Source organism: Maylandia zebra, linkage group LG19 (assembly GCF_041146795.1).
Source record: "Maylandia zebra isolate NMK-2024a linkage group LG19, Mzebra_GT3a, whole genome shotgun sequence".
NCBI lineage: Eukaryota > Metazoa > Chordata > Actinopteri > Cichliformes > Cichlidae > Maylandia > Maylandia zebra.
In genome coordinates this window covers 1,636,315-1,780,493 of record NC_135185.1, presented here as the reverse complement: position 1 = coordinate 1,780,493, position 144,179 = coordinate 1,636,315, and the positions used below count along the sequence as shown (strand labels likewise).

General features: G+C 41.7%; 4 protein-coding genes across 5 annotated transcripts; 1 reads left to right on the top strand and 3 right to left on the bottom strand.

The window, feature by feature from the left end:
- Positions 1-24,156: 24,156 nt before the first annotated feature.
- On the bottom strand, positions 24,157-32,671 carry lamtor3 (late endosomal/lysosomal adaptor, MAPK and MTOR activator 3). The gene is made up of 7 exons (XM_014408189.3): positions 32,532-32,671; positions 32,273-32,328; positions 29,282-29,316; positions 29,125-29,183; positions 27,532-27,665; positions 26,977-27,040; positions 24,157-24,498 (listed from the first exon to the last, which is right to left on the bottom strand). Exons 2-7 carry the CDS (start codon positions 32,279-32,281, stop codon positions 24,425-24,427), a joined length of 375 nt encoding a protein of 124 aa, XP_014263675.1. The 5' UTR covers positions 32,282-32,328; positions 32,532-32,671; the 3' UTR covers positions 24,157-24,424.
- A 21,657-nt stretch (positions 32,672-54,328) lies between these two features.
- Positions 54,329-81,284, bottom strand: dapp1 (dual adaptor of phosphotyrosine and 3-phosphoinositides). Its single transcript, XM_004564174.3, has 9 exons — positions 81,166-81,284; positions 78,823-78,945; positions 77,911-78,044; positions 77,601-77,731; positions 77,006-77,053; positions 76,731-76,793; positions 69,455-69,540; positions 57,322-57,409; positions 54,329-55,039 (listed from the first exon to the last, which is right to left on the bottom strand). Exons 1-9 carry the CDS (start codon positions 81,222-81,224, stop codon positions 55,016-55,018), a joined length of 756 nt encoding a protein of 251 aa, XP_004564231.1. The 5' UTR covers positions 81,225-81,284; the 3' UTR covers positions 54,329-55,015.
- An 8,537-nt stretch (positions 81,285-89,821) lies between these two features.
- On the bottom strand, positions 89,822-132,039 carry atp10d (ATPase phospholipid transporting 10D). The gene is made up of 23 exons (XM_014408196.4): positions 131,567-132,039; positions 125,364-125,749; positions 124,709-124,903; positions 118,649-118,853; positions 117,527-117,612; positions 117,063-117,169; positions 114,287-114,418; positions 114,021-114,133; positions 113,612-113,864; positions 110,586-110,800; positions 108,897-109,070; positions 106,161-106,806; positions 105,927-106,024; positions 103,050-103,176; positions 102,784-102,968; positions 100,130-100,409; positions 99,856-99,932; positions 99,409-99,534; positions 98,315-98,515; positions 97,415-97,495; positions 97,178-97,282; positions 96,232-96,419; positions 89,822-90,256 (listed from the first exon to the last, which is right to left on the bottom strand). Exons 2-23 carry the CDS (start codon positions 125,642-125,644, stop codon positions 90,073-90,075), a joined length of 4,059 nt encoding a protein of 1,352 aa, XP_014263682.1. The 5' UTR covers positions 125,645-125,749; positions 131,567-132,039; the 3' UTR covers positions 89,822-90,072.
- A 43-nt stretch (positions 132,040-132,082) lies between these two features.
- Positions 132,083-138,801, top strand: commd8 (COMM domain containing 8). 2 transcript variants are annotated; one of them, XM_004564172.2, is made up of 5 exons: positions 132,083-132,216; positions 133,721-133,876; positions 134,543-134,695; positions 137,931-138,086; positions 138,540-138,801. In XM_004564172.2, the coding sequence occupies exons 1-5, from the start codon at positions 132,151-132,153 to the stop codon at positions 138,558-138,560; spliced, it is 552 nt and encodes a 183-aa protein (XP_004564229.1). In that variant the 5' UTR covers positions 132,083-132,150; the 3' UTR covers positions 138,561-138,801. The 2 variants fall into 2 exon arrangements, with proteins under 2 accessions (XP_004564229.1, XP_004564230.1); XM_004564173.2 differs by having other exon boundaries at positions 132,207-132,280.
- Positions 138,802-144,179: the final 5,378 nt, after the last annotated feature.

Genomic DNA, 144,179 nt, shown 5'->3' with positions numbered 1-144,179 from the left:
AACCTCCAGCAGAACCAGGCTCAAGGGGGGTGAGTGGATACTGTGAAAGAGAGCCAGAGATTAATAATAAGTAATGATTCAATGATCACGTGGCGGAAAACTAACACAGCTTTTCATTAAAAGCTGATGGCCCCTCCCCTCCCTGAGCCTGGTTCTGCCAGAGGTTTCTTCCTGTTAAAAGGGAGTTTTTCCTTCCCACTGTTGCCAAAGTGCTTGATCATAGGGGGTCATTTGATTGTTGGGTTTTTCTCTGTATGAATTATTGTAGGGTCGCTGTATAAATAAAATTGAATTAAATTGAATTGAATAGAAAAAAAAATCATACCAAAAGCCAAACATAATGGTGTGATGGTCTGGGACTACTTTGCTGCTTCAGGGCCTGGAAGACTTGGAAGACTGATCCAACCATGAATTTTGTCGCTACCAGAAAATCTCTACTGTCATGCCCTAAAGTTCAACAGCATTCTGTTTATGCAGCAGGACAATGATCCAAAACACACCCACAAGTTCACTTCTGTATAGCTAAAAAAACACAGTAAAACTCAAAAAAACCAATGCGGCAGAATTTTTGAAATTCTGAAAAGAAGATGGGCCAAAAATTATCCACAGCAATATAAAAAAAAAACTCATTGCCTGTAATCAAAAACCAGTTAAGCAGTTATTAGGGTTGGAGGGCAATTATTTCTTCACACAGGGCCAGGTAGGTTTAGAGGGCTTAAACTGCATTTTGTATTCACTCGGGTTGTCTTTGTTTAACACTTGGTTTGATTTTCTGAAACACAGAAGTATGACAAATATTCAAAAAAATTAAATAAATAAATCGGGAGCATACTTTTTACATTTTCACACTTTTTACTTTTACACTTAGGAGAGTGTGACATCCGCACAGTGAACCAGAGTGTCTATTACACGATTTGCCGTGATAATGGGTTGACCAGAGGCATATATGTTGGCTGTTCACAGCCTCCCAGAGTACTGAAGGCCCCTTTTAACAGGAAGAAACCTCCAGCATCTTCACATCTCAACGACAACTGCATGCCCACCCCGGAAGAAGGAGGGAGGCCCCACTTGGAGCATTCACAGCCAAAGTGCAAGAGCCCCAGATAACCAGAGGAAACGGGCATCCTACCTCACCGGAGGCTGGGGTACCACCCAAGACACCCATTACTGTTCCAGTAAAAAAAGATGTAGTGGTAATCAGGTAAATGGTAAATAGACTTGTACTTGCAGTATATGTACTACACTAGCTGTGCAATAAACATATAGTATTTAGTCTTTAATGTTGGCTCTAACATATATGCACTGTTCACCATTCTGTCTGCTGTCTGGCTGTGTCATTATCTTATGTCTCTATCTAGAATTTAAAGAAAGAGGTATCTATAAACAAAAGCCTCCTTGTCCCACTCTGGCAGCAAACAATCCCAAAATATGCCAAAAGCATGAAAGGTGTTTTCCAGCAGCATATTTTTGACAAATAAGCATTGTTTGAAAATTGGCAGCTGAAAGTTGTGTTTCCACCATACAAAAACATTCTCTTCATATCACAAACACCCAATTTCAAGCTCCATTCATTATTAAACCAATAAATTGTTGATAACATGACATGCTTTGACAAAAAACACTGTATGGCAGCTTTTGCAATCAGAAATACGATCTGAATGCGCAATTTTGCCTAGCATATTTTGTTTTCCATAACAGGCTCTATAAATCCTCTATAGGCTCCTCATGGTTGTGTTTTTCATTGTATTTCAATGGGGAGACCCTTCAAATCCTCTTTCAACTCCAACTACTTCCACATACATTCACCTAAAGACACCGTTCAAACTTTAAAATGAAGCCAAGCCATTGAACTATTCAGCTTGTATTTATCTTTTCAATAGCTTTCATATGTTTTCTTCAGTTTCAGCTTAAGTTTCATGCTTTTTTTTTCACCCGTTTCAGAGTTTATAATGGGTGTCTATGGGATGAAACTTAGATTGAGGGCCAACTAACACAGTGGCAGAAACCAACAGATTCATCTTAAAAACTTCTCTTTCAACAGTGTTTGTTCCACAGGCATCATTTTACTCTCAAAAATGTATCTTTCCAATGACGCGTCTCTCAAAGTTAAAAGATGTAAACTTTTTGGACTGTGTAGATCCAAGTGGCGTTAGCACCTTCTAACCAACCCATTGTACTTTGACACCGGGAACATTAAAAACACACTGTTGTGTAGAACAAATCCTCGGGATTGTCACAGTTCAAAAATGTCTTCTATAGGAATTACGGTTTTGGATTTACAGTTTTTCAACAGGTGCACCAAGGTGAATTTGACAGGGATTTGCTACAGAGAAACAGTCTGTTAGCATTTACTGGAGGCCAACCGGATAGAGCATTCTGATTGGCCTGTTAACTTCTTGCTTATTTTTCATTGGAGGATATGTCTTCAGCAGACGGGTGGTTCAAACCTGGGCAGTTGGAGTCAGACTTTTAGAATCCTCTTTTCTGACGGGATGATTAGAACGGAAACCATTTACCTGTCTGTAGCAGATTCTCCCACATTTCAACTCATCTAACTCTGTATAGTTTATCTCCACACTAACACACAGTTAGTCTGAAAATAAACCCACAAATGCACACATGCAGACACACACAGAGACATACACGTAGGGATGGGTACCGGTGTCCGGTGCCATGATGGCACCGGTTCTGACATAAACGGTAGTAACCAGACCGAAAAGCAGCGCACATTTCGGTGCTTTATTTCGGTGCTTTTTTTTCCTGAGCTGTGATACACTTCTAGCCAATCATTTTACGTTTCCGAGGATAGTAGGCGGGGCCAGGTACGTACGTTCTGTTAGAGCAGAGCTACAGATTAAAAATGCCCAAGGCGAAGCGGTCAAAAGTCTGGCTGTACTTCATAGCAAAATATGCAAACTCAGCAGCAACAAGTGCTTTAAGCTGATACTGTGATACTGTCAAAGGAAGTAACACCTCAAATCCGATGAAACACCTGGCGACGCATAGCGTTTTTTTTAAAAGCCCAGAAATGCGCCGTATTTGATAGCTTGCTGCGAGACCTCAAACCGAGCACATCTACTGTGCGTGGGTTGCCTGTTATCGGACCCGGAGTTAGCAATATCCCCCAAAAACCCCGAAGAGGAGAGTCCTGGCCCCTAGCCCTGCCAGTGTAGCAGAAATGATGAGGATGATGATGCAGCAGCAGCCGTTCTTCTCTGCGTGAGCAGCTTAATGTTGTTCGTGTGTAATTTACGTTGAGTAGGCTAACCACGTTATTACATCAATGCACGTAAGGTGAACTAGCAAACATCATCATAGCTACATGCGGCTGTCTTCTTGTTTGATGGCAGATACTCCCTTCACCCTGGCCAAAAAGGCTAAAATGACCAAAGAAAAAGTGGAAAACAGTTAAACATGAGAGGTTTAGGACAAAGTTTGTGTTTTTTCCATTGTTTAAGCACTGCTTCCAGCCAAGAGTGATACCATATATGCCCCATAGCTGCAGAAAAGGCTAACATTGTTATCTTTTTACAAAAAAACAGCTGAACATGAGAGGTTTTTGGACCAATTTTGTGTTCTCCATTCTTTAAGCACCGGTTTGAGCACCGTTTGAGCACCGGCACCGTTTCAAAAGTACCGATTTGGCACCGGTATCAGATAAAACCTAAACGATACCCATCCCTACATACACGTGCACACAAGAAAACCCACTCACACACACACACAGCAGATATTCGGTTTTTTCTTTTAAGATTTTAAGATTCTTGAGTTTAGAAATGTAAAACTCATACTTTCACTCTTCAAGGGATTTAAAGAATATGAGGTTTCCACATTAATTCAGATCTTTTCTGATTCAAAATTTTCTTTTGTCATTTGTTATCTTTTTCTAATGTACATTTTAAAGATTTTCAGGAACGCTACAACTTTTAAACTTCTTCTGTGTGAACTTCAGCTTTCAACAGTTCTGTACTTTGGCTTTCAGGTGAATGATTCGGCTAATTTGACATTTTTTAACTTAAGATTCAGAAATTATTACATTTCAGTTCAAGACATTCAGCTATCAGCAATCAGACATTCTATAGTTGTAATTAAACTTGTAATGTAATAATGCCAAAGCTGACACAGGAAATTAAAAAAAAGAGCACCAGTAGAAATGCACAATGGTGCAACAATAGCTACACCTGTAGGAAGAAACAAAAGCAAACAGCACATGGAAGGTAAATGTCATCCGGGGGATGGGAGATGTTCCTTCTTTTTATTTTTTTCCTTTGCATGTGTTGCTGTGTCAGTGTTTATTTTTGTTAGAGCATGTTGTAGTGTTGCATGTTTTTGTATATATTGTTTGTGTTTGGGGAGAAGCCCCTCCCTTCCGCCTTCCTCCACTTGATGCTTGATTAGAGACACCTGAAGGGCAGCGAGAGGAGACGCCGTTGTCGTGCCAAATTATGTATCCCCGACAGAATTAGTTTCCCCTGCGTTGGGACCGTGGCACAACATTAGACGGGATTATTTAAATAAACCAATGACATTTTGACTGATCATTATTTGTATCCTTCTGTAACTGTACAGAACTGTACTGAGCTAAACCTCCAAAATTTCAGGAACAATACGTCTTTGGACAGGGGGAACAAATTGCGCCGGGGGATCAGCCTGATATTATTCGTATCCCACTGTAACTTTACTGTATAAACAGCTACCATCTCCAAAATTTATGGAGTAGTTAGTCATTATAAGAAGTGTTTATGAACTGAAAATCATGAATATGGGATACTGTTTGTCCATGATTTCGAGTGCATGCTCCCGACGCAGGGGAAACAAATTCTGTCGGGGATACCTAGTTTGGCATGACACCGGGAAGTGTGGCAGAGGCTGACTGGGAACTTTGGGACTTAGCTCATGGACTGAGCACCATTATATTTTAATTGTGCTGAGTTTTATGTTTTTATTTTTCTCTCCCCTGATCAGGGTATTTTAGTGTTGTAAATAAAGTGTATTTACGTTTTATTGACTATTTTAACCAGGTAATACGTCTTCTGTTTACGTGATCACCCCCTGCTGCTCTCCCCGTTATAGAAGGGGTTCCCTTCTAGCTTACACCCGTGACATAAACATATGAGAAAATGCAGATACACAAATCAACAATCTTGTTATGATGTGTGTGTGTGTGTGTCAGTGCCTGTATATGTGTCTTTCTCACTAATCATATTTGATAATGAGTGTGAGAAGCTGCAATAACTCGGACCCACAAGCATACAGAAAGACCCGGGAGACATCTGCAGCCCCCAAGAGTACTGAAGACCCAAGGCTGCACATGTTGATGACAACCGTGTGCCCACCCCAGCAGAAGAAGGAGGGCGGTCCCAGATAAAGCAGTCACAGCCAGAGGGCAACAGCTCCAGAGAACCAGAGGCAATGGACAGCCACCCCAGCAGAGGCTGCCCATCCTGGCATGAGCAAAGAACAGGGTCCCAAAGTTCCAGCCACCTGGGAACTATCCAAGACCAATCACTACAAAATTCTTAATGTACATTTAACCCTCTTGAGGCAGGCGTTGCCGATTTGCAACAGTTAAAAACTAACAACCTGATTACCTCACACACATATTTTATGAGTTTTTTTTACTCAGAAGTACCACTGCAGGACTTGGTTGTGCATTAGCAACAAAAAGTTTAATTTGAGCCTGAGAGGGTTAAAAAGAACAATGTAACAGACCCATGGCAGACCCGACCAGATTGTTACACCTTTCTTTATTTCTGGTTAATGAACACTCCAACACACCCGGCTGCAGTTTTCCAGCTATGTTAAAGATATGCAAAATTAATTACAGTTCTTCACAGTGAAAAACGCAGTCGAAATGTAAGATATATGTTATATTACTGTAAAATCTAACTTCATGATAAAATACTGCCAGCTGTGGTGTCCAGAATTTCACTGTATAAAATACATTACAACACATAAGAAATTAAGCTTAAGTGTAAGTTCAACAAGGAAGATCTGTAATCACTCCTTGTGCCTGCTTTCCTTGGTGTTTGACTGCTTTTCTGTTCTTTGCGACTACTGCTTTCCCACACTGTCAATCTTAATTCTTACATCATTATTCTAGTCCAGAACAATAGATATATTAACTCATATTATTATATTAACTCATTAGTCACAACACGTGATTTGGTTGCTGAACAAAACTAAGACATACATTATAAGGTATAATTTTTTATTTACATTATATAATGTGCACATTGAAGGACATATCCTGAATAAATGGCTCCCAGGATCTTCAAGAAGCTGCTGTTGGCCAAGGTAAATGGTACCTCCGTGGGTGCCAGTTTAGGGCAGCGTGTTGAGCAGGTGCCTACATGTCATATAGCTGAGAGTGGCCCTTTTCCACATGAATCTGTCAAATAAAGCTGAAAAACAGTCCCAAAATAATTGTACCTTTTCTACTCCACCTGAACACTCAAAGCATTTTATACCACGTCTCATTCTGGCATTCAAACCCAGTAAGACAAGCACTTTGGTCTACGCCTAACTGCTTTCTATCTAACATTCACAGTCTGATGGATGCCTTGGAGAGCAACTTCGGGGTTACTGTATTACCCAAGGATATTGGCATGGACACTGGAGCAGCCAAGGATTTCTAATTAGTAAATAACATGCTCCTCCTTAGCTACAGCCACTCCAAAAAGGTAATGACATTCAGGGTAAATATCTGCTTAACAACCATATTACTAAGCTTTTTTGGGCTGAATGCTCAAACACTACGTAAGTAAATTTCCCTCATTGTATCTCACAGTAGTGATGGGTCATTCGCGAACGAAATGGCTCTTAGAGCCGACTCTTTGACGTGAACGACGCGAGCCGGCTCCTTATCGCGAGCCGTCATGTGGGGGGTTTTTTTTCTTTTTTTTTCCTCACCCTCTCTCTCGCACTTTTGTGCATAATTTTATATTATTGTTAATAATAAATTAATTAAAGCAACATAACAACCTGAAGAGCCGGTCCGGAGCCGGTTCGGAGCCGAAAGAGCCGGCTCTTTTTAGTGAGCCGAACCGAAAGAGCCGGATCTCTAAAAGGAGCAGGAAATCCCATCACTATCTCACAGCCCATTTTACTCTGTGATTGAAAAAAATTCAAAGAGCCCGGCACACACCCTGACCTCTTAGCTCTGCTTGAGAAATACCTTTTCAGTGTATGATTGATCAACTTATTCCCAGCTGAGTCACTAGCAGTCATAGTAGAAAGGCCCCAACAAGGTGTGGACAGCCACTCACACTTCACTTGTTTCATGTTTGAGTTTCACTGAAAAAAATGTCAACATTTGTTAACAGAAATTTACTTAACCAGGACAAGCTCAATGTAATGACTGCTTTGATCATGGGTTCAAAAGCAATATGCTGAAATAAATCAACACATGAAATTTCAGATTTACCTTGAACACATTTTCATAGCACTCTTACAGTTACATTGCCACTATGTACTACAACTTTACAGAGTGGCATAGTTATCTTACCTGTTAAAGCATGTATGGGCAGAAATAACAACAAGTAATGTCTTAATTTCATATTAATTGTACTTTTTCATTACTTTTGAGAACATTTTTTCAAGTAACAGGCATTTTGTAAGAACAAGGTGAAATAAGGCCATTTATTTACAGTCATTATTAGTCATCATTAGTCCTAGCAATTAATTTTCAGACATGGCATATGCAACATTACTAAATCATCTATTTGTTTATCTATTTCTCAAGCAACTGTATCTATTCAGAAACAGATAAATTTTCCGAGATGCAGTCTCTCCAGCACCCAAGCCTTTCTCTAGTGAGTTGGGTCTCACCCCATCTCTGAGAGCAGTGCCGCTAAAAGCAGCTCCAGCCACAAACCCTACTGCGTTTTCTTTTGCTTATCCCCAATTCCTGTGCCACTTCCAGAACCTCTTTCCACCTCTTGCCTGGTACTGCCAAAAGGCTCCGCCCACTGGTAGACCTGGTGATATATGGGCAGATCCCTGGTCTCTTCCAAGTCCCAGTTATTGCTTCTAGCAACCATTTAGTAGACTCTGGAGCTGAGCAAAATCTGATTGACACAAACTAGTCAACAAGTTGCACCTTTCCCTGATCCCTCCAGATTTGTTCATACCTGCCACCACCCTGAACAACCAGGTGTTTGTCACCATAACCCACCAAACAGGACCCATCACGGTAATCACATTAGGCAACCACTGCCAGACCCTCAGTGTTGGGGAGTAACGGAGTACATGTACCGCCATTACATATTTAAAATACAAAATACGAGTAACTGTATTCTGTTACAGTTACCGTTTAAAAAGGTGGTATTTAGAATACAGTTACTTTGTTGAAATAAAGGGATTACATGGCAGTCTTTTCTTGTTTCATACAGTGGGGCAAAAAAGTATTTAGTCAGCCACCGATTGTGCAAGTTCCCCCACCTAAAATGATGACAGAGGTCAGTAATTTGCACCAGAGGTACACTTCAACTGTGAGAGACAGAATGTGAAAAAAAAATCCATGAATCCACATGGTAGGATTTGTAAAGAATTTATTTGTAAATCAGGGTGGAAAATAAGTATTTGGTCACCTCAAACAAGGAAACTCTCTGGCTCTCACAGACCTGTAACGTCTTCTGTAAGAAGCTTTTCTGTCCCCCACTCGTTACCTGTATGAATGGCACCTGTTTGAACTCATCATCTGTATAAAAGACACCTGTCCACAGCCTCAAACAGTCAGACTCCAAACTCCGCCATGGCCAAGACCAAAGAGCTTTTGAAGGACACCAGGAAAAGTATTGTAGACCTGCACCAGACTGGGAAGAGTGAATCTACAATAGGCAAGCAGCTTGGTGTGAAAAAATCAACTGTGGGAGCAATCATCAGAAAATGGAAGACATACAAGACCACTGATAATCTCCCTCGATCTGGGGCTCCACGCAAGATCTCATCCTGTGGGGTCAAAATGATCATGAGAACGGTGAGCAAAGATCCCAGAACCACACGGGGGGACCTGGTGAATGACCTGCAGAGAGCTGGGACCAAAGTAACAAAGGTCACCATCAGTAACACACTACAACGGCAGGGAATCAAATCCCGCAGTGCCAGACGTGTTCCGCTGCTGAAGCCAGTGCATGTCCAGGCCCGTCTGAAGTTTGCCAGAGAGCACATGGATGATACAGCAGAGGATTGGGAGAATGTCATGTGGTCAGATGAAACCAAAGTAGAACTTTTTGGTATAAACTCAACTCGTCGTGTTTGGAGGAAGAAGAATACTGAGTTGCATCCCAAGAACACCATACCTACTGTGAAGCATGGGGGTGGAAACATCATGCTATGGGGCTGTTTTTCTGCCAAGGGGACAGGACGACTGATCCGTGTTAAGGACAGAATGAATGGGGCCATGTATCGTGAGATTTTGAGCCAAAACCTCCTTCCATCAGTGAGAACTTTGAAGATGAAACGAGGCTGGGTCTTCCAACATGACAATGATCCAAAACACACCGCCCGGGCAACAAAGGAGTGGCTCCGTAAGAAGCATTTGAAAGTCCTGGAGTGGCCTAGCCAGTCTCCAGACCTCAACCCCATAGAAAATCTGTGGCGGGAGTTGAAAGTCCGTGTTGCTCGGCGACAGCCCCAAAACATCACTGCTCTCGAGAAGATCTGCATGGAGGAATGGGCCAAAATACCAGCTACTGTGTGTGCAAACCTGGTAAAGACCTATAGTAAACGTTTGACCTCTGTTATTGCCAACAAAGGTTATGTTACAAAGTATTGAGTTGTATTTTTGTTATTGACCAAATACTTATTTTCCACCCTGATTTACGAATAAATTCTTTACAAATCCTACCATGTGGATTCATGGATTTTTCTTTCACATTCTGTCTCTCACAGTTGAAGTGTACCTCTGGTGCAAATTACTGACCTCTGTCATCATTTTAAGTTGGGGAACTTACACAATCGGTGGCTGACTAAATACTTTTTTGCCCCACTGTATGTTAGGCTATGCCCTCTCTATTTTTGGTAATTCCACACCGGTGGGGGAGGCTCTAATCTCTGTGTCTCAATCTTGCAGCCCATGTCAACCCTACTTACGGTCCGCATAATGACATGAAGAAATGTTTTTTAAATTTATTGCTCAAAAAATTATTTAATATGAAGGGAATAGGCTGAGTGTTACAGGCATAGCCCTAAAGAATGTAGCCTCATGGGCAGTGTAGTCCAGTTGTAAGTAAGCTATGAAGACTCGACTGTACACTCCTTAATTCAGATCAAACTGAGACTATTGTACTCGGCCCTGAAAATCTTAGAAATATGGTATCTAACCAGATTCTTACTCTGGATGGCATTACCTTGGCCTCCAGTAACGCTGTGAGGAACCTTGGAGTCATTTTTGACCAGGATATGTCCTCCAATGCAGGGTGTCCTAAAAACTCCCTGGGAAGCCTTCAGTTAATCCAAAATGCTGCAGCAAGAGTCCTGACAGGGACCAGAAAGAGAGAGCAGATTTCTCCTGTTTTGGCTTCCTGTTAAATCCAGAATTCAAAACCCTGCTCCTCACATACAAGGTCTTAAATAATCAGGCCCCATCTTATCTTAATGACCTTGTAGTACCATATCACCCTATTAGAGCACTTCGCTCTCACTCTGCAGGCCTACTTGTTGTTCCTAGAGGATTTAAAAGTAGAATGGGAGGCAGAGCCTTCAGTTTTCAGGCCCCTCTTCTGTGGAACCAGCTTCCAGTTTGGATTCAGGAGACAGACACTATCTCTACTTTCAAGATTAGGCTTCAAACTTTCCTTTTTGCTAAAGCATATAGTTAGGGCTGGACCAGGTGACCCTGAATCCTCCCTTAGTTATGCTGCAATAGACGTAGGCTGCCGGGGATTCCCATGATGCATTGGGTTTTTCCTTTCCAGTCACCTTTCTTACTCACTATGTGTTAACAGACCTCTCTGCATTGAATCATACTTGTTATTAATCTCTGTCTCTCTTCCACAGCATGTCTTTATCCTGTCTTCCTTCTCTCACCCCAACCAATCACAGCAGATGGCCCCGCCCCTCCCTGAGCCTGGTTCTGCCGTAGGTTTCTTCCTGTTAAAAGGGAGTTTTTCCTTCCCACTGTCACCATGTGCTTGCTCATAGGGGTCATATGATTGTCGGGTTTTTCTCTGAATGTATTATTGTACGATCTACTGTACAATTTAAAGCGCCTTGGGGCGACTGTTGTTGTGATTTGGCGCTATATAAATAAAATTGAATTCAATTGAAAGTTATAAAATACATTTTGGGGCATGTATTCTGTAATCTGTAGTGGAATACATTTTAAAAAGTAACCTTCTCAACGCTGGAGACCCTCACATTCCTTTGTCCTTTGACTAACTTGACACTCCCCTGATTTTTGGTTTCCCTTGGTACAAAAGACACAAGCTCCACAACTGGTCCAGTTATAAGATCTCCGCGTGGAGCTCCTTTTGCTTGGGAAATTGCCTCATTTCTGCACAACCCGCTGGTGGGCAAAACTCCCCTGCTAGTGCCCCTCTGTAGTCTGTAGCTCTCTCAGCTGTTCCAATGGATTATCACAACCTCAAGAAAGTGTTTAGCAAAACCAAAGCATCGTCTCTCCTCCACTGCCTTCCATGAGGTTGTACAATCTTTCCTAGCCAGAGAGGGAGGCCATGGAAAAGTCCATTCCAGAGTACCTGGCAGCTGAAATAATCCATCCGTCTTTGTCTCCAGTAGGTGCTGTTTTTTTCTTTGTGTCTAAGAAGGCCAGATCCACCCATGCATTGATTACACGGGTTTGAATGAGATAACTGTGAAGATTAAACACCTTCTCCCACTCATAAATTCAGCCTTCAAACCCATCCATGATGCTACTGTGTTCACCAAACTAGATCCCCGTAATGCCTATCACCTGGTTTGCCTGGATTCTCCAAGGGGATGAGTGGAAAACAGCTTGTAACACTCCACATGGTTGATGTGGTGGTTGACTGTAAGCCACAGGCAGCTGAACTGATTCACCTGAACCTTTCACTGGTGAAGGAAGTGGCTGGACAAGCTCGCCTGAGCCACCTGCGGGGACAGGGATGGGTGCAGGCACCTGCCGGACACTAGCCGCTCCCACCCTGTACGGATGCGGAGATTCACAGTGTCCTTGGCTGGCCTCAGCCTGTGGCCTTGCATGGGTGCCCATGGAGACCGGACGACAGCCACCCCGACCCGAGGGGTAGGTACAGGTGCAGGAGTACGCTGGGTCCCGGCTGCCCTCACCCTGGGAGCCGGGACAGGGACAGGCAATGGCTGGGCGTCCGTTATTCCCACCGGAGAAACAGATACGGGTGCAGGAACGAGCGGAGCCCCAGACACCCTCACCCAAGGCACTGGTGCGGGTCCAGGGAAACGCAGGAGCACTGCTGCCCTGGGGCAGAGACAAACAGAGGAGCAGAAGCAGCCTTTACATAGTCCAAAACAGGTATATTTACACAGGCAGAGTCTACGTAAGCCTGTGGAAAGCAACACGGGGATGAAGCAATGCCAAAAACAGTCTCTAGGGATGCAGCATGAACAGTTTCCACAGAGATTGGCTCCAAAGCACAGTGAACAGGTTCGAACACATATGGGTGTGGGAGACAAAACTCGACCTGATCAAACAGCTCCGAGGCACCCAGTCCAAGTTTCTTAGCCAGCTTAACAATGAAGGCTGCCACCCTGTTGCCCTTCAAATTTGCTTGCTGAGAACCCGAAAAGGCAGTCACTGTGCAACACAAGGAATTTCAGGTTCAGGAGCAGGTTTACCAATGTCCAGGCAAGTTGGCTGAAAAACTAAACAGTCCATAGGAGCAACGTGGCTGACAGTCTCAGTATTCTCTGGCTACCAGACATTCTGCATTTTTACCTGCTTGGGTGACTCGAGTACTGGCTCAAACAAGACACACGGAGCATAAATGAAATTTGCTGACTCTGAAACACGGGACAAAGAAACTAAAGAGCCACTTAAAGTAATGTCCTTATGAGCTAAAAAATCTGTCTCAGGGTTAGCCCATTCAACTCAAGGCGATTCATTGAAAAACAAAATGGTGTTACTCACAGTGGAATTGATACTGGCAGCCCCAGCCACAGCTGATTTTATTTTTGCCTTATATAGTGTTTTTGCAGGTATGCTTGGAAATGTTTCAATAAACTGCTGAAACTGTTTCATATTTTCCTAGCAAAACAAAAACATGACGGGTGGCTCAAGACTTTTACACAGTATTGCTGTACATGTATAATTTTGTTGTCATAACTCGAGCTGCATTATTAACAAGTTTGGACCCAGAGACTCCAGACTTAGGGAAAAAGGACAAAAGACAGGGAAGGGACAAAGGAAACAGGAAGAGAAAGAACTGGGGGAGAACAGACACATGAAAGGACAAAATACAAAAAGATATGAAGAAAAGAGGAACACAAAAGAATTCAAACCAGGAATCTCATATTATTTAAATAACTCATTTAGAAAGTCCAAAAATTCAGAAAGCTGGGAAAACAGACACATGACAGTTTTATCCTATGTTTTATAAAACAATCCTATATATTTATACTATAATATCTACATATATACACTCACACATGCAAGTAAGTACATATATGCACACATACACACGATCATATACAATCATATGTATATTTGTACCTAGCAAAGTTCTTTCTCGTTGATGTACTTTGTGGCAGATAAAGTTTCGAATATTTTTTTAAAACTGGAAAATATTTGAACATTATGGCTTTTTGTTTGCATCTGCCGTAAAGAATTTTTGTCACCAAACGCACAACTAGTCTGATGTTGCAAATAGTCGGGGCGGGGGTGTCCTGGTTTAATCATCTTGAAGAGCCAAAGCATTTTGAACATTTGTGATCAGGCACCATAAAGCATATTTGAAAACAGAGTCAAAAATTAGTGCAAACATTGTGTTTTGCAAAAGATGTTAGGAGTAGATTCTTCAAGCTTTATAAACTGACTGGTTCCAATATACATCCCTGCATCCTGTTTTATTTTGTGGTTTGTCCCTGCTCAGATGTATGTATGTGTCTCTATGTGTTGATCATTTAAGCCTCTCCATGTGGCCTTCAGGACAAAACCAGTGAAAACACAGCTGTGGATGGCCAGTCCTCTGACAGACCAGATCTCTAAAATAGAAGCCCCGAGGGGTTAAAAGTCCATGCTACATCCCTACCTCATGCCATTCACTTTATTTACTCTGTGGTCAAATGTTCCCTACTCCCCAGTGGGCAGAAGCTGTTAGCTTCTCTTTATATCTGATCTTGCTATCAACACGTTACAATGATCTGTCTTGAAATGCAAGCAGTCCAATTAGTTGGAAATCTCCTCAAGGACTAGCAAAGGTTTGCATGAACTCATGAGATGTTACATTGTTAATCCTTGTTTCTTCATTTATTAATGGCTTTTTAGTTTGCACCAAGCATCCATACACTATTTCAGCATGAACAGTAAAGATAGCAAAATAAAAGGAAAATCAAAAGCATTAACACCAGCAGACGATCATATTTTATTCAATTCAATTCAATTTTATTTATACAGCCCCAAATCACAACAACAGTCGCCTCAAGGCGCTTTATATTAATTTATAGGGCCCTCAAGAAATATTAAACATAGACAGAGATCTACAGCTTGCTGCATTTCAGCCCTTTTTATTTTTAGAATGGAGAAACACAAAAATCTGGAAATGAGCCATATCTGTTGAAAATTATAATTGTAAAATGAACCCTTTCCTGTTTATTTGTTTGTTTGTTTAAAAAAACAAAAGACAAACTGTTATCTTATTTTATTTGATAAGCCTAAAAGTAGAACAGTGGAATTAAAATAAAACTCATTTAATTTTGTTGTCTCATACTCGTGTCACTAGAGGGAATGCTGTAGCTGCTATCATTGTCAGTGTATTTTTGATGTCTGCGAGATGGCAGTGTTATGTCCTGTTTTCAAGAAGGCAAATTTCTGAAACTTCAGTGAGATGACATGTCTGTGAATTGCAGAACTTTTCTATGACTCAATTTGTAACTGACAGCTTTGCGCATAAGAATACTTATTTTGGTTTTGGTTAACTTTATGGCTTTAGCTAATGTTAGCTAAAAGTAACTGTAGATAAAAGTAATGTTAAAAATTGATCATCCCTAAGAACTCCTGCAACGCCTTAACCGACGTGGGACGCGGAAAAACCAAAACGGCCTGGACTCTGTCGGGCAACGGAACCACACCTTCAGCGGAAATGCGGTGCCCGAGGGAATCCAGAACAGGCAACCCAAACTGGCACTTGGAAGGGTTGATGATCACGCCGTGCGCTGCCAAACGCTGGAAAACCTGGCGCAGATGGGACTCGTGCTGGTTCGCCGAGCAGCTGGCTACCAATATATCGTCCAGGTAAACAAAAACGAACGGCAGCCCACGCAAAACGGAGTCCATCAGCCGCTGAAAGGTCTGGACGGCACCTTTCAGGCCAAACGGCATGTGCAAAAACTCGAACAAGCCGAAGGGGGTAATGACAGTGGTTTTAGGAACGTCTTGGGCGCGCACGGGAACCTGGTGATACCCCCGCACCAAGTCAATTTTAGAAAAAATCGAGGTCCCAGCGAGATTGGCGGAAAAATCCTGAATGTGGGGGATGGGGTAACGGTCATTCTCCGTGGCATTATTTAAACGCGCATGGCCACCACCGACCGTCCGATTTGGGCACCATGTGAAGCGGAGAGGCCCATGCACTGTTCGAGCACTGTACAATGCCAAGGCGCTCCATGGCTGCAAACTCTTCCGGACAGTTTCGCGCAGGGCGGCAGGCAGCGACGCGCTCTGGTGACAAAACGCTGATGGTAGAAACAGATGCTCTTTCTGCAGTGCCGCCGTGTAGCAATCCCTGCCATCCTCTCCACACTTCAACTGAACACATCGCGCCACAAAACACAGCAACACACTTCCTCAACACTGGGTGTGAGTGGAGCCCTCTAGTGGTCCACCACAATATGACCTGCAATTTCAAGTTGTAAAACACGATGTGCAATCCATTATCGGATTAAAGGACAGCGTGCAAATTAAACTAGTTAGTTTCAGCACAGATGTCTACCATGTTGACATAGATCAGGATGAGACACTAGCACAGAAAGTGTTTCACGAATACACAGACTTGTTTAAAGATGAAGTCGGTGACTTACCTGTGACCTACTCAATGAAACTCACTCCAAACGTGTCACCTGTCATCAACACTCCAAGGCGCGTTCCTGTTCCCATGCAGAAAAGGTTAAAGAGGAACTCCAAAGAATGCAGGCCTCGGGAGTAATTGAACCAGTGGAGGAGCCCACAGAATGGGTATCCAACATGGTCGCAACACACAAAAAGAATACCGATGCAGGGCTCTAGAGTGCGACCAATTTGGTCGCAAATGCGATCCCCTATCGTGGACTAAACCAATCAGAGATAGTCAGGGGCGGGACCTTTCTGATTGGCCATGGTCCAGTTGAAAGTGCAGGTGGAAGTGGGAGGTGAGTAGCTTGAATAAAGCGATATCAATTCATTAAATCCTGAATCGACTTTTAAACATAACTGTGTTTTGCCAGAAACGCCAGATTCTCAGATTAAAGCTCACAAAACCATTTCAACAACAACCAAACAGCAGATGAGAGCAGGTACACGGACTCCACACAAAGACGTAAACACAGACCCGACGCATCAGAATCAGCTTTGTCTTTCTCGGCTTTCTCACCCGACGGCCCGTAGACGGACACGCTGTCGGAGCTTAGCGATCCTGATGCGTCCGGTCCGCGCTGTGATTACGTCTTTTTGCGCTGATTCTGAGCTGCAGGTTTTGTCTCTCTCCAACCAAAATCCACCGAGCCAGCAGCAAAAGAAGCAGCAAACTGCGCTTCACATTTGATCAATGTCGTCATGAATTTTGCTGTTTTGCTTCCACGACTATTAAAATCACACTCCATGCACAGCTAGCTCTCTCTCTCTCTGTACTTCAAGAACAGTTTCCGTCTCCAATCTCTGTTTTCTGTATTATTCATTCGCTTATTACCCACCAGTCTACCGTTGTTTACAGCGCTGTGGCTGCTGTCTTTTTCTTTTTTTCACTTAAATGACCTCGGACAAGAAAGCCTGTTTTTTTCTGTTGTTCAATACTGAAGAAATTTAAACTTTATATGCAGAACATTGTAGAATATTTTTAAGGTTATCTGCTATAAAAAGCCAGACCAGGAAAATCTCCTTCATGTTTTTCTGTGTTTTATTCTCAGTTACTTTCACACAAAGGCATCTGCTGTGATGTTCACAATTCTGATGAAGTCAGTACTGATAAATGATCAGAATTATAATATTTCTGACTCTTCTGGCTAAGTTGAATCGAATCGGGACTTTGAAAACCGGAATCGAATGGATGATAGAAATCAGTGATGATACCCAGCCCTAGTGAGCAGCCTAGGCACGACAGACGTGGATGTAGCTGTAATAGGAAAAGAACTATTGCTAACTTTTCTGTTAAGGCCTGATCCTTCTGAAATTCATAGCCAGTGCTCTGACACGGTGTCATCAATCTTTGAATGCTGAAAAAGCACAGTGTATCCAGAAAAACACTTTATATTATATCAATTATTATAAAATTTATGTACTCCTCTAATTTTTGTGCCGGTACGCCTAACTTTAAAAAGTTAGGCGTACCCATGGCAAAAAGTTAGTCTAGAGCCCTGCGATGATGTTCGTATCTGCATTGATCGAAGGGATCTGAAACAAGGCACTAATGTGACCTCACCATCCCATGCGAACTGTGGAGGAAGTAGCTGCTCAGATGTCTGGAGCAACCATCTTCTCGATTCTGGATGCAAAGAGCTCCTTCTGGCAAATCAAACTAGATCCTGCCTCATCTCTTCTCACTACATTTGCAACATCTTTCGGCAGATTCAAATTCTTAAAGAATGCCCTTTGGTATCAACACCGCTTCTGAAGTCTTCCAGAGAACCATGTAACAGATATTCACGGGATATCCATGCGCTGTGATTGTGGACGACATCCTAGTGGGAGGAAAAGGAATAGAGGAGCATGACAAAAATTTGAAAAAAGTCCTGGAGCGGGCCAGACAGGTAAAACTCAGACTGGACACATATTCACTGATGAAGGACTAAAAGCAGATCCAACTAAAATCACTGCGATCAATGAAATGCCACCACCAGAGGACAAGACGTCTCTCCAACGTTTCCTGGGAATTATCAATTAACTGGGCAAGTTCATCCCGAACTTAAGTGAACTGTCAGCACCACTTTGTCAGCTGCTTCACAAGGATGTGGTGTGGAGCTGGACTCAACATTAGCAGGATGCTTTCAACAAACTTAAAGCGTGCCTCACCAGCCCACCAGCACTACAATACTATGACATGCACAAAACAGTGACTCTCACATGTGATGCTTCTCAGCATGGTCTAGGAGCTGCATGCCTTCAGAACGACAAACCTGTGGCGTATGCATCAAGAACTTTAACTCCAACAGAGAGAAGGTACGCTCAGATAGAGAAGGAGTTACTAGCTGTAGTGTTCACATGTTACAGGTTTTATGACATCTACAGAAAGCCAGTGGTGATTGAAACTGACCACCAGCCTTTGGTCACAATCCAAAACAATCCTTTCCACACAGTTCCGGCACGGCTACAGCGCATGATGCTACGATTACAAAAGTTCAACTTGACTCTCGTATACAAGAAAGACAAACACTTTTACGTCGCAGACACACTCTCCCGCACACCAACGCTGGATGAACAACCTCTAAAGGAAGAGGGGCGCGACTTCGAGGTAATGTCACTTCAGCTCATCTCACCAAGACGCCTACAAGAGCTTGCCGAACACACCTCGAAGGACGCTACTCTACAGACACTTGGTTGTTACGTCCAGCAGGGGTGGACCAAAACAAGTGAGTAGTGTACCTATAGAAATCAAACCATTCTTCAGCTACCACGATGAACTAATCATCAACAACAATGTCATTATGAAAGGGAACAGAGCCATCGTTCCAGCATCACCACATGAAACCTATCTACAGGAACTACACAAGGGACATCCAGGCATGGAGTCTACAAAAAGGAGAGCGAGGGACAGTGTTCTGGTTGACAATAAACTCTGACATTGAGAACAAAGTCAAATCATGCAGCATTTGCAACAGTCTAAAGCCTCACCAACAAAAACAACCCCTGAAACTACACCAAATTCCTGATCTTCCCTGGTCCATCACAGCCACAGACATATTCGAATGGGACAACTGCCACTACCTTGTGCTCGTGGATTCGTATTCTGGATGGTTTGAAATAGATAAACTTGAAAACCTAACATCTGCCTCAGTCATTACCACACTCAAATGCCACTTCTTAGTACATGGGATACCACAGAAACTGTACTCAGACAATGGCACCCAGTTCACCAGCCAGACCTTTCGTGAGTTTGCCACACACTGGGAGTTTGTATATGTCACAAGCAGCCCTGAGTTTCCTCAGTCAAATGGACTCAGTGAAAGAGCTGTGCTAAAAGACTCCTTGAAAAATCACAAAGAGATGGAACTGATTTCTATTTGAGCCTGTTACATCTACGCAACACGCCACAAGACAACATTCTTGGCTCACCAGCACGGAGGCTTCTATCAAGGCGAACACGGTCAACCCTTCCTGTGTGCAAAAAACTGTTAAGCCCAACAGCAAAAGTGACAACTACTATCAAAACTCAACTCAACAGCACTATGACAAGTCCAGCTCGCTGCTCAGTCCATTAACACCAAAGCAGGTGGTGAGATTACAAACACAGAGCGGACATGACAAGATTGGAGTTGTAAGTAAGGTATGTGCTAAACCTCGCTCTTATGTAGTTGAGTTGGACGGAAAGGAAGACAGGCGCAACAAACAACATCTTCTGCCTGTGAGCGAGCCTCAACCGGAAAAGCTCGCTACAGCACAAAATGAACTGAACACAATTCCACAAGTGGATGAAACTGAACCCGATAAAGCACAAACATGAAACGATTCAAGTTCAACTCGACCCACCACAACTTGGCACAAAACAGTCCGAACAAGTGATCAAGGACAGAAAAACGCAGGGTAAAATGAAAACACCTAAAAATTGCCAAGTACGCTGATGACAACTTCCACCGAATCAGATCTGGTAGTGTCTAAACCAAATAGTAAATACCTGGGTTAAAAGCACACTGATGCTGTATTTTCTGTTTTGAAATGTGTTTTCTCTCATGTTATGTTGTTGCATATTTGTTGCATTTATGACAATGATTACCATGAATTTCATTCGACATATGAACCTTTATTTTTGTGTAATCCATAACCTGATAAGTTCTTCCATAGTAGTGGTGTTGTTTGATTTGGGTATGCCTAAGAGGTCCAAAACTAAAAGAAAAAAAAAGAAAGAAAAGGGGTAGATAACAGTAATGTTATGTTTGTCCATACTGCCTGCCGTTGCTGCTGTTACGGAGGTTTCCAGCAGATGTTGCTGTGGTTCTAACTTGGCTATGTGTGCTTCCTGTTACCTGCAAACAAACGCCTAAATGTGTAAAGTACACAGAAATATAACATATTTAAATGTTTCCAATAATCTTTGGTGCAGATATGATGTTTATGTTCTAAATAACAGAAAATCTGTAAATGATTAGCATTTTATATTTTACTATTTTACCAGTCACACAAGTCAACTCCAATAGGATGGACAGATGATGCAAACACTTCCAGTGTATATATGATATTAACAGAGCCAGTGTAATCAGCAGCTCTAGTTTGTAGAAACTAGTTTCAAGGGCAAGTATCACTGAACTGCTGTTAATAGGCATTATGCAAGATCACCACCCAATAATATCTAAACTGAAAACAGATGAAATAAAAAAATACTTTGACTATAAAATCAGCCACGTGTCAGGGGACGCTGCCCCCTTGTGACGAAAGGAGGCACAGCGCCCTGGCACCACCCCAGGACTGTGAAACTTTATTTAACCTGCACAGTCTGTGGAGTAGTATTGAAACAAAGAGACAAGCAACCTGAGAAACTCCCGCTGCACAGCCTCTCCAGACACCAGTCGACGCCTCCAACACTTCAGGGTCCTCTCACTGGGTTCAGAATCAAGGCTCACGGCACCAGTGTAACAAGACTTAATTACACTTTGCTGTAACTAACTGGTCTAAAAATTAACTTGACATTGCGTTGTGTAGTAAAAGATGCATTGGGGTGGCTGTAGCTCAGGTGGCAGAGCAGGTCAGCCACTAATCAGAAGGTCGGTGGTTCGATCCCAGGCTGCCTCCTGACTGTATGCCAAATATCCTTGGGCAAGATACTAACCCCATGTTTGCCTACTGGTGGTGGTCAGAGGGCCCGGTGGCACCAGTGTCCGGCAGCCTCGCCTCTGTCAGTGCGCCCCAGGGCAGCTGTGGCTACAATGTAGCTGCCATCACCAGTGTGTGAATGGGTGAATGATGTAGTGTGAAGCGCTTTGGGGTCCTTAGGGACTAGAAAAAAGTGCTTTACAAATGCAGGCCATTTACCATGAGACTTTCTTATCCTTTAGAGAATCTGTTTATTATCTGGATGAGAACGGCATAAGTGCTGGTCAGGCAGGTTGGCTCGTTACAGGTGGCTCAAACACAGGACACTACAAAAGGAGTAACATGTTCTAGTAGCACAGCTTGCTAGCTAAGCTAGCCAGTGTACAATACTATTATGTGACTATTTTAGCACTTCACATTTGCAACAGTTCTCTTCTTATTAACACTCAGACAATTTATAGTGCTGCAAGTGGCATTTATGCACCGTTTATGAGAGAGGGTGCCATTGAGCCAATAAACATTACAAATAAACAAATACACGTGTTAACATGGCAAGTGTAATCACATACAACATAAACACTGTTACACCAGCATGACAGTTTTTTATCCTAAGTCTTTCACATCACAGTTATAATGAGGTCCATGAAGATCCAGTTCAGTCCACTCCCTGCAAGCAGCTCCTTACCCACCGATTCCATTTGCCTTCAACCCTCACATTCTGTTCCCACTGATACATCACAGCCCTCAGCCAAAATGCCAGCAGCCTGTTCCCAGTGAAATAGTGAATGATAAGGTCAGAACTTCCAAAATAGTTGTCATTCCTTTTTTGGAAGTTGAAGCCAATGTTGAAGGAACAAGAAGATAAAAGATGCCTTTGACTTAGGCTACGTTCACACTGCAGGTCTTAATGCTCGATTCCGATTTTTTTGTCTGCTTGTTCACACTACAAATAAAATGTGACAGCAAACGTCCTCTAGTGTGAACCCTCAAAGCGGCCCGCATGCGCAAAAGAAGACTTCACACACAGCGCGCTCTGTTTAGACCAAGACCAAACAGTATTGTTTGACTGCTGGCCTTAATATAAAGACCTGTTTCAGACTTTACGTTTCCCTAAATTTAAGTTATAAAGTTATTTTGTTATTTACATATGGCCTAATAATGATCCTTATTGCTGTTTTAGAGGAGCGGTGCTTCAAAGGATAGTTGCACATTTCTGTCAGAATCTGCAGATTATACAGTACAAATAAAATGTTCACGTTTCTCCAACGCTGTCTTCCCAACAATTTCACTAACGTCTACACTGGATGGCCAGGAAGCGTTCACGGTGTCTTCCCGGGCGCTGATAATTGGCGTCTGTCTTGTGTCAAAGACGGATTGAGTGCGACATGACCATTCAAACAGCAGTCGCTTTCTAAAACATCAGATATGTATCGGATTCAGTACCACATACGAAAGTGAACCAGATCAGATTTGAAAATATTGGATTTGTGCCGTTCACACTGTCAGACCATGATCAGATATGGGTCGCACAGGGTCAAAAAAGTCGGATTTGATGCGCTTTCGCCTGCAGTGTGAACGTAGCCATAGAGATCACAAGAAGAAGTTTAAGTTTTATCATTAGTCAAATGTATTCTCCTAAGGTTCCCATTACTGGATCTCCAGAAACATCGGTTTCATCTCAGAGGATGACTTTATGGAGTTCTGATAAGGAAAAAGAGCTAAAGCAAGGTCATTTATAATAATAATAATAATGGATACTTTATTGATCCCCATGGGGAAATTACTTGTTTTTCTCTGCATTTGACCCATTCACTCAGTGAAGCAGTGGGCAGCCCACTAAGCAGGCGCCCGGGGAGCAGTGTGTAGGGACGGTACCTTGCTCAGGGGTACCTCAGGGTAGCCGTTAAGTGGATTCGAACCGCCGACCTTCCGATCATGGGGCGACCACTTTACCTACTGAGCTATCCCTGCCCCAAGGTTATTTTTAAAAAGAAAACTTGGATGCCCCACATACAGATACAGGAAAGACATTTAGAAATTCCAGTCTTCCTACACTTAAGTCATTCAACAGGTCACTGGGAAACTGAACAAAGTCAAAAAAAAAAGCAAATTAGAACTTCTAAGACCTAAACAATAAACCAGCTGTCTGAGCTTGCAAAGACCATATGCACATGACCAGTGTTGGGGAGTAACAGAATACATGTACCGCCGTTACGTATTTAAAATACAAAATATGAGTAACTGTATTCTGTTACAGTTACCGTTTAAAAAGGTGGTATTTAGAATACAGTTACTTTGTTGAAATAAATGGATTACACTGCGGTACTTTCCTGTTTCATATTGTGGCGGGTCAGGACTGTTTGGAATAATCTTTTATGGTTCTTATTCGTCCACACTTTTCTGTACATCCAAATTGTTTTTACCATTTTTTTCTCCATAAGCTCCTTCGTAATGATACCTTTTAACAAATTTTTACCGTTTGAACACTTGAGTTCCAGAGACTTGGACAACAATCTCAGCAAAAAAGTGGCAGACGAACATCATTGCAATGAAAATGTAAACCTGAATCTGTTAATTAAATGTTAACTTGTTATCTCTAAAAATACTGGTTAATTTTTTTTAAATACCATATTTACATTTTCAAATTATATAAATCACATCTAAATATTCTCGGAATCATTTTCCCTTCATACATACAGCACTGTTACAGCAGTACATGACTAATATGATGAAATGCTTAAAGCAAGACCCTCCCAAAAAAAAAAAAAAGAAAAAAAAAGTTAAATTCCAATAATTAATAAAATAAAATACAAGTAAAATTTAACCTCAGTTGTATTATTTTTTATTTGCAATTCCCCCATCCAACCAAAAACAACATTTTTAAATGCTTATAATTACAGATTTAATCAGACAAGAAATTCTACAAGAAATATCCATTAATGGCACAAAGGTGTACAGAAAACACAGCAAGATATGCACAGGTCTTATATTTAGTCAGATCTGTTAAAGACATGAATGCAGAAGCACTGAGAGCATGAAAGTGAGCAGGATGTGATGCAGATCATGTGACTGTGCAGCTGATATGTCACAGCTTTAAGTCACTTCCACCACCTGCCTCAGCTCCTCTATTAGTGAAGCCAGCTCTTTCTCCAGGCTCATTATCAGACCTGAGGACACACAAGGACAGTGTTGTACTGTTACTCAACAAATATGACATACATGTTGTGAGTTCTTCTCCTCACAACACACAGTGAGTACAGACACATAATATTTATGAGGTTTATTATCATTCCTCAGAGTGCGCCCAAATGCTACGTCTGCAGTTTGTCCAACGTTTGTTCATTCTGCGCTCCAGACGGGTTGAGCGCGTTTAAATTTTAATCGTGTTAATCGCGATGACCACATTAAAGCTGGCAGCCCTAATTTTGGGGGGAAATTACTTTGTCCATGTTTGGACTTCTGTGTTGTAAACGCGCAAATCAGTTCGTGCATGATTACATTGCTCCGCCCATCAAAAAGTCTGCGCATGCGTGAATATATCGCCCACCGTCAATATTTGGATTGACGATTGTCAGTTGGAAAATGTTTACACATCGCCCAACCCTACCACCAGGCCCGTTCTCTTCACAGATAATCTTGCAAGTGTCACGTCTGTCACAGCATCTCAAACGCCATCATTTCGGTCACATTTGCTCATTGGGCATCTACTAACTACTACACCACTTCCCAAATCTTCATGTTTTTCTGTAGTTTATCCTCAGGTACTGTGTGTGTGTGTGTGTGTGTGTGTGTGTGTGTGTGTGTGTGTGTGTGTGTGTATGAGAAATAAAAAAAAAAAAAAAAAAGAATGTAATCCGATCCATTAAATATCAAAAAAGCACCTCACAAAACTGGCGACACGCCGTAACTCGGCTCATAACCGTAACACGTCGCAGCAGTGTGCTCACGTGATAGAGCGGCTGTGTGTATTTGTAGCCTCGCTACCAAACCAGCATTTCATCTCCGAGGAAGTGATCCCAGAGAGAAGTAAAGCAAGTGTGTAAGTTCATCTCTGAATGTTTGTAAAGCATTCCAGCGTTAAGCTTAACAACCGATATATGGAGCGACTGCCTCTCTCTCTCTCTCCTGCTGCTACTTCAATCGTGAAACTGATCAATGATCAGCTGATCGTCTCTCTTCTTTGTTTTTGGCCCACTTTGCACCAGAAAGAGGAAACCAGCGGCTGAACAACAGCAGCACGTTTAAGCTTGATCAGCTGTTGTTAGAATTTATTTAATATTACTTTCTACACCAGGATCTTTTTCTACGCAGCTGACCGCTGTAACTGTGCAGTATATACACACACACACACACACACACACATATATACATAGATATATATATTAGGGGTGCAACGATACACAAAATTCACGGTTCGGTTCGATACTTTGGTGTCACGGTTTGATATTTTTTCGATACAAAAATTTTTTTTCATGCCTTTTTAATTTGTCATTTATTAAAATTATAAATATATATTTTAACTCATAAGTACAGTTTTTAAATTTAATGTTGCTGAAACAACAAAGTAATAAAAAAATAAATCTGAGGAATCACTCATCTTTGGAAAAGAGAGTTTATTACAGAGAAATGTCTCTTTCCAAAATAAAAGCTATACTATACGCTTCTTCTGGGCTATATTCTCAGCAGCATATTAAACATATCAGGTCCCCATAAGGAGAATCCTGTGCTAACGGCTGTCTAAATGACTCGGGTAAAGTTTGTAGCATGGTGCTTGTTGTTTTTGTCTGCTTCCACTTGTCTTTGCACGAGGATGCTGTCGGAGTAAATGTGCAGTCATATTCGTTGTGTTCCCACTAGTGCTGTCAGCATTAATCTGAAATGACGTTAACGCCACAACACGGCAAATCTCCGTTAACGAGCTACCGCGGATCGCCCCGTGCGTGGGGCTGGACGGCGTCAACACCTTAACGAGCTAACTGCGCTAACGCACTAGCTCCCACCCATGTAATTGAGCATTGCATGGCAGATCCGACATACTGTTTTACTTTTGTCCATGACGCGCTTACCTTCAGGGTCATACGTCACATGAAAACCAAAATAGTTCCAAAGGCCAGATCTGAATGAGGGTGGGGGAGGTTCAATTTGCCATGTTGCAACGAGATTAGCTTGTCTTGCTAGCTTGCGCTGCGCTCAGTGGATCTGCGCTCGACAGTGCAGCCTAGGCGGAGTAGTCGAACGCAGATCCACTGAGCGCTCAACACAGACAGCATCGTCAGAAGGAAAGTTGATAAAATAAATTAAAAATGTTGTATTGTTCGATACATATGCGTACCGAACCGAAAGCACTGTATCGAACGGTTCAATATCGGTACAAGTATCGCTGCACCCCTAATAAATAAATAAAAAAAATTTTTATATATATAAAAAAATTTTTATATATATATATATATATGAGAAAATATGGGTATGTCCTGATAAATGATCAGAATTATAATATTTCTGACAGTCTGAGTCTAAATAGAATCAAAGATCCTGTGATTTGGTTAAATTTCACTTGTAATGCTGATTTTATATTGACAACTACTGACTCTTCATATGACATCTAAATGGCATGACACTCTGCTGATCGCTGGCTCAAACTTTACCTGTGTTGGCAGTGTTGCCGGCAATGAAGCTGATGACCAGTGGTAGCCGATTGAACTGCACAATCTGTTCAATCCAAAAACATTACATGTTATATAAAAAAAAAAGTTAAATAAACTAGATATACTTTACCAAACCTGAGTTGGTCAATCCATACTCATCCTGACCTTAGAACAAACTGAAATAATGACATTAAACTTGGGTAGAGGTCAGGGCTTGAAATTCATATCTAAAATTTTAGCCCCTTCACTTCTGATATGCAGAAGAGCTGAAGACCATCATCAAAACAACCTGACCTTATGCTTGTATGCCACACTGATGCAGTAATTTGGGGCAAAGGACCCTAAAACAGGTACTGTGCGTATAAATGAATATGCTGTTTGCTTTCATTATAGCAATAACTTAATATAATAATTTAACAATAGTGAAAAATAAAATAAAGGCTTGAAATATTTCGCTTTCTGTGTAACAAATATAGAATATATGACATTTTTGGAGCTAGACTATGGTATGACAAATATACCAAACTACTGATTGGTGGAAAGAAGGGGTCTGACCTGGTAGGCGTTATAATAGCAGATGATGCTCTTGTTCTTAGAAAGGCCCAGTTTGCTGCCCTGATCAGTGGCCAGAGCAAACGTAGACAGGAAGCCAGGTCTCAAAGCATGAACTGGGGCATTGTCGTTGGCAACTGCAAGGATACAGCAACGATGTCAGGGATGTAGGGATAAAACACTCTCCACATAAGGAATGTCTGCTGACATTTGTTTCAAATTAGGGCTGCCACAAACGATTATTTTGATAGTCGACTATTCGGCGATTAGTCCACTAATCAGATCATCATCCATTCAACGTAAAACTACAGCTTATTGCACCAGCAGCATCTGCTCTTATAGAACTATCATTAGCTTACAGCTTTAAGTGTTTAAGGTATGCGCCAACTAAAAATAAAGACAAGATGATACTTTATTAAATTTTAATGAAATTTGCAGATTGTTTCAGTTGAGTTTAATAAACTCAGCCATCTGCCAAACCGATTTACTCAGGAACAAATAAAACACTGAAAAAAGCCAAACAACAACATTTTTAAGTTATCTAAGTGACTCATATGTCATGTTTAACCTGAGTAGCGAAAGACGGCGGTGGGTTTGAAAACGATCTGCCAGGAGTCCGGTGTTCTCACGGCTCTAGTTAGCCTTGCCCCCGGCTAGCTATCGAGCTAGTGGGTAACAGACGTCTCTGAAAACGTCGGAGCGCTTTTGAAAATATGTGGTGTCTTGATAAACTGAGCAGATATTTGAGGTTTACACAGCTACATTCTCCATGAAAATATGTTAAACGTTTATTTTGTGACCCAGAAAGAATAATAAGAGTAATATTAAAACTAACTAGCCGCCGCCATTGTTGGAAACTGAGCTGGGCCGCGCTATGAATGCTGGGACACAGCTTCTTCTTCTTCGGGGTTTAACGGCAGCTGGCATCCTTGTACATGCAGTGCTGCCATCTTCTGTTTCAGTCCGTTATTACACTCTTAAATCCTGCTACTTATTCCTGCGTCTGTTGTGATCTTACAAAGCTTCAAACGACGCGTCGACTATTAAATCAGTCGTCGACGATTTTGATAGTCGACGTAATCGTGGCAGCCCTATTTCAAATACTGCCCAAACCTGCATAATTCACTATATTTATGATGCAACTTATTTGCTTTTTTCTCCACTAAAGAGCAACTGGTTACATTTTCTCTAAATTAATATATAACATTTCTTGGAAATTCAAATTTGAAAAGATTTGAAACATTAATATATTTAGTAAAATACAAAAATCCTTTTTTTTTAAAGAAGAAACATCTTATGCCAAACAAAGTAAGTCAAGTGTGCTCTCTGCTCTGATGTTCTGTGCAATAGTATGTGAGTCTGAGCGATTCACAGACTAACTGATAGCTCGTGGACTTCCCGCCTGGCTGACTTCCACCTTCAGGAGCAGCTACTCCTATCAGGGCCAATGTGGAAACTGGTTTTAGGCTCTATTCAAACACACTTTAATTCTACTACCAAGTTTCTCTTCTGTTACTTTTGCTCTCATGGATTTTACAGTTTTCCACACGACAGCAGTGAGACCAGCAATAACCAGCCATTCAGAATGTTTCTTACCTTTAATAACCGGGACACCATCCCTATCAGTGACCACAATAGCATGAAGACCTTCAATGCTGAAGGAGACAAACAACAAAACTTCCTCATTAAACACTGAACATCCTGATAGTGTCGACTGTAACATTGAAGATTTTGTTACTTTAATGATACGCACCTTTGCAACTGTTTGTAAAGATATCTCTTCAAGTCCTGCAAATAATTTTACATAAAAAAAAAAAAAAGGTTAGATAGTTGGTCAGAGCTAACAAACCATACTTCATCGTCCAGTAGAGGGAGCACGTTTGCTGTCCGCTCCACTCCAGGGACGGCCCAGCTGGCTGCAGTGAGCTCTGTTGTCAGATGGAGGCAGCGTACAACAAGTATGTGTTACAGCTAGTCTGTGTGACAGTGCTATTATAGTCGACACATCGCTGGTGTCGCACTGTGATTTTGATGTCAGCTGTGACACAATTTTTGCGGGGCATCAGCTGATTATGACCTTTCAATATTTGTATCTTGGCGGTGAGGCCACTGCAGAGACACACAGATATACAGAGGGAGATTGAAAACTTGAGTCTGTGGGGGAAAAAAAGCACACTTGACAAAGTCTTGACCACCTTATCTGGTGATACTGTCTGGGCGGCGACGCCTATCGTCTAGAATACTGCAGTGGCTTCCTGCACAGTACTAACTGGTATAAAAGAAGTTTCTGCGAACCATGGGTGCAGCAGTGAGCAAAGCGAGCATTACAGCGCGTACACTGCAGCCTGGTCACTCATGTGTCCGGTGACTTATCTGGACTTGGTGAAGCCAAGTATCCCAGAATTCTGTTTGTTCGAAACTTAGAAGCAGCAATGGTGGAGGAAAGTTGCTAGAAGTGTACGTAACGTTTGAGATGTTACCATTTCTGTGGAACAAAATTAACTCTTACAATATTTTCAGGATGTAGATGCGTAAACTTCAAATATTGCTCGATTTATCAAGACATCACCTATTTGCAAAAGTGCTCTGACATTTTTCCAAATGTCATTTTTGCTCTGACATTTTCATCTGTCATTTCATTTTCGTCCTCACCAGCTGTAGTGAACCTTGACTTCAGCTGGTGAGGACGCACATCATTTCCAAAACTTATTACAGTGTTTTATTTGTTCCTGAGCAAATCGGTTTGGCCGAGAATATAAATTAATCTTCATAACTGGGTCGTTTTATTTCAAAGTCTTACTTGGAGAGCTGTCAGTGTACTGAACTGAATATTTCACCAGTCCTTATCCCTGGATGTGAAAATGTGCTGTTTTTATTTTAACAGCTGACTCTGAATTAAATCTAACATTATAAATATTTTAATCCCACTGGGAGCAGAAACAGCATGTTGATACGTGAAGATCCTGAAGACTGCACCAGTGATGATCAAATTATGTTTTGTTTTTTTTAATATATTTTTTCAAATCTCTTCCAAACACTAGCTGTCTATTTTAACTTTTGAGTGTCTACTAAAATAAAAATAAAAGCATTCTGACATCGGACACGTTTGTTTCTGTTCAATAAGCAGCGTGAGCTGTGCATACACAGTGTTGGGAGTAACTGTATTCCGTTACAGTTACCGTTTAAAAAGCTGGTATTCAGAATACAGTTACTTTGTTGAAATAAATGGATTACACTGCGGTACTTTCCTGTTTCATATTGTCGCGGGTCAGGACTGTTTGGTTTTGTTTGACAGCTACGTTCTGTTGTTCCAGGCGGCAGCGTTACGGTTGCCATGGTTACAGGGCGACGCTCTCTCTCTCTCTGCGACTGTGTGTTTCCTGGGTGAGAGAGCGCCTTTTCGTTGTTGTTGTTGTTGTTGTGCTAAGCTAACAGGCAGAATGCTACAAGCATAGCTCTAAAGAATGTAGCATCATGGGCAGTGTAGTCCGTGTTGCAGGGAGAATGCACTGCCATACACGTTATGGGTCTGTGAGCGCGAGGAGGGAGAAAAAGGGGAGTGGAAAGGTACGAGTTGTCATCGAGCAGAAACGGGAGCTGGAAGCATGTAAATATAATAATAACCACTGCAGCCAAGAAGAGAGCCTGACGAGCCCAGTTGTAAGTAAGCTATTAAGACTCGACTGTACACCGTGTTCCTGTTTTCCTCCAAAAACAACAAGTTCCGTTGGAGCAGCCTTTCAACGCCTCTCTCTGTCTCTCACTAGCAAAGTTGACCCACACAACAAAGTAAAGCTAGTTTTCGGCTACGAGCCGACAGGGACCCCGCCGTATTAGTCAGAGGTCCCTTTACTACAGTTCGGAGTCGCGGACCTTCAGTAATAGTAATAAATCACACAGCAATAGTACATTCACGTTGTTGTAAAAAGCATGATAATATATTAAGTAATCCAAAGTATTCAGAATACGTTACTGTCATTGAGTAACGTAACGGAATACGTTACAGAATACATTTTGGGGCATGTATTCTGTAATGGAATACATTTTAAAAGTAACCTTCCCAACACTGTGCATACATGTATAATATTTTGAAATAAAATTTGCGTTTTCTTCCTGGTCTAGCTTCCTCCCGGGTCTTGCGAAATCCAGACTTGCATGTGAACTTGCGAAGTACGGACTTGCATATTTCAGCACTGCGAAACTGCCTTGTATTAATACCCGCTCTTATGGCAGCACTGCATATTCTCCTGAACGATAGGCGTCGCCGCTCAGATAATCGCCACATAAGCGCTGATACAGGAAGAGAAGAGGTCAAAACCGGAAGCCGGAAGAGTTTTTCTTGTTTTTTTTAAAAACTCTTCCAACATCTCTCTTTCTCTGTATATCTGCACGTCTCCGAGTTTCTGTGCTGGAACGTCAATTAAAAAACAAACAATCGTACACTTATGCTTTCCACCCAGCTCCGGAGGCAGCGCAACAAACCGAAATACACTCCGCAGTGGTCGCCTCGACATCATGATAAGGGCACATGAAGCCGCTTCATTAATCTCCGACACCCCCAAGAATAAAGAGATCAAAATAAAATAAACAAGTAAATAAGTGCTTACTTTTGAGAGCGCTTTTAAATCTCGAACACTACTTCACGTGTCCCTTTTTTAATAGGAATTATCAGCAATACGTTTTTTCCTGCTTCTCCATTTTGGAGACGGGAACTCAAGAAGAATGACAGACGTCTCATACTTACATCGGCCATGGCAGCTATCGAGGTATCGAGACCGCTCGACGACTGCAGGGAGATGACTGTAATGATAGTTGTTCACACAGAGGACTCAGTACGTCGTCGGAACTTCACATTCTTTTATGTCAAATAAAGCACACAGCGGTTTCCCAGATAACATAAATGCGCGAGTTAACATCTCCTCATTAAACTAAAAACAAATAATAAAAATAACTAGACAGGCAAATTGGAAATACACATTAAAATCTCAAACGAAAGGACAAACCTTTGAACGACTTTAAAACAAAAACATAACCCTCGGGATCTGGAAAGGCAGATTAAAAAAACATAATCACGTGATTACTTCTTCTTCTTGAATTTTGGTGGCTGGCAAACCACAAAGCGGTGCATTAGCGCCACCAATTGGTATAGACATGAAAGGTGCTCAAAAATCACTTTCTTCTCTTTTTGTAGTACATTGATCACCTTTCACTTTACTGAGCTTGGATCGGTTGCCTTTTGCCTATTCTCTATTGGTGTTTTTTGTATATGATGTAAACTGCACATTACTCATAACAGAAAAACACCAGCAGATGGATATGTATTCATTATATGAATACATTATTCTGTTTTTATTATTCTGCCATGTACAGTGTCCTTGAGTGTTCTGAAAGGCGCTTTCTTTTTTTTTTTTTTTTTTTACATTGTCTGTGAGAGATGAAAGGCGCTTTCAAATAAAATGGATTATTATTATGTCTTCCTTCCATCGTTCCTTTCATGCTCCACCCACAGCTAACACTGCACCCAAAACGGTGAGGAGAATCCTTACAGCACTTCATGGGGCTTCTTCTGAGGGGAAATCTTCTCCCGCCATTCAGCTACAACAGAACATGGAGGCGATGGACCTCATACAGGGGGAATCCACCCCCAAGAAGACCAACACAGCTTCAGTTGAACAACAGGTATGCACCCCGACGAGACATCCAAGCACAAAGAAAAAGCTCAGAGAGTGGAGACTGCACACAAAGGAAGCATCGGTGATCATTGGAGACACCAATGTGGGCTTGATTCCTCCTTATGTTGCGGAGGGAGTCCAAATTGACAGAATGGGGCCATGCAGAGATCCTTGTGGATAAAGCAGACAGTGACACATCGGTGGAGAAGCTGGTTCTCTCCTTCAGCCTGAATAACAGGTGTCAGAGGGATAAAAATGTACCAATAAGGGAGCTGAGAAGAACGCTGAGGTCGGCACAAGACAAATTCCCCCAAGCTGACATTTATATTCCAGTGATTAACTTTTCTTCTGCCCTTCCCAAAACAGAACAAGACACATTATTACACATAAACAATTTTATTGCAGGTTTAAAGGAGCACATGCCTGCTCTACCTGCTGATAAGTTCAGCACAGAATCGGACAATCTTCGCTGGACGGACAAGACTGCAGAGCACATGTTGGATCATTGGAATGATCATGTTAATGAAGCATCTCCATGAAACCAATTTGAGTGACTGATTTTATGTACTTCTGTGCTTGAGGGAGGCTTCAGATGCCATTTTGTGAGAGTTTAGCCCCAATATAACCCACTAGAGGGTGCTGTAACTCCATTTAAGGGAATTTTCCCCTCCTCTTTACTTTTCTCCTTGTTTCTTCATTTTTTATTTGTATAGGCCCTTTTATGGCCATCCCATTATAAACTCCTGGGCCTGAAGCCTTCCCTAACCTTAACCTCTTTTAACCCCATGCAGGGAACCTAAACCTAACCGCCTAGAGCCCTGATTGAACATTGGGCCCTAACTTCATCCCCTATCTTCCGGCCCTAAACTTAACCTCTGGGTTCTCTAAGCCCACTTTCAAACCCCTTTATTTGGGATAAGAGAGGACACTTCCCTCCTGGAGAGCAATCCGTGAGTGACGTGGGGGCCCAGGATGGGAACAGGTGTGGTCTGTGCATGGAGTTTGGCCACCTTCGGTGGCCAACCTCCAAACTTGAGCTCCCCCATCTAAACCCCCTAACCCTAACCATACCCCCTCCCCCATCCTAATTCTAATCTTACCCTGGGGGCCATAACACAAAACCCTCATCCTAATGTTTACAGTAAATTACAATTGGACATGGATATTCTCTACATTACAAAAATTGATTGAAACCTCTTTTTATTGGATAAAAAAATTCCCTCTGTGGAGGGAAACTCCCACTAGGTTTAAATCTGGGACTCTCCACCATTTGACCTTAGAATTGAAGAAGCTTCTCGGATGAGAGGTGAAACGTCTTCAAGCAACTTAAAGAAGTCCAGACGCTTTTCTTTCCAAGCTCCTTTGACTACGATGACCTGGATGACTGAGAACCTTCACAGAGATAAAAAATTATATTTAGATTAAAAAAACGTGGAATCACGTAAAACATTAAAAACAGTGTATTCAAAATAATATTTTCTGAAAAAACAGTTTCTGTCACGGACCCGGCTCTGGAGGACTCAGGAGTCCGTGAGCAGTGGTATTATTGTTGTTGTTGTTGTTGTTATTATTATTATTACGACTATTATTTGGGGTCGGTGTCATCTACTGTTCTGTCCACGTTTGTATGTAGAATGCATGTGTCTGCATCTCTCTATCTCTCCCCGTCCTCGGGGCTGTTGACGGAAGCGCGCGTCGTGGGAGAGGCGTGTCCGGGCGACTGTCGTCATCGGGAGTCCCTCTTTGCTGTTGCAGCTGATTACCTGACCAGCTGGTGGTAATCATCCCTCCCGGCTAGGAAGAGGTATTTAACCTGGACTCGCGGCGACAGTCGACGTGGGATTATTACTCTTGACCGGTATAGTCTGTGCGAGGCGTGTGGTCCGGGGAGTCGACTAGTGTGTGGTTAATTGTGGTTTTTCCTTCTTCCTCCAGGAAAGTCGAGCGAAGAAGCGAGTTGGGGAGCACACAAACTAAGGGGGCTACAGCACGGGACGCACTGGGAGCAAGGGATGAGCACCATTGGCAATTTACATCTGAGTAACTGTTGGACTGACCTGTCAATTCACTGTAAATAAAGTGCACTGTGGCATCGCTGAGTCCTGCGTTTTGGGTCCTACATTCCTCATCCCCACTGTGGTGTAATCTATAGTGAGGTATATCATGTGCCACTAGGCGGCAGTACTTACCCTTCTAGACAGGAAGTGAGGCTATGTAAGGGATATAGAGTAAGCTGGAAATAAAGATGGTGGTGTTCCACGTTATCGCCTAAACGAGGAGTTTATTAAAAGAGCCCAACTCAACATGGTGTCAGAAGTGCACTCGCTCTAGGCGGCGAAGAGAGACAGTGGAAAAAATAACCGTCAGCTTGGCGAACGGCTAGTGACGAAAATGACAGAGCAAGCAGCGGCGTTACCGGCGACTCCTGGCCCGGTTACGGCAGCTCCACCAGCGGCTACTTTCACCATCAAGCCACCGGAACCGTTCGACTTCGCAAAGCCCCAAGAATGGGAGAAGTGGATCAGACGTTTCGAGCGTTTCAGAATGGCAAGTAATCTGAATGGTTCAACTGATGCTAACCAAGTGAACACATTAGTATACTGCATGGGAGACGAGGCTGATGACGTGCTAAGGGGACTCGACCTAACAGACGGGCAGCGGCAGCAGTACGATGCGGTCAGAAACGCATTTGACAGACATTTTGTCCCCAGAAAGAATGTGATTTATGAAAGAGCAAAGTTTAATAAGCGAGTACAACAGCCAGCGGAAACAGTTGACTCCTTCATAACAGCTCTATATGCTCTCGCTGAAAACTGTGAATATGGTGAACTCCACGATGAACTTTTGAGGGATAGGCTCGTTGTGGGTCTTAAAGATTCATCACTGTCGGAGAGAATGCAGCTCAACAAAGATCTGACGCTAACCAAAGCTATCACAATGGCGAGACAATCTGAGGAAATAAAAAGACAGCAAACTGACCTCAGAGGCGAAAGCAGCACAGGCAAAACAGCCATGGATGCCGTGCATGTCAGAAAGTCACAGCCCAATAAATTCAGAAGCAGAGAGCAAAAGCAGTTCAAGCCACGAAAACCACAAATAACAAAACAAGAGAATAAAACGTGTTTTAAATGTGGAAAAACACAGATGCACCCAGCAGCACAGTGCCCAGCTAAAAATGCAGAATGCCGCAACTGCGGGAAACGTGGACACTACGGGAGAGTTTGTAGGTCTACAGCTGTGCATGAGGTGGCAGACTGTGCAGATGGACTCTTCCTAGGTGAACTGGATTCAGGAGAAGACCCGTGGCTTGCTAACATCTGCGTGAGAGGCAAAAGCATGACCTTCAAATTAGACTCGGGGGCAGATGTCACAGCTATCTCAGAAGAGACATTCAAAGACATTAAGCAGCCAAATGAGCATCTGCAAAAAGCTGAAAAGCCACTGTATGGACCAGGAGGTGCAGCACTGACCGTGCTCGGGTCCACAAAGGAGGACATTTCCTACAGTGACAGGAGCACTGCAGAGACTATCTACGTAGTCAGAAACCTGCGTGTAGCTCTCTTAAGCAGGACAGCTTCTGTGAGACTGAAATTAATTGCCCGAATGGACAATGTTGACCTTGAGACAGTGAAGAAAGTGTACCCGAAGCTATGGGATGGGCTCGGGCTTGTTCAAAAACCGTACACGATTAAGCTGAAGCCCGACGCTAAACCTTATTCACTGAAAGTGCCCAGGCGTGTTCCGCTCCCACTACTGGGCAAAGTCAAAGCAGAGCTACAGAGGATGGAACAGTTGGGGGTGATCAGTCGTGTGGAGGGGCCCACAGACTGGTGTTGCGGCATGGTCGTAGCCCCTAAAAAGGACAAAGAGACAGTCCGCATCTGCGTGGACATGACACCTTTAAATGGGTCGGTGTGCCGCGAAAGATATATCCTTCCCTCTGTCGACCAAACACTAGGCATGCTCACAGGGGCACAGTATTTCTCCAAGCTCGATGCTAACATGGGCTTTTGGCAAATACCGCTATCCAAAGAATCTGCTCTCCTCACCACGTTTATTACGCCATTTGGGAGGTACCATTTCAACCGTCTGCCATTTGGTATTTCCAGTGCACCAGAGCATTTCGAAAACATGATGGTGACAGAAGTGACAGCCGGCCTCGCGGGAGTCGTATGCCACATGGACGACATCCTGGTCTGGGGATCTACGAGAGAGGAGCACGACATGAGACTCCACGCTGTCCTCGACCGTGCAGAGAAGGCAGGCGTCACCCTGAACATGTCAAAATGTGAGTTTGGCAGAAGAGCAGTGAAATTCTTAGGATTCATTGTGTTTTCTGAAGGCATGAGTCCTGACCTTGACAAAACTAGCGCGGTGCAGAAGATGAACGAGCCAAGCACTGTGAGTGAGCTTAGGAGCTTCTTAGGAATGGTGAACCAGCTGGGGAAATTCATCCCAAACCTTTCTGAGAAAGACAAACCACTGAGAGACTTGCTTTCAAATAAAAACATGTGGTACTGGGGGCATGAGCAACAAAACGCCTTTAACAGTCTAAAACAAGAACTGTCATCTGCACCAGTGCTACAGCTCTACAACCCAAACAAACCCCAGAAGATCTCAGCAGATGCCTCTTCATACGGGTTGGGGGCAGTCTTACTACAGAAAGACAATGATGTGTGGTCACCTGTCGCGTATGCCTCGCGATCATTGACAGCCACAGAGCAGCGCTACGCTCAGCTGGAAAAAGAAGCGCTAGTGCTCACCTGGGCCTGTGAAAGATTCAGTGACTTTATTCTAGGGCTACACTTTGAGCTTGAGACCGACCATAAGCCACTAGTGAGCCTACTCGGAGGACAAGCCCTGGATTTGCTTCCACCGCGGATACAGAGATTCCGCATGCGCCTGATGAGGTATTCTTACACTATAATGCACATTCCAGGCAAAAGCCTCACCACAGCCGACACGCTGTCACGGTTGCCATTGGCAGGCAACGTGATTCCCAGAGACAATGACCTTATGGAGGACACTGATATCTACGTTGACACAGTGCTGGAGGGCCTTCCTACTAGCAGCAAATACCTTTCAGATCTCCGTGAGCAGCTGCAGTCTGACAGCGTCTGTTCGCAAGTCATGAAGTACTGTGCAGAGGGCTGGCCGGACAGGAACCAGCTGCAGGGAGTGGTAAAGCACTACTGGTCTGAAAGAGCAGTTTTGAGTGTACACAATGGACTACTACTGAGAGGTACAAAGTTGGTCATACCTGCAAACATGCGAAACGCAGTTCTGGACAAAATACACGAGGGACACCAAGGAGTAGTCAAGTGTAGAGAACGTGCGCGACAAGCAGTGTGGTGGCCAGGCTTGAGTAATCAGATCAGTGAACTTGTCCTTAAGTGCAGGCTGTGCATTCAGGAGAGAGTTAATGTGAGGGAACCTCTTATGCCCACACGTTTACCTGAGAGGCCATGGCAGAACTTAGGAGCTGATCTGTTCACACTAAAAGACAAAAACTATCTGTTAGTAGTGGATTACTTCTCGAGATATGTCGAGATTGCTCAACTCAGTCCAACTCGTTCAGCCAATGTGATTGTGCATTTAAAGTCAATATTTGCACGCCATGGCATACCTGAAGTATTGATCACTGATAATGGGCCACAATGTGCATGTCAAGAAATGGGAGACTTTGCAAAGGACTACTGTTTTGAGCATGTCACCAAGGTTCTTCAAGGTTCAAGGTTCTTCAAGGTTCTTTATTATTTGTCACATGCATAGTTATACAAGTATAACACACAGTGAAATGTAGCCTGACACGCTCCTCGCGACATGTGCAAAAATTGGGGGGGGGGTGTAGAGGAAGAACATTATATATATGTGGGGTAGCTGTAGCTCAGGTGGCAGAGCAGGTCAGCCACTAATCAGAAGGTCGGTGGTTCGATCCCAGGCTGCATCCTGGCTGCATGCCAAATATCCTTGGGCAAGATACTAACCCCGTGTTTGCCTACTGGTGGTGGTCAGAGGGCCCGGTGGCGCCAGTGTCCGGCAGCCTCGCCTCTGTCAGTGCGCCCCAGGGTGGCTGTGGCTACAATGTAGCTGCCATCACCAGTGTGTGAATGTGTGTGTGAATGGGTGAATGACTGAATGTAGTGTGAAGCGCTTTGGGGTCCTTAGGGACTAGAAAAGCGCTATACAAATGCAGGCCATTTACCATTTACCATATATATATATATAAAAAAAAAACACCCAGCACGCCCCTGCGGGCGGTTTATCCTTCAAGCTCGGGTACATATATATATATATATATATATATATATATATATACACATATAGTACATACACTGGGTGAATGTGCAGTAGTAGCAGCAAGCAGGTGAATTCTGTACATTAATATGAATAGATATCTGACTATTTTACAGGATAGACAATATAAACATATTTAAAATTAAAGGAATTTGAAATGTACATTGTGCCTTGGTTTAGTGTCTGGAAGAGTCCTGACTCAGTCAATTATAGATGATGTGAGAGGGCGGGTGTGTGTGTTTAGGGCACGGATGGCTTGGGGCTAGAAGCTCCTCTTGAGTCTCTCTGTCCTTGCCCGGAAGATGCAGAACATTCTACCAGATTGCAGAAGTTGGAACAGTTTGTTGCCAGGATGGGACGGGTCCTTCAGTATCTGCGCTGCTCTAGTCCGGCATCTCCTGGTGTAGGTGTCCTGAAGCGGGGGGAGAGCAATCCTGCAGCAGCGTTCTGCTGTACGGATCACTCTCTGGAGAGCTTTTTAGTCCTTCACACAGCTGTTCCCAAACCACGATGTCATGTTCTGTGTGAGGATGCTCTCCACAGCGCCTGTATAGAAAATCCTGAGGATCTTTGGAGAGACCCTGAACTTCCTCAGTTGTCGTAGGTGATACAGGCGCTGCCTAGCCTTTTTGGTCTGGACCTGAATGTGGGCAGCCCATGTCAGGTCTGAGGAGATGTGGACACCAAGATACTCTCCACTGGAGCTCCATTGATGATAATGGGCTTGTAGTCTCTGTGCTGACCCCTTCTGAAGTCCACCACCAGCTCCTTGGTCTTGCTGACGTTCAGCTGGAGGTGGTTGTCCTGGCACCACGATGCCAGATTCTTCACTTCGTCCATGTAGGCCGCCTCATCGTTGTTGGAGATGGCACCCAACACCACTGTGTCGTCAGCAAACTTCACAATGGTGTTGGAGCCATGGGTGGCCACACAGTCTGAAGTGTAGAGGGAGTAGAGCAGTGGCGAGAGGACACATCCCTGAGGTGCTCCTGTGTTGATGGTGATGCTGTTGGAGAAGCACCTGCCCACCCTCACCACCTGAGTTCTGCCAGTGAGGAAGTCCAACACCCATGCACACAGACGGCTGTTAAGTCCCAGATCCCTCAGCTTTGTGAACAGTCTGCAGGGCACTATTGTGTTAAACGCTGAACTGTAATCAACAAACAGCATTCGCACATAGTTACCCTGTTTCTTGTCCACGTGGCTGAGAGTGGTGTGTAGGACGTGGGCGATGGCATCCTCTGTGGATCTGTTGGATCTGTAGGCGAACTGCAGCGGATCTGTGGTGTCTGGGATGGCGGAGGAGATGATGTTCTTCAGCAGCCTCTCAAACACCTTCATTACTACCGAGGTCAGTGCAACTGGCCGGTAATCGTTCAGGGATGAGGGTTTGCTGTTCTTGGGCACAGGGATGATGGTGGATCTTTTGAAGCATGTGGGGACCACAGACTTCGCCAGGGACTCGTTGAAGATGTAAGTGAACACACCTGCTAGCTGGTCAGCACAGCAGCGCAGCAGACGGCCGGTGATGCCGTCTGGCCCCGCCGCTTTCCTTGTGTTCACCAGTAGTCCCAGGTACCCGCAGAGCAACGGCGAAGCGGAGAGAGGCGTCCAGACCGTCAAGAATCTCCTCAAAAAGGCTAGGGATCCATACAAGGCATTGCTGGCATACAGAACAACAGCACTGGCAAATGGCTACAGCCCGGCTCAACTTCTCATGGGGCGCAGGCTTCGTACTACCTTGCCAATGCTTCCTGAAACCTTACAGCCCTGTCTGCCTGATTTTCAGCAGGTTAGTTGTTCGGAGAGAGAGAAACGGCTGAGACAAACCGAAAGTTTTAACAAGAGACATAGAACAAGAGAACTGGATAAATTGGTGCCAGGACAACCAGTCTGGATCACGGATGCAAGAGCACAGGGCACAGTGACAGCAGTCCACCCGACTCCACGATCGTACGTCATCAGTGGGCCCCAAGGGACAATTAGAAGGAACCGCAGTCATCTTGTGCCGATCCCGCAAACAGAGGCTCAAACCGAAGCCACACAGATCCAAGCTACTCCTACAGAGACAGTTTCTGAGCCAAGCGCACCCCATACACCAGGTGTGATTAGAACCCGGTCGGGTAGGGAGGTGATTAAACCGAAAAGACTTGATCTGTGAAGCTGATTGTTTGAAAACAGAAAAGTGTGTTTCAAATGCTGAGTTGTGGTTTTGAGGGTAGCATGTTGAAGGAAAAAAAATGTTTATTCTGTTACAGGTTGAAAAGAAAAAAAGTGTTTATTCTCTTGCGGGTGGAAAAGAAAAGAGAAAGTGTTTATGACAATACTGACTTTATGTTTCCTGAAATGTTGGGGTATGCCTGTATTGAAAAAACTATATGCAGTTATGTTTTGTTTGAAGAACAAAAGAATGTACCAGTCTGACTTCAGTAAGGGGGATGTGGTGTAATCTATAGTGAGGTATATCATGCGCCACTAGGCGGCAGTACTTACCCTTCTAGACAGGAAGTGAGGCTATGTAAGGGATATAGAGTAAGCTGGAAATAAAGATGGTGGTGTTCCACATTATCGCCTAAACGAGGAGTTTATTAAAAGAGCTCAATTCATCCCCACGGTCTGCCAGCCAGACAGTTTCATGGGACAGGGCATAAACATCAGTTTTAAAAAAGGAATATAGTATGGTAAAACAGTTAAAAAACAGTTATTTCATGACATCATTTTTCAAAAAACAAATACAGTTAAAAATATTAAATATTAAAAAGTTTATTGTACAATGTTTACAGTTCATATTTAATGGTAATGGTTATAAAGGTTCACATACAGAAGGTTAATATAAATTTTACAAAAGGAGAATTGGAAAGGGATTGACAAAACAAAAAACATTGACAGACAGAAGGGTATGAAGGGAGGTGGAGTCAGCCAGGGGTTCATTCGGATTTGGAGCATTGACAAGTGAACATCTCTTACCAGCCGCAGCACTGTGCATTACAGCCACATTTTCACAGCAGTTTTTTTGTGTGCCAAGTGCCTGAAGAAGACCCTTGAGGGGTCGAAACGTTGCGCGTACGGCACACTATTTTTTGAACGTTTTTAATTAATTAAATAAAGCTTTTGTTTTAATTTTTCTTTATTCTTTTTCCTTTTTTTCCCTTTCATTTTCTTCATTTGTATCTCGCCTCATAAAAGCTCACTTAAGAGTTATAATTATTTAGATAAAAAAGGCGAACCCACATCACAAGAACTACAACAATATACAAAACATACAACACAACAACACAAACGCAAACATTAGCCAAAGACTGAGGACCGGATGGCCTCAGCAGATTGGACCGTCGTCCGATACGGAAAAAGGCAGAGGCTTTCCCGTAATCGTGACAACCAGCAGGGTGGGTTTCCTTCGGGAGGGATGGCCCGTGCATTTCCTGCCTCACAGAGGTGGCAGGCTCAGTCCCCTAACCCTAACCCCCTAACCCTATCTGGTTAGGTGTCTCTTTAAGACACCCAAGTCGAGGGTTGATGGTGTCATCAGTTTGTGCCACTGCTCTCTCTCTCGTGTTATGAGGACACGTGCCTGCACACTTGTGCTTAACGAGGGACGGATTTATGTTTTCTTCTCCAAACCTTTTGTTTTATTTTGTTTGCAACGCTTGGGTTGTGTGGACGCTGGGCGTTATGTTGTTGAGCCGCAGCCGTTCAGCCGGGCTTTTATATGGTTGTTGAAGAAGGCGTATTAAAGAACCACCGTGGATTACCGATACCAGCGGGGGTGGGTGTTCTTCCGACTAGCCTGCTAGGTGTTTTACCGCCTCCTCTCAACCACGCAACACAACCCAACGTTACAAAATGGCGCCCGAATATCTTCTCCTGGACCTCAGTATGCAGTATCTTCGAGCAGCTGATGATTGATACATTAAAAGGTACATCACGGCAAAGTAGATCTAGTAGTAGTCTGCCATACTTCGCGGAAACAGACCAGGCTGGCCTCGACGCGGACGTCGGGAAGATCACCGATTCACCGGATCACGGAGGTGTGTTTCCACGGCAACGAGCGAAGCCGCCGCAGCGCTGTTTTCGGGATGTCTTATCGTTATCTGCTGAACGCCTCTACTGCGACATCTTTGGATTAACGTGGATTCACGCTACTTGGACGCGAGACGGATGCCGCTTCTTCATAGTTTCTGAAGTGCATGTATGCGGAGTGAAGCGCACCGGGGTTTTTCTCTCCCCTTCACCAGCCGAGCTCACGCTGCAGACTTTGCTTCATCCGCACAGTCTCTGCAAGTGGGAACTTTTCCACGGGACAAACCTCTATGCCGTGTCAGGACTGGACAAGTTTGGAGTCGACTGGAAAATCACTGTACTGATGTTGTGAGTGTATATATATAAAAAAAACAAAAGCAAACAAACAAACAAACAAAAAAAACGCTGTCTATATTTCAAACTGATTTACTATTGATTCTCACTGACTTAACTGTTCTTATTGAGATGCTGTTTTAAGTGCATTTGACTTGAAAAGGTGTTACTCATACACAGTTACTCGTAAGTTTGGATCTATTTTACACCTAAATGCTTTTGATCCGGGGTGTTTACTCCTTCTACCTCCACGTTTCAAAGTCAGATAAAACATTTGAAGCTAAACTTCAGAATTCACATGTTTTGTATATTTTTGTGTGACCAGAACTGAAGTTGATTTCAGCACAACTGCTACCTTATATAGATTTGGGTTTTTGATAAGTGTGTATTATGGCTACTCATCCTGACTTGACTGACATGTGTGATGATATAGACTTTATGTTACACCCTAACCGACTTACTGCCAGACATAGTACTGCTGACCTTGGGCATAAAGTGCAAAGTCTGCAAGCAGAGGTTGATATGCTTCAGCAGTGCCTTCATGACTCTTTGGACCTCCAGAGGAATATTTTGGAGCAGTGGACTCAACAAAAAAGACCAGTCCCAAAAATACCAGCTGCCCAGATTACTCACCCTTTTCCTCAGGCCTCCTCTACTCCATATGTGCCAGGCCTACCAACCAGGGAAACGGAGCGATCTATCTCAGCACCTGGCCCCACGCAGTCCACCAGGGCCTTGTCCCAATCCCAGTCAGATTCGCTGGAGCTAATTAATACAACCAGAGTCCTTGCTGCGGCATTGCATCAAGCTAAATTGGAGCCCAATGTGTTCGCTAATGATGGCAGTCTTCACCCAGAAGAATGGCTACAGTCTGTTAATGCTTACAAAACCTCCTTAGACCTAACAGACGCCCAAATCCTCAGAGAGCTACCACACTTCCTAGCTAAGGAACCAAGAAAGTGGTTTAATGTGCTCATTCCTCATGTATCTACATGGGCTAAGTTTTGTGAACTTTTCAGAACTGTCTTCTTGCCTGCTGACAACCAGGAGCAGATTTTGAGAGGCATCCTGGACCGTTTCCAGCACCCCGAAGAGCCTCTGCCAACGTTTGTTGCCCATATGCTCAGTGAATTTAGGAGACTGAGGAACCCACCATCTGAACTGGAGCAAATTGAGCTCATCTGTAAACACGCAGTGGAGAAGTACAGAGTAGCACTGTATGGAACGCCTGTAAGGTCAGAAATTGATCTAGTGCTGCGTGCCCATGAGCTGCATTCTGTTCTTGGCACCAGCCTTTCACAGCCTTCCCGAGCTCAGCTGAAAAACAGAGCTGAGGGAGGACCCCGCTGTTTCAAATGTGCCATGCCTGGTGTTACATCTCGTACGTGCCCTAACTGTTCCACTGATTTTCAGGGAGCTCGACACTCTCCCAGGATGGCTCCGGAGCTTCCTCAAACGCTGTCTCCCGACCAACATCCAGTAACTCAGCCTGCGGATCCAGATGAAACTGGCGTTGTCAGGGAGACGAGAGCAGCTGGCAGGAGGCAGGGAAACTTTGGGGGGGGGGAGAGTGTTTCACAGGGGCAACCCTCCCCCCAGCCAATAACTCAGCCCTCATCGCCTTTGTCAGATCAAAGTGTGCCACCAGTGCTCAGTCACGTTGAAGATGGAACTTCGCAAGCATCGTGGAACACCCCTCTCAGAGTTAAAGTGAACTTTAATGGGGCAGCTCTGGATGCCACACTAGATACAGGGGCATCTCTTTCAGCAGTAAATGCAGACCTGTTGTCTGAGAAAAACCAAAATCAGTCATTAAAGAATCCGTGGGATTCTCCACCTATAAGACTGCCCAATGGCACTAACTGCAGTCCATTGGGAATAACCTGGTTAACCATTGGATTTATGGGCAAGCGAGTCTATCAGCGGTTTGTGATAGTGCAGGACCTGTCATCCCCCTTTGTTCTTGGGATGGACTTTATGACTCGCACTTCACTAACTATACATGTCCCAACAAGAACTGTAATTATGGACGATAACCCCCCATGTCTTGATGAACTGGGTGAAAATGGCTTTGTGGAAGCTGATCTTGAGTGTGGAACTATGACCCTGCAGCACACCCCGCAGCTCTCCCTCCATGATAAGGCTGGAGAAGCTAACTTGGATTCTGAGGAGAGGGAAGAACTGTTGGAGTTGTTAAATAGTTTTGGTGACCTGTTTGATGGCCACCTTGGTCGCACTTCTCTGGCAGAACATGTCATTGTAACTGGGGATGCAAAGCCTGTTAACTTGCCACCATACCGCACCTCACCAGCTAAAAAGCAAATCATAAAAAAATGCTACAGGATAACATCATCGAACCTGCATCAGGACCATGGGCAGCCCCCGTGGTCATTGTGAACAAACCCCCCCGCGAACCACGGTTCTGTGTTGACTTCCGTGGTCTGAATCAGCTGACCGTGAAGGATTCTTACCCACTCCCGCGGGTGGATGAATCACTGGACTTTCTGTCGAGAGGGAAGTTTCTCACAACACTAGACCTCGCTCGAGGTTACTGGCAGGTCCCCATTGCTGAAGAAGCTAAACGAAAGACTGCTTTTATTACGCACTGTGGCCTGTTTCAGTTCAGAGTCCTTCCTTTCGGCCTGTGTAACGCCCCTGCGACTTTTCAGCGGCTTATGAACAATGTTCTAGCTGGCCTGATTTATAAGTCCTGCGCGGTGTATCTAGATGACATTGTTGTCGCACCACCGACCTTTGAGCAACACCTGCTTGACTTAAAAGAGGTCCTTGGTAGGCTTCAGTCCGCTGGCCTCTCTTTAAAGCTGAGCAAATGCCAATTCTGCCTTTCAGAACTCACCTTCCTTGGTTATCGGGTTACGCCGGCTGGCATTCATCCTGACCCTGACAAGGTGAGAGCTGTGACTGACTTCAGAGTGCCGACCACAACAAAGCAGGTGCGACAGTTCCTTGGCCTAACTGGCTACTATCGCCGCTTTGTACAGGACTACGCCCGCCATGCAGAGCCACTCTTCGCCCTCACTAAAAAGGACGTGCAGTTTCACTGGGATGACAAGTGCCAGGCAGCTGTGGACTTTCTGAAACATTCTATAACCTCAGCACCAGTCCTCAGGTTCCCAGATTTTTCGCGTCCATTCTTCATTCACACTGATGCATGCGATGCTGGTCTTGGAGCAGCATTAATGCAGAAAGATGAGGATGGCAAAGACGTTGCTGTAGCATTTGCTAGCTGTGCTATGTACAAATCGGAAAAGCCCTACTTAACTCCAGAGAAGGAGTGTCTGGCCGTGATCTGGGCCTTGGAACATTTCCGACCCTATGTCGAAGGCTTGCACGTAACCATTTACACTGACCACAGCAGCCTCAAGTGGTTGATGTCTCCACCAAACCCCTCTGGCAGGCTTGCTCGGTGGTCTCTTTGCCTTCAAGACTTTGACTTCAGCATTATCCACAAACCTGGAGAACATAATAAGGTGCCCGATGCCCTTTCACGTAATCCTCTACCAGATGTGGATGCCCCCATTGATCTTCTCCCTCCCTACGCCGTGATTGGGAGCATGGACCTTCGTGCTCTGCCTTCTGTAATTGTTTCAGACCGCCCGCATGTTCGTCAACTGCAGCTTGAGGACCCAGTCACAGGCTCATTGCTCAATCAGCTGGAGAGTGACCAACAAACTGGGGAGGATAATCAAGATCTGGAAAACTATGTTGTACATGATGGTCTCCTCTATTTCCTCGACCCAAAAACGAAATGTGGTCTCCACCCACTCAAGCAGCTTAACCCTTTAAAGCCGGTTGGAGCGGGCACGCTCCATTTTGCGTAACTATTTTTAAATCCCGGTAGCACTGCAACCACGTAAGCTAGCGCAATAATTTTTTTTGCATATGAAACCAGAGGAGTTGTACTTACATCTTATGCCATCAGCTTGTCCTCGGTCACAGTTTCCTTCCACATAAAGCTTTGCAAAAACTGCATAAAAAGCACTTGCAGCAACAAAAACATAATATTCCAGAAACACGCTTTGCCGATCCGATCAGCTGTTTGTAACACTTCCTACGTCCATCAGCGTGAACTGTCGCATGTCCGCCATGACCTGCCCGAAACCGGAAGTGATGTCATTTTGCGGAAATGTAGTTTTTTACGATTGGGGCCTTATGAGCCTACACTTGTGTTTTTAAAAGTTATGTTTGAGTTTATGATTTTCTGTGTTGTTTCTGGGATGCTTACGACTCATATTGCACTGCTGGAAATAGTTTATTTTGATGCATATGCTGTTATTTTGCATATTTGCACTATAATATTTATTTTCGTTTTTCCTGCAGTGTATGAAAATTGGTGTATTTCAAAAATAAAACTATGAAGACACTTAAAATAAATTTCTTGTGGTGGGAAACTAGTTTGTCCAACTTTTTTGTATTTACAGTTTTGAGGGATAAGCCTCTTAAATTTCTCTAACTAGAAATATATGTTAAAAAAACAAAAACGATTTTCAATATTTTTGTAGTTTATTGCACTTTTTTGCAATTTATGTAATTACAATGCACCTAATGCAGACATATTATTAAAGTTTGGGCTATAATGGTTGTATTGATGTATAGCAACTTGAAATGCTCCCAAAAATGGCTCCACAGCATGTAAAAATATAATATAAGCTCTGGCGAACTTGGTTCTATGGTAGGTCTTAAAGGGTTAAACTGTTTGCTCCTACTACACTCCGTGGTTATCTGCTCAAGTATTACCACGATCATCCTACATCCGGACATCTGGGCATTGCAAAAACGCTGACACGCTTGCGTCTCAGATTCTTCTGGCCACACATGAACTTTCAATTCAATTCAATTTTATTTATATAGCGCCAAATCACAACAAAAGTCGCCTCAAGGCGCTTCATAGATACAGAGAAAAATCCAACAATCATATGACCCCCTATGAGCAAGCACTTTGGCGACAGTGGGAAGGAAAAACTCCCTTTTAACCGGAAGAAACCTCCGGCAGAACCAGGCTCAGGGAGGGGCGGGGCCATCTGCTGCGATTGGTTGGGGTGAGAGAAGGAAGACAGGATAAAAGACATGCTGTGGAAGAGAGACAGAGGTTAATAACAGATATGATTCAATGCAGAGAGGTCTGTTAATACATAGTGAGTGAGAAAGGTGACTGGAAAGGAAAAACTCAATGCATCATGGGAATCCCCCGGCAGCCTACGTCTATTGCAGCATAACTAAGGGAGGATTCAGGGTCACCTGGTCCAGCCCTAACTATATGCTTTAGCAAAAAGGAAAGTTTGAAGCCTAATCTTGAAAGTAGAGATAGTGTCTGTCTCCTGAATCCAAACTGGAAGCTGGTTCCACAGAAGAGGGGCCTGAAAACTGAAGGCTCTGCCTCCCATTCTACTTTTAAATACTCTAGGAACAACAAGTAGGCCTGCAGTGTGAGAGCGAAGTGCTCTAATAGGGTGATATGGTACTACAAGGTCATTAAGATAAGATGGGGCCTGATTATTTAAGACCTTGTATGTGAGGAGCAGGATTTTGAATTCAATTCTGGATTTAACAGGAAGCCAATGAAGGGAAGCCAAAACAGGAGAAATCTGCTCTCTCTTTCTAGTCCCTGTCAGGACTCTTGCTGCAGCATTTTGGATTAGCTGAAGGCTTTTCAGTGAGTTTTTTGGACATCCTGATAATAATGAATTACAGTCGTCCAGCCTGGAAGTAATAAATGCATGAACTAGTTTTTCAGCGTCACTCTGAGACAGGATATTTCTAATTTTAGAGATATTGCGCAAATGGAAGAAAGCAGTCTTACATATTTGTTTAATATGTGCATTGAAGGACATGTCCTGGTCAAAAATGACTCCAAGGTTCCTCACAGCGTTACTGGAGGCCAAGGTAATGCCATCCAGAGTAAGAATCTGGTTAGATACCATATTTCTAAGATTTTCAGGGCCGAGTACAATAACCTCAGTTTGATCTGAATTAAGAAGCAGAAAGTTAGCGGCCATCCAGGTCTTTATGTCTTTAAGACATTCCTGCAGTTTAACTCATTGGTGTGTGTTATCTGGCTTCATGGACAGATAGAGCTGGGTGTCATCTGCATAGCAGTGAAAATTTATGCTATGTCTTCTAATGATGCTGCCTAAGGGAAGCATGTATAATGTAAACAGAATTGGTCCTAGCACTGAACCCTGTGGAACTCCATAATTAACCTCAGTGTGTGAAGAGGACTCTCCATTTACATGAACAAATTGGAGTCTATTAGATAGATATGATACAAACCACTGCAGTGCAGTACCTGTAATACCCACAGCATGTTCTAATCGCTCTAATAGGATATTATGGTCGACAGTATCGAACGCTGCACTGAGGTCTAGCAGGACAAGCACAGAGATGAGTCCACTGTCAGAGGCCATAAGAAGATCATTTGTAACCTTCACTAAAGCTGTTTCTGTGCTGTGATGAGCTCTGAAACCTGACTGAAACTCTTCAAGTAAACCATTCCTCTGCAGATGATCTGTTAGCTGTTTGACAACTACTCTTTCAAGGATGTTTGATATGAAAGGAAGGTTGGAGATTGGCCTATAATTAGCTAAGACTGCTGGGTCTAGAGATGCTTTTTGAGTAAAGGTTTAACTACAGCCAGCTTGAAGGCCTGTGGTACATAGCTGATTATTAGAGATAGGTTGATCATATTTAAGATCGAAGAATTAATTAATGGCAGGACTTCTTTGAGCAGTTTTGTAGGAATGGGGTCTAAAAGACACGTTGATGGTTTGGAGGAAGTAATTATTGAAGTTAACTCAGAAAGATCAATTGGAGAAAAAGAGTCTAACTTAACATCAATGGTACTAAGAGTAGCTGTAGATAATATTACATCTGTGGGATGATTATTGGTAATTTTTCCTCTAATGATAAGAATTTTATTTGTGAAGAAGTTCATGAAGTCATTACTAGTTAATGTTAAAGGGATTGTTGGCTCAACAGAGCTCTGACTGTTTGTCAGCCTGGCTACAGAGCTGAAGAGAAACCTGGGGTTGTTCTTATTTTCTTCAATCAGTGATGAATAGTAAGATGTTCTGGCTCTGTGGAGGGCTTTCTTATAAAGCAGCAAACTATTTCTCCAGGCTAAATGATGATCCTCTAAATTTGTGACACGCCATTTCCTCTCCAGATTACGAGTCGTCTGCTTTAGGGTACGTGTTTGAGAATTATACCACGGAGTCAGGTACTTCTGATTAGAGACCTTAGTTTTCACAGGAGCTACAGTATCCAGAGTCGTACGTAGTGAGGAGGTGAAATTATTAACAAGATAAACGACCTCTGTTGGGGTAGCGTTCAGTTAGCTGCTCTGCTCTGTCTTAAAGACATAAAGACCTGGATGGCCGCTAACTTTCTGCTTCTTGATTCAGATCAAACTGAGGTTATTGTACTCGGCCCTGAAAAGCTTAGAAATATGGTATCTAACCAGATTCTTACTCTGGATGGCATTACCTTGGCCTCCAGTAACGCTGTGAGGAACCTTGGAGTCATTTTTGACCAGGACATGTCCTTCAATGCACATATTAAACAAATATGTAAGACTGCTTTCTTCCATTTGCGCAATATCTCTAAAGTTAGAAATATCCTGTCTCAGAGTGACGCTGAAAAACTAGTTCATGCATTTATTACTTCCAGGCTGGACGACTGTAATTCATTATTATCAGGATGTCCAAAAAACTCACTGAAAAGCCTTCAGCTAATCCAAAATGCTGCAGCAAGAGTCCTGACAGGGACTAGAAAGAGAGAGCAGATTTCTCCTGTTTTGGCTTCCCTTCATTGGCTTCCTGTTAAATCCAGAATTGAATTCAAAATCCTGCTCCTCACATACAAGGTCTTAAATAATCAGGCCCCATCTTATCTTAATGACCTTGTAGTACCATATCACCCTATTAGAGCACTTCGCTCTCGCTCTGCAGGCCTACTTGTTGTTCCTAGAGTATTTAAAAGTAGAATGGGAGGCAGAGCCTTCAGTTTTCAGGCCCCTCTTCTGTGGAACCAGCTTCCAGTTTGGATTCAGGAGACAGACACTATCTCTACTTTCAAGATTAGGCTTCAAACTTTCCTTTTTGCTAAAGCATATAGTTAGGGCTGGACCAGGTGACCCTGAATCCTCCCTTAGTTATGCTGCAATAGACGTAGGCTGCCGGGGGATTCCCATGATGCACTGGGTGTTTCTTCTTCACTCACTATGTATTAACAGACCTCTCTGCATTTAATCATATCTGTTATTAACCTCTGTCTCTCTTCCACAGCATGTCTTTTATCCTGTCTTCCTTCTCTCACCCCAACCAATCACAGCAGATGGCCCTGCCCCTCCCTAAGTTCTGCTGGAGGTTTCTTCCTGTTAAAAGGGAGTTTTTCCTTCCCACTGTCGCCAAAGTGCTGCTCATAATTGAATTGAAATACAAGCACACACACAGATGAATCGACAGAGACATGCACCCCCACCTGTACTGATACCTCCACATTCACACAAATCTAGGCTCAGCATATGGTTCTGGTATTCATAAAGTAGGTCTAATGTACACAGTTCAATGTTGTTATAATATGTGAACATACGTGTTGACATATGTGTGATCTGTGACCTTTGGAGTGCGCATGGCGCCTAGATGTCTGCCGTATATGGACAAGGGAGCCTTCCCTTCCAGAGGGCCACCTTAAGTACGAACAGATGTGGGAGCTGTGACATACAAATGGAGTCAAGAGTGTTGTTCTTCTTGTTGAGGATGGACATCAGCCAACTGCAAACATCTTCTTAAATTCAGTTGTGTAAATCCACAAAGAGGAGCAGGTCAGCTGATCGCAGCCTGCACACAAAGCAAACCCAGTGGAGCTTATTATGAGAAGTGACTGTGAGTTGCGATTCTTTTCTCTAAGCTGAGCCACTGTACAGAACTTATGGTTCCCTAACCTGCTGACTCCTACTGTAACCCCTGACTGAACTCATTTTACTGTTTATGTGTGGAGGCAAAGGCCCCTCTTAAATGCAGGCAACAGAAAATAGTTATTTTAAAAAATGATCTTTTGCTGCATGTCTCCTACATAACAGATGACTGAGTACTTTCATTAGAATAAGAGTAATATTTGTACTATCGTCAATTTTACTTCATTATTATATTAATGTAGCACAAGGTTCAGTTACCCTTGTAACATATGGTTAGTAGATTGTCCTTCCTGAGAAGAAGGGACAATTGATATGCTGGACAAAGGATGTTGAATATGGAGCTGTCAGGCAGGAGGAGCAGAGGAAGGGCCCTAAGGGAGCAGGCAAAAAAAGAAGGATTTAGGGTTGCTTTCTGACCGACTGTGTGCTTGGCAGACTTCTGCAGCAGCTCCTGGAGTTTCTGGTACTTTGTGTTTTTCTTAATAGTTTGTTTTTTTCATGCTAAGCGGTCACTCTGTATTCACATACACTTGGGACCAGCTACTAGTGCTCTCCAAAACAAGCTGCTGTCCGGAGCCAGACTGGTCATCTAGCAGAAACTCAAGAGGAGACACTGCAGGTGCCGGGTGGAGGAAGAGTTAAAGCAACGAGAAGGACATGTAAACTCCATTTCACTGGGCATCATGGGGAACATGAGGTCTTTGGCTAATAAGATGGATAAATTCAGCTTTTTCAGTGTTCGGGTTGACGGACATGCCAAGATGAATGGTAAGAAAAAGACTGGAGGGATTGAAGTATTTGTTGAAGAAAGGTGGTGCAGTTCAATCCATGTTACCATGAAGGAACAGCTTCCCCCGCCTGACATTGAACAAACTAATCCATAAGGCTGGAACCATCACTGGTCAGAATTTGGAGGCTTTTGAGTCAGTGAGTGATAGGAGCTCACTAAACAGACTTCTTTCCATCATGGATAATCCACCTCACCTGCTCCACTCCATACTTCTGAGGCAGCAGAGCTACTTTTACCTTACACTGATTCGACCCTACTACCAAAAAGAATGCAGGAAATCATTCCTACTGTTCTATATCAAACTGCATAATAACTCTGTATACCCTCTGCAGCCCGAGACTTCGAGGACACCAGAACGCATGAGCATCGTGATCGTGTCGAACCTGAGCCACCAGCATCCTGTGAGCCCTGTACTGGCCAGGCCTTTGCTACGAGCCTCCTGCTCTGCTCTAACATATGGATGGATGGGAGTTAACTTTAAACTAGATTTTACTCCAATACACACATGGACAGCTGGAGACCCAATAGCTGAGTTGACATTCCTGTTATACTCCTTTGATATTCTCAACTTGGGGAACATGCATCGTTGGAGCATTGTAATGTAAATTCTCTGAGGAGGAATCACTGCCTGATAGCAAAATTTACATTACCAGGTCCCAAGCAGACTCACAGATGCAGAATGAACTTTAGAATGAACTCCAGACTTTTTACTGATCTAATTTAAGAAGAAATTTACACTAAATGAACAGACTGTGGCTTTTCAAGTGGTTTTAATATATCGTATTAAATTATTGTACTAAACAAATTAGGTACACCAGTTAAATTGCTTGTTAACACAAATGTCAATCACATGACAGCAACTCAATGCATTCAGACATGCAGACACGATCAAAGCAACCTGCTGACGTTCAAGCTGAGTTCAATCAGAATAAGGAATAAAATGGTTAAAGTGTCTCTGAAAGTGGTATGGATGATGGTGCCACACAGACTGGTCAAAGTATTTCAGAAACTACTGATCTACTGGGAGTTTTTCTCACATCTGTCTGTACGAATTACAGAGAATGATCATAAAAAGAGAACATATTCTGAGTGGCAGTCCTGTGGGTGAAAATGACTTGTTGATGGTAGATGTCAGTGGAGAACAGCCACACTGCTGATATGGAAAACACAGCTTCCAAGATTCAGTTATCTGAGTGAAATTCTATTATTTTCTTTAGCGTTACCCATCAGCAGGTATTGGTCTGTATGTGATTAACCCATACAATCTATAGATACACCTTGCTATCCAGGTTAGCTAATTCAAATCAAATTGTAATTTAAATTAGCTCAGTGATTGTTTTCCTTCTCTTTGTCCTGTTGTTCATTATTGTGCATCCTGTTGATCTCAGTCCTTCAGTGCAGGTTGGTCTTCCTTCCATCTTGTTTCTCCAGTGACAGCCATCATCTGCCTTTTCTTATCTGGGACTGAAAAAAAAATCAAAATGAAACTAAAAAGACACAAAAATTTGAAACATTAAATGATAAGTTTATTCATTTTAAGATTACCTACAAATTTAGCTTGTTGGCTAACACTTTATACCCAACACTGTATAATAATGACAAACTATTAAGGGATTAAGCATTAGTACAGTATCAGTAAGTGCTTAAGTCATTGTTTAAAAAACATTACTCCTCAGTATGTAATTTATAAATGTTTATGTTTAGGCTGTGTAAAATGCTCAGGAGACAATTCTGCACATAACAGCAGGGTGCAAGGTGCTAGCAGGCACGGCATAAATCGAATGCCATAACCAAGCAGCCAGCATAGTGTACAGGGACATCTGTGCTGAGTACGGTTTGCAAGTACCAAGGGCGGGCGGGCGGGCGGGCGGGCGGGCGGGCAGATAGATAGATAGATAGATAGATAGATAGATAGATAGATAGATAGATAGATAGATAGATAGATAGATAGATAGATAGATAGATAGAATTTCACCATAAACTGACCATGACCAGGGGCTCCCACAAGATTTCAGTCAGAGAAGTGAAAAGAATGATCAGAAAAGTTGTCCAAGAACAAGGAGAGCTACAGAAAGAATTGGAATCAAAGAAAACAATAAGCAATGCACTCAATGCATATGACTCCATACTGAAGACATGTTGAAGCTTTCATCACTCACAAAGGCTTTTGTCCAAAGTATTAAATATATTTCAGTAAATGTGCTCAATGTTTCCCTGTGATGTTTTCTAAATATTACACATAATTTGATTTGTGGATATCTATGGTTGATTTTTTTGCATGTGTGGAATGGATTGGTTATTACTGACATCTGGTGAGAATGTCATGTCAAAAGCACCTTTAGAAATATGTTTATTTTGAAAGTTGGTGACGTGCTTATTTAACCCACTGTATCAATGTACATCTAAATTGTTTGTTAATTACTTCTAAACAATACCATGAACAAGTTATAAACGATTCTAATCAAGAATCAACTTTTATATCTGTATTTATAAATTACGTACCAAGGAGCTTTTCAAAGGATAGACTTAGTACTTAATAATCTCTTACTTATGCTTAACAGCGTGTCAATATTATAAAATCTTACCACTTGTTTAAACTTTCCAGTATGTTGTGAAAAACGTTTTCACAGGATTGTGTAGAGTCCTGTGTAAAAGACCATGTGATTCAGTAGCTTATTGAACCACCGTTAGCAGCAATACTCTGAAATAATAAGAGTATTCTTCATTTTTCAAAGGACCACATAGCGTCTTACATAACTTTCTTTTCATATGACTGTACGCTCCGGCAAACACTCCAGAAATACTTTCCCCCTCTGAACTCATGTTACGTTATGAATAGTTGTCTCCTTTTTAATATATATGCAGATACAGCCTGCATCTCTACATGTATGGAACTTTCATAGTATTTTATAAATAGTCAGTTAAGAGTATATATTCAAAGTGTGGTTTAATATATTTTGTCATAATTAAAACAACCATGACAAAAGGGGATAATCAACTTACCAACACTGACACTACACACAAATGTCCACAAATAGTGAATACATTATGAACAAAACAGCAGTAGCAGTAAATTCTCCCAAACAGTGAGGCAACAACAGCAATATAACAGTAATTATCAGTGTTTGTTGGCTCTGTTAAATGGACCAATATGAAAAATAGAAAAGGAAACAACGGCTTTTCACCAGGTTTTGAAGCCTGGGTTGTGCAACTAAGACAGATTAGTCTGTCACTGGTACACTGCTTCAGGGGAATTTTGCAACCACAGTGCTTGAACCGTTTGAAAAACATTCACTGGTAACTGGCTGTAATGCTCTTCTTTATGATGAGAGAGATATAGTTAAGGTATTTTCTAGTAATACTAGTAGTACCAGGATTGTTCCTTATTTTTTGTCTGGTATAAAAACCCTTTCTTGCATTTAACAGATCACTGTGCAATCGTCTCAAGGCTATTTAAATAACTTGGAGTTGAAGAAATGTTGAGTTTGTCAGTAATAAGGAAGTGGCCTAATGTTACACAAGCTATTACAACACTTCACACAATGCTGGTACCGCTTAAAGTACAAATCCTCCTTCAGAGCCAATTCCACTGAGCCGTGACCTAAGCCTTATAAATATTAATGTTCCCTCAACATGTTGAACCTTCTACTGCAATATCCCATTTTCAGAAAATGTTTGATTTTAATTATTTTAGTTGATGACAAAAACATTCCTTCATGTAAAACATCCAGTTTGGACAAACTCACCAGTTTCCACCTCAACATCTTGATCCACTCATCTGCCTCCACACCCGTCTTAGCGCAAAGGTAAAATGTTCGATCTGGAAACACGAGACTGTGGACACAGAGAGCAGAAGGATGAGTTTTACAACATCCTGTATTCTGACGTTTGTGACTGTGTACGGTGTGTGTGTGTGTGTGTTTGTGCATGTACATGTAAGAAAAAACATCCATCCATCTTCTTCTGTCTGTTGAGGGGTCCCATTCAACTGACTGACTCACTATCTTACAGTAAAAAAGACCTGTAGGGCCAGATTTACTACAATGGATGAACTAGGATGAAGTAAAAGACCAGGCACTTTATATAACTAATTCATTCACACATGCACTTTTTCTAAGCTGTTAAGCGCTTACTATCTAGCATTCATACACCAAACTGGAAGAGGATTGAACCACCAACCTTCCAGTTGGTAGCTGACCTGCTCCCCCACCTGAGCTACAGCCACACCAAATGTAAATACATTCATTCACAATGCAACCCAACAACAGCAGTGCAAGTCAGTGTAACGTTACAAACAAGCAGGCCTGCTGAAGGTATAAAAATGTGTAGCGATACAGTTGCAGCTTAAAACTTGTAACGTGCTTATTTTAAGTGTGATTGGTGCTGCTATTCTCCCCCTGAAGGGAGTATGTACTCAGCTGTGTCTGTTTGCAGGACTAGCATCCACAGTTTTCAAGATATGTTCAATTTTGTGTGGTGGTCGATACGAATAACAGTTCGAGCTGATTTAATTTTGGTGAAAAGTAAAAGTAAAGTCAAGTAAAAGTTAAGGTTCAGGGTTGTGCTCTATGAGTCTTGTAGTTTTTTTTTGTTGTTGTTTGTTTATTTTTTGCTACAGCTGGAGCAGCACAAGCCACATATTTGGATCTGGATTTTTAAAGTTACAGTGCATCATTATTGCAACCTGTGTAACTATCCAGCTTCAAAAGGTACACTGAAATGATCGCATTCCATTCAGCCAAAGAAGTGTGTCTACTAAACAAATTAATGCAACAAATGTTTCAGGAAAATGGTCAAATTAATGGACCAAAGATGTGCTGTTGGCTTGCCCAATTATTTTTCCACAATGGCCTTTGTGGCAAACAAAGTTTTGCAGGGGGAAAACAGAGAGGTCTCACAGCTGCTGAGCACTTTGCAACAAATTTGTAATTTTTTTCATATCCATCATAAAATTTGGCTTGTAATGTTCAGGTTACTTTATTTGTCCCGATAGGCTGATTTGTTCTGCAGTCATGAGTCATCCATTCTCACATGCACACTGTCAGTACGACCATAACAGACAACAAATGAAGCTTATGCATAACTTCAATCATTTTGATTTCAGGAAGCATTATCTTTCGACCCCATCACAATCCCAAACCGTGAAGCTCTCCTGTGTAATAGCTAGAGTAAAAGTTCCTGCATTGCATTCTGTGAGGCCTGCAGTCTATTCTCCTCTCAGCAATTCTTGTTGCCAGCATTCAGCTTCAGTGCTGTGCAATCTTAAGAGTTGTTAAAAACCTGTCTGGAAGTTCTCATTATATATACCACCTTGGGAGCGCTGTCTCCTCAAACTGGCCTATGTTTTCATTGGCCGCTGCAAAATCGCTCTCTCCCCGGGCCACTCTTACTTCCACAACTTCAAATGCATCAAGTCCAATTTCAGTTACTAGAATTGCTACTGTTGTGATTTTTAGGGGAAAAAAAGTTCTCAAATCCTATGATTTACTATGCAACAGCATCACAAACAGCAGACAACAGGAAACAACAGCGAACAAGCTGTTAATCGTGACAAAGAAGACAAGGAGATCGAGGTTTTAAATACACACAAGATAATGAAGGAAGGGGGAACAAACACAGCTGAAACTAATAATGGTGGATGAGAGAGACGAAGTATAACTAAAAACAAAACACAAGTGTCAAAAACCACCCCAAAAAACATGGGAAGTAACATAAACATGAAAATATCTGACCCAGAGATGGGAACTTAATAAAGAATGGGGACAGAAAAGGGAACTAAGGTTATCTGTAACTAAAAAAAAAAGAGCTGAGGGGATAAAGAACAAAACAATAAGGAACCAATAAAAGGAGTGAAGGATTAACAGAAACTACAATTCAGTTCAATTCAGTTTTATTTGTGTAGTGCCAAATCACAACAACAGCTGCTTCAAGGAACTTTACATTCTAAGCGATTTGGCAATAGTGGGAAGAAAAACTCCCTTTTTTTTTTTTTTTTTTTTTTTTAAGTTTTTATTTTCATTTTTTAAATTGAAAACAAACAACAAACAAACAGAAACAAACAATAAAAGACATTCACAGTTATGGGACAGAGTAGGTATCATCAACTAGCCAAAGCTTGACTGGCCATTATGACCAAAAAAAAATAAAAAATTCTCAGGAACACACTCTAGTATCTTTATCTTTCAAACATAGCCTCAACCATCTGAGGACCGAGCACAGAAAATACGGGCGTATTAATAATAATAATAAAAATAATAATTATAATAGTAACAGTATTGATAATTACAGAAATTTAAAACAAAACAAAACAAATAAATAAATAAATAAATAAATAAATAAATAAAAAATAATAATAATAATTTTTAAAAAAGGAAGAAAAAAAAAAAGAAAAAAAGAAAAACATATCGTGTGAACCCCTCCCACCATCCCCCCACCCCTTTACCCCTGTATGGCTCTCAACTTCATCACATTCGTGTATCTAAACAGCCCATATTTACACCCGTCTATACACAAGAATCAGCACAACATTCAAGAATTCTGATCAGAAGGGCCTAACCAAGGATCAATTCAGGGTAAACCCAGAGGAATTTACGTCATCTCTATATTCTGTCAAGTCCAAAGACGGTAATACTGAAAGAAATGGTCCCCAAATTTTTTTAAAGGTTCGGTATTTCCCTTTTATACTATGCGAAATCTTCTCAGGTGTACAGTAGGATGCTAACTCATTAATCCAATATCTCAGTGTTGGAGAATTTTCAGATTTCCAATGTGTCAGAATACATTTTTTAACTGCAGTACTCGCAAGTAAAATAAAATATTTCTTGTGGTAATCCACATTTATAGAATCTATGTCACCTAAAATCCATAGTTTTGGGTCCATTTCGACTTGGATCCCAATTACCCTTGAAATTATTTCAGTAGTCCGTCTCCAGAACTCCTCTATTACTGGGCAATTCCACAGCATATGAAGGAGATCACCATCTATCACCTTACATCTCAAACATTTGGGAGAGTAATTAATATCAATTTTATGTAATCTGTAAGGTGTATAATATGTCCTGTGGAATATATTAAATTGCATTTGTCTATGATTTGTAGAAATTAACATGGTCTGTGCCTGTTCCATTAGATGGTACCATTCTACCTCTTCATAAACATAGCCCAGATCTGCCTCCCATTTTCTTTTCAGAGACGTTTTGTTGCAGTCAGGTAATATTTCATTAATAATAGTGTATATTGAAGATGCTATTCCTTTTATTGACTTCCATGGTTTGGTGCAAAGATGCGTTTCAAAAGGACTTTCTTTAGGAATCTCAGGGAATGTTCCTTTGGTTTTTTCTTTGATCCAGTCTCTTATTTGTAGAAATTTAAAAAAAATTTGGTCTGGAAGTTTAAATTTTTCCTTTAGTTGTTGGAAGTCAATAAATGTATCATTATTGTATAGATCGGCAACAGTTCAAATATTTCTATCCTTCCATCCCCGCAATATGGAGTCGGAAATATGATGTGAGAGATCAGGATTGCCCCATAGGGGTGTCCTTCTAAGAAAAGAAATATTTATTTTTAGAAGTGAGTGGGATTCCTGCCAGGCACGGAAGGTGTTTAATATCATCGAGTTATTTGTGAGCTTAGATAAACATTTTTTCGTACCTAGAAATGGGACGTCTTTTAATGATATGGGATTCACCTCATATTGTTCTATTGGAACCCATCGAACCTCACTCCTCTCTGCATGTAACCAGATCAAAATTGATCGGTATTGGGAGGCCAGATAATAATTCCTAAAGTTTGGTAGGTTGAGTCCTCCCCTTGAATAAGGGGCCTGTAATGAGGAGAGTTTAACTCTTGGGTTTTTCTTTTGCCATATGAAGGAGGTTATAAGTTTATTTAATTCTTTGAAGAAACTTTTAGGAACATTTATAGGGAGACACTGAAATAAATAGGTAAACTTAGGCAAAATGTTCATTTTAACAACATTAATTCTCCCTATGAGGGATAATGGAAAATCCATCCATCTCTGTGTATTAAGTTTAGTTTGCTCCAACAGTTTAATATAATTTAGTTTGAATATTTTATCCTCAGATTTACCAATTTGTATGCCCAAATATGTAAATCCATTATTACACCACTGTAGTGGATCTGTAAGAGCTCTAACACGATTATCTTGTATATTTAATGACATAATCTCACTTTTGGTATAATTTAACTTATATCCTGAAGCCGCACTATATTCTTTAAGACAATTCATTAATGAGGGAATTGACTTGAGAGGGTCCGTTATATATAGTAGGAGGTCATCTGCATATAGGGAAAGTTTATGTTCACTTGTACCGAATTTGATTCCAGATATAGCAACATTAGTACGAATGGCCACTGCTAGTGGCTCGATCGCAATCGCAAAGAGCAAGGGAGAACTTGGACAGCCTTGTCTACAGCCTCTGGTTAGGGAGAAAGTGTCAGAAAGCACATTATTTGTTATAATATTGGCTTTGGGGGCGTTAAATAGTATCCTAACATAGCGGGTGATCTTTTCTCCGAAGCCCATGGCTTCCATTGTCTGAAATAGAAAGTTTGGTTCAATCCTGTCAAATGCTTTATTAGCGTCCATGGAAATTATTAGCAATGGTTCTTGATTTTTTTGAGCGGCATTCAATATGTGGAGCAGGCGCCGCACATTATCTGCTCCCTGTCTGTTTTTAATGAAGCCTGTTTGATCGGCATTTATTATCTTAGGCATAATGTCCTCCAATCTATGTGCAATTATTTTAGATAATATTTTATAATCTGCGTTTAAAAGGCTAAGTGGTCTATAAGAGTCACATCTCTGTTTGTCCTTGCCCGGCTTTGGCAATAATGTAATTGTTGCATTTTCCAGTGATTCCGGTAATTTGTTATTTTCTAAGGCTTCTTTAATCATATTTGTAAGTGGTGTCAATAATTTATTAGAAAAGGCCTTATAGTAATCAGCTGAGAATCCATCTGGTCCAGGGGTCTTATTATTTTGTAAACACTTGAGGGCTCGAAGAACCTCCATCTCCGTTATATCTACATCAAGCAGTTCTTTGTCCTCATTATGTAATTTAGGAAGGGTTATTCCATCTATGAATCTTTTTGCAGCAGTACCATCGACCCCTTGCTCAGATTTATACAGATCTTCATAAAACCGTTTAAACTCTGCATTTATGAGTACTGATTCATCAAAAAGTTTATCATCTTCCGTTAGAATTGTCCGTATAAATTTCTCCGATGTTTCTTTCTTAATTTTCCAGGCCAGTAATTTACTTGTTTTGTTTCCAAATTCATAGTAGTGATATCTAGTTCTGGCCATAGCTGCTTCTGCTCTGTTGGTGCATAATTTATCATACTGCAACCTTGCTTTTGTTAATGTATTAAGACATTCTTCCTTTTAAAAAAAACTCCCTTTTAACAAGTGGAAACAGGTGGCAGAACCAGGCTCAGGGAGGGGCGGGGCCATCTGCTGTAACTGGTTTGGGGTTGAGGGGCCAAAGACAGAAATAAGACATGCAGTGGAAGAGAGCCAGAGATAAATAATAACTAATGATTAAATGCAGAGTGGTGTACAAACACATAGTGAGTAAGAAAGGGGAGTGAAGAAGAAACACTCAGTGCATCATGGGAATCCCCCAGCAGCCTAGACCTGGCCGGTCTTTAAGTCTGACGTTATTAGCCATGTCTAGGTCCAAACACCGCTTCAGGTCCCAAAGTCAAACGAACACTGCAGCATCACTGAGAGTTAAAAACTGTATAAATTCTTTCATCTGTAATAAAATGATCAGCGTTGCTGCTTTACCAGGTGTAACAAGTAAGTTTAACATCCAGGCATCCATGAAAACAGGATTTATTACATTTAACAGAGTTAGAAGTTAGCTCGCTAGTTTCCACCTAAGCATGATATAGCATGTTCTGACTGAGAGATTTCTGAAAAATTAAAACGTACAGCTCTGCTATCACTTCCAACATAAATGAAGTGGGGGGCGACTGTGGCTCAGGGGATTGGGAAGCTCATCTGTAACCGGAAGGTTGCCGATTCAATCCCCCTGCTCTCTCTGTCCTGGTCGTTGGGCAAGACACTTTACCCTACTGGCCAACACCAGCAGGCCCACTCTGCAGGAGTTTGTAGAGTGGTGTGACAGCTCCAAACTTGAACTGAACGTGAGCAAAACCAAAGAGATGGTGGTGACCTTCTCCAGTAAGCAGAGGGATCTGGCTGCTTCAGTTACCACCATCATCCACGGGAAGCCAGTGGAGGGAGTTGAGGAGTACAAATACCTGGGAACCATCTTTGACAACCTCCTGAAATTCTCTGCCAACACAGAGGAGATTCTCAGGAGGTGCCACCAACGGCTATACCTCCTTACGAAACTCAACTCCTTTGGAGTCAGCACAGCCATCATGATGACTTTTTACTATCCCTTCCTGGGAAGCCTCATGACCTTCTCCCCACTCTGCTTTTTAACTCCAGCCGATAAGACCATTTCCCACACCAGAAACATAAACTACACTCTTTTTATACTGCCGACACTTTACTCACTTTTACTCACTTACAGTTATTTATTCATCTTTCAGTCACTTTCATTTTAAAACTGTGCAGTTTTGAAACTGTGTATATAATGTATATTCTGTGTGTTTATTATCTCACTCTTACTGCCTGTTTATGCCCTGTCCTTATCTTTAAAACCATGCTGCTCTGTTGTATGTTAATTGCCCCTTGGGGATAAATAAAGTCTTTCTGATTCTGATTCTGAGATAATCCATCCACAACACAAGGTTAGCAGTGTTGGTCAAGTTACTTGAGGAAAGTAATCAGTAACTAATTACTGATTACTTCCCCAAAAAAGTAATCCCGTTACTTTACTGATTACTTATTTTCAAAAGTAATTAATTACTTAGTTACTTAGTTACTTTTTAAAAACACGATTTACAACCTGAACAGGTAATAAAGCGATAGATCTTTCAGCCCAATTCTACTTTTTCTGCATAATCCATCATACAAAATGTAATCAAAGGGAAAAGTCTCTTTTTTTTAACTTGTTTTATTAGTTTTAATCTTTTAACTTTATGCATCAAGCAAAAATGTAATTATATGCAACATTCTCTGACTGGAATAAATGAGTTTAACATTTCCCAGTGTCCCAGTGTCACAGTGGATCAGGTCAGGAGGCAACTGAGGAAGCTTCGCCCCAGAAAGGCAGCAGGCCCAGACAAGGTGTGTCCTAGGATGCTTAAGGCGTGTGCTGCTGAACTTGGGGAGCCGCTACAACGAGTCTTCAACCTCAGTCTGCGACTGGGGAGAGTGCCCGCCCTATGGAAGACATCCTGCATCGTCCCGGTCCCTAAAAGGAACCGGCCCAATGAGCTGAATGACTTCCGACCGGTGGCACTGACGTCACATCTTATGAAGACTCTAGAGCGGCTCTTCCTCAACCTCCTCCGACCACAGGTACAACATGCCCAGGACCCCCTACAGTTTGCATACAAGGCGGATGTCGGAGTGGAGGATGCCATCCTGTACCTCCTACACAGAGCCCACTCACACCTGGATGGGGGAAAAGGCACGGTCAGGATACTGTTTCTTGACTTTTCCAGTGCCTTTAATACCATCCGGCCCTGTATGCTTCAGGAAAAACTGAACAGGATGGAGGTGGACCCCTGCCTGGTGGCTTGGATCTCCGACTACCTCACCGACAGACCACAGTACGTCAGGCTGAAGGACATCACGTCTGACACTGTGGTCAGCAGCACAGGAGCACCACAGGGAACTGTGCTGTGCCCTCTTCTCTTCACCCTGTACACCTCTGACTTCTGCTACAACTCTGAATTATGCCATATTCAGAAGTTTGCAGATGACACGGCCATCATGGGGTGTATCTGGGATGATCAGGAAGAGGAGTACAGAAGTCTGGTGAGGAACTTTGTCGCATGGAGTCACACAAACCACCTGCAACTCAACACCTCAAAGACTAAGGAACTGGTTGTGGACTTCGGGAGGTCCAGAGAAGGTCCACTGCCGGTTCAGATAGAGGGGGAGGAGGTGGAGGTGGTCAACAAGTACAAGTACCTCGGGCTGTGGGTGGACAATAAACTGGACTGGTCATGCAACACAGAGCACCTGTATAAAAAAGCCCAAAGCCGACTGTACTTCCTCAGGAGGCTGAGGTCTTTTAACATCTGCAGGAAGCTCCTGAGGATGTTTTACCAGTCGGTGGTTGCTGGAGTACTTTTCTATGCTGTGGTGTGCTGGGGGAGCAGCACAGCAAAGAAGGACTCATCCAGGCTGGAGAAACTGATCAGGAGGGCTAGCTCTGTGGTCGGCATGAAGCTGGACACTCTGGTGACAGTGGCAGAGAAAAGGACATTAAAGAAACTGATGGACATTATGAACAATGCTGGGCATCCTCTGCACACGGCCATTAACAACCAGAAGAGTCTGTTCAGTGACAGGTTGCTTCTCCCCAAGACAAGAACTAACAGACTTAAAAACTCCTTTGTCCCACACGCCATCAGACTGTTTAACTCCTCTCTGGAGGGGAGAGGGAGGGAAACAGGGGGACAAAGGAGGGGGGAACAACTAAGCTGTAGTGCCTCTTCACCTCACTGTACAATACCTTGTGCAATACTTTTTGTAAATAGTCAACAGTGCAATAGACTCAATACTTGAAATGTGCAATTCACTTGTATTTTTATTTTTTATTCCTATTTATTCTATTTATCCCCTTTGTATATTTTATTTATATTGTCTCTGTATTTATATATGTGTGTGTGTGTGTGTGTGTGTGTGTGTGTGTGTGTGTGTGTGTGTGTGTGTGTGTGTGTATATATATATAACAATTCTGTAACTGTAACTTCGGTCGTTGCTGTGCTTTTTGGAAGTCGAATTTCCCAGAGGAACCCACCCGAGGGATTAATAAAGTTCTATCTTATCTTATCTTATCTTATCTTATTTAAACCTATTTTCTGCACATTCCAGCACATAAAATAAAATATTTTGTGTGTTTACACTCAGTCTTTCAAATAGATGCAAGTAAAACACAGCAGAAAATAAATAAAGTCAAAGACTCAGCGGTCCTGTTGGATCTATTTTCACCTGTAAAGCAGGAGTGGGGCAGGCGGAGGTTTACCCTGGTGCAGGTGTGCCGCGGTCAGTGGAAGAATCCGCGAGTTTCTCTGTGAGTTTCCCATTACGTCGTAGCTACTCGGTGCTTGCTTGGAAGTTTAGGGGTTTTTTCGCTGTAAAAAGAAGTTTTCTTCCCACGCACAGCGGACACTAATGTTTTTGTCACTTTTTATGGAATCAAACTCAAAGTAAGGTCAGTACTTCCACGCTTTAAACGCTGCACGCTCATACTCTCTCTGCACTCGATATGTGATCCACTGTTGATCTGCACACAGCTGTTGTCACTAACGGCGCACTCGCTTACGTCACTGTCATGAGACATTCTCGCAAAAATATCATGGTTTTAGTAACGCAGTAACGCAGCGTTCCTACGGGAAAGTAACGGTAATCTAATTACCGATTTTGCAATAGTAATCCCTTACTTTACTCGTTACTTGAAAAAGTAATCAGATTACAGTAACGCGTTACAAGTAATGCGTTACTGCCCATCTCTGAAGGTTAGTCATTAATACATAGCTGCATGGGCTGGGCTGTAGTTACATCGTATTGTTTTAAAAACTGAGCTTTAAAATCAATAGCAGTAATAAAAACTGAGAGAAGCCGACAGTGATCACTGGCTGTTTTTAGGGGCTTGTTCGCATTAATTAGAACAAGATACAAAGCATTAAAACATGTTAAAAAAAAACAAAATCCAACAGCCTTATTAAACGCAGAGTAGTTTGGACCCCGAAGCAGGGTTCACCACGTCATCACTTAACCTCCTAGGACCTGGCGTCCACATATGTGGACATCACATTTCGGGTTGTCTAGACCAAAATACAAAATTTTGCTCTACAAGGGCCTGATATCCATTTATGAGGACATTGTACTGCCTCTCTTCTATCAAAATTTAAAGCAAATGTCATCATATGCGGATCTAATTTTTCTCAGAAACAAAAATCAGGTAAAAAAAACAATTTTACATTCATCTGGTCCCAATCAGCCCAAATGGCAAAGAGAAATTAAAAATGCATGCCATGAAAGAGTTCTGGTCTTAGGAGGTTAAAGACTGGATTTCAGCATAAAAAAGGGAGGATTCAGGGTCAGAGTAAACAACTCCATTCACACGGTCATGACATGCATATTGCTCATTATGTGGAGAAACTGTGCAAGGGAGGGCTGAAGATGGATGTTGACTCAAATGTATTAGTTTGCACGTAGACAGCTATGCAGACATAAAAAGATAACAAAACACTGAGAAGAGACCAGGACAGACTTGACACAAAAGGGTAGACACACATAATAAATACAAGAAATCAAAAGCTAGGAATATAAATAATGAAAAATCAGAGGCACTAGGAAAACAGAGCTCCAGATGAACTAATACAGAAAACTAATACAGCACAAGAACACAAGTCAACCTATCTTAATGATTTTAATCAAACCCAGGACTATGACACCATCCGCTGCAGGGTTTTTTGTTGTTTTTAGATCTACTGTCTCCCACTTGTCCAGTTTCTTGTTTTATTGCACACCATGCCAACATATGTTAAAATGTAGGCCAATAGAGTCTTTGGATATTGTTTATGCAAAAATATTATTTGATACTGTCAAACTATGTTGTATTTGGCATTTTTCACAGATTCAACTGAAAAAAACAGAAACACATGAGGTGTTGCTGTGACAAGCTTCAAATTCCTTGAAGGTCTTTGAGATTTAAAACTGGTTCTTTGTTGTCTTTTATGGACACTGGTTCACCCATTGACTTAGTTGAATTAGTTGCCTTTTGCTTGAGTGATTGATAGGTCCATGATAAGTGGTTAAACAAAAGAAGAAAAACACATTCACCTGAGAATGATCTGACTGAAAATGACTGAAATGGCAGCCAATGACAAACAAAAACATTGAAAAACCTCCAGAAAGCCTGGAGAACTACTCCTCAAAACCATTCACAGAAATTACGAGCAAATCTGACTGCTTGGTAATAAAATATGAAGAAAATCATGGAAAACTGAAGCTATAATATTTGGCCCCAAACATCTCAGAAACACACTCTGCATCCAAACATGGATTTCAAAACTTTGGCGTCGTATACTTCTGTGAGAAGTCATTTTTAACTAGGATCCTCTTTATAACCTATTTATAAACTGAGTGTTCTCAACTGTAGATGGACAGATTTAGGACTCTTGCCTGCTAAATATTCTTTAGAAGTTATTTTGACATTTTGCTAAAACACATTAGACCCCCCCCCCCCCCTTTTTTTTTTTTTAAATAACCATGCAATAGTTTTCACTGTCACAGGTACAATTTGTGCTTTCCATTTTGGCTCAGTATCTCTTAAATCAACTTATTAACTTGTGGTGGCTCCGAGTGTTACTGAGCCTAGCCAGCAATTTCTACTTTGCCTTGTACCTTCCATACAGAGATTTCTCCATATTTTCCTAATGTTATATTTTTATTTTGGGTTCCAGATTTTAACCAAAGTTCAAAGCTTGTAAATCCTCCAAAATGATTATTAATTATGATTATTAATAACAATATCTGAATATGAGTGTGGGTTGTGACAAAAATTCAAGTTAATAATTTGGTAAAATTATACCAAATCAAGCTGAGAGGTAAGGCAGTGAAAGTTCATGTGTTGGCCACATCTACAAAACGCTGTGTTGTGTTTCAGTTAACTTTCCAATATCCACCTTAAAGTAAATGATCACTTTCTCTTTATTCTAGTTAGGCACGTTCCTCAAATCTGTTGTTGGGTCACTTACCAAAAACAGTTGACTTTATCCTGAGAGTAGTCAAACTGGACTGCAGAGCAGGACCTCAGATCTAAGGTTCGAATGGGCTCCTCACACTGCAACAGAAAAATGATTCTACATACTTACTGTGCACATAAACAGGTAAAAAACACCTTCCCTGACATAAATGTAGCAAAGCCTTATTTTTGTAGGACAATTTTTAACTGCAGCTGCTATTTATTTTTAGCTCTTCCAGTAAAAGTCTAGCTATGTCCTCTGGCACTCATTCCAGCTCCGGATTTTCTGTACATCGAAACAGCTTTCTATGTTACATTACATCAGTAATACAGGTTACTGTGTTTGTTTACATTTTGTTACTGCTTTTTATGTTTTAATGTGTAAGTTCAATAAAGAAGATGTGTATACGCTCATCTGCCTGCATTGCTAGGTGTCGGGCAGCTTGTGTATTCTTTATATCACTAATATTTTTTAGTTGTGTGCAGCTCAGTACTGAAATATCAATTCCTCCAGTACAAGATATCTGTGTTCTAGAATAGTCTCATATTAAAATATCAATATTTTAGTTACTTGGGGAAAACTGGACTTTATCATTACCAGGAACATGGTAGAAAGTACAGTAACTATATTTTTGGAATAGTATAAACAATTTGTAGGAACTACTTCTTCTTCCGCCTGTCATAGGGATATACGAAATGTGTCACAGCTCATTCAGTTGACAATGTTGGCTGATCGTAAGCGGAGTCATGTAAACAGTGAAGATGCGTTTTGTGACACATGCAGCAAGGCCACAAACCTTGTCAAACACAATAAAAATAAATCATAACACAGAATATGATGAGTTTATGATAGGGCAAACTGAAGAGGAGAACAGGTTCTTCACTTCCATTCAGTTGTCTTAGATTTTAGCCAGGTAAGGTTCTAGAGTAGAGCATTTAAAGTGGATTTTGTCAAACCCATGTTCCGTGTTCGGCGTGTTTAGTTTTGCTTCCCGTGTGGCGTCATGTTCATTTGTGTCAGCTGTGTTCCCCGTGTGTTTCTACTTATTTCGTTACCCATATATGTATGTAAGTCTCCTTCTGTTCATGTCATCATCTGTTAACCTTCCCTTATCTCAAGTGTTCATGTATTTCCTAGTGTTCCTGGTTTTCATGTATTTAGTTTTACCAGTTTAGATTTTTGTGACTAGTTTAGTTTTCGGCCACACTTCTTGTTATAATCTATTTCCGTTTCCATATTTCGTTTGTCTGCAATTGGGTCCACTGATCTCCACTCCACACGGTCTGCCATCGCAGATCGTGACAAACTGTGCATGTAGCCGTCTCCCTAATTTCCTTCGGGATTAATAAAGTATTCTGATTCTGATTCTGATTCCAATTCATGGTAGTCTCTGTCTCCCGCTGATAATGACTTCAGCTGGGCATGAGTGAGAGGCCAGTAGTTTTTCACTGGTGGTTTGTGAGAAACAAATTGTGGATAAACCTCTGGTCTTTCACTATTAACTGAAGGGAGACCAGTGTGCGAAGTAAGTTGGTGCTGGCGCTGCTTTCACTACACAGCAGGCATTAGCAAGTAAAAGAGTTTCTGTGATTTATCATTCTAACAGACAAATTTCCTCTTGCTAACCATCTTGGCCAACATTTGTAATGTAGAAAAGGTGGAGTGTGGAAAAATTGTTGTCTTTATTTCATAAGGATGGCAACTCTGACCAGTCAACAAAAAAAAGCATTAAAAAAACAGACAAGTTGACCAGGTGCAGGCTCAGACACCACTTTCTGTTAAACATCTATGAGAAATCACTTGGTTGACTCAATAACCAGCCGTTTTACCAACACTCCACCTTCATATTTTGAATTCCCCCTATGAATACGTCTGTGAAAGTTCTCAGTCACTCAGGTCATTGTAGTCTGAGGAGCTCGGAAAGAAACTGCTCAAGCCTTTTTTTCCAGATGATTTTTATGTTATTAACATATTTTAATGTATTTCTTATCAATATATAGGTCCATGCTTCTGAATAATTAACTTTTTTTCCCCAGAGATATGGGGTCCTCCTGTAGGCCCACCACCCACAGGTGGCATCGTAGGGGTTGGGTGCAATGTGTGGTGGGTGGTGGGAACTGGGACATGAAACATGACTTCTCTGAAAAAGGTGACGTTTAGTTAAGAGAAGTGGCCTGAGATAGTGCGTGAGGTTGAGAGGTGGTGATATAGTCATGCACAACTCAATGCACAGCTTGGACTCTGGAACCAGTCTTCTGGGGAGGGATTGGACTCTGTTCCACTCTGGAGTTGCCCTTGGTGTAAGGCAGTGGGCTGGGGTGGATATCTGGGCGTCCCCTGTGGCTTGCTGCCCTTACATTGGAGTTTTTCTGGTCGACAAGAGGGTTTGTTCCATGCGCGTTTCGGTTGGGGAACGGGTCATGACTGTCGTCTGTGAGTACCCGGCCTTCTTAGAGGTATTGGGTGAGGTGCTTGAGGATACGCCACCAGAGACTCTATCATCCTTTAAACTGGAGGCTGTGTGTGCTTAATGTTGTCAAGCTTGTTATTCACAGGCTGCTCCTAAATACGTTTATAATAAATGGTTTGTTTTTGTGGCAAATGTAGGTGAAACGCTCGTGTTTCCATGGTAAGAATAGAGCCATGCCTTAAACCAAGCAGCAAAGCAAAGAATTTGTGTCAAGAATCTTTCATAATCAAATATTTTAAATGCTCAGTAAGTTGTTGCAACACTAGCCCATAGTGTGTGTGCCCACATTAAATGGAGACAGGCTGACAATGTACACACTGTAGGCTACCCTACGAGGGCCCACAGTGGTGGGGCCACACATGCCCCATTCTTCACACCACTAAGGCCCAAAAGGCCCAAGCTCCACAGATCAGGGTGGTGCACAGGATGAGTGGGGAGTAGGGTCATGACATGAGAGTCATGCATCGTCAAAGACTTGGAGGAAGGTCATGTAGGACTAATGTCTAACATTGTAGTGATTATTGGTTATGTTAGTAACCTGCTCATTCACACTCAAGTTCTTCAAAATGATTCCTGATTGTGCCTACTCTTAGGTGCCCGAGTGTCAAGAGGCTTGCCTGGCCTGAGGGCTGATATCAGAGCAGGCAGGAGTGAAACTAGAAAGAGGACACATGTTTTCATGTCAGGATTTTTTGCTGGAGGGTGAACTTCCTTGAATGGACCTTCAAAGGTTGTAATTTCACAGAGTCACTGTATAGCGGAAAGAAGCTGAAGAGTTTTGACAAATGGAAATGAGAGACCAGATTGTCGAGCAGTCAGTATGGCTGCAAAACCAAGCCGAGGTCTGCTGTTGGTCTGCCCTTGGCTTCTGAGTATAATGAGACAGTAGCGATGGATCTACATAAAAAAGGAACGAAGATGTGACTGGCACACTGCGCTAGACTGGGCACTTATGGCTAAAAACAGTATGCTTAATCTACATGGTTATAGTCCACATCAACTTGTGTTTGGCCAAAACCCCAACCTCCCTTCTGTGTTGATGGAAAAACCACCTGCCTTAGAGGGCACAACTGTAAGTGCAGGAGTAGCTGAACATTTATCAGCATTACATGCTTCCAGGAAAGCATTTACTGAGGCAGAGTATTCAGAAAGGATCAGGGGGGCACTACCCAAGCAACTTAGGCCAACAGATGACAAATATAAGGCAGGAGATACAGTATACTACAAATGAGTCGACTGTACAGAGTGGAAGGGTCCAGGTGTAATTATTGGGCAGGATGGAGCTGTTGTATTGGTAAGACATGGTGGGACTCTTGTAAGAGTACAGCAGTCAAGGTTGGGTAAAGTGGATACAGAGAGTGGAGATAAACAAATACTGCAGAGTACTACTGATGCTGACACTGACAACAAAGACTCAGTTGAAAATGATGAGACAGAAGCACCCGATGGTGAACAGAGTAAGGAAGAAGACATCACTAGTGACAGAGAAACTAACACTACAGTAACATGTCTGTGACACAGCCTTCTACATACACTGATCCTGTCTCCTCTGCAGATGTAAAGTTAAGAGCAGGACAGCTGATCACGTCACTTGATCACTTACTAGCACAGACGACAGCGTTCAACATACAGCCAGAGTATTAGGCAGAGCAGGGAAAGCCAAAGGGCAATACAAAAACGGGTATAATGTGCAATATCTTGAGCTTGATGGTAGTTAAGGTGAAAAGAAAGCTGTAGACATGTCACTTGTTGATGGTCTTTGCACTGAACCTGAAACCAGAGATGCAGATGTACTCATAACAAAAACATCTCCTTTGATGCTGCCAAACAGGAGATTTAGAACTGGCAAAGTAATGGTGTATTTGATGAAGTGAAAGACCAGGATCAAAAATGTGTGTCTACTAGATGGGTCTGTACACTCAAAGAAACTACTAATGGTGTTGTCCCAAAGGCCCGACTTGTGGCATGCGGGTTTGAAGAAGTTAATACTCAGGAACTACAAAAAGACTGTCCAACATGTGCATCTGAGTCCCTCAGACTGGTGCTAGCTGTGATATGTCAAAACAAGTGGAAAGTGAATTCAATGGACATTAAATCTGCCTTTTTGCAGGGAATGGAGCTGTCAAGAGACATTTATCTTTGCCCCCATCTAAGGCTGACAAGGACAATGTTCTATGGAAATTTAAAAGGTGTGTATATGGACTTGCAGATGCTTCACTTCATTGGTACAATAAGGTCAAAGACATTATGCTCAGCACTGGTGGTAAAATATCACAGGTTGATCCCGAGGTGTTTTATTGGCAAAAGGAACAATCTGAGATCACAGGAGTGCTTGCATGTCATGTTGATCATTTCCTTTGGGCTAGTTCAAGTCACTCTGCAACTCATGTCATTCCTGTACTGAAATCTACCTTCCTATTGGGGCGTGAAGAACATGACAGCTTCTTTTTAATGTTGGTATGGACATTTGTACAGTTAATGACGTAACGTAACCAACTTTACATTGACAACATACAACCGGTTCAGTTACAAGCAGCACAGGCTGTAAATCAATCAATCAATCAATCAATCAAGGCTTTATTCGCCACATGCAGGTTGCCCTGCAGTGAAATGGGACACCCCCCCCCCCCCCGACCTTACACACACAACACAGACATCACATGGGGATAAAGGTCGGTAGCGTTACAGAAAAACACTGAAATATACACTACAATGGGAAAGTACAAGAGGAAAAAAAGAGGCCTCTACTCATGCTGGGCTCCTGGGAGGACAGTATGAGAACAGGATACAAAAAAAACTCCTCTGCACATTATGATGGTGGTTTTTCTTTAGTGCGAACAACTCATGGGAATTTCAAAGCTGTTCTTAACAGTCCGACACTGGTCTCTCAATCTCCCGTTGGAGAGCCGCGAGCTTCTCCATGATGTGATCAAACTTGCGCTCCGTGGTCTTGTCATTCGCTCAGAGGTTATTCTGAGTATTCACAGCAGCCGTAAGCTTCTCCAAGATCTTATCCATGCTGCACTCAGTGAGCCCATTCTGAGAAGTCGCGCCTCGTCCCATCGTTTCAATCCCAGCGGACAGTCTTGTGGGGGTTTGAACAGCTGGTTCCGCTCTCTTAATTCTCCAATAAGTCAGGGCCAAGCCAGCTCCGATCAGCAAGAACCCTGTTATCAGGGTTTCGAATAGGTCGATATCTTCAGCGTCCTCGATCGACAGTCCCGCCAGGCACACGATCCTCCATTTCTGCCACCCGTCCATCGTGTATCCGGCAGGGAAAGTACCTCCAGGACACTCGGGCTCTCCCGAGCCCAGACTTCTCGTTGAGAAAAGGGTGTCAATAGCATTCAGAGACCAGTTAATCAAATCCATAATTCTCTTTTAGGTTTTAAAGAACGACAGTGAGAGACTGTTCCAGGGAAAAGTAAAAACACGAGACAAGACAAGGACATAAGAAGCTAAGCGGGGAAGATAAGGGAGAAGAGAGGAGAAAAGTGTGACCGCCTTCGCCGAGAGCCAAACGAGAAGAGGGAGAGGGAGGCTTCTTTAAGCGAAACAGAACGGGAGCAATTCAGGTCAAAATAGGACAGATTTTGTGGGTTACCAAACAAACGAGGCCAGATGTGATGTTTGACACATGCAGCCTGGCATCTAATATTAAAGATGTAACTGTGCAGTCCATTCAAGTGAACAAAGGTTTCTGTAAACCTAAGGCAGAGAAAGTAACTCTTAAGTTTCAGCACTTGGGTAACAGTGAGGATTTGGCATTGGTTGTTTTCAGTGATGCTTCTTTTGGTAACCTTCCTGATGGCTGTACTCAAGGAGGGGCATTAATCGTCCTTATGGGTAAAGGGCGAAAGTTTTGTCCTCTCTTTTGGCAGGCTAAGAAAATCAGGTGTGTGGTCAGAAGTACACTGGCAGGAGAAACTCTTGCCATGTCAGATGGAATAGACAGTGCAGTCTTCCTGGCAGCACATTTTTCTGAGCTTACAACTGGTAACACTGGTCTGAATGCTGTTCTGTTGATCTGTGTGACTGACAATCATTCCTTGTTTGATGCACTCAAGTCCACTAAGCAGGTTACAGAGAAGAGACTGAGGCTAGAAATCAGACAAACCCGTCTGAATTTGTTGGTTTGTTGGTCAGATTCCAAATCTCAACTTGCTGATTGTCTGACAAAAAAGGGAGTTTCACCTTTAATCCTTCTACAAGCACTAGACTCTGGATACTGTGATCCTTTGTTTTTTTGCATTAAAATGCACTGTTATTTATTTTGTGTAGTTATAGTATGCTTCAGTTTAAGTGAAGCACATCTGAATTTCTTGAATGTTCATCAATGTTGACAAGTTGTTGTTTTTTGTATATATAGATAGATAGATAGATAGATAGATAGATAGATAGATAGATAGATAGATAGATAGATAGATAGATAGATAGATAGATAGATAGATAGATAGATAGATAGATAGATAGATAGATAGATAGACAGACAGACATATGTTTTAAACCTGTATGTTTATATCTTTATTTTACAAGAAAGAGAGAGATTGTTAACTTGTTGTTTTCTGTTATATCGCGAGAGTGCGGTAGCCTGCGGTGAATTGTGGTTTGTGTGCGTGTGCGGGAAAATGTGGTGTGGAAATGAAAAGCTTGTGTTGAGGCTACAACGTCGTGTCTTTTGAGTTTACACCAGAACCAGTTTGGAATCAGTGAGAAGATACACCAATAAGATGTACATCTTTGGACTATGAGAGGAAACATAAGCTTTCTGAAAGATGGCAGTGCTAGCCACTGCACCACTGAGCTGAGCAGACTTACCATTTTGTCTTTGAAGTATTTAAGTTCATATCTGTTGAGCGTGAACCACCTTTGCTTCCAGTTCTGCAGAAAAGATTGACAGCATATATAAAATCAAAATCAAATCAATTACTTCAATGTTACTTCATGTCAAACTCTGAAGCCATGTTTCTGAATTATTCTTGTTTCACACAGTTACATAAGATTTCTGTCTGCAACGAAACACAAACAGATTTCCTAAGTATTTGTGATGAGAATCAGTTAAGTAACTGTTCTTGCATGTCAACTGCTGTTACCTTCACAATTGCCCCTTGCTTCACCAGGAAGCCTTCCTTTGTCCCCAGCTGAAAAAATAGAAAATACATTTTAAATTGTAAACATTTCAAGAATAACTGTGGTTTATTCCAGTTTAAGCTGCATACTGTGAATAAGTCTTGGCTATATAATCTTTAAGTTAAAATAACTTGTGTGAATACCCATTACGAATAATGCAACATATTTAGATTTTATTTAGAGTAATGTGACGTACAATACAGAGTAATAGGTCACCTAGAAAATAAAAAAGGTTTATCACACCAAAAGTTGCTGTGGTCAGATAATCATTGTCCGTACATAAAGACTGAGGGAGAAATCTGAACTTATTGCAGTTGTTGCTAGTTGAATCCAAACGTGCTTATCACAACTGCAAAGCCTGATCATTTGAGCACAAAAAAGTCTCCATAATAAAAAAAGACTTTACGAATTGTTTAGGCATCATCAGAGCACACTACTTAATATTTAAACATGTGAGAGCTGCGAGCTTGTATTTATGACGAAAAAGAGCCCTTCCCACGAAATTCGTCAGATGTTGCTCACATGAGACTACATGGGTGTTTGCAATGGTTGTCGTACCGAAGGTGCATTTGCTACCAGATCATTTTCTGTGCGTCCTGTCTGTATGGCAGTGTGAACTCGCACAGATTCATAAATAGATGGCTCCTCCACACGCCATGGATACGGACTCTTCAAAACAATGAGGGTTCCTGGTTAAGAGACAAAGGTTGGTTATATGCCCGGCAAGCCGACTTTAAAACACGGAAGAAATAAAGATGGACGTACATTCCTGTTTGTCAGTATACTTCTTGGGTGTGTTTTAATGCAGTCTTTATGTGTGCATCATAGCTAGCATTACGTTTTTTGATGAAGATCATGGTCTGCATACCTGTGTCGCTGCCCAGCAGAGGTTGGTTAGCAAAGTGGTTGACAAAGTCTTGAAGGGTTGGAAACTCATTAAAACCAAACACATAGCCATTGCTATTTCGTGTCACCTGAAAATGCTTCACTGAATCCTTTGCCCTATGTCAAATGACAAACAGCATAAATGTTTCACTTTAAAAGTCATTCACAAGTAGAAGTACACTAACCACAGACCTGCAGATATTTAGCTTCAAAATTTAGCAAGTACGTGTTTCCTTTCTTCATCATTGTTAAGATTCACATACTTGCTTTTAACAAAGTGTTTCTAGGTGGTTCACTATCACCTCTCTGTCTTTCTCCCCACACACATGTGTGTGTATTTATATCCTTATGGGGACATCTCATTGACATAATGCTTTCCTTAGCCGCTTACCCTAACCCTAACCATCAAAAATGAATGCCTAACCCTGACCCTTACTTTAAATCTAACCATAACCTAATTGTAACCCTGACACTAAAACCACATTTTGAGTCTCAGAAATGCCTTCAAACTCGTGGGGACCTGGATTTTGGTCTCCATGGGGGCTGTTTGTCCCCACAAGTACAGTAAACTACCAATTTTTGGTCCCCATGAAGATGTTAATACCCGTCCACACACACGCTTTGTGTGACTAATACTAGAATACTTGGTGAAAACTGCAATGAAAAACTTAAACCTTTAACCTCGACATTAAGGGGATCTGGTGACTCTGTTATTACTAAACACACCAGTGAGAAACCAAACTGTGCAAGACAAGACATGGGGAGCAAGGCGAATTTAACTAAAAGTAAAAAATAAAGCTATAATCAGGTAAGATAACTCTGCATCTGTTGTGACATCATTGTTTTGTCACTGTTACGGTTCCAAACCCATGGTGCACTTCCCTCGTTCACTCACCTAACGGACAGGGCGAAGCAGTCTGATCCCTCATTACTGTTTCTCAGGAGGTAACTTCCATCCGTCCCATTGGACAAGAGAAGGGCCTCTGCAGCATGGCGAGACAGGTCATAGTGGTACCACCTTCAAGGCAATAGTAATATGATTTTTTTATTTTTAAAATCTAATAAAACCATTGTTAGATAAATGATATGAAAGGTCTAATTTTTATCTACATTTTGACACACGGCCCATCTTTTAGCTACAGTTCATTCTGTGTCAAATTGATTTCTAATATTTCAACAGAAACAACAGCAGTCTTTATACAACAGCATGGACAAATCACAGTAATCATCTGAGCTTGTGCTCAATTTACAAAGACTTGGAAAAACTTATTTGGCACCTAAAGCTGCTTGCTCAGTGTTACATGCTGAAACTTTTACATACAACACTGTACAGCAATGTTATTTCTCCATTTCACAACCATAAGCGACATTGGTGAGTGTTAAAATGTGACGATTTTGGACAACGACTTTAACAGAGAGTGAAGCTGGAATTAATCCTGGTCTAAAAAATGCAGATTTAAATAATCTGCCGTGGGCTTCATCTAATGTTTTTCCTGAAGACCAGGTCTGAATGAAAATGCTGACTTTTATAAGGAAAGTGTACTGCTGGGACTTCTGTCTCATATGCAGAACCTGTATGCTTTTTACACTGTTGTGCAAAATTACGTGAAAGAACAGGCTTATGTTATGATTCAAGGTCATCTCTGCAGTACTGTGAACCTCAGACTGTATGGAAATATAAAGGGAACTGGTAAAAGGATGTGAAAGTTCTTAATTTGCATTAAAAGTTGCTGGGACTGTTTAAAAATATCACTGAAGGCAACAGCTCAAGAAAAACCGCTAGATTCAAAAGGTTCTGATCATATTTTAAAACCAGCTGCAGAATTATCCGTTTAAATTCCACACTGAACATTACGTTTTTCTATTTCTTGTTTGCAGAGTGGCAGTCCTGAGTTTAAATGCACCATCTGGCCGGAGCCTTTCTGTGTGGAGTTTGCATGTTCTCTCTGGGTACTCTGGCTTCCTCCCACAGTCTAAAGATGTGTGATAGTGTGGTTAAATGTTAAAGGGCGTTTAAGTGAATGTCTGTTTCTCTATGGTAGCCATCTGCCTCCCTGACAAGGATAAGTGGAAGAGAATGGATGGATGGATGTTTGCAGCGTTATTGAGGTATCATATATGACTGTTCCAGAAACTCCATGCTGACTTTATTCAGTGCATTTATAGTAAGACCTCGTTTGTCAGAGCAGTCTGTGGATACATCCTGAGGATTGTGGATTTGGAATTTGTTGCGTTTACAGAAAGCTTCTCTAACAATTCGTGAAATATATAAGCACACTAAAAGTTCAGTCACCATGTGTGCAGCATCCTGTGGTTTAACATTATATTTGTCCTTCCTCAAAAAAAACAAAGTATCAACAACGTTAGAACATACCATCGGTATGATAGAGTCACAAGTTATTAGGCCAGTATGATCGTAACCGTTAAATACCAGCTGCGTGTTTTCGGAGTTGAGTCTCGGGCGCAGTTTTGTTCTGTGCGGCTTTAAATCGAAGCGATTTTGTCGGCACCCGACTTCCGTAAATCAAACAATCAAACAAACAAACAAACAAACAAACAAACTGCTTTAAGGAGCGGAACGGGCAGTCCTCGACATCTCTGAAACGCGCCATGGCGCTTCTTTTGGAATTGCAAATATTGTCCTCAGTGGGTCTGATATGTGCAGGAGGGACCAGAACACAACAGAAAACTCCACAAAACATTACACGGAGAGAATTTATAGCTGAGCGAAGTGTTAATAGGCTGCACAGTGAGTCGGTACTGGAACTTGTTTTCGGCATGTTACAACTGACAATATTCCCCTCGTGCAAAGTAAATTAGAAGTGTACACATAACTTACGTAACAACCTGTTAACACGGAACTCAGCTGTTTAATTTTTGCTTTTAGAAAACGTTATATGATAATCATTTATGTTAGTAAGTTACAATTCTTGTAGATTTCAGTTTCACACTGTTTCACAAAACACTGATTTAAGAAGCACATCCTGTCATTCCTAAATACACAGCACAAGACAGAGACGATGAAACATGTCACAATATATGGTCTAAAGATAAACGAGTTAGCTCTTTGTAAAAGGACTTTACCGTGTAACAACAGTGGTATAAAGCTATGGTCTTGCTTTTTATCCTGCTCATCAAATTGGTGCGCGCTGGTGAAGAATCGCGTAAAGTATCGCTTTTAGCAGCTTAATGTTTTCCAACAGGTGAAAGGTGTTTATAATTCCTAACCTGGCCTTACCCAAGACTCGCTAACTCGTCACTCAAGTCCTCGAAAGATGCATCACTGAAAGAACTCATCTCTCCAGCAGATTTCAGTTAACCTTAGTTCGGTGTTGGTCTAACTAGTGGAGCGGCCAAATAGAGAAGTAAAAGCTGCTCAGCTCAGTCACGCCTACAGGAAATACACACGCTCACCAACCGCTGAATTAGGCACACGAGATACTCCGACACCGTGCAGCTGCCGCAGATTTGTCACCTGCACATCCAAGATGGAATCTGCTGTTCCACCCACATCCCAAAAGTGCGTTAATGGTTTGAGGTCTGGCGATTGTGGAACCCCCATTTGCGTTTAGTGAACTCACTGCCTTGTTCAAGAAATCAGTTTGAGATAGTCTGAAGAACACTTAACTATACAGCATCTAACACTTTACGAGATAATTATAATATAAATTGGGAAGCTGAAACACTTAAATACTTGGGAATAATTCTAACTAAGAATATTTCTAATCTATCACAAGTAAAGTATGGTCCCATAAAATTTGATTTAGATAGGTGGAATCTGGTGCCTTTCTTAAATTTAAATTCAAGGATATTAGCAGTGAAAATGAACGTACTCCCAAGACTCCTCTATTTATTTAGAACTTTGCCTGTTGAAGTAAGTCAAACACAGTTTGGGGAATGGGACAAATGGATTTCGCGCTTTATTTGGCATGGGAAAAAAACAAGAATTAAATTTAGATCTTTACAGTTAAGCAAGGCAAAAAGGGGGGGCAACACTCGCATGCTTACAATACTACTATTATGCATCTCAGGTCATCCCCCTGCTGCAATGGTGTAACCCGAATTTGAAAGCTAAGTGGAAATCCATAGAATTCAATACAACCCCTAAATTCCAACTACGAGCCTCAATTGCGGATAAAAAAAATTGGCAGACCGTTTAGAAGATAAAGGACCATGGATTAGCCACACTTTAAAAATATGGAATAAAGTGACTAAAATATGTGGTAGTGAACGAATACTAAAAGTATTTAGATGGTGTGCTTATGACACAGATTTTAAACCAAATGAAAGTGATAATAGATTTCAGTCCTGGATAGAGAGTGGACTAACAACATTCCATTCCTTCACACATAAAGGGACACTACAGAGTTTCCAGTCTTTACAAATAAGAAATGGCTTAAGACAAGTAGATTTCTTCAGGTTTCTTCAAATGAAGGATTACTTTAATAAACACTGCAATATCCCAAACCCAAATATGGTTGAGTCAGAAATTTTTAAGATAGTTAAATTAGCATATGATAGTTCTCTGGGAAAGGCAATCTCCAAACTATATGATGTGCTCCTTCAAGCAAGGAAGGATACTACTCAAAATGTTAAGATTAAATGGGAATTGGAATCGGGGATGGGTATAACAAACGAGAACTGGGAGAGGATTTGTAATTTTCATTGGTACTCAACAAGTTCTTTATCTTGGAGAGACCACTGTTGGAAGAACATTATTAGATTTTTCAAAACCCCTCATCAAACTAAATATAAAAATGGGACAGCAGAATGCTGGAGATGTGGATCAGAAGAGGCACATCATTATCATATCTTTTGGGACTGTCCTAACTTAAAAAATTACTGGCTGGGAATCCCTAAAACTTTGTGTGAGGTTTTTAAGAAAAAATTTGACATCAATTTTGTAAATGTGTACTTGGGCTTGGTTGCTGGCTCGGTCCGGGGAGGGGACACAAAACTCTTACAAGCGCTATTAGCAGCCAGCAAAAAATCAATAACCAGAAAGTGGTTAAATCCAACTCCGCCAACACTTGAGGAGTGGTTTAATGTGGTTTTCGAAATATTTAAAATGGAAAAATTGACATTCTTTTTAAAAATTCGAAAAGACAAATTTTATAAAATATGGAATAAATGGATTAGCTTTGTGTCCCCCATCCGCCCTGAATTTAGGTAAGACCAGCCCTGAATTGGTGTATCTCCCATGTATTGTACAATGTCAGGTTGACCCTCAACTTCATAATATGTACCTAATGTAGTCGTTGTAAATAAGTTAAATATGCTGCATTATGTAACACACTGTCAAGCCAATGAGTTATTTTTTTTTGTTATCAGAATGTAAAACAAAAGGACTAAGAAAAAGGTTGTTTTTTCTTATCCTTTTTTTTGGCTAAATAATGTCAATGCACTTTATTGTAACAAGTCCTTTTTTTTCTCTTCAATAAAAATATAATTTAAAAAAAAAGAGATAGTCTGAAGTTTGTGAAATTGTCCAGCAATCAGAAGATGATAAAGGGATGGACATAGCAGCCTGTGGTGTTCAGTGGCGGTCCTAGCCTGTTTGGAGTCCCGGGCGAACACTCCCTCTGGCGCCCCCCCGCCCCATAAACACACTCTGATAGTTTCAGGATGAGCTGCCATTATCCAATCACACATCTGCTTACCTGCATCTTTTGCTTGTTTCTCCTCCTCTTCTTTTCTATTTTTTCTAAACTGAGCACCTGATGGCTTTGAACTTTTCTTGTCCATCTTCCATTGGTTTTAATTGTGCGCTCCAGTATGAACACAAATCCACCAACTCGAGGATCACCACAACATAACCTAACAGATGTACACCCAAGTTCACAGATTCACTTTGTCTAAGGTGTATTTCTGGGATTTCACACAACCCAGGATTCAAATCATGAATACATAATGGACTTGGATTTACAACATTATAAATGAAATGTGCTCTATTTGGAAGCAGCCGGTGTTGTGCCAAAAAGTGATTGTCTGCCAGAAAGTGATTGCCGTCCGCGGGAGCGCGCGCAGCTGCTTAAAGCTGCAGCGCCTGGATTACTTGCGTTGCCAGCTACTTCTGTGCAACTGATATAACGTGGGGGAAAAAAACCCAAACACATTTATGCCTTTGTTATTAGGCAAAGGTATGCATTTATGGAGCTTTAACGTTTCTTGTAACCGAATTATGACGCTTGTCAGAAGGTTGCTTTCAGTGTGTAGCGCAGTCACGAATGACTACACGCATCACGATGGAATAATTAATGCCTACAGGTTTAGTATGTCTACTCTCGTTGTTCATATTTGTTATAAGACTGTCGAATAGTAGTTAAAACAATAAAGACCTATTGTGCCAGTATCACCATGACTCTTTCTTGTTTGTGCAGAATAACGACTGAGAACATGGCATTTTAGCGCTACCAAAAAGTGATTGTGGCCTATAACTTGTCACTGAAACAATATTTCGGCTTCAAACTTGTTGGATATATTCCAGAAGGGTTACATGTGATATATTATATCCCAAAAACTCTCCAAGAACTGCCGAATAACTTTTACAGGAACAATAAAACTGATAATATGCAATTTCCAACCTGCCAAAAAGTGATTGTGGCCTATATCTTGTCACTGAAACAATATTTCTGCATCACACTTGTTGGGTATCATCCAAAAGGATCATATGTGGCACATCATATCCCAAAACAGTCTCTAAGAAATGCTGAATAACTTTTAAAGAACCATTAATACCCATAATATGCAATTTTCAACCTGCCAAAAAGTGATTGTGGCCTATATCTTGTCACTGAAACAATATTTCTGCTTCAAACTTGTTGGGTATCATCCAAAAGGATCATATGTGGCACATCATATCCCAAAACAGTCTCTAAGAAATGCTGAATAACTTTTAAAGGATCATTAATACCCATAATATGCCATTTTAAGCCTGCCAAAAAGTGACTGCCACCTATAACTTGTCACTGAAACAATGTTTCTGCTTCAAAATTGTTGGATATCATCCAGAATTGTTACATGTGACATATTATATCCCAAACACTCTCCAAGAACTGCTGAATAACTTATGCTTATTGTGTTTATATTCTGGAATATATGATCGTCCTGAAGGATGGCATCTCGGATCTGTCTCAGTGTGATGGCATTATTTGCCATCACCATGCTACAAATCTGTCTTTCCTGTTGTTCATTGAGCAGTTGTCCTCTGCCACCCACGTGAGGTTGTCGTCCAATCCTACACAAAGAACAGAATACAGTAAGTTACCAGTGTAATTGTGTTATTGTTTTACTCACAGTAACTTCACCACAATCCTAATGCAACATTGCACAGTGACTGGAATACTACTCTAAACTGTATAAATGATGTAATTCCATAGTTTACAGTAATTAGTTCAATATATTTCTTGTCATATTTAGTATCACAACATTCCACTAGTCCTCTCCACCTGCTAGTATAGACCTACTACTGTAGGCAGATGCACACAAAATCTCTACAGTAAGTTATACATTCTTTGCCTCACGCACAGTGCCCTGTCCTATACAGCATGTAACTCCATCATAGATTACATAGAGTACATACCTGTTTTCCCTGCGAAAGGTTTGGATGATGGAGGAGACTGTAGAGCGAGGCACATTCGGCTGCACTCGACGACCTGCCTCTGCCATTGTGAGGCCATGGTTTATGACATGGTCTATAATCGTGGCCCAAATTTCATTCGGGACAGCACAGTGTCTTCGCGCTCCTCGGGCTCTTCCCCCTATTCCTCCACCACGCATTCTCAGTCCTCCTCCTCCTCCTCCTCTTCCTTGAGGAAGAGCTTCCCCTTGTCCGTTTGCTTGGCCTTGTCTATCCATGTTCAGAGCCTCGGACTGGCTCTGGTCAAGCTCTATATATCTGTGTTTGGCAGCACACAATCATGGAACACACCTGTGTGTGACGCTCCCCCTTCGTTAGTCTAGTTTCACCTGACTGTCAATGACTGTCATCAATTTATCAAATATTCAAAGAAATTCATGTATGGTATTCATGGTATTATGTTCTTGACCAATTTTGACAATTGAACAGACAGTTGTGCATGCGAGTACTTATACAATGACATCATGCTGACATGTTTTGGAGGAATAATCATTAGACTGAGAATCAACTAATCAGTTTAGATCTACAGGATCTATTCATTTGGAAAATGTGCTAAATGTGGGCTAACTGTATAACTGTAGGCTACGTGTACTTAATCATTTGCAAAGATGCACTGAGACAACTGAGACATGTACTAAGGCATTTGCCATTTGATAAAATGAATGAGAAATGCCATTCTGTTGTGAACATTTGCCAAGAGGTTTGGAGGTTTGTCTGTGTTATTTTGAGAATGTCATTTCTGTTTCAAGAAATGAGCCAAACCAATCGAGAAAAACTGTAGCAAACATGCCATATTATCCATATTCATATGGATAAAAAGTGTCTTTTTTTGCCAGCATCTACGAACAAATATAATTCTATGAAGTTCTTCTATATAGTGTGTAACTGTTATTACATTTATTGCTAATGCAGTCATATGGCACACTGACCTCTGAGGAAATTTTAGATGGCACTCATCATCAGAAAGGTTGCTGACCCCTGGTGTATTGTATGTACGGTCGGCAAGGTCAATTTCAGATGCAGGCAACTGCAACCGACAAAATAAAGGCATCCATTCATTCCTACAAGACTGCTAAAGGAAGTCATTCAATTAATTAATGTTTTAATCTTAAATATGATCTCTATTAAGCAGACATGTACCACAGGCCTTCAAGCTGGTATTAGTTGAACCATAACGTAAAAGACCCAGCTGTTTTAACTAATTGTAGGCCAATCTCCAGCCTTCCTTTTATCTTCCAAATCCTTAAAACAGCAGTTGTAAGCTAACTGATCATCTGTGGATGAATGGTTTATTTGAAGAGTTTGGGTCAGGTTTCAGAGCTCATCACAAAACCTAAACACTTTTAGTGAAGGTCAGCGTTAAAGGAAACTTATTGTCCCCAGTGGGAAATTGATTTGCAGTTTGTCCACACACCGAACAACACAAAACCCCCAAACAAGCAAAAGAGGAAGAACATCCCAAATTTTATCTGTAGCAACAAAGTGCAATGTGCAGTAGTGATGGCAACAACACTTATGGCTTAGTGTTATTGAGCATAACAATAGCAGCAGGTATAAAAGACACTATGTCTCTCGGTCTTCCCTGCGGCACTTTATACCAGCGACCTGAGGGAAACAGGTGAAAGTCTCTAAAGAGAGGATGGTCTGAACATGACATGACAGAGGTTGCCTTCCTCAGCACTGAGCTGATTAAAACAGATTCAATAAAACTTTTATAAAAAAGGTAATCATCTGAGGTGAAACGTTAAAATCTCCTTAAAAAGTACAATCGTTGTTTTACCTTTTTTTCCCTGTAGAGTCAAAATGTGACTCAAAGGACAGAGCCTTATCAAGAGCAACCTCCAAATACTTATGACTATCCACCAGTTCAATGGCTGCACCATTTACTACTGTTGGAGGGGGGCTTCCTGAAGTAAATTACCATGTCCTTAGTTTGTAAGGTTTTGATCTTTAAGGACTGATCACACCAAGAAGCAAACTCATCCACAGCAGGTCCATGGGAATACTCTTCACCATGAAGGACGCGTACAATGACTGTGTCATCTGCATATTTAATGAAATGCCTTTCAGCCTGTGTACTATGACAGTCATTAGTGTACAAAATATATAGCAGGGGAGAGAGAAAACAAAGCTGTGGTGAACCAGTGGAAGAATTCAGCTGATTGGAAAAACAGCCGTTTACTCTCACACACACTGAGATCTGTCAGTTAAAAAGTCTAAAATCCAACCAAGGTTACAAATGATCTTCTTATGGCCTCTGACAGTGGACTCATCTCTGTGCTTGTCCTGCTAGACAGCAGCGTTCGACACTGTCGACCATAATGTTTTATTACAGTGATTATAGCATGTTGTAGATATTAATGGTACTGTGCTGCAGTGGGTTGAATCATATCTATATAATAGACTCTGACTTTGTAGACTTTGTTCATGTAAATGGAGACTCCTCTTCGTCATCTTCCTCCAGTCTCCAGTAAAACTGTGAGGAACTGGCTCCCTGTCAAATCCAGAATTGAATTTAAAACCTTTGTCATCACATACAAGGTCTTGAATATCCTATTTTCATTTCATATATTCATATATTTGTTAGCTGTTGCCTTCCTTTGGGCTTGAAACAAAGTGTCCATTCTCCCCATCCCTTAGCATCAACTAAGCATTTTTGCCCAGAGAACTGCCACCAACTGAATATATTCTCTCTTTCTTTACAATCCAATGTAAACCATAGAAAAATGACAGTAGTTTCTAAACCACTCAGACCAGTCTGCATGGCACCAACAGTCATGCCACTTTCAAAGTCCCTTTTTTTTCATTTCCCATTCGGTGCCTAATTTGAATATCAGAAGGTCGCTCTGATCTGTTGAGGCCATACAGCAACTGAAACATCAGCTGTCCCACATTTTTGAGAAGTGTTTAGATAAAACAGGGCAGCTAATCAGCGAAATTGGGCCAATCAAATGTGAAAAAGTGGCATTTCTACAAATCTAACTTTAATTTACTCATATAACAATGTAATATTATTAATAATATTTTTATGTGATATTGTTGTTAACATAATTTAATGGATTTAAATTATACTGAAACACATGGATTATTCCACCCTCTTGCAAGAAAGCCTACGTTTACTGTCTCCTTGATGCTTGAGATTTGGGAGCAGGAAGACAGTCTGACAAGGTCGAGGTATGAAAGAGGAGGAATGAGTCAGAAGCACGACAGCATACATGCATGTGAATGAGAGGCAAACATTCAGTGAAGATGCAAGGAGCAGAGGTAGTGAAGGCAGGTAACTTTGAATACCTGAATCCATCCAATGTGCACAGGAGAGGTGAAGAGGAGAGTGCGTATTTAAACTGGATCTGCCTTTTAATCTTATTTAGTATAATAATTGTTTTATGTACGTCTTATTTTGACTTCTGTGTTTGCTTGTTTTATATTTTATTTTTATAAGTTATATATCATTTTATATGTAAGTTACTATGTTTGTGTGTGCGTGTGTGTGTGTTTATCTGGTTAAATTCAGTTTGGTTCAGACAAGTCTTCACGATAAAAATCCTTAATATGTTTTTGAAATTTGGTTTTGAAACATGTAAATCTATTTTTCTGTTTCCAGGCTGTGTATCTATTCATTTAGTGGCACAGCAATTACTTACATCAATACTGTGATTTTAAACGAGGGCTTCTGTTTAAACTGCAGGACAGATGAAAACCTGGTTGGATTCATTACAAACATAATCCAAAGCATAAAAACAAGGAGCTGAAAGCTATGACGAAAAAATAGAATAAATGTTTAAATATTGATCAGTCAAACCTGAGAAACTGATCAGTGTTTGTCTTACTGTCATTCAAGTACAGAGGTTAATTAGAGCCTTTGTTGAATGCTGAGCATCATAAGAAAAGAAAATAACGGGACGGTCTAGTATTAAGTCTTGACAGATAAATGCTTCACGCTCTGCTGCAAAAGCAGCCGTCAGTAATTTCTCCAGACCGTGGTCAAATTTGGTGCCATTTTTTGCCTACACACCTAACTTCTTACGTCAAATGATGTGCCGCACAGGTTCACAGGATTCTCGCACTCTGCCAAATCTCATCAGAATCCAACTGACATACAAGATAACGCGTCACCACAGCTTACACATGAACCGTGTGTGAGCTTCAATCCCGTCCCAAGCACGACACCAGTGCATTTGTTCAAGAAAGATTATATAAAGATAAACATTGGGTGTGATTTTTAAACAGACGCTGAATGAATCACATGGATGGATTACTTTCACATACTTTATTCATAAAATCACAGATGCATACTTCTCATTCATACAAAACGCAGCCAGTTATATTCAGTGTTCTTTGGAGTCAAAGTCTTTTACTGAACCAAAACTTCTGTTCTGGCTGTGATGTACACTTCAGTGCGGCACATCAACAGAAACCTTTCCTTCAGTTTCAGGTATACTTTTCTCAGGGGAGATTGTGCATCAGTAGAGGTATCAAGTGCAACTCTCTGCATGTGCGTAGCTCTCACGCTAAGCTGGGCTCCAGGCCAGCGTTGTCGGCACCCGCCGAGAGCCTGTTGGTTTTGGAGTGGGTCATGTTCCAGCGCTGCATTCTCCTGCGGTAATTTTCAGAGTCCACTGTATCCATGTGAGCTGATTTCAAAACTGTAGATGGGTGCAGTGTGTTGCATAAAGCTTGAAAAAACAGCCTGTAGAGAAGAGCACATCAGTCAGTCCTCTAGAGCTGTGGCTGCACGTGACATTTTCAAACTTCATTGATTTCGCCTTTTTTTCTATTAACGACTTCGCTCTAAAGCAGTGGTTCGGTTTAGACTCTGCTTCATGCTGATAAAAGTCCTAATTTAGAAAACAATATGTAACGTGACATTTTGATTAGACTTTAACAAGCAAGCGGTTCCTTGTGGAGTGCCAGCCAAGTCTGGCTCCTGACATATATGATGGTGCTGTTACACGTTTGTTGCCTTACAATTAAGTAACGTCAAACCTTACACCCTCAACATTGACTGAAAACAGCTCAGTTAGTTTGTGAGTAAAGAACTATACTCAAGACAAAAACACATCACAACAACACGTCACCTTAAGGTACTCTCACTCACTGATAAGGGAAAATAAAACTAACCCACTCTAAGTTTGATCAACCCCCATTTCATTCCAGTCAGTTTTAGGAACACACACCAAAAAACCCTCTGGGTTTTTTAAAAATGCGGACCAAAAGAAGGAAGTTTGGCCCTTCCAAACAAAATATGCACAATATATGACATTTTATTACTTCTTCTTCTCTTTAAACAAATAGACCAGGCCGTTCGAGGTAGGCCACTCCTGGTCCGCTGTTGGAACGAACTCCTGATGCAGCCGTTTGTTTAGCCTACCCTCAGACTTACTAAGTGAGGAGGATATAAATATGTTTGTGTTAGACGGAGTGAATGGGCTGAGCCCCTACTGAAACCCCAAAACCATGAAATCCAGCTGGTTAGCTGGGCTTGGACGTATATGCAATAAATAAACACAGAATAGGTGGCCTTCTGGCTATCAGTGTAAAATCATGCATCATGCATATGTTACTTACTACACACACTATGTAAAGTATGTTTTTAATCATATAAAGTCACATTAAAATAGTTTTATTTGTTCCTGTGAAAAACTGAGTACAACTCATGATTCAGTGGCTTATAGAAAGTCCTTTAACAGTCTGTATCATCACTGGGGAGGAATTCTGCTGCACTCTTCTCTTTGTTTCTTCAGTTGTTGAGATTTCCAGGCATTTGTTTCTGCAGCGCTCTCTCAACATCCAACCGCAGCATTTCAATTTCAGTTCCTTGTTTCTTTTCTTTTTCAGCCACTCAGTAGAGTTGCTGATTTACTTGAGGTCACTGTCCTGTTGCACAGCGTCAGTGACAGCAAAGTGCCCAGGTCCTGTAGCTGCAGCATAACAAACTGTTCTCGTTTGCTCGGATGCAACCTAAACCATACTGCTGTTCTCTTTACATGAACAGACTTTCTCCTGAAAACTCTTACAAGCAAGCCACACTTGCTCAGCACCAGTAGGGGGTGCAGCTATCAATTATTTTAGTAATCAAGTAATCCATTTATTATTCCACTGTTTAATCAAGTAATCAGATAAGAAATACTTTTGTCTTATTAATGAGAAATAGTAACTATTCAAAAGAGAAAGTTGAACTGCATACAACACCTGTCAAAAACCCCTCAACCCTTTGATTGTATGTACGTACCATATTTAAATTAAACTTTTAAAGAAAACTTTTTCTTAAATGCAAAATTATATAAATAATCTCATGTACTGTCAAAGGTCAAATCAAATAAGATAAATGTACCTTTGCTCTGTCTGCCTGAAAAACTTTCAAATTAGGGAGCAAGTTTTTGTGCTGCTGAAAACAGATGCAATGATGATGAACACATTAAGTAATGTAAATAATATTTAAGTATTCAACCCGTAGCTGGACTGGCCATCGGGCATACTGGGCATTTGGGCCGATGGTGATTTTTCGTTTTTATGGGCCGATGTTTTTTTGTTTGTTTGTTTTTTTGTAACTATATAAACAATAAAATGTGGTGGATTGTCCAGATGCTGGCAGATGTGTAAAATGTAAAAATAACTCAGTTGTTTGGTGGTGGCTATGGCGGAGCTTCCACAGAGGCAACAGGTGGATGAGGGAAGGGGAGGCAGGAGGAGCAGAGACCCGAGGCAGCCACCAGTCCGAGTGTCAGGTGAACTGAACTTCAGGTAAGAAGTTATGACCTGCAGTCTATCTGGGTCAGATATAAACTAAGTTTAGGTGCAGTTTATTTTCGTTGTGCTGACTTTTTACCCTCAGTTACAATAACTCGTACTGCGTTCTAGCCAGCTTGACGGAGTTTCTATACAGCTGGGTGGGTGCTATGATGTTACTGATAGTGAACTTTATTTTATTCATAAGGTTAATTATTAGAGTTTCCAACCATTCTGTAAAAAACTGAATCGTCTCACATTCAGAGAAAATATTACGCGTTTCGTGTTGAGGTGAAAAGGAACAGTTTGTCCCGGACTTCAGCTACAATGGAAAAGACACAAAGCTGGAATTATTCTGTCCACAGCTGTTTCTTCTCCTCTCATCCTCTCCCCCTCCCTCTCCTGTTGCTACTTCAATCATGAAACTGATCAATGATCAGCTGATCGGCTTTTCTCTCTCGTCTGTTTATCGCCCACTTTGCGCCAGAAACAGGAAACCAGCGGATGTCGCGCTAAACAACAGCAGCACGTTTAAGCTTGATCAGCTGTTGTTAGAATTTATTTAATATTAATTTCTAGTATCAGCTGATGTTTGCTGGAGCCACAGCTGTAAAGCTGCTGGTCATGATGTCGGTTTGGATATGTGGTGAGAGGGAAACATGAAGATGAAACCAGGAGATGTCCTTACTGAATCATCAGAGCTGAACAGGTGATGGAGAAACAGGTTTACCTTTTAGGTGACATGGATGAGTTGAAGTTATGAACTGTTTCTGAGAGATAAATAGCACCAGGATCCTTTTTCTACGTAGCTGACAGCTGGTAACTGTGCAGGGGCGGGTCTAGCAAAGTGTTGCCAGGGGGGCAGGTAGGGCATTAACAGGGAAAGGGGGGCACAAAGAAAGACTTTCTTATTCTCATTTAAAATGTCTCGCTGTTGTTAAATAATTATCTGAATCTTGCGAACAAAGTTTTTATCTGACGTAAAATGTATAGAAATCGTACATATACCAACAAGACTGTACATCACTGTCACAACAGCGTCTGTTTTCATTCAAAGGCTTTATGGCTTTAATACCTGGTGGGCCGGTCTCTAGTCAAAATGCCCGGGCCCAATCTAACAACAACGAGTTTAATGGCATGTGTAAAAAAAATGTGGCTTATGAAAAAAAGCTCTTATTTTCATATTTTTAAATTCTAATGCAACTGAATTAACACAATGTTTAACATTAGAAACTGTAATTCATGCTTTTATTACATCACGCCTGGATTACTGTAATTCCATTTTAATAGGAGCTGGGCACTTTGTCACACTTACAATTAGTGCACAATGCTGCGGCTCGATTTTTAACTGGTAGAAGGAAATTCGACCGCATCACTCCGGTTTTGGCCTCCTACATCGGCTTCCGATCAAATTTAGGATCCGTTTTAAACTTCTTTTATTGGTTTTTAAATCTTTAAATGGTTTGGCACCCGTTTATTTGTCTGATTTGTTGAAAGCCTTATGTTCCCACTCGTTCCCTCTGGTCAGCTGAGCAACTGCTGCTTTCAGTCCCTAAGTCACGGCTGAAACTCAGAGGAGACCGGGCGTTCTCTGCTGTGGCCCCGTTGCTTTGGAACAATCTTCCTCTTAATATTAGACAGGCTACATCAGTGCCGTTTTTAAGTCCAGATTAAAAGCCTATTTTTATTCTCTGGCTTTTAACTCTTTGGATGACCTATTAACTTAATGACCTATTAAATTAACAGGTCATCTGCATAACTTCTGAGGCTTACTGCAGATTACTCTCTGTGTGTGAATGGAGCAGCTACAAAGTTCGTTTTTCTTCACGTTGGAGTTGATCAGGTGCTTTGATGAAGGACTCGGCACTCTAGATTTTTCCCAGTAAAGGTTTTAATGGTCATCACTGGAACTGTGCTCCTGTTTTGGACGCCAGAAACACGTTTTCTTTCACTCAACCTGAGCTCGGTTTCTCGGTAACGCCTCCGCCTCTTCGTGGTGTGTAAACTACGGAGCCCCTCTGATGACATGGTCCAAAACATAAATAAATTGTGGCCACAAAATTCTACTTTGTGCCCTCGAAATACTTTTTGTGGCCATGAATTGGATAGAACATGGCAACGAATTATGCATTTGTGGCAATGAAATAGATAACGTGCGCACAACATATTGATACAATTCCTGGACAGCTGCGTAGAGACATAAGCATAAGTAGGCTAAACCTATGCACCGTGGACAGAGACGGTATGATTGAGTTTTATTTTAGGCTGGGAATGAGCTACAAATGCATTCTGAAAAGCCTGCAATGCAAGGAACCATTATTACGGAGAGACATTTAAACAGGACATCGAGAGCCCAGTTGCTTTACAGACGTAAGTAGGACCTGGACGCCGGGATAGATTTTATTGTCAACCAACTGCAAGGGAAGGATCACGGTTATCAGTCAAGTGTTTCATGGGCACAAATTAGCATTTCATGCGCACGTTATACCTATTTGGTGCCCTTGAAATAGTATTTTGTGGCCTCAATATATTTATTTTTTGGACCATGTCATCAGAGGGGCTCCGCAGTAAACAGATGGATTCTGGGAATCCATCCTACCAGGAAAAACATCCTACCCAATGTTTTTGCGCAGACGCGGCGCATGCGCACAACACCAACGCCGAATTAACTTCCATTTCTCTCACCCATCCGGAATACTTCTTAAGGTTATGGTCAGTCGCAGGTCACCGTCAAATTATAATACGGGTAGGACGTTTTGCCAGAGTAGGATGGTTTCTCAGAACACCGGCTCCATGTTAAACTGTCCCAGAGTCATCATCACTGCGGCTGCTAGCAGCGTTTCTGTTTCAAACTGAAGGCTGTGTGGGCTTCATGTTGTCAAAACGTTATAGTGCAGGTCTGTTTTTAGTAGCAAATGCGGGTAAAGCACTCGCGGTCGTGTCGTTTAACACGTCGACACACTACAGGGCCTCGTGTGAAACGAAACATTGTAGCAAAGAATTTTTTGTGATTTTATTACTCAGTGAATTGTTGTAGCCCTATTTCAGTCTTTGCCTAATTTCACTGTAATGAACGTTAATATTAAAAGGTGAACTGCATCTAGCTGTCGGACTGCCAAAACCAGTCCTGTGAGAATCTTTTTTTTTGTTTACAACTGTAGTTATGTGTGTCGGGCTGTTTACTATTTACACATATATATAATACATGGAATTGTATGATTTCAGTTTTAAAACCATATAATTAAAGGTTAATATTTAAACCTTTTCCTAACAGGATCCCTTAAAGTGCTGTTGCCTACAGCTTATTATATATGTTTCTTTAAAAATACTGCAATATTTTAATTATGTATTAATTTTGATTGGTCCAATTAAAATTAGTGTTTCCAAAAATAGAAAATTGGAGACTCCAAAAGACCCCTGGAAACCATGGTAACCAGCACTATTTTACCTGAAGCATATGTCTGGTCATAAACAAATTAAAATATTTGTATTTAAAAACGATCCTGGATATCTGGGTAATGTTTTAGCAATGAAAGTGATGTCAGGTTTCCTGGGCTGTTGACTCAGTGTTTTCAGTTTGTACTTTGTCTCTGTTTATTTTCCACGTGCGTCCGGTTTTCTTGTGTTCGCCTCTGTCTGTGTGCATTCAGTCAGCCAGTCGTCTCATGTCCTGCTCATCCTGCCTTCACAATAAACATCCTCAACCAGCCTGCGAGTCCTGCGTTTGAGTCCACTCTGCCACATTGTTTAATTGAAATATGGAAACCACTGGAGTGACAAAACAAATTCAGTGTATAGCTGTGTCGGTGATGACGACATTGGCACCTCCAGGTGTCATTAGAGTAAAGCTCTTTATTATTAATGAGTTATGAAGTGCCCCCAAAGGAAATACACTACCTGTACATGAGTTTTTGCAGTGTGTGTGTGTGCGCGTACCTGGGTAACAGAGCTGCCACAGTAGTGAGAACACATGTGATGTAGAAAAGAGAGTGGGACATTTGGAGTAACTCAATCCCCAGAGGGTTGACAGGGGGGCTGCAGGTCACACAGAAGCCACTGAGGAGCAGTACAAAACCAAAATAGGAAGTGCAGCTGAGCACCAACACGACCATATGAATCCATGTCTGCAAAAAAGAAAAAGATTCAAAACTCCAGAGCACAACTAAAGAGAGAGAGCTGCTCCTGAATCTTTCCATTTTCAGTTCTGACTTGGATTACATTTTTCCTCACGCTCTACACCAAAGGTCGCAAACCTAAATGAGCTGAGGGCCACTGCTGCCACTGTCATCTCATGTGAGGGCCACTTTAGTGTTCAAGTCGTACAAAAAACAATCAAACAACAAAAAGTGTAGTTTTTCTTTTGTTTTTTAAATTTCAAATATTGTACAACAAACTGCAAACGTGAATGCAGATTCTTGTTTCGCACTCTTAACTAACTGAAGCCTTTCATTGAACTACCAGATAAACACATTGGTCCTGTCTTTGCGGACAGACACGTGCAGCACTAATTTTGTTCGTATGTAACAAATCAAAGTGCAGACATAAGTGTACACATTAGTGTGCGACTCTCACTGAACTAACACAGCCAATCCCTCAGCATGTTCGTGCTCTCTGCTCATCTTGCCTTCATATTAAATCATTTAAAGAATTTATTTTAAGATTGCACACAACAGCAAACAAATCTTCAAGGGACAAACTGCATTAGATTTCATCAGGTCAACAAGTAGTGGTGACCTGTGCCGTGAGTTTGAGACCCCTGCTGTACCCCCTAATATAACACACATAACCTTTAAGCTACACACTTGTTATTGTAAAGGCAAAGTAGCTGAGACACAGCCCAGCTGAAGTATAAATGATTTTGAGTGGTGGTGGTGAGTCTGACCAGCGTGTTGCTCTCGATCACTTGGTGCAGCAGAATAATGAAAAGTGCTGATGCATTGATCGGTGAGCCAAAGGACAGCACCCCAACATCTGATCCTGCGTATGCCTGTGAAAACAGAAAAAAGTCCCCTAAAACACTCTCACATGAAAATCTTAGAACATGAGGAGAAGACAGACAGACCCACGTGCATGTAAATAGAAGGAATGTGATAAGTAACGATTTGCATGGTGTACTTACAAAGTAAGGCACAAAAAAGCAAACGAGGCTTTGGTAAAAAGCATCCAGGACCGTGATCCAGAACATGTATGGAACAAACGTCTGTGAAGACATCACAATCATCTGTTACACTTTCTAAACAAATATGAGTGTTACTGATGTCACACATGCAATACTTGTTTGGCTAACACAGGCCACGACACTTCAATGAAAAACAAATGACCCATGCTTAACGATAATGAGGTAATGAGCTAGGCCAGAGGTCAGCGGTAGCACACAGATAAAAGGACCAACAGAAGTATGTTGGGACATGATCATATTGGTATGCATTTCTTTTTGTGCATTGTGATTTTTCTACTATATGTAATGTACACATGTATGGCTATGATAGTGCCCTATTTTCCATCTTCTGTTTCCTCTTTCTGTGCAAATAATAAAATGATGGCAGAAATGTAGCTGTTGACATATTAATTAAAGTGAATTTATGTGTTTTCCTGTTATACAGGACTGCTGTGATCATGTGTATGCACATTATGAGTTAGCAGCCCGGTTAGTGTGAAGCCTACATTAGTAGGTATTAGAGTTTCATCATAGCAAGTGCAGAACCAGTTTACATTCAGTAATTTAAAATACTTTGAAAGCCAAATAAATGTAGCGATCAATAAACTTTTCATAATTTAAGCAGTTTTCTTTTTTCATCGACGTGATGCAAACCTGCTGAGACTTCATGATGCTAACTGTGTCCGCTAAGGTTTTGTGTTCATAAGCTGCTCTGTTTCAGAAAATACATTTGTTAGGAGCAATGACCATACTCTAGAAAATGTTTGACAAAAATGAAAAAACAAATGAAATCCTTAAACAGCAACTGCCTTTTGTAGAGTTTGTACGTCATTTCTGTGGCATGTATGTGTTTGCAGTGACCTTGGAAGTTTGTGCATCCTGGTAGAGCTCGGGCAGCTCCATCAGAGTGTCAGCAGGTAAATCTTGGTTGAGAATGCCGTAAATGAGCGGAGGAGCTGATGTGAAGATTAGATTGAAGAGGATGAGCACCCAGGAGTTGGTCATGACACTCCCAGAAAAACCACAGAAGAACTGATACCAGAACAGCAGATTCACATACATCTGCAGGTAAGAAACACACAGTCAGCAGTGAGGAATTTCCTTACTTAATACTTTTTTTATCCTTGTGTGAACAACGAATTGCTCTAAAATCTTCTGTGTTTTATAACGAATAAGTGCCATTTCTGGGAGATTCTTTAGTTTCAGGCAGAACATGAGCAGCTTTGGTGCAAGGAGGGAAGGAGCTCAGTGAACAACCATGCTCCATGCTGACACAGAGAACCACGGCTTTGTCGTGGTCGTAAATCACTGCACCAGCTCTTTATCCTTTCAGTGATACGATGATAAATGATTGTTCATTGATCGTATGTTTGATTTAAGCTAATAATGTGTCCTTTTGGCTCACACGTAAGGAAAACATGCAAAGTCCACATATAAAAGGCCCCCAGCTCTCTTTCTAATCAGGAACCTTCTTACTTTAAGGTGTCATTACTAATCTCTGCACAGGCAAAGCTCAATATCAACAAGTCCTCTGCATCATTGCAAGCTAGAGTAGGAAGGCTGCTGGGTGCCTCAAACCTGTGTGAGGTGTTTTGGGTTTGTCAGACTAGTGTTGACCTCAGGACAGATTTGAGACATGCTGGGAGAGCTGGACTCAGTGGCCGGGGAGAAGACCTGTCCCACAACAGGAACCCTCCAAAGTCATATTAAGTCTTATTAAATGTAGTCGTTAGTATAATAGGCAGAATAAACCGGAAACAAATATTTGGATGCAGCAACATGACAGAGACAAAACTGCTGTAAGACTAAAACAATGATTTGCTGTTGTTTTCTTGTGAGCAGGTGAGTTTAGGGATGACAGTGTAACTGCTGTGAGTTCAACACCCGCCTTAATGCGAAACGTCAGTCAAGCCGTTTATAACCTTTTTTATAAAGCTGTCAAAAAAGACTCTTACCACATTCTTGTAGATGAAGTATTGAATCATGTTTGCAAGACGAGAGTAACACCAGTGGCCGTGAACCAGCAGCAGCTTGCTGAGGTGTTTAAACCGTGAAATAGCAAAGTCACTGGACATCACAGCCTGGAGAAAGATTTAAAACAACAAAAAATGACCACAGAGCAAAATAATGAAAAGAAGAAGAAAAAACGCAAGCGTTAGCCTCATTTAGCGCCTGCTGGTGAGTGAAACCAGATGATACGGGCGAATGCAATATCACACTGAGTCTAATATAACCACAGAAAGCTACAGCTCTCAAAGAGTTCTCTGTCATGGTCTTGGATGGGAGGCTGAACTAAACCGATACTAACAAACAGTAGCTTCATAGTATTCTGTAAAGACCTCGGTTTGACAGTATTTTTTGTTATTACTAGTATTATTGTCATTTCTTTTCTTTGTTAATACCTGCATTCCCTCCTGTCCAGATATCCCAATGCCCACATCAGCCACCTGAATCATGCTTACGTCATTGGCTCCATCACCTGAAACAGCAGCATTGTTTTCCACTAGTTCGTGTCAAATTATTTCAAGCAGTGATGTGATAAATAAAGCTGACAGTACTCATGCAATGACAGATCATCTGTATTTCAAATGTTTAACAGACAAAGGGTTATGAAATGTCTTTATGGAATAATAAACAATCAGCTCCAAGCTGCTTTTCTGTTGGCTGAGTTCTTACCCACAGCCAGGGTCATGACACCAAGATGGTCCCGGATCAGCTGGACCACTTGGCTTTTCTGCAGTGGAGTGGAACGGCAGCAGATCACTGCCTTGCATCGCCGGCTCAGCTCCAGGAAGTTGCTCCTCAATTCGTCCTCCAAGGCCCAACCCAGCGTCCGGCCATCTGTGACCAGAATGAAGCTGCTGGACATGGATTCCCCATTTCCAGTAAGGGCAGTCAAACTCTCACCACCCTGGACTTCCAGTATGAGATCCTCAAATAAAGCTGCACAAGCATCCTGAAGGAAAAGAAAGAACCGTTATGTGCCTGAGCGGAGCGTAGCTGTTATATAGCAACTGTTTCTTTCATGAAATTGGTGGGCTGCTTGAGTTCAGACATGGCTTCTCCTGCCCAGTGTTTTATTGGATTTGATTGATTGTTGGTGTTTTTTAATAAGGGGGAAAAATCCAAACCTACATGGCTCTGTGTGAAAAAGTGAATGCCCCCTAAACCTAATAACTGGTTGGGCCACCCTTAGCAGCAACAACTACAATCAAGCACTTACGATAACTGGCCACGAGTCTTTTACAGCACTGTGGAGGAATTTGGGCCCACTTGTCTTTGCAGAATTGTTGCAATTCAGTGACACTGGAGGGTTTCTGAGCATGAACCGCCTTTTTAAGGTCACGCTAGAGCATCTCAGTCTTGTGAGACTTCACCAGAGGTGCAAGCATCACAGCACATTTATGTCAAACAAAGTGAAGATAAAACACAGAAAAATATGAAGGAGATTTTCCTGGGCTGGATTTTTATAGTAGATAACCCCCAGTGAAGTGAAGCAGAGCGTCGTTACAGAGGTTTTGTTAGAGACACAGCTAAGCGTTTTGTAATTTGGCATACTATGTAAAAGTTGAAATTCACTGTGAATTCGTTTACCTGCTCTTTTGCTCTTTTAGCTGTTTGGCGGTTGTTGAAATAGTTTTGTGAGCTTTAAGCTGAGATTCTGGTGTTTCTGGCAAAATACATTTATATTTAAAAATCGATGTCAGGATTTAATGAATCGATATCGCTTTATTCAATATAAAATCTATTTGAATCTGGAAATTGATGTTCTTAAACCCACTCCTACTCCTGAGGCTGCAAGTGTCTTGCTTTCGCTGTGTAGTAAATTGTCTTGAACGTTCCAGCGAATAGGTTTATGCTACAAACCTATCACTAAGCAAGCCCTCAGGCATGGACAGCTTGCTGTAATTCGAATCTTTCAGCAGCTCCAATGATTGGCTAACTATCCGAGTTGCAGAAAGCGGTTTCTGCTGCGTATTGGTACTTGTATTTGTTTAGATTTTTATTATTTTATGCAGTAAAAGAAGCATTTTCTTTCCTAAAACAATGAATAACAATATAAATAAAAATAGAACACGTTCATTAGCACTGGTAAAAGTACTGGTCGATGGATGAGTCTACAAATGTCTATAGAAACCTTGTCCAGAAGAAACAACACATCACTATGTTCCTCACCAACAAAAAGAAAGAGGACATGCTCTAATGCTCTTCTTTGCTGTACACTACATTCATCTCACACACAGTTGATTCACTGTGTACACGAACAAATGAGTTTTTAATAAGCATTTATAAGAGTGTAGACAGGATTTATAAGAAAGGTTTTTGAGGGTTTCATGACTGAAATATATAAAAATAATAAAATAATCATATGAAAAGTTTCCCTCTAGCCCTGTGGGTGGTCTATCCTTCAAGCTCGGGTCCTCTGCCTGAGGGTCCTGCGCAGTATCTTAGCTGTTCCCAGGACTGCGCTCTTCTGGACAGAGATCTCTGATGTTGTTCCCGGGATCTGCTGGAGCCACTCGCCTAGCTTGGGAGTCACCGCACCGAGTACTCTGATTACCACGGGGACCACCGTCACCTTCACCCTCAACATCTTCTCGAGCTCTTCTCTCAGCCCGTGGCACTTCTCCAGCTTCTGGTTTTCCTTCTTCCTGATGTTGCTGTCACTTGGTATAGCTACAGCTATCACTACAGTACAGCTGGTTTACGCTCCTGCCTTCTGTCTCTGTGGTATGCTTCTTCAAGTGGCTGGCCAAGGCTGTAAGTCTTTGTTTGGGAGTTTCCAAGGCACGGGCAGCTCTTAGGTACCTCTTTCTTCAACTTTCTACTTTCAGCTTCCCTCCGTGCTACCTTGATCTTGGCCTCTCGACTCCTTCTCCATGAACTGCGCTGCTCCTTTGGGCTGTTCATCATATAGCCAAGCATCTCCGTGATCACTGCTGCTGTGGTGTAGATCAGCTGGTTCTTTTTGGTGATGGTTGCAGTACGGACTCTCCATTATGGTGCATTTACATCTTCTAGTAGACCTTCAGAGGGTACTTAACATATTCTATGTAACCCACTACGGAGGGTCCAGCTTTACCATGATCCTATCTTTCAGGTCAGTTTCTCTCGCACTCAACACTCCATCCGTCATACTTGGGGTGTCATGGTGTGACTGCTGGGTAGTCACAGGAGCATGTTTAGTGAGAGACTGAGATGAGCCAAACGCACCCATCTCCCTGTACAACTCCTCCATCTAATGCAAAGGGCACAGTGTGTGAAGAAGACCTTACACCCTTTTGCACATGCTCTACAGTAAAATAACAAAGATTTTTTCACTCACTGACCTTGCTTCCACAGTTAGCTGTCAGCAGTTTGTCACTGGCACATAGAAGTTTGCAGGCATAAGCGATGTTGATGGCTGTTTCCTGTTTGTCTCCAGTGAGAACCCAAACTTTAATCCCAGCCCTCTGAAGAGCAGCAATGGTCTCTGGAACCTCCTCCTGGAGTCTGTCTACAATCCCTGTGGTACCTGAAAACACACGCATACGCTTTAAGTGCTGGTATTTCAGCTCTGATATCGAATGATTTAAGTCTGAGCTGCAGTGACTACCCAACAGAGTGAGGTTGGTCTCAAGCCTCTGAGCTGACTCCAGAAGAAGCTCCTCTCTGTTCTCTATGCTGCTCTCTGCCAGCATGTGTGCTTTCAGCCACAAGTCATACTCATCCTCCTTCAGAACCTGCAGGTAATCAATAACAGATCAAGCAAATATTAGTAACTACAAAGTCAGTAGTTGGCTGTCTGTCATGTATTCAAACCGACTGTGGGATCTTTCAATATGAATGGGAAATGAGACCAAGAAGCAACAGTGGGGAACAGAATCACAAAGCTCCAGTTCAGACAGACAGTTCAGTTGGGTCAAAGATTTTCACACCAGTGGTCTGCTGGAGCTCGTTTCTAAGGCCTCTGGCGGTGCTATCATCCTGTTCCTCCTTGCACGAGGGAACAGATAGTGCAAGGAGGCCCTGTGCAGCTTTACTAGATTAACTGCTTGTCTCCTGGAATCTCCTCCATCCTCTTCAGACTGTGCAGTGACACAGTCTGAATGTACAGCAATTTGGTCAACTCTGTTGTTTTAAATGTGCTATATAAATAAACTTAGCCTTCGTCTTGTGTTAGCTTAGTTAAAATCATTAGTGTTACAGGAAAATTTTAACCTTCAACAGAAAAATTACAAGATGATCATTTAGCCTGGAGAAATAGTTTGCTGCTTTATAAGAAAGCCCTCCACAGAGCCAGAACATCTTACTATTCATCACTGATTGAAGAAAATAAGAACAACCCCAGGTTTCTCTTCAGCTCTGTAGCCAGGCTGACAAACAGTCAGAGCTCTGTTGAGCCAACCATCCCTTTAACGTTAACTAGTAATGACTTCATGAACTTCTTCACAAATAAAATTCTTATCATTAGAGAAAAAATTACCAATAATCATCCCACAGATGTAATATTATCTACAGCTACTCTTAGTACCATTGATGTTAAGTTAGACTCTTTTTCTCCAATTGATCTTTCTGAGTTAACTTCAATAATTACTTCCTCCAAACCATCAACGTGTCTTTTAGACCCCATTCCTACAAAACTGCTCAAAGAAGTCCTGCCATTAATTAATGCTTCGATCTTAAATATGATCAACCTATCTCTAATGATCGGCTATGTACCACAGGCCTTCAAGCTGGCTGTAGTTAAACCTTTACTCACAAAGCATCTCTAGACCCAGCAGTCTTAGCTAATTATAGGCCAATCTCCAACCTTCCTTTCATATCAAAAATCCTTGAAAGAGTAGTTGTCAAACAGCTAACAGATCATCTGCAGAGGTTTATTTGAAGAGTTTCAGTCAGGTTTCAGAGCTCATCACAGCACAGAAACAGCTTTAGTGAAGGTTACAAATGATCTTCTTATGGCCTCTGACAGTGGACTCATCTCTGTGCTTGTCCTGCTAGACCTCAGTGCAGCGTTCGATACTGTCGACCATAATATCCTATTAGAGCGATTAGAACATGCTGTAGGTATTACAGGTACTGTGCTGCAGTGGTTTGTATCATATCTATCTAATAGACTCCAGTTTGTGCATGTAAATGGAGAGTCCTCTTCACACACTGAGGTTAATTATGGAGTTCCACAGGGTTCAGTGCTAGGACCAATTCTGTTTACATTATACATGCTTCCCTTAGGCAGCATCATTAGAAGACATAGCATACATTTACACTGCTATGCAGATGACACCCAGCTCTATCTGTCCATGAAGCCAGATAACACACATTTTTGACCAGGACATGTCCTTCAACGCACGTATTAAACAAATATGTAAGACTGCGTTCTTCCATTTGTGCAACATCTCTAAAGTTAGAAATATCCTGTCTCAGAGTGACGCTGAAAAACTAGTTCATGCATTTATTACTTCCAGGCTGGACGACTGTCATTTGTTAAAAACTTTCCTTTTTGCTAAAGCATATAGTTAGGGCTGGACCAGGTGACCCTGAATCCTCCCTTAGTTATGCTGCAATAGACGTAGGCTGCCGGGGGATTCCCATGATGCACTGGGTTTTTCCTTTCCAGTCACCTTTCTCACTCACTATGTATTAACAGACCTCTCTGCATCGAATCATATCTGTTATTCACCTCTGTCTCTCTTCCACAGCATGTCTTTATCCTGTCTTCCTTCTTTCACCCCAACCAATCACAGCTGATGGCCCCGCCCCTCCCTGAGCCTGGTTCTGCCAGAGGTTTCTTCCTGTTAAAAGGGAGTTTTTCCTTCCCACTGTCACCAAAGTGCTTGCTCATAGGGGGTCATATGATTGTTGGGTTTTCTCTGTATCTATTATTGTAGGGTCTACCTTACAATATAAAGCACCTTGAGGCGACTGTTGTTGCGATTCTGTGCTAAATAAATAAAATATAATTGAAATGAAAACTTCAGTTACACTGAAGGATCAGATATTAAGTTATGACTGGACAAGATTAGTAACAAATTTAAATGCTAAATTTAAAAGCATTTACCTTCCCTTTTCACAAGTCTCTTTTATGTGACCTGCTTCAAACAACAAGAATGCACGGGGCAACGTATCCAATGTTTTTTTGCATTCTGATGTCCACGTCCAAAACACAGTTTCAGAAGAGCAGATCCATGTTAAAAATCTCAACATCACATGTGACCTGTGTAGTAAGTTTAACTGGATTCTCTAAGCACTGCAATTCTCTTTTGCTTTATCAGTTCTCCATCATGTCTTTCCTTGATAATTTACAAGGAGCTTGAGGACAAAAGATCAGGAAAGTGTTAAATCTTCAAACTGATTTATGGCTGTCTGTGCATCAAAGATCTTTGCATCCAGCTAAAGTGAGAAACCATTAAATTAAATACTACATTGTGAAAGAGTGTATTCATGGACATTCTGTACAAAGCTATTTGATTTCACTTCTCAGAGATGTTACCTTTTTAGCGATGCAGAGTGTGCGGAGGCCTTCTCTGGCATAAGCATCCAAATGTTTTTGGGTTTTTTCTTTGATGTGACTGTATACCTCCGTCTGATCTGCACCGGAGAACAACAAACACACATATAAAACACAAAGGAACACTGATGAAAGACATTGCTCTTATTATAAATGTCATTTGTTCTAAAATCATCAATCAGTAGGAAATCAATCTTAAATATTCCTTTTAATTACCTGTGGGGCTTTCAGCCAGATCCATGATGACTGAGTCCGCACCCTTGGTGAAAACCACCACCTGTCCCGTCAGAGGGTGGCGAACCACTACGGACATCCTTTTCCTGTTGGAGTCAAAGGGCAGGATGTGGAGCAGCTGGATAGCCAGGGAGCCGATTCCTGGCAGATCCACGAGCAGGCTCTCTGCAGAGCGACCCCTCAGGGTACAGCGGTATGCTCGTGCTGCATGGACCAAAGCTGCCTCATCTGGACTCTCTGCCTCATACACCAGTTCATCGGTTATCTCTTCCACTTGTTTGGTCAGGTCTTGCATGCTCTGTCTTGCCTCATCAGGGTTTGTCTGTGTATCCTTTAAGTCATCCTCTGTCTCTTGGTCCTCCACATCTTGTTCTTCCTCCTCTCTGGCAGATAAGTCTGGTTTAGAGTCATTTTCCTGGCTTGAGCCTGACACGTCTGTGGTGTTGCTCACAGGAGTGGAGAGAGTGAGAGAGCCTCTCTTCCCCCTAATAAATAGCCTGCTTTTTAAGCTGTGAGGGCTGCCTTTGATTTGGGAAGGGGAGAGAGCGGAGAAGGGAGAGAAACTGAAACGCTGAAACATCAACTTAACTTCTTCCAGAGACTTTAGAGGTGTCCGTTCTTCAGGTATCTGTAGGAACAAGAAAACAGAGTCAGCTGCTGGAACTCGTGCTAAAAAAGTCAAGACGGTTTCCCCTGAAATTATTCTTTGAATTTTTACACTACTGAACACTTTACTGTATTTTTAATTAAAATGTAAATGAATCAAGCCAGAATCTTTCCCATTAGTCGAATCTCTGCACAAAGTGAAAACCAGCTACAGCTTTGTTACTGTGGAGTATTTTGTGTCAACTGACGAGGAATAAATATCCATTAGACTCAAAAATAGATATTGTGGTGATGTAAAGTGGAAAATCATGTCTCGTGATTTTCATGTTCAAAATCATGTTCAACCTTTACATTTTTAGGCATTTAGGCTCTTTAAGTTATTTATATGATGATTAAGAGAAAGTAAGGACTATTTTAATATGCAAACATATTTCAGCGTGCCGTATTGTCAGAACACGTCCGATCGTCTGGAGTCAAAAAAATCATGTTGAACTACTTTGAGTCTGGACTCTGAAGTCATGTCCACACTCGTCTTCAGTCGAGTTATCATTCCATTATTGATGTAACTTATATATTTGATTCCTTATCAGTTCTCGCTGTCTCTGTTTGAGGGTCACCATCATCTGTAAGCAGCGTATCAAAGACTTTACATCCGTGAATATTAACAGCATGTAGTATCGTCAAATGCTTGTTATGGTCAGTGTTTGGGTCATTACTCAAAAAACATAATGTATTACGCAGAACACCTTTCTTAAAAGGGATGTAAGTAATCTGTTACACTACTTGTAACATTATTTTTGCATTTTTCCATAAAATGGTGAAACGCATTGTCTCATATATACATGCAGGACACACATATTATCTTTCTCTTAGCAGTGGCATGCAGTGACTTTTACAGAACAAAGATGAAAACAGATAAAAGTGCTGCTGACCCTGCACCTGCTCAACTTCCCTGTTTTATTATAGACCAGACACGGTCAGAGCCACAGCCTTCAGCTTCTTCCTGTTAAAATGGAGTTTTTCCTCCCCACAGTCGCCAAAGTGCTTGCTCATAGGGGTCGTCTGATTGTTGGGCTTTCTCTGGATTATTGGTCTTTATGTTACAATATTAAGCCCCTTGAGGCGACTGCTGTTGCGATTTGGCGCTGTATAAATAACTGCAGCCACAAGATGACAGTAATGTTAATGATGGATACACATTCTAATCGACAGGCGAGGAGCTTTATGGCAGCGCTGTTTGTCATCAAAGAGAGAAATCACTTTACTTTGGTACATTTTAAATATTGTCAATAATGTTTATATTTGACAAGTCCTGATGGAAAGCCACTGGTATTTAGATATGAACACAAAGCCGGCAGCACAAAGCAAAGATGAAAACAGGACAAAGAGCCTTTAACTGCCACAGTGATTCTACTGTAGAAACATGTTGGAAACCAAGGCTGCAGCCTGACTGCTCATCCATTTATTACCTTTATTACCTGTTTAACACCAGGGTCTGGCAGCTTGACTGTTGGTGTTTGTTCAGCTTTAACATAAATCTGGGTTCTTGGCTAGCTTAGGTTTAGTCTGTGCTGTCTGTGCAGGGACTTGTAAAGAGCTGAAGTTGTGTTAGCAGCGTAATGCAGTTGTTTCTGTCGTGGATGCAGTTTCCACTTTATTATCATGTCTATATCTACACTGTAGACCGTGCCACTGTTTTCCTCCTCTAGCATACAATCTGAAATCAGCTGATTGTAGCACAAGTGCAAGTGGAATGGATAAACGGATTCAATAGGCAGGCAGACAACAATGTCAAGGAACTGAACTACTGAGAATCAGTTCTTTTATCATCACAGTCCTGACACACATTTGTTTTTCTATCCAAAATGTCTGAACAACATTTTAATCCAAGTCAGGAAATATCAAGTCCTTTCACACTGATATTCTAAAGATTACGAGGACCTCTAAACATCACACTGAATGACATCACTCTACAGACTAAACTAAGCAAAATGTTTAAATAGGCTCGTCAGTACAGACAAAAGAGCAAATTGTTCCAACAACACCATGTAAGTCATTTCATTGTAAATCAAAACAAATGTTGGAAACATCTTTTATGTGTTATTTACTCACCACATGTCGAGGCTGGTTGGGCGAAGAAACCACCACACTGTTACAGATGGCCAGAGCCAGGAAGAAGTCAGTTATGTAGGTGAGTTCCATGCTGGATGGAGTCTCGGATGAGGAGTGGTTTGTCAGCCAGTTCAGCTTCCTGCCAAGTGCGGGGTCTGGTACCACCTCCTTTGCCTGAACACAGGAGCGGCAGGTGCTTACCCAACATGCCAACAATAGGAATAATATGTAAAAGCAGTGGAATTCACTACATGCAAAATGTAGTGTGAGAAATATGCAAAAAACTAAGAATTCAAAAAGGGGGCAAAAACAGCACTATATTTACCAGTAATTAATAAAACCAACTTTTTATAAGGTCTCCAAGCCGAGTTTTTGATGTGCATTCCATAAATGTTGAACTGTCTGCTTTTGAAACCGTAACTATGAAGTGAAGTCAGCATACCGAGGGAATCTTCTGATTATCAGGATTCACTTACAGTAATATTTGCAGTCAGGAGAAATGATCACACAGAGCTGATTATTACATATTTACTCAAGGATTCTCCCACATTCAAATTAAAGAACTGCCACTTCCAACATCTGACCAATCACAAGACATGGACGGATGTCCTGACAGCAGAGCAACTGAATTTACAAATGAAGAGAAACTGTTCAATCGGCAAAAAGCAGTTAAACACTCTGCGCTGTTTTAACTGCAGCAGCATAACAGCTACAGATGGTGTAGATTAAAGTCTATCTGAGGACAGGAAGGAAAGCTGGCAAAGGTGCTGACTGTGTAACAGACTTATCAAAATGTAATATTTGTCTTTCACAAACAGGATGTGATGCGATCAGTATTTCATTAAAAGAATGTTTAAAGGACAGGCTTGTGGTGTTTTTTAAGTTTGAAAGTAAAGAAGTAATATAAGCACAAAGATAGGACTAGACTATGTTTTATTATATTTTAGGTCAACAAGTACAAATAGGTGTCCAATCCTAGAATTGTATATTAATACCGACAGAAGAATAAAACTGCAGCCAGTAGGAAAAAAGAATTTAAGGAATAAAGCTAAGGATCCAGATTTTATAGATTATATAACACAAAGACATTAGATTTAGACATTTTCTGGTAAGTGATTAGTCAGACGGTGATGATGTCATACCTGCTAATCTCTAATCTGGACCATGACCATGAGTTAGGTTTGCAGCATAAGGAGATGACTTGTGATGAGGCTCATCTTTTAATTAGAAGTCATTTCAGGTAACAACACTGTTTGACCACATGCACTACTGTCACCACATTTGTAAGGTGTTTGTCTTCTCTGTGATAGCAGAGAATGTTGGTGTCGTTGGGTAGTGAACCAACACTTGCCCAAAATCGCCGGCCTAGGGGATCCTCACGCACCTGGTTAAGCAGTGTGCCAGTGTGTGTTGTTATAGTAAACAGTAACTACTTTGTATTACTGTAACACAAGTCTCAACATGTGCCATTTCAAAGTTTTGATAACGTCACAGTTAAAAAAGGACTGACTAGATTTGTTCAGACTTTTAGCTGGCATTGTGTTTGGAGTAGACATGGCCTCTGATTATATACCCCAGGGTCCATAAATTATAAAATTACAAAATGTTTGTTTTATAAAAACATCTTTTAACATGAGTATTATTTTAACAATGCAAACATGATGTCTGATGTGTGTGAGAGAATCTGACCATGCGGCTGCAGAAGGCGCCGGTCCTGGGCTGGACGTGACCCGACAGTTGATCCTCCTCCATTGGCTCAGCAGTAAGCGTGTGAAGAGACACAGAGCTGCGGTTGCAGCTGAGAGAGCGACAGCTCAGAGATTTCCCACTGTAGCCTGACTTCAGAGTCACAGAGCAAACAGCCGTCTCGGTGTTTTCTGATTCGTACACCTCAAGCCTTCGAGCTGACACACATAACAACACATCAACAATGATACCATGCAGGCTGTCATTAGCATGCCTGTAGTTTAAGGATAATGTGTGCTGTATTGTCTAAAATCTAATAAATCTTTATACATTCTCCACTGCAACCACTGAACATCCAGGGTATGGACATTGAGGCTGTGGACAGCTACAGGTACCTTGGTGTTCATCTGAACAATAGACTGGACTGGACTCATAACTCAGACGCCCTCTACAGGAAAGGGCAGAGCAGGTTGTACCTGCTGTGGAGACTCAGGTCGTTTGGAGTGGAGGGCCCACTCCTGAAGACCTTCTATGACTCTGTGGTGGCTTCTGCTATCTTTTATGGTGTGGTCTGCTGGGGCGGCAGCATCTCTGCTGGGGACAGGAAGAGACTGAACAGGGTGATCCGAAGGGCCAGCTCTGTTCTAGGATGCCCTCTGGACCCAGTGGAGGTGGTGAGTGACAGGAGAACGGCGGCTAAGCTGTCATCCCTGATGGACAACATCTCCCACCCCATGCAGCAGACTGTGACAGCACTGAGCAGCTCCTTCAGTGGGAGACTGCAGCACCCACGGTGTGGGACGGAGAGATTTCGCAGGTCTTTCCTCCCCACTGCTGTCAGACTCCATAATAAAGACTTTAACTGATCAAGCACACACATCCATACATATGCAATAACACTAAGTGCAATAATCCTTTCTGTCATCGTTGTATTTTTACTCAGTTGTATATAGTATTTGTATTCTATTTTTATCTTATTGTATATTTATTTTATTTTATTCTACTGTATATAGTATATTATTTTATTCTATTCTGTACAGCTGTGTACTGTATTTATTCTTATTGTATTCTAATTTTTGCCTCATAACTTTTGCACTGTCCACTTCCTGCTGTGACAAAACAAATTTCCCACGTGTGGGACTAATAAAGGTTATCTTATCTTATTTATGATCAGATGTCAGAATGTTTTATTTACTGGATGTTATTCTCCTCCAGTTCAAGCATTTTGATGTTAATTTAATTAAATTAAGTTTGTTTGTTTTTTAGTTTAGTATAGTTTCATTATAGTGCCAAAAAACAACAACTGTCACCTCAAAGTGCTTCAAATCTCTGCTGATACCATTTAGACCCTCTTTCTTTCATTGTATTAAACAACAATAGAGCATAGACCATGGAGCAACAGCAGCAGACTGAAACTTGACATATGTCATTAAATTAGAAGAACAGCTCTATTTAATGCTTAACTGAAATCGCCAATAAATTATAATGAATATCCATCCATCCATCCCGGCCACTAGGGGGAGTAGCTTATAAACCAACAACTCCTCCAGCTCCTCAGAATGTCGAGGCTTTTCCAGGTCGGCTGAGAGAGATAATCTCCAGTGTGTCTTGGGTCTACCTCCCCTCACTGATAAAAATGATCAACTCAATCACTGGTGAAGTCCAAAACCCACAACAAGTCAGAAATATTACCAGCAATGTAGACCAAGTTCTCAGTGTGATTGTACGCATGTGGAAGGTGCATTAGGGGAGTGGGATTCCCCATATACCCACAGCACTTTCCACAGGACATGGTCATATGCTTTCTCTAGGACCACAAAGTGTAACTCCTACTACATACCTTTGAGAGGATAAAGGTCTGGTCTAGTGTTCTACAAGCAGGACATAAACCGACTGTTGCCCTGAATCTGAAGTTAGAGTAATGGACAGCCTCTCTTCTCCAGTATCCTGGCATAGGCCCCTAGTCCCCAAAGTCTGTTTCTTCTATAGAAGGTTGTCTGTGGGACGGAGGATATGTTCAAACTCGTCTTTCCATTGCCTGACTATATCCTCAGCTGAAGTTGGCAGGACCTTAACTGCATTATGCATGTTTGAGCAGAGCACTGCTTTCGCCTCCTTAGTCACCTCAAAGAATTGCTTTGAGGTGACCGGTAACTACTCCCACACCTGAGTTCAGCAATTTCAGCCATTGCCAAACCTGGCCTGCTTTTAATTGTTAGCTGCCTCCAGAGTCTCACAGGCTAACCAAGCTGAATAAAACTCCTTCAGCTTGACAGTCCACTCCCATTCAACAACCCAAGGGTGCCGGAAAGCAACCCTCTTGTCCTCTGGGAAAACCAGGCAGCAGGCCGGGGGATAGACAGACCCTTGTTGTTTCCTCAGGCTACACCTGACCGGGCCCCACAGGCTAAAGGCCGCCTACCAGGCACTCTCCCTGGGCCCCCAACCCAAACTTGGCCTCAGGGTGGGGGTGTGGCAACTGTATCCTGGCCAGCGTGAACTGATTGCTTGGTTTTCTTCATTTCACAGGAGTCAATGAATTGCTTTTCACCTGGCCTTCACCCAGGACAACTTTGCCTAGTGAGACCTTACAGAAAACAAAGCCCCTGACAACACAGCTCCAAGACACACAGTCCTCTACGACAGTAAGGTGGTTTTCACAGAGGGATAATGATCAAAAACAAATACACTACGGAGAAGCAAAAACATTCAGATGAAAATGTTTTTGTTTCATGCTGTTCTTTGTTTTACTCCTTTGTGTCTGTGGAATTCCATGAAGAAGTTTAGTTTGTGATATTGAGTGACAACGATATTCTAGACAATGACCTCAACTAAAGACAACATTGTACAAAAGTTTAAGGCACTAAAGACAAGGTGAACATCTTGTCTGTATAAATGCTGTTGTGTAAGCACTCATCGTCCTAGCTGCATTCCTACTGTAATTACAGAATTCCCTTCAATGCTGAAAATATGTTAACAACAGAAGTCAATGAAATTCAAAGCATTCTAGCAATAATAGCGGTTTCTACCATTTTCCTCATGAGGATATTCAACTCCAAAGATACTGCAGCGGCGAAACACCATCTTATTTTCTGTCAGCGTTCCTGTTTTATCAGAGAACAGGTACTGAATCTGACCGAGGTCCTCGGTAATGTTGAGAGCACGGCACTGGATCCTAGAGTCCAGCTGTTTGTTGTACAAGGATAGGTCGTTGTGGATGAAGTAGATCTGGCCTAGTTTCACAATCTCAATGGACACGTATAGAGAAATTGGGATCAGCACCTGTTGAACAAAAAGCATTAATCCTTCTAAAAAATTCAAGCACAGGTTCCTGTGATTTTACACCATCAAGTTTGTGTCATTTTAAAATTGTTTTGGTTATCCTAGAAAAGACCACACTAGCAGCAAATGAGAGGCCCAAGTCTGAAGTTAACATACCTGCAACACAATGACCATAGTCCAGAATATATAGAATCCAGCCAGGGCAGGAGGCGTCTCAGTATCGACCTGGAAGATGGATTCTTTAAAGCTGTTCATCCAGAGGCCGTGGCCTGAACACAAATGAAATCCTTACTGGCCATTCCTCGCTGCTCTTATCGGCAACATACAATGTGCACTATTACAAAGTTTCCATCAGAAGAATACTGTGACCAGTCAAAGCTGTTGTCAAGTGAGAGCTGTGATACAGCAGTGTCAGTACAGACCTATAGCAGCAGTCAGGCACATAACGAAGAGTAGGACCACACACCAAAGGATGTCTGTATTCAGGTGCTTCTCCAGCTTACTGCGCTTATACCTCGGCCCGCTGTTGTTCATCATGGCTTTAGTCTCATGACCTGAGTCCATAACAAGAGAAGAACACAGCCATCTATGAAGACTTAATCTGTTGAAACTACATAAGCAAGACGGGAACAGCACTCTTTATTCATACACAGGTCAACATGTTTTACAGCCTCTAAATCTTTTAACGCAGCTTCCTCAGTCGCTTTGGTCAAACTCTGCAAAGTAATAAGTGATAAGTATGTACAACTAATAACATTGTTTTTGCTGTAAATAGTTTTTAATATTGAGACATGGCAGCTTTTTATTAACTAAAATTCATGAAATTCTAAAGTGGGAAATCAGGTAATTTGTGTGTTTAAAAACCATTAATAAGGACGTTTTGAGGAGCTTTTGGTCTACTACACTTTGTCAGGCAGGTCCTATTTAAGCGATTTCTTGATTGAGAACAGGCATGGCTGTAATCAGGCCTTACAGTTATTACTGTAGGTTTTTACACAGGGCCATGTGGGTTTGGGTTTTTTCCCCTTAATAATAAACATGTCCATTCAAGTGTAAAAAACATGTAAAAAAACAAAACAAAACAGGAACTCGGGCAAACATTTTTTCACACAACTGTAAATGTCTTCACTTCCTGTTACTCTACAAGACAGAGCAACTTCCAACAGTCAAAATTGAATCGAGTCATTACCAGTGGACATTTTCGCCAAATCTTTGGCAAAGATTTTCTGGTCTCTGGCTTTTCTTTGATCATGTATGGCATCGAGAAGCCAAGATGAGACTTATTATGAACAGTGGCTATTTATAATTGTCTTTTCCTGGAACAGTTTAAGAATACAGATCAACAGAACGTTGACCCTAACCCTATTTATATATTTATATTTCACAAAGTAATAAACAGTGATGATTCCTGGGCGTGGGGTTACCATGGACAATAAGTATGAAAAGACAGACGGAGGCACTGGTACGGTTCCCATATAAAGCCTCGAGCTGGACGTTTTCTCTGTCCCAGTCTTGGTGTTTTAAAGCTGAATGTGATGAGCCAGGGACGGATCTGCTATCGAAACTGCAGTCTCATGGATAACAACTTGTAAGTGGGAAATTCTCCATTTAGAATGAGCATAACTTAATGTTCTGTTTAGTATGACTTCGAGCACATAAGGTTCAAGTAAAAGAGATAGCTAAACCGCTTTTACCACATAAAAACTTACTATAACTAAACATACAAGTTTTTCAAATAAAAAGAGTTTATGATATCTCGAAATCTGCTTGAGCCACACTTCTCCAGTTTTTCCATCGTCAGGACGTTAGCCCTGTTGTTCTCAACTACCTTTGGTGTTGACTCTCAGTGGGAAATTTAGTGCATACGAGGTGCAGATGTTCCTGTAAACTGTTGCAGCCAGTTGGTTGTGTATTATTGGTCTCCTGTGGCTGAAAGTTCACACCAGGTAAAAGTGATGGAGGATTTAAAATTTGGAAAAATAAAGGCATTCAAAAAATGAAAGACCTATATGCAGACGGCATGCTGCTCACATTTGATCAGTTGTGTAAAAAATATTTAATACCCCCAAAGCACTTTTTTAAATATTTACAATTGAAAAACTATTTGTCATCAAAACTGCAAAGGATTGCTGAACTTCCACCATTGACAAAAATAGAGGAGGCATGCATTAAGAACACAAAAGGGAAAGGTTTTCTCTCTGTATATTATAATTTACTGGTGCTTTCCTCCAAAGACTCAGCAGCAGATAAACTGGATGCTTGGAGAAGCGAGATCCAAGAGGACATAGATGAAAACAACTGGAACCAGGCTTGCTTAAAAGCACAAAAACAAACAAACACACGCTTTAAACTACTGCAATATAAATTTCTCATGAGAACCTATATAACACCTGTCAAGCTTCATCATATGTCCAATGATATTCCGGATCTGTACTAAATGTTTAGTTGAAAAAGGGACTCTTCTTCATTGTCTATGGGAGTGTCCTAAAAAGATGTTATCAAATATCTGTCCGAAGTGTTTAGGGTAAAAATCCCTTTAAAAGGAAAACTCTGTGTACTTGGAATATATCCAAGGGAATTTAAGCAATCGGGGGAAAAAACTAAATTACTGGACTATGGATTACTTCAAGCCACTGCGCTATGTTGGAAGAGTATGGATGCTCCCTCCATGGGACTCTGGAAGAAGGAAATTGCAATCTCTCTAGGCCTGGAAAGACTAACATATATTGCCAAGGGCAAACACTGGGACTTTGTGAATATGTGGAAGCCATATATGGATATTTTAGGGAGTGGAGGTGAAGGACATTTATGAAAAAGAAGGGAAGGAAGGGAAAATGTTGTCCATCCTAACCCATTGTATTTTTGTATTACTGTGAGAACGATGCTCATTTCTACATTTGAATGTGATGTAGGCAGGTTTGATGTATGGATGGGTGTGTGAATGTGAGGGTGTTCAGCATTTGTTTGTATTGCACTATAAAAAATTTCAATAAAAATATATGGGAAAAAAACAAAAACAAAGTAAGAGGCCAATATGCGCAAATTAACGAGTAAAATGTTGTGTTGAAACAACATTTTCAGTTTTTCTTATGAAAAGAAATTCCATTTCTTTTATGGATGTAATTTGTTTTAAACTTTGGAAAAAAGCCAGTGTAACTGTTAATGTTCAGATGTGACAAAATAAAACTGCAAGCTTACCAGCATAGACTACGATGCCTACCACCGTTTCAGTGTTGCGTATGGTGCAGCTCCTGAGCAACAGGTTGCCACTATGGAGGCCTACACGAACCCCATTTGAGTGCTCCCTGTGAAACAAAATACACACACAAACTCATACAAAGACAAAAACAGTTGGCAATACAGTGAATACCAGCCTCTCTATGAGCAGTGCTCATTTTGACCACTTGAACTGGAAACTAAAAGGCGGTCTGAGGAAACCCTGACACATGGAAAAGTAAAAAGGGCTGACATCAAATAATAAAAAAAGACACTCACTTGTCAAATTAAAATATTTGCCGTACAATGTGTTCCTAAATAATCCAGCCAGGCAGCTGACAAAAGTCTATTTTTGATCGTCACCGTGTTTCCACGACAAGGTGACATCAACTCCAAACAGACAAATAAACAAATGTGTTAAAACACTCGAATAAAAAGAGACTCACATGTAACCTCTAAACCTGCTGAGGTCATTGTTGGGGTTCTCACACTCAATACGACTGTGGAAACTCTCAGGAGTGAACTCTTCTCCCTGCAACACAGACACTTTCTATCAAACATGCAAATAAATACATGTAGAAAGTCAAGTAAGCGAAGACACAAACACACAAAAGAAAAGACTAGCACACACTGTTGTGTAAGAGTCCCTCTTATTAGTGGCATTGCTGCAAAGCAACAGCTCCTTTGTGTGCTGCGAGCTTCTATTCAGACTGTTGAGATTTGATAGTTTCTGAAATGTTCCACTTTTTCTATTGATAGAGTCACATTGACTTTGAATGGAGAGACCAACCTCTCTTCCCTTTAGGCTGAATTTCTCCCACACCATTTGTCCTGCAGACATTGTTGTCACACCAAACTGAGCAGCATGAGTGTGCCTACAAAACCACCTTCTGTCACGATCCTGGGTCTTCTGACCCAGCATTTTGACTTTTAGTTTTTCTTTTTATGTTTATGTTTAAGTTCATTAGGTTATCTAAGTTCATTTGTTCATTCCCCTTGAGTCTTCTACCCCTGTGTTTTAGCCTCCCTTTGCCCTTTGTGTTTCATGCTGTTTGTCTTATGTTGTCAAGTTTGTATTGTCATGTCTGCGTCTCATGTTTCCTCTTTTATTTTGAAGGTCCATGTCCTACGTCAGTGTAGTCAGCTTTGCTTCCTTTGTCTCGTTAGTGTCAGCTGTTTCCCCATGTGTTTCCACTTCCCCTAATCACCCTTGTGTGTATTTAGTCTGTGTGTTTCGGTTCATTCTTTGTCAGGTTGTCTGTTATTCACGCCATGTTTCATGTCCAGGTTTTTCATGTCGTTTGTTTAGTTCTCCCAGATTAGGTTAATGTTAGTTTTATTTCAGTTTGCCTTGCCCTTTGTTTGTACCTTTTTTACCAGCCTCATTAAACGGCTCGTTGTTAATTCAAGTTTTGTTCCATTTTGTCTGCATTTTGGGTCCTCTACATCACTCCATACAGTCTGCCTCTGCCAGACTGTGACACCTTCTACGGTTTTTGAGTTATTTAAAAAAAAAAACTTTCACCAAAAAAAAAAAAAAAATCTGTCAGACGTGTCAAATGTATTACCTGCAGTGGGAAGTCTGAAACGACTTGTCTCTGTTTCAGGTTGGTCTCCCCATCTAGGTTGGCAGTTTCAATGTAACAAACCCCATGAGGGTCAGAGGAATACAGCAGCAACATGTCAGCTGGGATAATTTCATTACAGGACAAATGAACAAAGTCCCCAACTTGAACATTTTTCCAGCACTGGTCAACGTAGGATTGCTGTGTGCTATGGGACAAAGAGAGAGAGAGAATTAAGTATCAATCAAAGAAAACAAGTTTGTTGGCACCTCTTGTGGCTGTAATCCCAGAACCAGGTGGTGGACACCGGAGATTAAAGAAGCCGTGCCAATGAGTACCCAGAGGCTCCAGCACCCTGCTGACAGGTACCAGCAGGCCAAGCAAGACAGCATCTCTGGCAAAACCCTTCGGCCAGATGATGGCAGAAGACTTTTTGGTTGGCTTAAAGCAGTTCTGCCAAACTGTCAGTCAAGTCAGGAGGGGTATTCTAAACACAACATTGAACCGTTCGATACAGTGCTTTCGGTTCGGTACGCATGTGTATCGAACAATACAAAATTTTAAATTTATTTTATCAACTTTTCTTCCGACGATGCTGTCTGTGAGCGCTCAGTGGATCTGCGTTCGACTACTGCCTCTAGGCTGCACTGGATCTCATTCAGATCTGGCGTTTGGAACTATCTTGGTTTTCATGTGACACATGACCCTGAAGGTAAGCTGTCATGGACTAAAGTAAAACAGTATGTCGGATCTGCCATGCAATGCTCAATTCTTGGAAACTAGTGCGTTAGCGCAGTTAGCTCGTTAACGTGTTGACGCCGTCCAGCCCCACGCACGGGGCGATCCGCGGTAGCTCGTTAACGGAGATTTGCCGTGTTGTGGCGTTAACGTCATTTCAGATTAACGCTGACAGCACTAGTGGGAACAAAATGAATATGACTGCACATTTACTCCGACATCATCCTAGTGCAAAGACAAGTGGAAGCAGACAAAAACAACAAGCACGCATGCTACAAACTTTACCCGAGTCATTTAGACAGCCGTTAGCACATGATTCTCCATATGGAGACCTGATATGTTTAATATGCTGCTGAGAATATAGCCCAGAAGAAGAGTATAGTAGAGCTTTTATTTTGGAAGGAGACATTTCTCTGTAATAAACTCTCTTTTCCAAAGATGAGCGATTTCTCGATCCGATTTTTTTTTCTCATTATTTTTTTGTTTCAGCAACATTAAATTTAAAAACTGTACTTATGAGTTAAAATACATATTTATAATTTTAATAAATGACAAATTAAAAAGGCATGAACTTTTTTTTATCGAAAAGATATCGAACCGTGAATTTAGTGTATCGTTGCACCCCTAATATATATGTGTAATGAAAAATGATTATTTTACATGCACTCTTTAAATCTGCGGTTTATTAATTGTCACTGAGCAGCCGTTAGCTTTAAATCTGATCTCTCTTCTTTCCTGCAATGTCTTTCTTGCAACTTTGTCCATCTGTTAGTGAAGTAATCCCTCTTCTCTCCTTAGAAATACAGCAGCTAGACCTTTAGCTAGCAACACACTGTGCAGCAAACTGCACACAGACAATTCGTCGTTTGGTGATGTTGAGCTAATATTAGAAATGTTGCATTTGAAATGTTCTAACAGTTAAAAAACTAAATGTTGCTCCCTCCAAGCTCACTCTTCTTCTGTGGGGCTAGATGCTGAAGTGCAGCAATCACAACTTTTTTCTTTTCTTTTTTTTAGACGAGTACTTCTGACTACAACACCTTTGCCCCACTTTAAGCCCTGAGTATAAACTATAAATGATACAGCTGAACTTAAAGTAATGACTTGTTTTGTAAGTGTGAGGAGTAGAAAGTACAGATACTTGTGTAGAAATGTGGGGAGTGAAAGTAAAAAGTTGTCAGAAACATAAATACTCAAGTAAAGTGCAAATACTTGAAAATTAGTATTAGTACTTAGTAATCAGCAGAAGTGAGTAACAAAGTTGAGTTTATTTGTGAATACTGTAAACGCTGCTTTCTGTAAAACCCACTGTCATGTTTTTTGTCAAATATAAGTTACATTGTTAGAAGTTACTTATGAATATTTCTGAAAAGTTAAACATCCAAAGAGTTGTTGGACTTGTCAGTTCCTGTTTTGTGGAACCTGCTTTAGTGGAAGTCTTGACCCACCTTTGACCACATCTGGTTTAACAGCACAGAGCAGGGTGAAATACACTAATGCATAATTTCCCTGTAGACTACAATATAGTTGATATGTACATGTTTTTAGCCAATGCTGTGATATTTCAAGGTTCATCTGTGACCATAGGAACTGTAAAAAAATTAATTAATACTATATTACCTACGAATATATTACAGCTAAGTGACTGAAGTGCTTGACATGACAAAACATACCATCTTTAAAGGGACCAGTATATTCAGGGCCATTATAATAAAATTGACCCTACCTGCTGTAAACACGACACAGAAGCCCATTGATCAAACGATCAGTCTTAAACCTGCGGTAATCTTCGCAGATATCCTTCAGAGCTGTTAATGACAGCACCAGTACAATAGGAACCAGAGCGATCTCTGGCTGAAAGGCTTCCACAACAGGGACAAAGTTTAGTGCAGCAAGGAAAATGAAGTAGACGTTAGCGAACCGGTGGAGCTGCTCAAAAACATTCTTGGGCAGAAAGGACAGAAAGGAATACTTTGTTGTCCGGATCTTGTTGCTTTTATACAGCTGTAGGAGCTCCTTCAGTTCCTCATTCTCTGTGAAGGAAGGTACCACGGTCCTCTTCATCCGGTGGTGCTCCTTGGTAGCATGAGGGCAGGATGGTTGCTCCGTGCTGTTCATGAGTCCACTGTTGCAGCCGATAATGTTTGTCAATTTGTCCCTAATCGTAAGCCTTAATTTTCCATGACTGCATACAGCTCTAATCTGAAAAATATTCTCCTTCAGCTTTTATTCTGTTCTTTCTTCTTACTCATCCTGCTGTAGAACTGTTTTCCTTTTCCTATCATACCTATCACGGCTGTGGAAGGCAAGGTGGGAATGATCAAAAGACAGCTGACAGTCTTACAGAATTCACTGCCACTCCTCTAAAGGGAAGCAGTGCTGTAAAGAAACTCAAAGTTCAAGTTTTACAACTGCCAGAAAACACAGATCAGATACACCAGACAGCAGAGTCACAGAGCAAAGATTGTTTCCTGACAGTCCCCTTAAGATCAGATGAGTCCTTGTCCACTGAGCAGAAGGAGTTTTACATTGTTTTTCTATGTTTGACTGTAAAATGTGAGATCTACAGTGCAGTCACTGGCAGCACCCATGTCCCCATTGGCAGAGGTTACAGAAACCATCTATTTTTTAAATGTATATTGTGACTGAGAGCCAGGCTCAGCTTTTTCAGACCTTGGTTATATAAGAGACTGAGCATGTCTTCATTTGACTGATGAGAGTGCAGTGAAAGCTTTCAGCGATGAATGCTGTGGTTGCCATGAGCACAGGATTAAGAAAGCAGTCAGAGGGCTTGAGCACTGTCACTGCTTAGCTTTATAAGATTTGCACAGAAAATTAATACTGCTGCAAAAACAGCTGATTGTGGGCAGAGCAAACATGCAAACTCCACACAGGAAGGCTCGACCAGATGGGCATTAGAATACAGAAAGCTTCACTTCCTGCCCAGCTCACACCTTTACAGGCAGCACTTTAACAAGTTCATTCATTTAGTATAGCTGAATGTCCTTAAAACAAAAGAACTCCTAACGGACTTCATGAGGCACAGACAGGTGGGAAGCAACAAAGTATAAATACTTGGTTACTGTACGTACATAAAATTTTGAGCCATCTGTACTTTACTTTTTTCTGCTAACTTTTTACTTTTACTGCCTACATTTTGAAACAAATATCTGTACTTTCTACTTCAAAACAGACTGGTTACTTTTGGTTCAGCTGCATCACTTACAGCGTTTATACCCTGGAGTTAGAGGGCCAGAATGAGTGCAGGTGTCCTGTTGTGTTTGCGGAACTACAAAATCTAGCTAGCGGGATAGAAGAGGAAGAAGTATGAGGGGAGTGATGTTCTTTTTAAGTGTCAGGTCATTTTAAATTCACCGTTTCTATCAGCTCAACAAACATCAGCAAACACACAAACTGTCTGCAGTTTGTTGCACGGTGTGTTGCTAGGTAAAGGTCCAGTTGCTGTATTTGACAGGGAGAGAAAAGAAAGAGCGCTAACTTCACTCAGAGATGGATCATATGTGGGATTTGTTTATTATCTGTTTTGATCATTTTTCATATTGTGAAATGTCCTGCATACCAAAATATACAAACTTGTGTTATTGAAATGTTGCATGAAAGTACTCAGAAGTACTCAGCAATAATGCAGAGAATTCAAAGTAAAGACTGATACGTCAATGGGACTTCTTCAATCTCAGCTGACTGCAGGTTTCCCCAACCTGATAAACAGGACATTTGCACAATTCACTGATCACATTAACTTGGTGGACCAAGACATCAAAGGGAGGATATGAAAAGTGGCAGGTTAGCCTTCTTAGACTGTGAGATTTCCATCAGTAATGGGGGACATCTAAAACTGATGTGTACAGGAAACCTACACATACGGATCAGTATTTAAGGTTTGACTCTCATCATCCACTGGAGCACAAACTGGGAGTCATCAGGACGCTACAACACAGAGCGAACACCATCCCCACAGACACAGCAGCCAGGGAGGCAGAAGAACATCAAGAAGGCCCTGAGTAAATGTGGTTATCCCAGCTGGACTTTTGTCAAAGCTGGGAAGGCTCCTAAAGAAAGCTGCAGATGATCCAGGAGAAAAATACAACCTCCGACTAAGCGAAAACCTGTATTGATCCCGTACGTGTCAGGAGTATCGGAGCAGTTGAGACGCATTTTTTCTAAACACCAGGTCTCTGTGGCTTTTAAACCCCAAAACACACTGCGCCAAACACTGGTCCACACCAAGGATCGGGTCCCCCGACACAAACAGAGTAACATAGTTGTTAAGTGCCAGGAGGATTGCCAGGATTTATACATCGGGGAAACCAAACAACCTCTGGCTAAGAGGATGGCACAACACAGAAGAGCCACCTCGTCAGGCCAGGACTCTGCAGTCTATTTACACCTACAGGCCAGTGGACACTCTTTCAATGATGAGGACCTTTTACTGGAGTATTTTCTAACACAGGTATCTGTACTTCTACTTAACTAAACAAAGTCTGTACTTTTGCAATCTGTGCTCCTGTCATTATAAATAGAGAACGGGTGGAATCTGTCTCCACCTTCAGGATTCTGGGCACCCACATCTCCACAGAGCTTAGGTGGACCCACAAACACCATCGCCCTGGTAAAGAAGACCCAGCAGTGGCTGCACTTCCTCCGTGTCCTGAGGAGGAGTAACCTGGACCAGGAGCTGCTGCTGGCTTTCTACGGCTCTTCAGTGGAGAGAGCGTGCTCTCCTCCTAGGGTGCCTGGATGTTTGTTACGCAGGAGCCACAACTGAGGCCATCGCCAGCTCCTCTTGTCTCAGGAAAACCAGCGCCATCACAGGCGACCCTCACACCCCGCCCACCACCTGTTTGATCTGCTGGACTCCGGTCGGCGCCTCAGGTCAATCAGGTCCCATAGCTCCAGACTCACTAACAGCTTCTTCCTCTGGTTACCAAACACTATCCCCCCACTCCCCACCCCTGCCCACTCATCTCACCAATCTGAATCCTGATGATCTGAGTTACCCTCATCACTCAGGCCGCTCACATAAGGACTCCTATTTGTTGCACTACTTCCAAGCAGTATGCAACTTTTTCTCTAATGTGTGCCTCACATATCCCTCTTGATTGTAAAGATTTCTCCTGATTGCTATTTATATTTTATTCCAGCACAGCTGGTGTGGGGCACCCACTATTTCGCTGTAAATGTACAATGACAATAAAGGCCTATTCTATTCTATTCTAGTCCACGGATTATTCTTATCTATATTAATGCAAGTAAGAAAATTGCATTTCCTGATGAACTGGTCCTTAAACTAAAAGGTTCACTTACCCACAGAATACTCGAACTACATTGTTGTTAACCTTCTTGTCAAACAAGTAGCGTCTGAAGTCTTCCAGGGCATCTTTGATGGCGATAATTATGAGAACCACCAGCAGAGGAATCATAGTAATTTCCTTCTGAAAGGCTTCAACCACTGGCACCCAGTTTAGCAATGTCAAGAACAGGAAATAGAGGTTTGCAGCCCTACAGAGAGAGGAGCAAATTAGTACATGGAAGTAACAAAATATAGTCACTGCAGTAGTGAAGCCAAATGAGTGGTGACCAGTTATAATGGATGTGCTGTACTGGATAACCAGTACGGATCTTCTGTTAATCCAGTTTACATATCAATTCAGTTCAGTTTCATTCAATTTTATTTATATGGCACCAACAACAGTTGACTCAATTTAATCCACAAAGACTACATTGAAAAGATGTGTAATAGACAAAACATATCACACAGCTAACAAAGAGGTGAGCCTCCCAGAAGCTCGACATTATCTAAATCTCAAATTGTAAAGAATTTAAATTCAACCTCTGTAGTAACTAAAATTGTTAAAAGTCAGGAAATCAAAGAAATGAAAAGTACAGTGCTGATAAGCAAAAATGGTTATATATATATATATATATATGTTTGAAAAACAAATTAACTGTCAGGTCTGACCTGTGAAACTGCTCGAACAGATTCATGGGAATGAAAGTCAGGAAGGTGTATTTGGTAGTGGAGATTGCATTGCTTTTGTAGTTTCTGGATACACGTTCATAATCCTGTTGGTGACGCCCATTGCGGGGAAATACCGTCCTCTGCTTCCCACAGACCCTCCCCCGAGGGCTGTGGGTGTCCAGCAAGCTGCTGTTGGGCAGCCCATCAGAGTACCAACCCCGCCTTGAGTCTCCTGCTAGCAGCTGCCGACAGCATTGCTGCACCCAGCGCAGCCGCTCCATCTATGCAGCAGATGTGCTAGGTAGGCTGTGAGGGTACCGAGGCCAGGCTTTTTATGGCCTTTGGCTTCTGTGTGCTTTACGATGATCTTTTACAAAGTCACCATCCTAGAAGGAGAAACGACAAAATTATTATTTTACAGATTAGAGTTAAATGTCAATTGCCTATGTAATATTCTTGATATTTATATTGAACTACTTGTTTATATATATTACAAAATATAAGAATTCGCTCTAAACTTTGTAATATATTGTATTGTTTAATTTGTTTAGTGTGTTACTGTTGTTGTCTTGGAGCAACTGTAACATGCATCATTTCCTTAGGGATTATTAAAGTATTCTGATTCTGATCAAATCCAGATTTTGTGGGTGTAACGTAACACGGAGTGCTGTGACTGTGTGAGTTTCTACTGATAGTTAATCCTGCTTTAATCAAATCAGGAATCTAATCAAGACTCAGTAAAACTGAATAAGAATATAAGCGTTAGAATTTAATAATTCTGATGTTTAAACCATTCAAACCTGTGTGTGTGTGTGTGTGTGTGTGTGCGTGCGTGCGTGCGTGCGTGCGTGCGTGCGTGCGTGTGTGTGTGTGTGTGTAAAGATTTTAGGTTCCTTATGCATGATAACCAGATGAAGTCAATTTTGAGTGTATTGTGTTGATAAATACAGACGTTCACATATTGACTGAGTAAAAATATAGATGATAAAGGAAAACTGTATTTCTTATCAATGGGGTAAAAGCATAATGCCAACGATGTGACACCACGAGAATCCTGCCATTAAAGAAGTTCCCCTTATGTTTCATGATGATACAATGTCAGTTTGGAAATACACGGAAACTCTGAGCATCTAAGAGGAGGCCTGACATGCTAGTAGCACATCTGAATGGCAGATTTATTGCCATTTATTGCCACTGCATCATTCCATGTTTGGCACTGATCACCACCTGCACTCATGTATATATCATGTATATATCTATCCACTTAGCACTTTTAATTCTTATTCTTATTTTTATATTTTTATGACAGTATGTTTGCACTGAAGCACCGCAGCAATTTCCTAATGTTGTAAACCTGCTCAACATTTGGCAATAAAACCCTTTCTTCTGAACAGCAGAGGATCTCAGTTCCCCATTTGCTGTATAAAAAAGTATGAAACATTAAATAACACTTTTGAGTGGAATGACTGGCACATCTACACTCTGTACCTGGATGTAAAGCTGGAAGCATTCCTCCTCACAACAGCAAAATGATACAAAACGAATAAAACAAGCTGAAGGAGGGTTCGCAATGATAGCGAAAAATGAAAACACAAACAAATAAGCAATATAATTTTTTTTCTTTCTTTTTTTGGTTCAGCCAATTCAGGAAAACACTGAAAAATTTGTTGAGACAATGTACAGCAAGATGATGTGCAAGCTACTCCAGAGGTTAACTGTAGGAGCGACTTTGGCTGATTGTAAGTGAAGAAGCCGGGCTGCCACCAGCAGCAGAGCCCCTGCTGCCCCGACAGAGAAAATGTGTGTTTATTTACTTATTAATGCATTTTAAATATGTTGAAATGTTTTTATTCCTTTTCTAAGTGGACTCACCTCAAAAGCACGCTTTTAGTTGCACGTTATTGCTTCAACATCACAGATTGTTAGTTCTTATAAGCAGGTCGTCATCCAGGCCTTAATGTGTTTCAGACATGTTTCCAGTTCAATCAGTGTGTGTCACCAGACAAAGCTGGGTGTCATCTGCATAGCAATGAAAATGTGTGCTATGCGTTTGAATGATACTGCCTAAGGGGAGCATGTGTAATGTACATTATTAGGAATTAGGCCTAGCGCAGCACCCTCTATAATTAAACTTAGTGTCTGGAGGAGACTCCTCCTTTACATGAACAAACTGGATTAGATATTAGCCATCTGTTAGCCAGATATGATTCAAACACGTTAGCTAATGACCTTTAATATGCTCTGGTCTCTGTAATAAAATATGATGGTCAACAGTAATAAATGCTGTACTGAGGTCTACCGAGATAAGCATAGAGATGAGTCCACTGTTCTTGCCCATAAGATCATATTAACATTCACTAATGCTTTTTGTACTCTGAGTTCTAAAACCTCTGCAGATAATCATTAAGCTGTTTGATAACTACTCTTTCAAGAATTTAATTGGGCCAAGGCTGCTGGGTAACGTTATGGCTTATTAAGTGAATGGTCTGTGGTATGTTGCCCATTAATAGATATAAATAGGTCATATTTAAGATTGAAGGATTAATTAATGGTAGAACTCCTTTGAGCAGTCTTGTAGGAATGGGGTCTGAAATACACGTTGATGGTTTGGAGAAAGTTAATTACTGAAGTTAACTGGATGATCCGGGCATGTTAAGGATTATTGTGAATTATTATTATTAATCCTTGTGTCATCCTTAAATTCTGCATCCTTTCCACACCTTCCTGAAGAAAAATGTACACACACAAAATCTACCATAAAATCCTCATATAGCAATATTTTTTCTACAAACACTCACACACAGACACACACATCCTCTCTCAATCCATTTATCTGTTTCTCTCAAACACACACATATTCAAAGCCCATCAAATTTGTTCACACTTCACAGGTTCTGTTATTGAAGTTATCAGTGTTGTTGTGGTTTGCACAATAAATCTTTCCAAATCACTCTCGGGGCTCCCTGGTGGTCACACGGCTCCGTAATATGACTGGCAAAAATACAAGAATGTCATACATTGGCCCACCAGGGGAAATGATTGAAACTGGTGGAACGCAGTAAAAATGTCAAACATCACCACTTTTCTTTGAAATGAAACCCTGACATGACAGAATGCATGGTTTTATACTGAACAGGAGTGAATGGAGCGTTTTTGTCCAGAAACGTGTGGAGAGCACTAGACAAAAAAATAGTAATGCAACCAAATTAATTGTGTTGCTCATCTTTGACATGTCCAAGACTCTAGTCGCCACCAATACCCCATCACCAAACTATTTATTATATGGAAAATATTTTGGATTTTGTGAGTTTTTTCAATAAAATACTAACAATTCAAATGCTTAAACTGGCATTTAAATGGTTACAATCCTGAAAATAATTTAATGTTTGATCACTTTGAAAAGGGCTCAGTTTAATTGATTTGTTGTGTGAGGGTTTTATGGCACATTTTGCTGTACACGCCAAATGAAAAACAAAAGGCACAGAAGGCACACGTGTTATTATTACTCTCACGTCGTAACTTTCACTGTAACTGTAACTCATTTAAACCCTACACTGCAACCTTCTACGTGACCTGACGTGCACCTCCACAGAAATGTAGCTACACGTCGGGTCACAGCACACAAAAATGACTTTAAAGGCGTGGAAGGTTGCGGTGTACGGAGCAGTTTCCGGTTACGGAGTTAGGACGTCGATTTCCCGCAGAAGTCTAAATCAAGCTTCAGCTTACTATGGTGTGCACGTCCTGGTGCGAACCATACAGCGGTTTTTCTACACTACTTCTGCAAAAATAACTGACCCGTTTGCGGCCTTTCCAGAACATGAGTTGTGGTAATTGTTTTAAACAATTGACCCTAATGACCATCGGTTTTACGACTAATAACCTTTACACCACAGATTAATTAAGTCCCCATTTAAGTCTTTACAGCACCTCAAATAGAAAACGAACGTTTACTGCACGGCACCGTTAAGCCACGCCTGTTTGCACAACTTAGCCCGGGCTGTTTTTTCAGAAGCCCGGGGTCTTTTGGAGTGTAATTTTTTCATAGTTAGATGCCTGGCTGACAACTGTATAAAACAAAAACTACACACAATATTCGAAGCACATAGTGCACACTGTGGGAATTTACGACTGTGCGTAAATCCCCCCTAATATTGGTATGATCCGAGCTCAGGCACTAAGTGACCGAGCGAGGGGGCGGGGCAGCTGCTGCCTGCGAGTGCGCTGTTGGAGAAACGCAGCCAGGCAGACAGAGGAGAACTGAAGTTCGACCAGGTACCAAAGCAAATCATTCGTACTGTACAAATAATGTAAATATGACGGTGAATCATGAAAGATATCAAAGTGATCACTTGACCCATGTTACGTTACTTGCTCTTCAAGTGAATCAACAAATGAAAAGCCGAACAACAACAATGCTGTTTCTTTAGAGAGTCTTAGCTTACACGTGTGTTTATTTCATATTTTCAGTTGTTTCCCTCCACGGCTAAATAAATCGGTTTCAGTAATGCACTGATATACAAGAATGGACATAAGGAGCTTCTTTCAAAGAAAAAACTCTGGTAGATGTTATTTTATATATTATGCTTTGTATGTTGTTCAGTATATTTCTATGCAAAACAAGAGGAACTTCAACACACAGCAGTATATTCACAGCTGAAACCAGATATTTACACTTTATGGAAAACACAAGAACATTTTTTTACTGCACAACATCAATTTAGAGTAAACTTGTTTTGTTTTGGATAAATAAATATTGAAATATCTTTTGAATTAGTTAAATGTCAGAATAAAAAGAGACAGAGCTTCTATTTTATCACTTTCATCAAATGTAGGAGTACATGTACACTAAGTTTATTGTTAATTAATAAGAAACTGCAGAAGATTCCATTCTGAGCTGAAGAAGCTTCTGATAGGTTAGTAGAGTCCATGTGAGTAAACTGGTGGCACAGCTGTGGATGCATATAAGGCAAAACACAGAGGCTGTTTCTTTGACATGGGAACATCAAGAGATGTCAACCAAAACACCAGGAAAAGAACTGTGGAGCTCCATAAGTGTGGCTCAAGTTTGAATACAATTTGGTGCCATTTACAATTAAGAAATACAGACAGTTTATCTCTTTACTCTTAAAGTTAACAAATATGTTTTTTATATTTATCTAAAAAATAAACATTTAGTCTGATTTGATGTTACAATTAAAAAAGTGTTTTTATCCGAAGAGTCTGTAAATATCTGGTTTCAACTGTATATTTGATGATTGTCAGCACAAAGAGGGAGAGAGAGGAGAACGAGGACAGAACAGAGATGAACAAGAGCAGGTGAGACACACATGTTAGTCACATGGTTGTTTACCAGAAGTATCAGCGTATCACAGGTCCTCATGTATCTCGTACCTCGTGTTTCTTTTTAGGTTTGTTATTTTTCAAATTCTATATTTATTAAGTTCTGCAGCTTGTTTGCACAACAAGGCTGAATAATTATATAAACTTTTCTCAATCTAAATATTGGACTTTGGTAGAATTAAAAAATAAGTGTAGTGCAGGTCTATGATGATTTTTAGTGCTATCATCTAGTTCTGATTCTGGTTCTGTCTTGGTTAAGTCCTCAGTAGTCCTGATTTTGAACTGTTGTAGTCCTGTTTTAATTCTGGATCAGTTCTGGGTCTGGTTGAACTGGGGTTTAGTCCTCGTGTCTTGATGCAGCCAGACTTTGTTCTGCCTTGCTGCTTAATTAAAAAACTAGTTTAAGGTGTCCTGCAGATGTGATATATATTTTTCCCTATATGAAGTCATTCTTTTTTGAACAAAACTCAAAACAGAGCCAATTAATCTTTCTTTTCTTTTCATTAATTCCCCCCATCACACATGCATACTACCATTTAAGGCTAAGCCCCGGGGGTATCAATGTCTGCCTCTGCTTAGAAGTGAAAGAGACTGTAAAGACTTTAAACGACTCCATACTCGAAGTTGTGGAAACAGCTTTAAGCTACCACAATCAGCTGTACACTCAAGCTGTGTTAAGCGATTACACAGAGGTATCGATACTCGGCCAACTACAAAAGAAAGTGTCTCCGTCCAGCAACTTAGAGGCCTACAGTTGTTCGTTGCTACTGTAATGAATGGACAAAGTCCCCGAGTGCGTTCACGCCTCTATCTGAAAAACAGACATTTTTCTCCAGCAGTTATCGACAGAAAACACGTACCTGCTGTTTATTTCCTCACGCCGCCCAATTTTAAGTTACTACCAGCAGTAAATGCAGCCTGTAGATTCGGTCACATCGTCGACAGACAGTACCGAGAAACAAAGCAGGATGTGAGAAATAGTCGCTCAGCCACGAAACCTTTCGCTCTACAGCGGAGTGTCGTCCAACCGAATTCCCAATGCAAAGGCACAAATGTCATATTGTCTTCAATGGCAGGAGCATGTTAGTAGCTTTAACTGAAATAGTCTGCGAACCATCTTTAATCTATGAACCAGGGGGTTTCCGTTTTTTCATCCAAATGATCTGACGGAAGTACTGTGGGAATTCACATTTGCAGCTATTCCCTGAAAATGTTTCCACATTTTCAGCGGTCGCGGCTACACTACATTATTAGGCTGTCATCAGTGTGACAGTTTTACTCTTGATATATATCCGCATAAAACATTTCTCCTGGGTTTTCTGTCTATTAACTATTTGCTTGAACTCTTTGGAGGCGATTGCGATGTTTGGGTTTATTTTTCCCGAAGCGTTCTGAACGCATCCATGTAAGTCACGTGACTGACATCAGCTGATCAGTAGTGCTGATGGCGGAACTAACTGAAAACATGGTGGTTTTACTGAGTGCATTAGCTAACAAGGACTGCCGAAAAGTAAGTCGTGAAATGTGATTTAGTTTTCTAAATGTCCACCAGAGCCACGGGCGATTGTACCTCGGTAAATACTAAGATATGTTTTAGATTTCTCCATGAGAGCTCCGATATTTCAGCGAAGGCATTTGTTTAGCAGCCCATCCATTGCCCACATATTGCTTCTGAATGTTCTCGCTACATCGTGTTATCTGAATGAGCATCTATACCTCTAGCACCATACTAATAATGGGGTGGCTGCAGTTTAGGAATTAGAGACAGGTGTCGTGACAAGGTAGGTATCCCCGACAGAATGGGGAGCACGCGCCGGGCTGTCCAAATGTGGGGCAAACAGTGTCCCTCACTCTTGATTTTCTGTTCACAAACACTTCTTATAATGACTGACTACTCCTGAAATTTTGAAGGTTTTAGCTCTTTATACAGTAAAGTTACAGGAGGAAGCAAATAATTATCAGCTGAAATATGTTTTCCGATAACACGTGAACACAATAAATGTGTTATTTTCAGTTGTAACCCACAAACGTAACGGTAACGCAGCGACACTCATCTTTCACTGTTTCACTAACGTAAAACTTCCAATGGAGGCGAAGTCAACTGCATCCGCGCTCCCGACGCCGGGGAAGCAACCTACCTTGGCACGACATCTGTCATATACTGATCAAAGGGTTGGTCGTAGGAAAAAAATGTGTTTGTGTGAAGAGCGCTTTGAGTAGTGATGGGTCAGATGATACCGAAGCGTTGGTGGTGTATCAAGCACAAAGGGTGAAAGCCCGTGGGTGGATTGCTGGAGGAAAAGTCACATGACTGATGTAGCTGGTGATAAGGTGTCAAATTATATTTATGGGGAAGTGCAACTTTCGACTCATTTGCATCCGAGCTGAGAGGAACAGAGGAGGCTCTTTGGTGCTGTTAATGTTTCTGGCTCGTCATCACCAGAGGTGACAAAAGTACAAACTTTCTTTACTTCAGCAGAAGTGCAGATGCCTGGGTGAAAAAACACTCAGTAAGACCTAAAGTACTTGAACAACGTTTTTACTTTAAAGTAAAAGTGAAAAAGTGCAGGCTCAAAGTAAGAAAGTACAAAGTAATATTATTATTATTATTACATGAGGGTTGTTATATAAGCCACAAAATCATATCGCAATATTTCAAAGAAATTTGCAATAATGATGATATGTCTGAATATAAAAAAATAAAACTCGTTGGTGGTTGCAGCTTACAGATGGCAGTGTTTATTAGTGCAAAGAAAATGAAGGGCATTTCCATCCTTCCTACTTACTGTGACTGATGACACACTACCAAACAGAAAGACCTCAGAGGACAGGATTAGGTTAGGGATGGGGTGAAACCGAGGCACGTGATCTCCTGCGGCAACCCCTACAGGGAAGCAGTCAAAAGAACAACACAATAATGTCAAATATGTAAATTAATAGGCCTAGTAGAATGTTTCATGTGTCGCACTACCAAGCGCCAAACTAGGATCCTCACAGTATTTCCTTGTGTTTAGCTGTGCCACAGGGTGGTGGATAGTCTGTGTGGGCGGGAGCCTCCTCACAGGGGGGATTACAGCGCCACCTGGAGCCTGCAGGAGTGGCTGCAGCTGCTGGACTCGCTGACAGCTCTGTTCCGTTTGGCAGTGGTCAACAACATCTCTGATGAAGTGGTGAGAAAGTGAAACAGGTTGGAAAGGATATGAACTGGAGTGTGTGGTTTCTGGTGCAATGATAGTTTCTGAGTACATAGGGACTGAACAAACTAGCCACAGTTTGCTGCATGCAGTCGATTGGTCATTCACTCAGCATTACCATCCATCCAACATGATAATACAGCCATTTGTGATCAAAGTTGCTGCTAAAAAAACATGACGAATGACCAGGTGGGAATAGCAGGTGTGGGAGTGAGCTGTAGTCAGGAAGTAGAGAAGGTTGGTGATTGGCTGCTTCGGTCTACGTGCTAAAGTATCCTTGGGGAAGGTGCTGAACCCCAAGTTGCTCTCTCTGATGCAGTCACTGGATCAAAAGCGAGAAAGGTGAATATGAAATTGAAGCATGTTGTATAAAGCTCATGTAGGTTAGACAAGCACTATGTCAGAACTAATCTATTTTAAACAGCTGGTTCTGTTCAGATTTTACAAATGTTACATGTCACGAGTCAGCTTTTATGAAACGGAGACTTTGAATGTTTGGTTTCAACCATCAGCGTGACCCTAGTTTAATATAGGAAGAAATTGTCTTTACTTTTAATAATAGGTACAGTCCAGCTCGATGCATGGTGAGTGGGGTTCTTTTAGGTGAGATTTTCAGGTCTTCTCTGGCCGATTGTGTTGCAGGTGCTGTCCCAGTTGTCAGATGTGAGCAGCAGCCAAGCTGAGGTTGTGTTGAGTGTGCTCAGAGCAAGAGAAGAGGAGATCCGCTGCGCCCTGCTGGACAGAACCAACTCCATCTCCTCTGCTACTCTGCAGGACTTTGATTGGCAACTTAAGGTGACTCGTTATTTTTCAGCATGTAGTGGAGATATCATCTGAATTTCAGGAGCGGGACCACTCCTCCTTCACGCCCCCTCCGGCCTCAGGCTATAAAAGCCCCCCTTCTCCAATACCTGCTGTTCTCATTTTCATGCCCCACCCTGCCCCCCCATTTTTCCCTGTCTTCTCCTCTCTTCCTTTCCTTCATTCATTTCTCGTTAGTACATGGGGATCTGCCCGGCCCGAGAGCCGTCGCCAGTCCCCTTCGAGGCCTTCCCCAAACCACAGCACCAGTCACACTTCCTCATCGCCCATCGTTAGCCAGGATGTGGTGCCAGCTAGTGAAACTGACTTACTGTTTACTGCAGATATCGTTCTAATTTAAATATCACATCGTAGCTTAACATTCAAAACTGAATGAAAAGAAGCAAAAGCATCTGAATATTTACAGCTGTGGATCTCGACCTGGCACTCCCAGCACAGGAATGTCTGGAATCAGCTCTCTGTTTAAAAAGTCTGATTCCTGTGAGTACTACGCAGTAGAGGAGGAGGAGACTCGTTCAGCTGTAACTGCTTCTCAGTCTAAAATATAAAACATTTTTTGAGTTATTTCACACTTTTACTACATATTTCCATATGTGTTCATTCATAGTTTAGAATTTATTTATTTAAAAGGGACAGTGCAGTTATACATAGTTCAAGTGCAAGACATGAGACTGATGTACCGCACACAGGTTTATAGCTACTGCTAATTTACAACAATTGTCCCTTGTTGGGCTCACAATCTAAATAAATACATATTACAATAAAACATATATTTTCATAAAACCAAATTACATCAAATACAATTACAATTGATAGACAATAATTTAAAATAAAATTAAAATCATCAGATAAAATGACTACAACTTTGGTTTCCCTTTAACCACACTTTGACCTTCAATGTAAAGGATCTAATGTCTGTAATCAGTTTGATATTGGTTGGAAGTGTGTTCCACGGGTGGCAAGCCTTTATAGAAAAAGCTGACTGACCGAATGTAGATCTGCGATATAATATCTTGCAGTTGCCGTTCACCTTACTCCTAGTAACACGATTACTGTCTTGTCTCTGAATGTATCTACTGAGACACTCTGGGGCCATCCTATTTATACATTTAAAAACTAATTTAAGATAACACCAATGATTAAAACTCTTAAAACTAAGTAAGTTATATTTCTGTAAAATGTGACAGTGATGCCACCGAACCGATTTTTTTTTATCCATTATTTTTAAGGTTTGATTATATAAGGACACCACAGGCTGAAGTGTAGATGGTGCTGCTTGGGTCCAAACTGTCATACAATATGAAAAATGCGAAAATATCATAGAATGCATGAATAACTGAGCTGCTGAAGTGGGTATATAGTGCCGAATTAACTTGAAACGATTCAGATTAGCGTTGACCGTCTTAGAGATCTTCTTTACATGCTTGTCAAGTTTAAGATGTGAATCTAAAATTATTCCTAAAAACTTAAAATCTTTGACCTCCTTTATTTCTTCGTTCCCTGGGTTGATTTTAAAATCATCAGATGAATTTCGTTTCCTAATCGAAAAACACAAGATGATTTTGTTCCAGCCATTGCTGGACACCATTTAGATGTACCGTTAAGGTGTCTGCTGCTTCACCAGGTGCTACGTGTATAACTGCATCATCTGCATAAAGTTGGCAGTTGGCTTTTGGGCAGCTGGTAGGCAAATCATTTATAAACAAACTAAACAGCAACGGGCCAAGAACAGATCCTTGGGGAATACCCATTCTGTTTTCCAACATGGACGACTCTTCTTTATCAGCCCTCACACACTGCTCTCTTTTGTGGAGATAGGACTCAAACCAATCAACTGCTTTCTTTGAAAAGTCAAATTTTATCAACTTAGAAAGAAGTATGTCATGGTTGAACACTGCACCCACAACACTACCATTATCCAGATTACACTTAATATTTTCAACAAAACAGCAATTTGCCATTTCTGTGGAAAATTTTGGTCTAAAACCAAACTGCATTGGATGAAGCAGTTGATTAGTCTCTAAGTAATCAATTAACTGTGCTGCCACAACCTTCTCAAGCACCTTCGAAAGAACAGGGAGTATGGAAATTGGACGATAATTACATATCAAATCACGCTCGCCTCCTTTAAAGACCGGAGTAACTGCAGCCCTTTTCCAGTCAGTTGGGGATGTCCTATTTCTTATTGATAAATTTATAAGATGTGTCAATGGTTTTGTCATGAAATCTCTATATTTTTTAATAAAACAAGTATCCAAGCCATAAACATCCTTTGCCCTAGAATCTGATAATTTCTTAATAGCCTCTGTGACCTCTGCTTCATTAACCTCTTCAATAAAAAATGAGTCTGATGAATCGATAGGGCTATTTTTAATAGTTACAACTGGAGAGCTGAAATTTTGCATTAATTCTTCTACAGATTGTATAAAATATTTGTTAAATTCCAACAAACATGTTACTGGTAGTGTAGTCATGGCTTTCTGTAGTAGTTGTTGTTAGTGATGTGTACCAACACTCCCTCTACAAAACACAAGTGATAGCCTTAACTACACTGAGAATGGCAGAGGCTCTAAAACTTAACATGTTTTAGTTACTGAAAAAACCCAGCCTCGTGAACCGGGTCATCTAGAATCTGAAATATTACGTTTCAAATAAATCAGCTAAATGTTTTGTCTTTATTTTGTAGTTTTGACATCTTAGTTTTGATTGAGTAGGTGTGTCCAAACTTTAGTAGTTTTGCTTTGAGGTTTTCGATCATATAGAAATCAGAAGTTTTTTTCCCGCAGAGGTGGTTATCACTATTTCAAATGATAATATGAAATCTTAACCTTTCCAGATAGTTGTTCTTGTTCATGACTACCACCATATAAAACTTTACTGATAAGGGATTATATGGATAATTTTATGCAATCACAAATTCAGGCAAGCAAAAATAACTCTAAACAAACATTGGCAGAGCACAGTGGCCTGTCGACCTGTCAGCAACACTGGGATCATTTGTAGCTCATGTTTCATTTGTGTTTGTAGAAGGCAATTTTTATCCCACTGACTGGTCAAAGACAGCCGCATGAGTCAGTGAGCTGAATTCTTAACATTGTTGTTTATTCTGGTAGCATCGGTTTGACAAAGATCATACTCATTGTCAGATTTCCTTGTAAGCACAGACATTTCATCTCTTCTATGTTGTTTTTCTCGTCTATTCCTTCAGTTAGCTTTGTCCAGTGATAAGATATCATCTCTCCACACGCCTCTGCTCAGTCTCAGTCTAGATGTGCGAGAAAATGGAGTCCTCCGGCCTGTCACTTTGGAGATGAACAGAGATGAGCTAGGCATGCTCATCAGTTCATTAGAGTCTGCTAATAAGGTAAAACATATTAAATGCATTAGAGATATATACACACTACTATAACACTACTATATACAGTTTTCTTAGGAGCGCATATGGTAGTATAGCCCTTTGCAGCATCTATTTAAACATATGCAAGTATCTTGGGTGTGAAATTATTTCCAAAGTATTTGTGCAAACAGTAAATATTTGCACTTCCATTCGTTCATCCATTTCCTTAACTGCTTGATCGAATTCAGTGTCACGAGAGGGCTAGAGCCTCACACAGCTCACAAGGCCAGATACACCCTCGACATGTGGTCAGTTTGTGTTCACATTCACATCTACTGCCAGTTTAGGATCATTAGTTAACATAACACGCTTGTCTTTGGCCTGTGGGACAAACCAAGAAGAACGCACCCAGGCACAGGGAAAGTTGACACAAAGTCCCCAACCCAGTCGTAATGATTTAATGGTCTTCATGTCTTGCAGGTAGTGTTGCAGCTGAAATGATGGAAAAATTGTGGATTACTAATCTCCTTGAAGACCACAGAGCATCCAGAGGAGGAATATTATGTTCCTCAAGTGTGTGAAAGAGGAGCTCCCATATTTTGGACAGGGTCCTGTAGGTTCCAGCCATAATGATGTGATGAATGTTCCGTCATGTGCTGGAGCAGTTGGATACCTACACTTTGTTTTCCTTTTGTTTTTAGTTTTTTGCACCATGTTCAATAAATGTTTATTTTGCATTTTGTACTGTTGAATTAAGTGGTGTTTATTGATTTTAGCAGCAGTATTAACTGACATGTAAATCCAAAGTAGAGATAAACTAGTTTTCCCTTCAAGAGGGAAATTTTCACTTTTATGTGTATTTTACAGTCTGTTTAATTTCATTTTTCATGAAATTGGCACTCCCATATTCACACATTACTAATCTACATTTGGTATCTAAAATGTAACAAAAGTGAAAATACATTTTAAGAAATGTTTTACATCAAAACCACCTGCTGAAGTTCACACCAAGCTCCGTAATGGGAGGGAAGGTGATTTAAGTGACTTTCAGTGTGTCATGGTTGCTGGTGCTAAATGGTCTAAATATTTCAGAAACTGGGATTTCTTTCAGGTTTACAGAGAATCACCAAAGTAAAGAAAAATATTCACTGAATAGTAGTTCTCTGGGCCTTATTGATGCCCGAGGTCAGAGGAGAATAGTCAAATTGCTTTGATATGATAGAAAGGCAACAGTAACTAATAGTAAGTAATAATAATAATAAACACAAGACATAGAACACTCATTTGTTATCAGTTGCAAATCTTAGCAATATATCTAACATAGACAATTAAAGGCATCCACCGGGTGGTCTCTACTGGCTCGTTGCTCTTAAGGAAGCGGCTTGGGAGCAGCAGTTCTCGGAGGTTGTCATCAAGCCTGACATACAAAGAAACAAGCTAATCAAGGGCAACAGGTAAATGTTTTGCAGGTTACTCAGGCCATGGAAGAAAGCATCACAAGTGTTTTTTCCTTCCACCCTTCAGTCCACTGAATAATGCACCACAATTTGCTTTTGCTGCAGCAAATTGTACATGCAGTGAGCAGTTACATCAAAGTAGGTGTTTTAACAAACACACCCTTTGTTAATAAATTTGGCATACGACAACTCAGAATTTGAGTTTATGACAACCTGTGCTCATTGTAGGATTCTGCCTGTCAAGAGATTGTATAGGTTATAGGTTAGTTTAGCAAAATCTGAGGTTCACACGTTCAGTGAAGCTGCTTGGAAACTAACATACATTCGTTAAAAAACCTTGAATTTTTTCCAGCTCAGCGGCGAAGATTTCAGGTGAAGGCAGAGCTGTTTCAGAGGGCTCTGTGTGGAGGAGATAGAGTGAGCAGAGGGGACATCTGGGCCCTCTACAGTGTGAGGAGCTGCAGATGAAAACTCATTTTGACAACAAATGAATCGCGTCATTGCATTGAGCTCAACTACCTTTTCGAGCAGAATGTCTTGGTTTGAAGCGAGGCAGTAAGGGACAAGCTCATTCACCTGTACTTCTTTAGTAGGTGATTGTTCTGTAATTAACCAGCAGACTGCTTATGCACATAAGGTAGGAGGGAAGTGCAGACAGCTGGGGCAAACTAACACAGGTGCAGACAACACAAAGAAGCAGGGGAGGAAGTAAAACCAAACAGACTGGACAAGAGATAAATGGCACAGTGAGAAGCAATGTCAGGAAATGAGAAGCAATAACTAAATAGAGGAACAAAGACACAGAACTAAACTAAACATATACACAGCAGGAACACTGACTAATTTATCATATTTAGTAGGAATGGTAAACTTGGAAGGCTTAAGAATTAGGATATAAAGATATAAAGATTGGAAAGGTTCGTGATTTGGATTGTTTGAAGGTAAGATTTCATTTTGATATCACAGTGAAAATTGCTAATCTATGTGCTCTCATTTCCAATTCCATCCATCCATCTTCATCCACTTTATCCGAGGCCGGGTCGCGGGGGCAGCAGCCTAAGCAGAGAGGCCCAGACCTCCCTCTCCCCAGCCACCTCCTCCAGCTTATATCTCTGGCCGAACTTCTCTATCTCTAAGGGAGAGGCCAGCCACCCTTCGGAGGAAGCTCATTTCTGCCGCTTGTATCCGCGATCTCGTTCTTTCGGTCACTACCCACAGCTCGTGGCCATAGGTGAGGGTAGGGACGTAGATCGACCGGTAAATTGAGAGCTTCGCTTTTACACTCAGCTCCCTCTTCACCACGACGGACCGGTGCAGCGTCTGCATTACTGCAGCTGCAGCCCCAATCCGTCTGTCGATCTCCGGCTCCCTTCTCCCATCACTCGCGAACAAGACCCCGAGATACTTGAACTCCTCCACTTGGGGCAGGAACTCATCCCCGACCCGGAGTGGGCACTCCACCCTTTTCCGGCTGAGAATCATGGCCTCAGATTTGGAGGTGCTGATCCTCATTCCCGCTGCTTCACACTCGGCTGCAAACCGTGCTGGGGGCCCCCACCCGATGAAGCCAACAGAACCACATCATCCGCAAAAAGCAGAGATGAGATTTTGAGGCCACCAAAGTAAAAGCCCTCCGCCTCCGGCCACTGATCACCTCTCCCACCCCCCAGGTTCCATTAACCCCCCCCCCTCCATTTGCCGCCCCCCCCCCCCCCCCCCCCCCGGATGCAATGCCATTGTCACCTGAGCTCTCCTCTCACCACAACCCTGCTTCACCCCTATCCACACATCTATCCACAACAAAGCGAGCCCCACCCCCCACTCCAGCCCAGCCTCACATCTACTTCACAGCTGATCAGGTGAGAAATCAGCTCAAGAGGACGAAGGCAAGGAAGGCAGCAGGTCCGAATGGAATCTGCTCCAGACTGCTCAGGGACTGTGCAGACCAGCTCTGTCAGGTGGCCCTGTACATCTTCAACCTGAGCCTGAGCCTGGAGAGGGTTCCTGAACTGTGGAAGACTTCCTGTGTCGTTCCGGTGCCAAAAATCGCACACCCCAGGGAGCCCAACCACTTCAGGCCTGTTGCCTTGACTTCTCATCTGATGAAGACCATGGAAAGGGTCATCCTGCACCACCTTCAGCCACTGGTGGGCTCAGTGTTGGACCCCCTGCAGTTCGCCTACCGTTCTGGAATTGGGGTGGATGACGCTGTCATCTACCTGCTACACCGATCCCTCTCTCACTTAGAGCAGGTGGGGAGCACTGTGAGGATCATGTTTTTTGACTTCTCCAGTGCTTTCAACACCATCCAACCCGCACTACTGAGAGGGAAGCTGGAGGGAGCCGGAGTAGGCAAACAGCTGACTGCATGGACCATCGACTACCTTACCAACAGACCACAGTATGTGAGGCTCCATGACTGTGTGTCTGAGGTGGTAATCTGCAGCACGGGGGCACCACAGGGCACGGTTCTCTCACCTTTCCTGTTCAGCCTTTACACTTCAGACTTCTGTTATAATTCGGACGATTGCCATCCACAGAAGTTCTCAGATGATACAGCCATCATTGGATGCGTATCAGACGGGAATGATCAGGAATACAGGGGGGTCATCAGTGACTTTGTTGGCTGGTGTGAGACCAACGTACTCCAAATCAACGCCGGCAAGACAAAGGAGATGATCATAGACTTCAGGAGGAAGTCACCCCCTACAACACCGGTGAACATCCAAGGGAAAGACATTGAGATAGTGGACTCTTATAAGTACCTGGGTGTTCACCTCAACAATAAACTGGACTGGACTACAAATACAGACGTCCTGTATAAGAAGGGCCAGAGTCGACTCCACCTGCTGAGGAGACTGAGGTCCTTCGGAGTCTGCAGGACTCTGTTAAGGACATTCTATGACACTGTGGTAGCATCTGCCCTTTTCCATGCAGTGGCCTGCTGGGGGAGTGGATGCACGGACAGGGACAGGAGCAGGATTGACAAACTGGTGCGGAGGTCTAGCTCCGTGCTGGGATGTCCCCTGGAGTCTGTGGAGGTGGTTGGCGGGAGGAGGATGTTAGTAAAGCTGACATCCATCATGAACAACCCACATCACCCACTGCATGAGTATGTGAGTGGGCTGAGCGGCTCCTTTAGTCAGAGACTGAAACACCCTCGCTGCAGGAAGGAGCGCTTTCACAGATCATTCATCCCAACAGCAGTTAGACTCTATAACTCCTCAATCACGATGTCATAAGTCACTGGACACTGTGAACATCCACGGTCACCACTTCATGCATAATGGACCTTCCTTGACCTTCCAAGCTATATAGTTTATGTCTTCCATATTTCCATATTTCCAACTATATCCATAATCACATACTGTGTATGCTACCATTGTATATAGTGTATTATCTTACTTTTTTTCATTGATTGTACTTAATTGTATTTTTGTATTTCCTTCATATACAGTGGGGCAAAAAAGTATTTAGTCAGCCACCGATTGTGCAAGTTCCCCCACCTAAAATGATGACAGAGGTCAGTAATTTGCACCAGAGGTACACTTCAACTGTGAGAGACAGAATGTGAAAAAAAAATCCATGAATCCACATGGTAGGATTTGTAAAGAATTTATTGGTAAATCAGGGTGGAAAATAAGTATTTGGTCACCTCAAACAAGGAAAATCTCTGGCTCTCACAGACCTGTAACGTCTTCTGTAAGAAGCTTTTCTGTCCCCCACTCGTTACCTGTGTGAATGGCACCTGTTTGAACTCATCATCTGTATAAAAGACACCTGTCCACAGCCTCAAACAGTCAGACTCCAAACTCCGCCATGGCCAAGACCAAAGAGCTTTCGAAGGACACCAGGAAAAGTATTGTAGACCTGCACCAGACTGGGAAGAGTGAATCTACAATAGGCAAGCAGCTTGGTGTGAAAAAATCAACTGTGGGAGCAATCATCAGAAAATGGAAGACATACAAGACCACTGATAATCTCCCTCGATCTGGGGCTCCACGCAAGATCTCATCCCGTGGGGTCAAAATGATCATGAGAACGGTGAGCAAAGATCCCAGAACCACACGGGGGGACCTGGTGAATGACCTGCAGAGAGCTGGGACCAAAGTAACAAAGGTCACCATCAGTAACACACTACAACGGCAGGGAATCAAATCCCGCAGTGCCAGACGTGTTCCGCTGCTGAAGCCAGTGCATGTCCAGGCCCGTCTGAAGTTTGCCAGAGAGCACATGGATGATACAGCAGAGGATTGGGAGAATGTCATGTGGTCAGATGAAACCAAAGTAGAACTTTTTGGTATAAACTCAACTCGTCGTGTTTGGAGGAAGAAGAATACCGAGTTGCATCCCAAGAACACCATACCTACTGTGAAGCATGGGGGTGGAAACATCATGCTATGGGGCTGTTTTTCTGCCAAGGGGACAGGACGACTGATCCGTGTTAAGGACAGAATGAATGGGGCCATGTATCGTGAGATTTTGAGCCAAAACCTCCTTCCATCAGTGAGAACTTTGAAGATGAAACGAGGCTGGGTCTTCCAACATGACAATGATCCAAAACACACCGCCCGGGCAACAAAGGAGTGGCTCCGTAAGAAGCATTTGAAAGTCCTGGAGTGGCCTAGCCAGTCTCCAGACCTCAACCCCATAGAAAATCTGT

What these genes read in the sequence shown, in the direction of transcription:
- lamtor3 (XM_014408189.3), bottom strand. An exon ending in GCTATTATAACGCCTACCAG is followed by an intron (nt 27,041 to 27,531) that starts GTCAGACCCCTT and finishes TGGATTGAACAG; the next exon opens with ATTGTGCAGTTCAATCGGCT. An exon ending in CGGCAACACTGCCAACACAG is followed by an intron (nt 24,499 to 26,976) that starts GTAAAGTTTGAG and finishes GTGTGTCCTCAG; the next exon opens with GTCTGATAATGAGCCTGGAG.
- commd8 (XM_004564172.2), top strand. Translation starts at nt 132,151, where the DNA reads ATGGCGGAACTAACTGAAAACATGGTGGTTTTACTGAGTGCATTAGCT. An exon ending in ACAACATCTCTGATGAAGTG is followed by an intron (nt 133,877 to 134,542) that starts GTGAGAAAGTGA and finishes ATTGTGTTGCAG; the next exon opens with GTGCTGTCCCAGTTGTCAGA. An exon ending in ACTTTGATTGGCAACTTAAG is followed by an intron (nt 134,696 to 137,930) that starts GTGACTCGTTAT and finishes CTATTCCTTCAG; the next exon opens with TTAGCTTTGTCCAGTGATAA.
- atp10d (XM_014408196.4), bottom strand. Translation starts at nt 125,644, where the DNA reads ATGGAGCGGCTGCGCTGGGTGCAGCAATGCTGTCGGCAGCTGCTAGCA. An exon ending in TTTCAGACTTCCCACTGCAG is followed by an intron (nt 117,613 to 118,648) that starts GTAATACATTTG and finishes TCTGTGTTGCAG; the next exon opens with GGAGAAGAGTTCACTCCTGA. An exon ending in GCTTTTTTGTGCCTTACTTT is followed by an intron (nt 97,283 to 97,414) that starts GTAAGTACACCA and finishes CTGTTTTCACAG; the next exon opens with GCATACGCAGGATCAGATGT.
- dapp1 (XM_004564174.3), bottom strand. Translation starts at nt 81,224, where the DNA reads ATGAGTTCTTTCAGTGATGCATCTTTCGAGGACTTGAGTGACGAGTTA. An exon ending in TGCTTCGCCCTGTCCGTTAG is followed by an intron (nt 78,045 to 78,822) that starts GTGAGTGAACGA and finishes CATTTGACATAG; the next exon opens with GGCAAAGGATTCAGTGAAGC. An exon ending in AATACTTCAAAGACAAAATG is followed by an intron (nt 69,541 to 76,730) that starts GTAAGTCTGCTC and finishes TTTCTGTTGCAG; the next exon opens with TGTGAGGAGCCCATTCGAAC.